General features: G+C 50.8%; 1 protein-coding gene and 1 long non-coding RNA gene across 2 annotated transcripts; one reads left to right on the forward strand and one right to left on the reverse strand.

Annotated features, from left to right (window-relative positions):
• Window positions 1–42,714: 42,714 nt before the first annotated feature.
• LOC119962167 (cyclin-dependent kinase 5 activator 1-like) lies at window positions 42,715–44,693 on the reverse strand. The gene has a single exon (XM_038790111.1). The coding sequence runs from the start codon at window positions 44,516–44,518 to the stop codon at window positions 43,604–43,606; it is 915 nt and encodes a 304-aa protein (XP_038646039.1). The 5' UTR covers window positions 44,519–44,693; the 3' UTR covers window positions 42,715–43,603.
• An 8,428-nt stretch (window positions 44,694–53,121) lies between these two features.
• Window positions 53,122–93,889, forward strand: LOC119962168. The gene is made up of 3 exons (XR_005459824.1): window positions 53,122–53,409; window positions 58,981–59,040; window positions 93,749–93,889. It is a non-coding gene; the product is annotated as an uncharacterized LOC119962168 (long non-coding RNA).
• Window positions 93,890–144,179: the final 50,290 nt, after the last annotated feature.

Genomic DNA, 144,179 nt, shown 5'->3' on the forward strand with positions numbered 1-144,179 from the left:
ATTATCCTGTTTTTGGCAAAAACCATATCGGGTCGGTGAAGTGATATGTGTTTTGTACAGTCTTGCTCTTTTTCACGTGCTGTAATCCTCGCATCTATGAGGAGGGAGTGTAAATTGGACACACTTTGCCTCGTTTATAGAGAAGGTGAGTGGAACCACGGTGGGGTGGGGGCTGGGTGGTGGGTGGTAGGGTTAGACAAGTCCTCACTTGGAAATACCCCGGTTAGAGGTAATTGCATCGGGTTTTTATTTTGCTTTTTTATGTTACTTTGAATCTTGAGAATCCATGCCTGTCTCCTCCGAAGGCCTGGATAGATCATGGGCTGGATTCTACGCAGCCCCGCGCCGAAATAGCATTTGTCGCGGGAGTGGAGAATCCATTTTCACTCCGACATCGGGCCCGGCGCTGGTCAGGCGATTCTCCAGGACCCGGGATTCGGCGTGTTCGCGGGTACTCCACGCGGCTAGGGGGCCATTGCCAGAGGCCAGCGCGGGTACTCCACGCGGCTAGGGGGCCATTGCCAGAGGCCAGCGCAGCCATCCTTCGCTCCCAACCTGCCGAGTTCCCAACGGCGTGGTTCTAACCATCTATTGATGTTCGGGAAGCTCGCGTGGCGGCCACCCTGGTGGCGGGGGGGGGGGGGGGGGGGGGGGGGGTCGGGCACCGTGGGGGGCCTTATGGGCATCCGGGCAACAGGTTGGGCCGGTCAGACCTGGGGGCGCGCGGCCGATCGGGGTGGGGGGGGGGGGGGGGTACATTCTGCAGCTGCCTCCGCGGTCCGAGTCCGCCTCAGCGCTGCCACTGGAGGCCGCCGCCGTGCGCATGCACGGACTAGAAACCGGAAGTGTGGGGGCCCGTATCTGCAGCTAAAGCTGTGTGAATCACTCTGGGCTAGCGACAATCACCATGCAGGAATGTTCCCTTCCAGTCGGGGAACACTTCAGCAGTCAAGGGCATTCAGCCTCTGATCTCCGGGTAAGCGTTCTCCAAGGCGGCCTTCAGGACGCGCGACAACGCAGAATTGCCGAGCAGAAACTTATAGCCAAGTTCCGCACACATGAGTGCGGCCTCAAAGGGATCTTGGATTCATGTCGCATTACATTCACCCCCCACCATCTGGCCTGGGCTTGCGAAATCCTACCAACTGTCCTGGCTTGAGACAATTCACACCTCTTTTACCTGGGATTATCCCTCTCCCTGGATCTGTAATGATTTGATTACCTGCAAATGCTCGCATTCCAAGCATTGTCCAGCATCTCTGACTTTGTCTATATAAATGTTTCTGGAACATACCTCGCCATTCACCTGAGGAAGGAGCTGCGCTCCGAAAGCTTTTTTTTTTTTAAATAATTTTTATTGAGAAATTTTGATTTTATACAACATTGACGCACCTTAGTAAAATACCGAAAATAACAATAATATTAACAATCATATACATTCGCCCCATCCCCATGAACAACCCAGCATTTTAACAACAACGCAAATTAACACACTATACAGTTACAGAATAAACACTACAATAATGCACCCCCCCCCCCCCCCCCCCCCCCCACCCCCCCGGGTTGCTGCTGCTATTGACCCAGTTACCTATCTCTGAGCCAGGAAGTCCAGAAAAGGCTGCCATCGTTTATAGAACCCTTGTATTGATCCTCTCAGGGCAAATTTTACCTTTTCCAATTTTATAAATCCCGCCATGTCACTGATCCAGGTCTCCACACTTGGGGGCCTTGCATCCTTCCATTGTAACAGAATCCTTCGACGGGCTACTAGGGACGCAAAGGCCAGGACACCGGCCTCTTTCGCCTCCTGCACTCCCGGCTCTACCGCAACTCCAAAAATCGCGAGTCCCCACCCTGGTTTGACCCTGGATCCAACCACCCTCGACACCGTCCCCACCACCCCCTTCCAGAATTCTTCCAGTGCTGGGCATGCCCAGAACATATGGGCGTGGTTCGCAGGACTCCCCGAACATCTGGTGCACCTGTCCGCACCCCCGAAGAACCTACTCATCCTAGTCCCGGACATGTGGGCCCGGTGCAGCACCTTAAATTGGATGAGACTAAGCCTCGCACATGAGGAGGAAGAGTTGACTCTCTCCAAGGCATCCGCCCAAGTCCCGTCCTCTATCTGCTCCCCGAGTTCCTCCTCCCATTTAGCCTTCAGCTCCTCCACTGACGACTCCTCCACCTCCTGCATTACCTTATAGATGTCAGACACCTTCCCCTCTCCTACCCACACCCCCGAAAGCACTCTGTCCATCGTCCCCTGCGAGGGCAGCAAAGGGAATCCCTCTACCTGTCGCCTAGCAAACGCCTTTACCTGCAGGTATCTGAACATGTTCCCCTGGGGAAAGCCAAATTTATCTTCCAGTTCCCCCAGGCCCGCAAACCTCCCGCCAATAAACAGGTCCCTCAATTTGCTGATGCCCGCCCTTTGCCACCCCCTGAATCCCCCATCCGTGTTCCTCGGGATGAACCGATGGTTGCCACCCAGTGGAGCCTCCATCGAGCCCCCTGTTTCCCCCCGATGCCGTCTCCATTGTTCCCAGATTCTTAGGGTCGCTGCCACCACCGGGCTCGTGGTAAACCTCTTAGGGGAGAGCGGCAACGGTGCCGTTACCATGGCACCCAGGCTCGTACCTCTACATGACGCCATCTCCATTCTTTTCCACGCCGCCCCTCCCCCCTCCATCACCCATTTACGCACCATTGACACATTGGCTGCCCAATAGTACCCCAGAAGGTTGGGCAGTGCCAGCCCACCTACATCCCTTCCTCGCTCCAGGAACACCCTCCTCACTCTCGGAGTCCCATGTGCCCACACAAAACTCAGAATACTGCTAGTCACTCTCCTAAAGAAGGCCCTGGGGATAAATATGGGCAGGCACTGAAAAAGGAACAAGAACCTCGGAAGCACTGTCATTTTGACGGACTGCACCCTCCCCGCCAACGACAATGGCAGCATGTTCCACCTGCTGAACTCCTCCTCCATCTGATCTACCAGCCTGGTAAAGTTATGCTTGTGGAGAGTCCCCCAGTCCCTGGCCACTTGCACCCCCAGGTACCTAAAGCTCTCCCCTGCCCGCCTAAGCGGGAGCCTACCAATTCCTTCCTCCTGGTCTCCAGGGTGCACCACAAACACCTCGCTCTTGCCTAAGTTTAATTTATAACCTGAGAAGGTCCCAAACTCGGCTAGTAACTCCATCACTCCCGGCATCCCTCCCACCGGGTCCGCCACATACAGTAACAGGTCGTTGGCATACAACGACACCCTATGTTCCTCTCCACCTCGCACCAAGCCTCTCCACCTCTCTGAATCTCTCAATGCCATCGCCAGCGGCTCGATTGCCAGTGCAAACAACAAGGGGGACAGGGGGCAACCCTGCCTGGTCCCTCGGTAAAGCCGGAGTTACTCCGACCTCCTCCTATTCGTGGCCACGCACGCCATCGGGGCCTCATATAGCAGCCTCACCCATCTAATAAACCCTTCACCAAATCCAAACCTCCCCAACACCTCCCATAGGTACCCCCACTCCACTCTATCAAAGGCCTTCTCCGCATCCAGTGCCACCACTATCTCTGCCTCCCCCTCAATCGCCGGCATCATAATGACATTCAGCAATCTCCGCACATTCGTGTTCAGCTGCCTTCCCTTCACAAAACCTGTCTGGTCCTCGTGCACAACCCCTGGCACACAGTCCTCTATCCTGGTGGCCAGGATTTTTGCCAGCACCTTAGCGTCCACGTTGAGGAGAGATATGGGCCTGTATGAACCACACTGCTGGGGGTCCTTGTCCTTCTTTAAAATTAACGAGATCAGCGCCCGTGACATCGTCGGGGGCAAAGTCCCCCCCTCCCACGCTTCATTGAGTGTTCGCACCAGCAAGGGGCCCACTAGATCCACAAACTTTTTATAAAATTCCACCGGGAACCCATCCGGCCCCGGTGCCTTCCCTGACTGCATCTGCCCGATCCCCTTAACTAGCTCCTCCAGCTCAATCGGCGCACCCAACCCCTCCACCTTCTCCTCCTGCACCTTCGGGAAAGAAAGCCCGTCCAGGAACCTCTCCATTCCCCTCCTCTCCCCCGTTGGCTCCGACCGGTACAGTTCCCCGTAAAAATCCTTGAAGACCTCATTCACCTCTACCCCCTTCCGCACCACATTCCCACTCTTATCTCTCACTCCAGCAATCTCCTTAGCCGCATCCCGCTTACGCAGCTGATGAGCCAGCATCCTACTCGCCTTTTCACCATATTCGTACACTGCCCCTTGTGCCTTCCTCCACTGTGCCTCCGCCTTTCTAGTGGTCAGCAAATCAAATTTAGCCTGCAGGCTGCGCCTCTCCCCCAACAGTCCCTCCTCTGGTGCCTCTGCATACCTCCTGTCCACCTCCAGCATCTTTCCCACCAGTCTATCCCTCTCACTCCTCTCGCTCCTCTCCCTGTGTGCCCGGATGGATATCAGCTCCCCACGAATTACTGCCTTCAGGTCTTCCCAGACCATCCCCACCTGAACCTCCCCCGTATCATTCACCTCAAGGTACCCCTCAATACTTGCCCGGACCCTCCTACACACCTCCTCCTCCGCCAACAACCCCACATCCAACCGCCACAACGGACGTTGGTCTCGCACCTCTCCCATCTCCAACTCTATCCAATGCGGAGCGTGGTCGGAGATTGCAATGGCCGAATACTCGGCCTCCTCCACTCTCGGAATCAGTCCCCTACTCACCACGAAGAAATCTATCCGAGAGTAGACCCTATGTACGTGGGAGAAGAAAGAGTACTCGCGTGCCCTCGGCCTCACAAACCTCCATGGATCCACTCCACCCATCTGATCCATAAACCCTCTCAGTACCTTGGCCGCCGCCGGCCTCCTACCCGTCCTAGAGCTGGACCGATCCAGTGAAGGATCCAACACCGTATTAAAGTCCCCCCCTATGATCAGACCTCCCGCCTCCAGATCCGGGATCCGTCCCAACATACGCCTCATAAAGCCCGCATCGTCCCAATTTGGGGCATACACACTAGCCAGTACCACCTTCTCTCCTTGTAGCCTGCCCCTAACCATCACATACCTACCCCCCTTATCCGCCACCACCTCCGATGCCTCAAACGACACATTTTTCCCCACCAGAATTGCCACTCCCCGGTTCCTCACATCCAACCCCGAGTGGAAAACCTGCCCCACCCATCCCTTCCTCAGGCGGACCTGGTCCGCCACCCTCAGGTGGGTCTCCTGAAGCATTGCCACATCCGCCTTTAGCCCCTTCAGGTGAGCCAGTACCCTCGACCGCTTCACCGGCCCATTCAACCCTCTCACATTCCAGGTGACCAACCGGATCAGAGGGCGTCCCGCCCCCCTCCCCCGTCGGCTAGCCATAGCCCGTTGACTGCCCGCCCCAGGCCAGCACCCCCTGCTCGACCCCGTCCCCATAGCGACAACCCCTCACCTCTGTCCCCCCAGCCCCCACCAGCTCCTTCTTGACCCTACCAGCAGCAACCCGGTATTCCCCTTTCCCCCCCTCCCTTCCCCCCCCAGGCTAGGAACCCTCCCAGCCGCGAACCGTCCTCCATTGTACTTCCGTGGGTCAGCTAACTTCTGCTGACCCCGGAAACTCCCGCCAATAGCCCGACCCCTCCCGAAGTGGGATCATCCCCCAATCTATCCCTCCTCCTGGCACCGCTCCAGCGCGGGGAAGAACCAGTTAAGGCCCCGCCTCCCCCGTCACCATCTCCACCCCCCAGCCCCGCAGCGCGGGAAACCAGAGGAAAGCCCGCGCTTTCGCACTGCCCCACCACACCCTTCTGACGCAGCTCCCAAATATCAGCCCCACTCCATACCCCCACTCCGGCATAGAATACAACATACCCCCCCGACCCTCCCCTCAAGATACACAGCCCAAACAATGTCCCACAGCACAAAAACAAAAACATAGCAGAACAACCCCTCCGTAAATAACCATATCAAAATTGCAAAAGTACTAAAACAAGAAGAAAACAACAGAAGAAAAAGAGAACACAGCAACAGCAGAATCCAGCACTAATATCTTACAGCCGACCTCGCAACCCCCAACCCCTAGTTCAAGTCCAGTTTCTCCGTCCGCACGAAGGCCCACGCCTCCTCCGGGGAATCAAAATAATAATGCCGGTCCGAATAAGTTGCCCACAGGCGCGCGGGCGGCAACATTCCGAACTTTATCTTTTTTCTATAAAGCACGTCTTTCGTTCGATTAAATCCGGACCGCCGCTTAGCCACCTCCGCACCCCAGTCCTGGTAGATCCGCACTACCCCATTCTCCCAATTGCTGCTCTTCACCTTCTTGGCCCAGCGCAGCACGCACTCCCGATCACTGAACCGGTGGAACCTCACCAGCACCGCACGCGGGGGTTCATCTTCCTTGGGCCTCCTGGCCAGCACCCTGTGCGCTCCCTCCAGCTCCAAGGGCAGATGGAGAGATCCGGCCCCCACTAGCGAATTCAGCATTACAGCCACATAGGCTGTCAGGTCCGATCCCTCCAGCCCCTCTGCAAGGCCCAAGATCCGCAGGTTTTTCCGCCTCATGCGGTGATCCAGCTCCTCAAAGCGTTCCTGCCACTTCTTGTGGAGTGCTTCGTGCCCCTCCACCTTACTCACGAGGACCACGGCCTCCTCCTCTCGTTCAATGGCCTGCGTCTGCAACTTCTTGATGGCAGCACCCTGGGTGGACTGAATCTCTGACAGCCTTCTGTTTGTTTCCTGCAGAGAGCTCAGTACTTCATCGTTGAATTCTTTAAAGCAGCGCAGGAGATCAGTTTGTTGTTTCTGGGCCCAGAGTCTCCACCCCTCTGGAGCTTTGTCAGTGGCCATCTTGGATCCCTTCCCCCGTTTTTTCTGAGGAGCTGCTGCTGTTTTTTCCACCTTTCCACTCCGAGTTCGAGTCATGGACTGCAGGGAAAGTCGTTCAGCACACCTTCCCCCACCGGGAGACGTCGAAATATTTCCGTTTTGGGCTCTCAAAAGAGCCGAAAAATCTCTTTAAAATGGGAGCTTCCAAATGTGTGGCTTACTGATCCATCACAGCCACCGGAAGTTGCGCTCCGAAAGCTTGTGTTTGAAACAAACCTGTTGGACTTTAACCTGGTGTTGTAAGACTTCTTACTGCGCTCACCCCAGTCCAACGCCGGCATCTCCACATCAAGCCTCCTGAAGGTGAGTGAATTAGCTGATCTTTTTTATCGGAAACACGGGAGTGAAACGCCAGCGTTTTTACACCAGCCTGGGAACTTAGCCCCGTTTTGGGAGAAACCAGCCCCATGTATCCTGGCGAGTACTGGGTTCCTTGTGCTTCGTCCTTGCAGTTGGCATTTACGGAGCTGTTGGGGAAAATGAGTGATGGCGTGCGCTTGGATGTGGCCAGTTGATCCTTACTGTGTTACTGAAGTGAGGGTCAATGCCATGCCTGTGCGCTGGAACCCTAAGGGGAGACTTGATGGGGGAGTTAGGCGCCTTCCTCCAAGCGGTCTTAGATACTGGTTTTCTCAGTGCCCTCCTCATTGACATGGGTCTTCCATGGGATGCAGTGTCTTTGTCTCTGTAGAGACAGTGCTGCTCCGTCCTCTTGTACTCTCCTTGCAATGGCACACAGCGTTGGTCTTTGTCCAAAGTTCTTTGGTTAATTAGGCTGTTCCACCCCGAGGGGGGGTTCGTTCCTTTATCTGGGTGAGCAGCGTGCCGTTCCAGGCCCTGTTCCGGTCTGTTGGGTTAAGGGGGTTTTCACTTTTCATGTCGGAGGGGAACGAATCGGCCCCCCTCACAAGATGCCCAATTAATGGGTGTCCGGATGAAATGAAATGAAATGAAAATCTCTTATTGTCACGAGTAGGCTTCAATGAAGTTACTGTGAAAAGCCCCTAGTCGCCACATTCCGGCACCTGTTCGGGGAGGCTGTTACAGGAATCGAACCGTGCTGCTGGCCGGCTTTCAAAGCCAGCAATTTAGCCCTGTGCTAAACAGCCCCTGCGGCAGGGGTACTCCTCTTCGGTGGTGGGATCTCCGCAGTTGAGGTTGGCGTTATTTTTATGGTGGGAGTGGTGCGCTGCCCCAGGTGTAGTTGGTGAGGAGCGGAGCCGTTCGGGTGGCAGGTTTGGGTATCCTGGGGATACTGACTCCAGTGTGCAACAATGTGCTGGATTAGGCCAGGTCTGGTACTGTGACTGATATCCTGTTTCCCCCTTCCAAAGACGTGCAGGTTAGGTGGATTGGCCATGCTAAATTGCCCCATAAAAGTTTAGGCGGGGTTATTGGATCATGGGGATAGGATGGAAGTGAGGGCTTAAGTGGGTCGGTGCAGACTCGATGGGCCGAATGGCTTCCTTCTGCACTGTATGTTCTGTGTTCTATGTTATGCTTGGGACGTCCCTTCTCGCTGGCACTTTTTAGGGATGTCCTGAGGGGCTGTGTCTTTACGTGTTCCGAGTGCCCTTCGTCTACTGATTCCTAAGAGCAAGTGGGTGTGGCACTGGCCTGATCCTGGACGGAGCTTAATATCCTGTTGCCTCCCTTGTGGTTGGGCGTTCCTTCGTCTGAACGAGCAGCCTTTACTCGTCTTTGATATATGGTGGGGGGGCGTGCGCCTGAAGAACACGGATTTATGGCTGTGTCCTGGTCATTTTGGGGCAGCACGATGGCGCAGCGGGTTAGCACTGCAGCCTCACGGCGCCGAGGTCCCAGGTTCGATCCCGGCTCTGGGTGGGTCACTGTCCGTGTGGAGTTTGCACATTCTCCCCGTGTCTGCGTGGGTTTCGCCCTCACAGCCCAAAGATGTGCCGGGTAGGTGGATTGGCCACGCTAAATTGCCCGGTAATTGGAAAAAATGAACTGGGTACTCTAAATTTATAAAAAAAAGAAAAACATTTTTACCCTCTGCTCCTGGTAGTTTTCCTTTTCTTTATCCTGCCTTGGTTAGCTTGTTGGGAGGCGCTGACCGCACTGACTATAATCTGAATTTATGGGATGAATATTTGCTGGTCCTCTCTGTAGAAATACTTGGAATGATGGTCATTCTGTTCTGGCCTGAGACAGGGGTGTTGTTGCAGCTTGTGCTATATGTAAAATATCCGTTTAGAACTGGGGCTCTCATGTCTTTTTGTTGTAATGTTTTATTTTTGTCATGGTGGGATCAAATAATCCGCAATTGGCTCCCACAAGGGTACAGACGGGTGTGATATCTGAAGGGAGGACGTTACAGCGTGTGATTGGTGCCCCTGGTGTTGCTGGAGTTGAGGGAGATATGTTCTGTCGTGCACCCGGACATGGCACAAAGAATTCCCGTGGGCTTTACGGGCAACCGTCGGATGGGAAGGTGTGCGGTATTTTACCGCGTTTTCATGGCCTTTTCCTCCTCTCCCTGGTTCTCTGGTGCTGCGTAGAGGGGCACCAAGTTGAGTCTAATGAGTGTGTTGGGCCGGCCACATTGCTGTTCTCCTCTCCCTTTCTGTGTCTACGTTTGTTGCCATTCACCTCAGGAAGGAGCTGCGCTCCGAAAGCTCGTGTTTGAAACAAACCTGTCGGACTTTAACCTGGTGTTGTAAGCCTTCTTACTATGTTTGTTGAGACATTTTTGTTGACCTTTACCATTCCTGCGGTTTTACTGTGTTATGCGTTAAAATGGAAACACTCCAATAAACAAATGAAAAAAGATTGAGCTGATTAACGTGCATTGTCACATCACTACACCTGGAGCATGCTATAGAATTGCAAATTGTATTCACATGTAATAGGATTGTAACAGTTAGTAATTAATCCAGCTCCCCCCTCATTATTACTGATAACTAGATCCCATTCAGGCCAGTGAACAGTTTTTGAGAACATTGTGGATGATGGATCCATCGTTAGAAATTGTGAATGGTCTTCATCCATCACAAAGAACTGAATTTGAAAGTGTCGAACAAACCTGCTCTTCAGGCTTCTTGCACTGCCAATTACCTCCACTGATTACACTTCCATTGACTTTAGGTATTTAACATTGCAGGATTTCCTCCAAGCTCACAGATCTACATTGACTCCATGCCCAGCAATGCCAGTGATGTAAGATTCTCATCCTTAATTTGAAATCCCGTTGTTTTCCCCATTCCTCCCTATTTCTACCTCCCTGCAGCCCTATAAACCTCCGAAAACTGTGCCCCTTCAGTTCCTACCTCCCGCACCATGTATGTTTTGACCACCCCACCTGCTGGAATTCCCTTCCCCAAACATTTCCACCCCTCGCCCTCTCTCTCTTTTTAAAAAAAATTTAGGTACCCAATTATTTTTTCCTCCAATTAAGGGGCAATTTAGCGCGGCCAATCCACCTAACCTGCACATCATTGTCTTGTGGGGGGTGAAACCCCCTCAGACACGGGGAGAATGTGCAAACTCCACACGGACAGTGACCCAGGGCTGGGATTCGAACCTGGGACCTCAGCACCGTAGTCCCAGTGCTAACCACTGCGCCACATGCCGCTCGTTGCCCTCTCTCAGTACCTTTAAGGCACTTCTGAATTTGCCTCATTGACCTGTGCTGGCCCTGTCGCAAAGCTTCTTCCGTGGTTCAGTGTCAAATTTGGAATCCATTAGGGTTGTTCACTCTGGTGAGATGTACTATTGAATTTTCCCCGCTGTATCCGCCAACCGCTCCCAGTCAAACAATACTTTGAGGCAGCTGCATTTTATACACTGCTCCAGATTTTCAATCCCTGAAGTTAACACAACTACATTAGATAAATGATAAATTTTAATCATTTTAAACCTAAATTTGACAGCCAGGACTATTAAGGAATATGAAACCAGGGCAGATATATTCAGTTGAGATAGGGGCTAGCCTTGGTTTCATTGAATGGCAGAACAGGCTCAAGGGGCTGAATGGCCCCATCCAATTCCTCTGATCCAATGGGAATATAGCTGCGCTGAGATGTAGACCGGAATTCTCCAGACTGGGGCTTCTCTTTTCCCGCTGGCAGCGCACCCCCTCCTGTGGGTTTTCCAGCGGCGTGGACTGCCTTCAATGAGAAATCCCATTGACAAGCGGCAGGAAGAGAGAATCCCATCACCAGCGAACGGCGTTGAGGGACCGGAGATTCCTGCCCGTAAAACAGGCCGCCGGCTGGCTAATGCCTGGTTTCCAGTATAGCACAGGGTTAGGTTTACCCCAATGAATGTTGCTGAGGAGCAACGCTCACTGTTAATTCCTTCCCGAACAGAGTAATAGAGTCATTACAGCTCAGAAGGAGCCCATTTAGCCCAGCAAATCGATGCCAGCTCTCGCCAGGGTCCCAGGTTCAATTCCCGGCTTGGGTCACTGTCTGTGCGGAGTCTGCAAATTCTCCCCGTGTTCATAGAATCATAGAATTTACAGTGCAGAAGGAGGCCATTCGGCCCATCGAGTCTGCACCGGCCCTTACAAAGAGCACTCTACTCAAGCCTACGTATCTACCCTATCCCCATAACCCAGAAACCCCCACTTAACCTTTTTTGGACACTAAGGGCAATTTAGCCTGGCCAATACACCTAACCCGCACATCTTTGGACTGTTGGAGGAAACTGGAGCACCCGGAAGAAACCCACGCAGACACGGGGAGAACGTGCAGACTTCGCACAGTCAGTGACCCAGCGGGGAATCGAACCTGGGACCCTGGAGCTGTGAAGCAATTGCGCTAACCACTATGCTACTGTACTGTTTGCGTTGGTTTCCTCCAGGTGCTCCGGTATCCTCCCACAAGTCCTGTACGACGTGTTTGTTAAGTAATTTGGGCATTCTGAATTCTACCTCCATCTATCCGTTCAGGCGGCGGAGTGCGGTGACTAGGGGGTTTTCACAGTAACTTCATTGCAGTGTTAATGTAAGCCTACTTGTGACAATAAAGATTATTATTATTATTGTCCAATCTGTCCCATTCCTTGAGTCTATCCCTGAATCCCTGTAAGCTAATTTCCCTCCATTGAAATGAAATGAAATGAAAATCGCTTATTGTCACGAGTAGGCTTCAATGAAGTTACTGTGAAAAGCCCCTAGTCGCCACATTCCGGCGCCTGCTGGTATGGAAATTGAACTGTGCTGCTGGCCTGCTTTAAAAGCCAGCGATTTAGCCCAGTGAGCTAAACCAGCCCCTGAAATTACTGATCTTCTCCATTTGCGCCACAGCCCTCATAGGCAGCGGGTTACGGGTCATTACCACTCGCTGTGTAAATGGAAAAGTTCTTCCTCACATCCCCCACCCCACCCCCAGCTACCTCTCTTATCCGAAACCTTAAAGCTGTGGTCCCTGAAACAGGTTTGCACACCTGACAAGAAATCTCCCCTTAACCTGTGTTGCGGAGCGGAGTCACGTTGGGCTCGAGACGGGAACGCTGTTCCGCTCTCCGCCGATGCTGCCAGACCTGCTGAGCATTTCCAGCTCCTTCTGTTCTTATTATTCCCCTCAAATCTCCTTCTCCCCAAGAAGAACGGCCCCAGCTTCTCCAAGGTGACTCTGTCGCTCTGCAACCGTTCCGGCAGATCTCCACCGTCCGAAGAGGACGTGGAGATCAACGGAGGACATTTAATGCCGATTTGGATGGCGTTGGGGCAGGGAGAACAGTTACAACCTCAGCCTCCAACTGCTGGAAGGTGCTGCAGCTGCAAAGTGGGTTCTTTGTGTCGACTTCCGTGACGATAAATCACTCACTCTGTGCCTTCTTTCATCAGACCTTGAAACCCTGTTTCCATGGTAACCTGTTCTCTGGAATTCAAAACGTTTGCTGAAGATGTATGTCGGTGGAGCATAAAAGCTGCAAATAATCAGAGCGTGGGTTTTGGAACCCCTATATGTCCAATCTGAGCCTTGATTTACAAAAGGGAAATGGACAATGATGACGATGTTACTGATTTCCTTACAGACTTGAAGATAATGAACTTTATTTGTGCATTGAATAATTCTGGATGATTGCAGCTCTGCATAATATGAGGGGTGTGATAGCACAGGGAAGGGTGCAGAGGAGATTTACCAGGGTGTTGCCTGGGCTGGAGAGTTTTAGCTGTGAAGAGAGATTGGATAGACTGGGGTTATTTTCCTTGGAGCAGAGGAGACTGATTGGGGACATGATTGAAATGTATCAAATTATGAGGGGCATAGATGGAGTAGACAGGAAGAGACGTTTCCCCTTGGTGGAGGGGTCAGTCACCAGAGGGCAAGGATTTAAGGTGAGGGGCAGGAGGTTTAAGAGGGGACGTGAGGAAAAACCTTTTCACCCAGAGGGTGGTGGGGGTCTGGAACTTGCTGCCTGAAAGGGTGGTGGAGGCAGAGACCCTCATAACATTTTAGATTAGATTTAGGTTAGATTGAGATTTATTGTCACGTGTACCGAGGTACAGTGAAAAGTATTGTTCTGCGTACAGTCCAGACAGATCGTTCCATTCATGAAAAAAACATAGGACTTATGATAAATACACAATGTAAATACATAGACACAGACATTGGGTGACGCATACTTGGGTCGCACGGTAGCATAGTGGTTAGCACAATTGCTTCATAGCTCCAGGGTTCCAGGTTCGATTCCTGACTTGGGTCACTGTCTGTGCGGAGTCTGCACGCTCTCCCCGTGTGTGCGCGGGTTTACTCCGGGTGCTCTGGTTTCCTCCCACAGTCCAAAGATGTGCAGGTTAGGTGGATTGGCCATGATAAATTGCCCTTAGTGTCCAAAATTGCCCTTAGTGTTGGGTGGGGTTACTGGGTTATGGGGATAGGGTAGAGGTGTGGGCTTGGGTAGGGTGCTCTTTCCAAGAGCCGGTGCAGACTCAATGGCCTCCTTCTGCACTGTAAATCCTATGATTCTATGATTCAATTATACTGAATGTAGTACTACTCAGTAGAGAAGATGTGTGAAGAGATCAGTTCAGTCCATAAGAGGGTCATTCAGGAGTCTGGTAACTGCGGGGAAGAAGCTGTTTTTGTACCTGTTAGTGCGTGTTCTCAGACTTTGTATCTCCGGTTTGATGGAAGAATTTGGAAGAGAGAATAACCTGGGTGGGAGGGGTCTTTGATTATGCTGCCCACATTCCCAAGGCAGCGGGAGTCAATGGATGGGAGACGGGTTCACGTGATGGCCTGGGATGTGTTCACGACCCACTGTACTTTTGTACGGACTTGGGCTGAGCAGTTGCCATACCAGGCTGTGATGCTGCCAGATAGGATGCTTTCTGTGGTGCATCTGTAAAAATTGGCAAGAGTCATGTGGACACGCCAAATTTCTTTAGTCTCCTTCTTTTAAATAATAATAATCTTTATTGTCACAAGTATGCTTACATTAACACTGCAATGAAGTTACTGTGAAATGCCCCTAGTCGCCACTTCCTGTAACAGCCTTCCCGAACAGGCGCCGGAATGTGGCGACGAGGAGCTTTTCACAGTAACTTCATTTGAAACCTACTTGTGACAATAAGCGATTTTCATTCATTCATTCATTCATTCCGGAGCCTGTATGGGAGAATTCAGAATGTCCAATTCACCTAACAAACACGTCTTTCGGGATTTGTGGGAGGAAACAAGGGAGGAAATTAGGGGCAGCACGGTAGCATGGTGGTTAGCATAAATGTTTCACAGCTCCAGGGTCCCAGGTTCGATTCCCGGCTGGGTCACTGTCTGTGCGGAGTCTGCACGTCCTCCCCGTGTGTGCGTGGGTTTCCTCCGGGTGCTCCGGTTTCCTCCCACAGTCCAAAGATGTGCGGGCTAGGTGGATTGGCCATGCTAAATTGCCCGTAGTGTCCTAAAAAGTAAGGTTAAGGGGGGGGGGGGTTGTTGGGTTACGGGTATAGGGTGGATACGTGGGTTTGAGTAGGGTGATCATGGCTCGGCACAACATCGAGGGCCGAAGGGCCTGTTCTGTGCTGTACTGTTCTATGTTCTATGTAAACCGGAGCGCCCGGCGGAAACCCACGCAGACTCCGCACAGACAGTGACCCAAGCCGGGAATCGAACCTTTGCCCTGGTAATGTGAAGCAACAGTGCTAACCACTGTGCTACCGTGCCGCCCTGAGGTTAGAGCTAACACACTTGACTCACAGTAAGATCACATGGTAATATTTATACAAGCCGTATCGGTAACATGAGTTGCCTGTCAAGCCTTGTACCCCTCAAGGACCTGAACTCGCAAATCTATCCAGCAAAGTATTGGGAATCTTTACTTTTCGAGGAACAGACATTGAGACAGCGCAGATTCAGTGTTGCCTCTAACTCTCTGCTTGGTGAACTATACACCTAAACCAAAGACACCTGTTTAATGTGAAGCTATATGTGGACAATATTGGAATTTAAACAATGTTTCGTGTACATGACCAAAAGTGTATAAATAGAACATAGAACAGTACAGCACAGAACAGGCCCTTCGGCCCTCAATGTTGCGCCGAGCCATGATCACCCTCCTCAAACCCACGTATCCACCCTATACCCATAACCCAACAACCCCACCCCCTTAACCTTAACCTTACTTTTTTTATTAGGAAACTACGGGCAATTTAGCACGGCCAATCCACCTAACCCGCACATCTTTGGACTGTGGGAGGAAACCGGAGCACCCGGAGGAAACCCACGCACACAGGGGGAGGACGTGCAGACTCCACACAGACAGTGACCCAGCCGGGAATCGAACCTGGGACCCTGGAGCTGTGAAGCATTTATGCTAACCACCATGCTACCCTGCTGCCCCAGGGTGTAGTGGAAATCTGTGATTCGGCCGAGTGCTGTTTCAGGGACACTCTCAGAGACAGTGCTCTCCCCGCATGCTTGAATCTTGAATAAATAATCTTGACCTGTACCTGAATCTCCTGTGATTAGTTTGTAGAACAAAGAACAAAGAACATTACAGCACAGGAACAGGCCCTTCGGCCTGATGCACTATCAATTACCACAACGACGAGAGTAGTGGAATAATCGAGGCTTTATTGAGCAAAGATGTTGTGCCTCCTGTAGTTGGAACCAGAATGGCTGCAGCACCGGCGAGCACACACATTTATACACCGCCTACTGGGCGGAGCCAGCAGGCAGGGATTTACCCATGTACCTCTACAATACGGGCAGTGCCGTAATACATGTAGTACAACTAGTGGTGACTACTACACGACCCACCAAGCCTACGCTGATCCAGATTCCTTATTTGGACCTAATACTTATTGCCCAAAGGATCTGTATCTCTCCATTCCCCGCTTGTTCACGTGTCTATCAAGATACACCATAAACGTTGCTATTATGCCACGACCTCCACTGGCAACGCGTTCTAGGGACCCCACCCTCTGTGTGAAAAACTTTCACCGCACATCTTCCCTAAACTTAACCCCCCACACCTTGAGCTTGTGTCCCCTTGTAATTGTGTGTTCCACCCTAGTAAAAAGCTTCCGACTCTTCCCCCTGTCTATACATCTCATAATTTTGTACACCTCAATCAGGTCTCCCTCAGCCTCCACCTTTCCAACAAAAACAATCTGCGTTTATTCAACCTCTCCACATAGCTAACACCCTCCAGACCAGGCAACATCCTAGTAAACCTTCTTTGCATTCTCTCCAAAGCATTCTTCTGGTAGCGTGGCAACCAGAATTGCATGCAATATTCCAAATGTGGCAGGGCAGCACAGTGGCGCAGTGGTTAACATTGCTGCCTCATGGCGCCGAGGTCCCAGGTTCGATCCCGGCTCTGGGTCACTGTCCGTGTGGAGTATGCACATTCTCCCCATATCTGCATGCGTTTTGTCCCCACAACCCAAAGATGTGCAGGCCATGTGGATTGGCCACGCTAAATTGCCCCTTAATTGGAAAAAAATGAATTGGGTACTCCAAGTTTTAAAAAAATATTCCAAATGTGGCCTAACTGAAGTTTTATATAACTGTAACATGATCTGCCAACTCTTGTACTCAGTGCCCCGGCTGATGAAGGCAAACACGCCATGTGCCTTTTTGACCACCTTATCAATCTGCATTGCTACTTTCATGGAACTATGGACCTGAATGCCCAGATTCCTCTGTATGTTAATGCTCCTAAGGGTTCAGCCATTTACTGTATAATTCATACCTAAATTTGATCTTCCAAAATGCATCACCTCGTTTTTGTCCAGATTGACCTCCATCTGCCATAACTCTGCCCAACTCTCCTATCTAATTATATTCTGCTGTATTCTCTGACAGTCCCCCTCGCTATCTCCAACTTCACCTATCTTAGTGTCATTTGCAAACTTGCTAATCAGATCATGGATATTTTTTTCCACCAGATCATTTACATATATTACAAACAACAGGGTCGGGAATCTACGACCCCCGCCGCCGGGCCAGAGAATCGCAGGGGTCAGCGTGAATCCCACCCCGATGCCCCGACGCCCCGACACCAGCTGCTGGATTCTCCGGCGTTGGTTTTTCGGCGGGGGCGGGGATCGCGTCGCACCGGTCGGGGGCTGTTGGCAGCGCCCCCCCCCCCCCCCCCGACCCATGATGGGCCGAGCAGCCGCCCAGTTTTGGCCAGTCCCGCCAGCGTAGATTACAGCAGGTCCGCACCGGCAGGACCTGGCTCTGTGGGTGGACTGCGGAATCCTTGGGGGTCGCGGGGTATCTGGCCCCGTGGAGGGCCCCCACGGTGGCTTGGCCGATGATTGGGGCCCACCAATCCGCGGGCGGGCCTGTGCCGTGGGGGCATGCTCTCTCTCTGCGCCGGCCGCTGTAACGGTCCTCCATGGCCGGAGCGGAGAAGAACGCCCCTGCGCATGCACTGGGATGACGCCAGTACACGCTGGCGCTCCCACGCATGTGCCAACTCGCGCCGGCCGGCGGAGGCCCTTCGTCGCTGGTTGGCACGGCGCCAACCCCGCCAGCGCCGGCCTAGCCCCTAAAGGTGCAGAGGATTCCGCACCTTCCGGGCAGGCCAATGCCAGAGTGGTTCGGGCCACTCCTCGGTGGCGGTATGGCCCGCCCCACCGGTTAGGGGAGAATCCCGCCCCAGAGGTCCCAGCACTGATCTCTGTGGAACACCACTAATTACTGATCTCCATTCTGAAAAACTCCCTTCCACTGTTACTCTGTGTCTCCTGTTGTCAAGCCGGTTCTTTACCCATCCAGCTGGCACATCCTGAATCCCATGCGACTTTACGCTTTGTACCAGTCTGCCATGAGGGACCTTGTCAAACGCCTTTCTAAAGTCCACGGCGACAACATCCACAGCCTTTCCCTCATCAAGTAATTTTGTCACCTCCTCAAAAAATTCTACCAAGTTGGTAAAACATGACCTTCTCTGCACAGAACCATGCTGCCTTTCACTAAGTCCATTCTCTTCCAAATGTGAATAAATCCTGTCCCTCAGTATCTTCTCCAATAGCTTCCCCACCACTGACGTCAGGCTTGCTGGCCTATAATTACCTGAATTATCTATTTCCCTTCTGAAACAAAGTGACAGCTTGTCTATTCTCCAGTCCTCTGGAACCTTGCCTGTGGTCAAAGATGATGCAAAGATATCTATTCAGGCCCCAGCTATTTCCTCTCTTGCTTCCCACACTAACTTGGGATATATCCCAACCGGCTGAGGGGACGTGTCTACCTTTATACATTTTAAGATATCCAACACTTCCTTCTTCATAATGCTGACATATCCTGGAGTATTCACACACCCATCCCTAACCTCAACATCCGTCATGTCCCTCTCCTTGGTGAATACCGCAAAGTACTCATTAAGGATCCGACCCACTTCCTCTGACTCCACACATAACTTCCCTCCTTTGTCCTTCAGTGGGCCTATTCTTTCCCTTGCTACCCTCTTGCTCCATATATATGTGAAATGAAAATTGCTTATTGTCACGAGTAGACTTCAATGAAGTTACTGTAAAAAGCCCCTAGTCGCCACATTCTGGCACCTGTTCGGGGAGGCTGGTACGGGAATCGAACCATGCTGCTGGCCTGCCTTGGTTTGCTTTCAAAGGCAGCGATTTAGCCCAGTGTGCTAAACGGCCCATGTAACTCCCTGTTTGAGTTTGTTCCTACTTTCTCCATATTCTTCAAAAGCTTTGTCTGTTTTTAGTTGTCTGGACCTTATGTAAGCTTCCTTTTTCTTTTTGACTGGTGTCACAATATCTCCTGTCATCCATGCTGCCCAAATCCTGCCATTTCGGATCTTCATTTTCGCAGGGACATGCCTGTCCTGCTCTCTAATCAACTGGCCTCTAAAAGACTCCCACATATCAAATGTGGATTTACCCTCAAACAGCCGCTCCCAATCCACATTGTCCAGCCCTTGCTGAATTCTGTTGAATTTGGCTTTTCCCCCAATTTAGCACCCTCACTCGAGGACCATTCTTATCCTTATCCATGAGTATTCGAAAACTTCAGGAATTATGATCACTATTCCCAAAGTGTTCCCCCACTGAAACTTTGGTCACCTGGCTGGGCTCATTCCCAGTAAGGCCCCCTCCCTGGTGGGACTATCAACAGACTGTTTCAAAAAGACCCTCTTGGACACCCCTAACAAATTGCTCTCCATCCAAATCTCTGGCACTAAGGGAGTCCCAGTCAATATGGGGGAAATCAAAATCACCCATCACAACAACCCTGCTATTTTCACATCTTTCCAGAATCTCACTACATTTCTGTTCCCCTGTATCCTGCTGGCTGTTGGGAGGTCTATAGTACAGCTCCAACATTGTGATTCCACCCTTCCTATTTGTGAGCTTTATCATAACGCCTCACTGCAGCATCCCTCCAAGGTATTCTCCCTCATCACAGCTGTGATATGTTCCCGAAACAGTGATGCAACTCCCCCATTCTTTCTTCGACCCCCTCTGTCTCGTCAAAAACATCGATGTCTCGGAACGTTAAGCTGCCAGTCCTGTACCTCCTTAAACCATGTCTCCGTAATCGCAATAGTATCATAATTCCCCACACTAATCCAAGCTCGAAGTTGATCCGTCTTACCTGTTATACTTCCTGTGTTGAAGCAAACGCACTCCAGACCTCCAGATCCACAGAAATCAGTGACTTCCCGCTACCTGCTCTCCCTCTTTGCTATATTTGGCTTAGTCTCAAGTTCTTCCCCTATCTCTACACTTGCAGGCCCTGCTGCTCTGATTCCCACCTCCCTGCCATGCTAGTTAAACCATCCGGAACCACATTCGCAAACCACCCAGCCAGAATATTGGAGCCCCTCCAGTTTAGGTGACACGGTGGCACAGTGGTTAGCACTGCTGCCTCACAGCGCCAGGAACCCGGGTTCAATACCGGCTTTGGTCACTGTTTGTGTGGAGTTTGTGCACCCTCCCCGTCTCTGCGTGGGTTTCCTCCAGATGTTCCGGTTTCCTCCCACAGTCCAAAGATGTGCAGGTTAGGTGGATTAACCATGCTAAATTGTCCCTTGGTCCAGGGATGTGCAGTTTAGGTTATGGGGTTAGGGAATAAGGGGGGAAGTGGGCACGGGTAGATTGCTCATTTAGACGGTTGGTGCAGACTTGATGGGCCGAATGGCCTTCTGCACTGTAGGGATTCTATGATTCTATAGGTGCAACCCGTCTTGCATGTATAGGTCCCACCTTCTCTGGATCCACAAATCTGAATCCCTCCCCCCTACACCAGCTCTTTTGCCACATGTTGAACTGTAATATCTGTCTGTTCCTAGCCTTGCTAGCACGTGGCATGGGGAAAAATCCTGAAATAACTACCCTAGAGGTCCTGCTTCACCCATGGCCGGGATTCTCCCCTACCCGGCGGGGCGGGGGGTCCCGGCATGTCGGAGTGGCGTGAACCACTCCGGCATCGGTCCGCCCCATAGGTGCGGAATTCTCGCACCTTTAGGGGCCAAGCCCTCACATTGAGGGGCTAGGCCAGCGCTGGAGTGGTTCCCACTCCGCCAGCTGGCGTGAACGGCCTTTGGCACCATGCCAGCTGGGGCCGAAAGGACTTCGCCAGCCGGCGTAAGTCCGCGCATGCGCCGGAGCGTCAGCGGCTGCTGATGTCATACCGGCGCATGTGCAGGGGAGGGGGTCTCTTCCGCCCCCGCCATGGTGAAGACCATGGCGAAGGCGGAAGAAAAGGAGTGCCCCCACTGCACAGGCCTGCCCGCCGATCGGTGGGCCCCGATCGTGGGCCTGGCCACCGTGGGGGCCAGATCTCCCCACGCCCCCACCCTCCAGGATCCCGGAGCCCGCCCGCGCCACCAATCCCGCCGGTCAGGGAGGTGATTTAATCCACGCCAGTGGGAGGCCAGTGGGTCGGAGAATTCCGCCGCATAACACCATGTAATCTTTAACAATCATCTGAGCTGGCTGACAGATCCAATTTACCAATGCTAATGCTGACCCTCCAACGATGCAGCACTCACAATCCCAGAGTTCTGCCAAGAGTGTGTACCCATAACCTTCTGACTCAGAGGGAAGAGTTCTAGCACTGCTCCAAGACTGGTGCTCTACGCGCGGCTCATGGCGCAGTGGTTAGCACTGGGACTACGGCTCTGAGGACCCAGGTTCAAATCCTAGCCCTGGGTCACTGTCCGTGTGGAGTTTGCATATTCTCCCCGTGTCTGTGTGGGTTTCACCCCCACAACTCAAAGATATGCAAGGTAGGTGAATTGGCCACACTAAATTGCCCCTTAATTGGGAAAAAAATAATCAGATTGGTGCTCTGATTGCCGAGTGTTGGGACAACATCAAATATATGGATAAAGTTTGTTCCGTGGAGAGTGACGTATTTTACAATATGGCCTTCTGAGGTGATGCAGAGTCAGTCCAGAAAGTGTTTCGAGCACTTGGCTTTGTAACTGAAGGCATTGAGTACATAAACAATGATGTTACGCTGAAGCATTACAAATCTCTGCTCAGACCTCAGCTGGACTAGTGTGTGTAATTCTGGACACCACATGATATCAATGCCATTGGAAGGGTACAGACGAGGTTTACCAGGATGTCACCAAGAATGAGGCACTTCAGCGATAGGGAGAGATTTCGAACAGAAGTTCAAAATGACACATTATTAATCGAACAATAGGTGGTACTGTGTTAGAGTTCGCTCAGGGAGCCCAAGTTGCTGTGGCAACAAGCACTTTTACAGGCATATTGTAGTCTGGAGCAATGGATAGTGATGGTAGAGGCTCCAACATTTTTTCCATCACATAATGACCAGAAATCTCTCCCATTCTTACCACTAGTCAAGTGTTGCAAGGGTTTGATACCCAACCCGTTTGACCTCGTTATAAACGCACCTCCCTTGGTCATCAAGTCCAGGTGTGGGCCTCAAGGCTGAAGCTTCCACGTCATAGGTAGAGACTGTACCCACCGTGCCTCTGAATCTCCGATAGAGCAACTGGGGAGAAATCATTTCCTTTGGAAAATGGGTTGGTGGCCAAGGATCATAAGCTAAAGAATTCAAAGGTAAATGTGGAGAATCTTCTTCACACAGCTGTTTGTCCAGATTTGTAACACACTGCTGGAGAAGCGTGGTGGAATCGGCTTCCTTTCAAAAAGTCGTGCACGTAATCGGGATTAATTGGCAGGAAAAAGTTGTTTGCTGGACTGAGCTGGATAATTCTCTCATGGAACTACTACAGGGGGTTGGACTTTCCGCTCCCTGATGCCGAAATTGCGCTCGGTGAAGGGGCAGAGAATCCATTTTGGCACCAAAATCGGGAACGGCACCGTTTTTTCAATTCTCCACCCCCTGAAAATCGGCGTACGTGGCACCGAGTATCCACCGCTTCAGACCATTCCCTGAGGCCTGCTCTGTTGCCAACCGGCCGAATTCCCGACGGCGTGAGTTACGTGTGCTCACACCGTCCGGGATCCTCGCGTGGCGGCTGCAGTCTCAGTCCAGCGCCACCACAGTCGGGGGAGGACCGATCGGTGGGCAGTGGGGGGGGGGGGGGCTTCATTCGGGGCGGGGGGGAAATGTGGGCGGGCGGTCCAGGGCACGCCAGGGCACTACTTTGGTGGTCCAGCCCGTGGGCTGAGTCCGCCATAGAGCATGGCGTGGCCGCTGCAGACCACCGCCTTGCGTATGCGCGGCCTCTTACCCGGAAGTGCTGGGGGCCGTATCGGTAGCTAGAGCTGCGAGCTCAATGCCGGCTCCCTGCTAGCCCCCTGCAAAACGGGGAATCAGTGGCCTTTTGACTCCAGATTTCTTGGCGTAAAAGACCACCCGTTTTCACACCGGCGTGGGGACTTAGTCTCCAAAACGGAGAATCCAGCCCAGGAATTTGGGACCAAATGGCTTCCTCCTGTACTGTAAGACTCTTCGGCTAAGACTTTACCTGAAACAGAGGAAACTTTCAGAAATGCAGTCAATGGGTCCCATACTCGGTGATCAGAGTTCTTCACAGGGTCACAGAATGGTTAAAGCACAGAAGGAGGCCATTCTGCCCATCGTGTCGGCACCAGCTTCCCAAATGTGCAAATCGCCCCGCCCCACCCCCGCCTTCTCCTTGGAACCCTACACACCCTTCCTTTTCAGACATCACTTCAATTCCCTTTTGAATGCCTCAATTGCATCTGCCTCTACATTACAGATCAGAGCCACTCTCTTTGTGAATAAGCTTGTCTTTCTGTTGCTTTTGCTTCTTTTTCCAATTGCGTTAAACCCGTGCCTTCTCATTCTTGATCCTTCCACAAATGGGAACAATTTTTTCTTTTTCTTTATTCGTTCATGGGCGCTCTGGCTGTGCCAGCATTTACTGCCCACCCCTGAGGGTATTTAAGAGTCAACCACATTGCTGTGGGTCTGGAGTCACATGTACACCTCATGTACACATGGGTTTCCTCCAGGTGCTCCGGTTTCCTCCCACAAGTCCCGAAACACGAGCTTGTTAGGTGAATTGGACATTCTGAATTCTCCCTCAGTGTAACAGGCGCCGGGATATGGCAACTAGGGGATTTTCACAGTAACTTCATTGCAGTGTTAATGCCTATTTGTGACACTAATAAAGGTTATTATTATAATGGGTTTTAATTAGCCTTTGACAATCGTTACGTGGCTGTCAGCCCGGGTAACCCTTCCGTCACCAAGACCACCTCTGGAAAAATGGCCCGGAAGTGAGACGGAGCCCGCAAAGTGACATACGGGAGAGCGGCTTGAATTTTCACACCCGCTGCGCCCGTTCTTGCCCCCACTAAAAATCCTGCAACTGTTTACGTTGCCACGCACAGTAAGCAGAAATGAGCCAAGCCGGCCTTTGCTTGTTCTGAATCTTACGTTATTATTCAGTCACTGAGTCTGCCCATGCTCTTCCCACCCCACACAAACATCAATAGGCAAAGGCACTCCCTTATAAACATGGATGGGACTTACCGCTGATAGTTTGGGGGAATCAGGAGTTTCAAACAACTGCTCAATTTGTACAATTTGTTCTTTTGGCTAAGGACGTTTGTAAACCTGAGACATTACATTGCAGTGTTGTGCTAATCCCTTTATGTACTAATGCCATGAGGAAGAACTGGTCACCTCACTGTGTGAGCTTCACTACATATTTCTGGAAGAGAGGATTAGGGGCGGATAAAGGAGACACAAAGAAGGGGAATGTCTCAATAACCGGACGACTGTAAGGTTAAGCATTCATTCAGTGTTAATCCGTTCTCTTCCCTTTTTCTTTAATTGAGAGCTTTGAAAATCCTCCTTTTTTACTTCCTATAATTGATTTTGCATGGATCCCTGGTACAAAAATAGTGTTTAATCTACATTTCCTTGAGGAATCTTAATCAGTACATTTCCTGCAGGTTTCTTTTAACAAAAGCTGTTTGTAAACTGAAAAGAAGTTAAATGTTAAACCTGGCTCTCCATCTAGTCCTGAGTGGCCACTTACTTGATAATAGCACAATGTTCCCATATTTCAATATGATTAACAAGTGCCACCATAAAAAGCTCATTCTGTCATTATTTCCCTGTCTCGTTGCCTACAGAGTCACAGCAGTGTGTTGATGCACTCAATGCACAACCATACAATTGTTAATGCAGTTTGCATTGACAGAACCTGGATTTAACCCCATCACTGCGAAGCAATGAACAGAATAAAGGGCATGGACAGGGAAGAGGTCCTGAAATATGTACTGGGGAATCTTTTGATCAGTATGCTTTCAACCCAATGAGAAAGGAAGTAGTGATAGACCTTGTTCTAGGGACAAGTAGAGCCTGTTTCAGCAGGAGAGTATTTCGGAAATAGTGATCACAATATCATTGGCTTTGGAGTGGTTATGGAAAAAGACGAGAGGTCTTGTGGCGCAATTGCTGGCATCTATAGCTCGAGGCCAGAAGCTCTTGATTTAAGTCCCATCATGATTGCCACTGAATCCCCGTGTCTGCGTGGGTTTTGCCCCCACAACCCAAAAATGTGCAGAATAGGTGGATTGGCCACGCTAAATTGCCCCTTAATTGGAAAAAATAATTGGCTAATCTAAATTTTTTTAAAAAAAGAAAAAAAATGATTGCCACTGAAGATGGTTTCCTAACATGGCCAAACAGGTTGGTCATCATCATGTAAATCCTTCCAATACCCGATGGCAGGCGGTTATAGCAGAGAGTTTCCAGCTCAGTCATACTGCAGAAGGCAAAGGCAAACCACTCCAGTACTTTACCAAGGATAATCATGGTCCAATCCAATGCAAGTCCACAGTCACTCAATGCCTTCTGAGGACAGGGTACCTGAATGAGGAGGATGGAAAAGTATAAGAGCAAATGAAAGTGAAGATACTAAATAATTGTGAGGGGTGGGGGAGGGGGGGGGGTTAATTTCAGTGGCTTGCAAAGGGATAATGTAGAGGAGAAATGGAAAGAAAGATTATTTTGGCTAGTTGGTGATTCTAAAACTTAAGGAGTATAGTCTAAAAATTAGGGCCAGACCATTCACGAGAGATGTTAGGAAGCATTTCTGCACACAAAGGGTGGTAGAGGTTTGGGACTCTCTCCCACCAATGCAATTGTTGCTGGATCTGTTGTGAATTTTAAATCTGAGATTGGCGAATTTTGTTCAGTAGCGTATATGGGCCCAAGGCAAGTGTATAGAGTTAGACCACAGATCAGTCATGATTTCAATGAATGGCAGGATAGGCCCGAGGGGCTGAATGGCCTACCCCTGTTCCTATATTCCTATTATTGGTAATGAACAAGGAGGAGGCACTTCAGCTATAGGTCATGAGGAGAAAGGTTGGGCAGCAGGGTGGCGCAGTGGTTAGCATTGCTGCCTAAGGCTCTGAGGACCCGGGTTCGAATGCCAGCCCTGGGTCACTGTCCATGTGGAGTTTGCACATTTTCCCCATGCCTGTGTGAATTTCACCCTCACAACCCAAAAGATGTGCAGGGTAGGTGGATTGGCCACACTAAATTGCAGCTTAATTGGAAAAATAATAATTGGGTCCTCAAATTTTTTTTAAAAATGAGGAGAAAGGTAAGGGCATCTGAAAGAGAGCTCCATGTATTCCAAATATGAGCAACAGAATTTGGGATTCCAATAAAATGGAGAAGGGAGGCTTACCATAAATGCTCGGATCATTATACAACGGGAGAGATTGGGTCTGTTTTCCTTGGAGAACAGAAGGCTGAGAGGGAACTTGAGAGAGGTTTTCTAGATCCTGAGCGGTATGGACAGTCATTAGTGAGAAACCCTTGGCACTTTTTGTGAGGGCCACGAAGAATCCAGCATGAGGTGAAGGAGAAAGAAATCACATTTCTTTACAAGAACATATATATACACAACAGCAGCAGCAACTTCCCTTGCTGCTCACTCTCCTCTGGCCGGTTCCAAACTGGCCAGCTTTATTTATGCAGGGAATCTGTTAATGATTTCTCCGCCCTGCCCCCTCATTGGGGAAGCTCATACTCCCAAAGGATTGTGGGATTGCCATCAGTCCCCAGCCAGTGGTAAGCAGGCAGGTTATAACACCACTCAAGAGAGCATCAGTAACCAGAGGACACCGATTCAGAGTAAATTGGTAAAAGGTGCAAGGTTATGGGGGCACGGCAGGGGAGTGGGGCGACATAGAATGCTCTTTGGGAGAGTTTGCCAGTGCAGACTCGATGGGCCAAATGGTGGCCTCCTGCACTCTAATGATTCTGTGACTCTGGTAAATTGGGAAAAGCTTTTTTTTTTCAAATGCCTGGCTGGTTGGGAGAGGCAGATTCACAATTCTGACATTGACAAAGGGAATTAGCTCCTGCTTGAAAGGAAAAATATTGCGGAAGGACAAGGAAAAGGTGAGAAGTGTGAGACAAACGGGATTGATCTGCCAAGAGCTGGCATGGACTTGGTGGGCCAAATGGCCTGCTTCTATGCTGTAACCTTTCTGTAATTCTATGATTGGATTTACTGATCTTCTTTATGGAAGAAAACATGCTGCCTTTACCTGTGATGGTGTATGTGGCCCAGCAAGCCATCAGTTACTGCAGAAATGTGTCCCAATGCCCCATTCAGGGGCACTTAGGGATGGGCAATAAATGATGATATTGCCAGTGATACTTACACCTGCGCTGCTTTTATGTTTCTCCTTAACAGCACTATGGGTGTACTCACACCTTATGGATGCAGTAGTTCAAGACGGTAGCTAACCGATACCTTCTCAAGGGCAATTGGGATAGAACTTAAATGCTGGCCTAGCCAGTGATGCGAAAGAATAAAAAAAAACTTATCAAAATTATCAAAAGCTGACTTTCCTCTTTTTTGAAAATGATTCCGTTTCATGCTGACTTGGAAGGAACGTCGTGAGAGTGAACATTTCAGTCCAACTTGGAATTTAAAGCAGAATTTTCTGTCTGTTCAGTATCTGGGCATCTAATTATTACATTAGGAAGAAGATGGGGCAGCACGGTGGCAGAGTGGTTAGCACTGCTGCCTCACGGCGCCGAGGTCCCAGGTTCGATCCCGACTCCGGGTCACTGTCCGTGTGGAGCATGCACATTCTCCCCGTGTCTGGGTGGGTTTCACCCCCACAGCCCAAAAGATGTGCAGAAAAGGTGGATTGGCCACGCTAAATTTCCCCTTAATTGGAAAAAAATTAATTGGGTACTCTAAATTTATAGAAAAAAAGGAAGATAATAATTGCATTTAAATTATATATATACTTATTCTAAAAATATGGATTCCTGTAAAGACTATTATTAATCACAGACCACTACCCAATCATTTAAGGCAATTGAAATTGACATTAAGGCCTTAAAAGTATTTTAAAGATCTATTCTAGCAATTCAATGTAAATAGAAGTACCGTCACAAATTAAGTGAGTTTTTTATATGCAGGCGACGGACTGTTTTGCTGAGATAAGGTTGAAAGTCAATTTATATATTATCACATGACATCCCGGTATATGCCAAATTACTTTATAAATAGCTACTTGATCATACAGAACTTTAGGATTGTTGAAAAAAGGCACACATTGTCGAAGACTTTCATCTTGCGCTCATAGCGACAATTCGCAAGAATACCAAATGTAAAGGCAGCAACAATTTATACTGTATGAGAAGAGAGCGCTGATCGGTTGGCAAGTGGATGCTGATTGGTAGAGGCATTGCCATCTCTTCTCATGAAGTCAGCACGGTGGCCTAGTGGTTAGCACAACCGCCTCACGGCGGTGAGGACCCGGGTTCGATCCCGGCTCTGGGTCACTGTACGTGTGGAGTTTGCACATTCTCCCCGTGTCTGCGTGGATTTCGCCCCCACAACCCAAAATTGTGCAGAGTAGGTGGATTGGCCACGCTAAATTGCCCCTTAATTAGAAAAAATAATTGGCTAATCTAAATTTATAAAAAAAAAAAGTAGGCATACTGGGTGGCCATGAGAATAAACGTAGCACAGTGGGTAGACTGTGCCCCCGTGCTCTAGATTGCTGGCACGGTAGCACATTGGTTCGTTCTGTTGCTTCACAGCGCCAGGGTCCCGGGTTCAATTCCCGCTTGGGTCACTGTCTGTGCGGAGTCTGCACGTTCTCCCCGTGTCTGCGTGGGTTCCCTCCGGGTGTTCCTGTTTCCTCCCACAAGTCCTGAAAGACGTACTGTTAGGTGAATTGGACATTCTGAATTCTCCCTCTGTGTACCCGAACAGGCACCAGAATGTGGCGACTCGGGGCTTTTCACAGTAACTTCATTGCAGTGTTAATGTAAGCCTACTTGTGACAATAATAAAGATTATCATTATTATATGAAATACCATTAGAAACGGAAACAAGAGTAGGTTATGCGGCATAAAACTTACAGATTTGACTATCAGCAATTAGGTAAGTGACCAGGCATCCTATTTCTGTCAGTGTGATCTGAGGAAAAGAAATCGGCCAGGGTGCCAGGAAACCTTCTGGGTCTTTATTCAGTGGTAAAGCTTGTACCTCTGAGCCAGACAGTTGTGCATCGAAAAAATAAAATGAAACAGTCAATGAAGTGATTTGAACACTTGAACACCTCCTGATGACCAAACACCAGGACATTGACGGTGTTCACAGTGGAATGACAATGTCACCATTGACACTTCTATACCAGACCATATAAATTCATGAACTATTAGACTCATAACTTTTATTTTGTATTGTCTTATCCTCAAAGTCATTGCAACTATTATTTGATCTTCTATACTTTTGTATAGTCATCATAGTCATCATAACTTGTACATAGCATCACTTGTCTACCTGTTTTTGTTCAATTTTCTTTAACACTGTACAGAAAATATGTAACACGAAAAAAGGGGGGATGTGGTGATATGCATAACTGTAATTACACAAGGGGTTAATGTAAATACATGTAGACTAGCTAGACATTAGAGGGAGCACCAGAGATATGACACACAGACATTCAACCAATAGGCCAGTAAGGTAAGACACGACCAATGGGCATTCACGACAGACACAGAGGTGACACTACCACAGGAGGGCATTACACCAACCCATATAAAAGGACACAGCACACATGATCTTCCTCTTTCCAGTGGAGACTCTTAGTGTGTGCATACAGGGTTGATTGAAACACAACACACCCACCACGTGATTGCAGCAGACTGGTTCGTCAGTCTGAGTAGCTAAAGCAGGATTAACAGGAGAGTTGGATCCAAGTAGGAGAATCGTTAACAGTTTAATAAATGTGTTAAAGCTACCTCCAAGTCTGAACCTTTGTTTGTCAGAGAGCACATCAAGGAAGCAGCTTATGCTACGTCAAGAGCATAACAAAACATGGTACCAGTGAGTGAACTGTTTAAATCTATATAGTTACAACTCAGCAAACAGTGACAACCAGAAACAACAGCCAGGCAAGATGATGTTTGAGATTCCGGTTCCACAGCAGCTCAGGTACCACGGCAATCTCAGTAAAAACTGGCGTGCATTCAGGCAGAGATTCATAATGTACCTGGTACTGTCTGAAATAGATGGTGTGGCGGATGCAGATAAAATAAAGCTTCTACTTACCATCGCGGATCTAAGAGCAGCTGAAATCTTCCAGACCTTCAAATACTGAAAGGGGAAAAACAAGAGCGACACCAGGCAGTCCTGGACAAATTCCAAGAATTCTGCGAGGAACATACAAGAAAAAACGTAAAAGAGGCGCCACAACTCACCATGAGGTTGGCTTGCAGCAACAAATGCAGTTTTGATTTGCAGCCATCTTGGAAAAGGTGCTGCACATGCACAGTTGCGCGAAGAGCACACAGAACGGGAAGGTCCGTTTGCGCATGCGCGAGAAGCCGCGCATGCGCAATAGCGAAAAATGCCCCAAGTAAAGGAACAGCGATCTGCGCATGCGCAATCGCTTCCTATGCTCTACGTCACACGCTTCGTGACATCAGAGGCCCCGGACCATGCCCACTTAAAGGGGAAATGTCCCATAACACGAAAAAAAAGTTTTAAACCGTAAAACCCGATTCTTTCACCTGAAATGACAGCACAATGCCTGAAATTCGACCAGTAGCTGAAAGTAACCTCCACAGAAACCCTGCAACATGCAATCAGCACCGCCCTAGAAGATGATATGACCTTGGAAGACAACGACTCAGATGAAGATTTCATCTTGGGAGGTGGCTACCCCAGTACCAAATACGAACCGCAACTAGACGTGCTGTACATTGAAGACCCCGACGATGAGTTCTTCGGATTGGTGAATCTTCAGCCAGCATATATGACATCCCGACTCGTGAGTGCAGGATTATGCTGCGGCTTGACGCCAAGCGACAGAGAGCAGTACAAGCCCACAGAGAGCGGCCTGCTGCCACACAGAGAGTGGTCCACGCACCGTGAATAGTCCCCGACTCCACACAGAGAGTGGGCCACGCACCACGAAGGGTCCCAGCCTCCACACAGAAAGTGATGAAAGACTCCACAGTGAGACAACTGCACATCTCCACACAGAAAGTGACTCCAGTGTCACAAGCCTCCACAGCGAGCTCGTGGACAGCCCCCACGGTAGAAGCAACGCAAGATTCCAGAGCGCAGTCCTTGCATGAACAAGACAATGAGGGTCTAGCAACCTCCTCTGAGCAAACAGCAAAATACTATGACAGTCTATCACGCTCCAGTGAACAGCAAGAAGACTATGACAGTCTACCACGTTCAAGTGCACAGCAAGAAGACTCTGACAGTCTACCCAGCTCACGTGAAGAACAAAGCGACTATGACAGTCCACCCAGATTATCTGAGCCACCCGAAGAAGACGGTGACAGTTTACCCAGCTCAAGTGAATGACAAGATGACACTGAGGCTCTGCTCACTGTATGTGCGACAAGTGATGACGGCATCCCACTTCCCATACAAGATGTGCAACGTGACAGACCTCAGCTAGAATGTACAGAGACACTCGACAATCACAGTGAGACTACTGGTGACTCAGGTGACACCACGTTGTGTCAAACCTCATTTGCTTGAGCATCTCCACAAGCAAATGAATTCCTGAATGTTTTGATTCCAGACGGGGAGCATCACGAAACCTCAGAAGATTCAAGTGAACCTGCAATGACTCCAGACTGGGAGCATCGACAAGCCAAAACTGATGCAGGTGAAACAGACCCTACTCCAGACAGGGAGCATCGACAAGCCAAAGCTGATTCAAGTAAGCCGGACATGACTCCAGATGGGGAGCACCGCGGTCTCAGTGATGGAACGCTCAAGGGAACAGCAGATGCCACAAAGCACACTGACATGAGTAACTGTGTGAAGGACTCATATAATCCACTCGGTGTGGTCATTGAGTGCAACAAACGCAACGACAAAATCTACACAAACAACAACAATGACAACGACACGAAGCGTACCAGAGGCAACAACGTCGACAACAAGCACGACAAAGACAACAATGGAATTACGACTGGTACGACATGGTACAACTCTGCAAATGAGGGACACTGTTACTGCTGAGCTCAGTGCAATGACATACCATTGGAGGACGACTGCACTACCAACAGGCAACCTGGCTTTCAGGACAGATGCCATTAAGAATTGCTACCATAAGCATCGGAAAAAAAAACGAAAGAGACTCCAAATCAGTCAATGAAGTGATTTGAACACTTGAACACCTCCTGATGACCAAACACCAGGACATTGATGGCGTTCACAGTGGAATGACAATGTCACCATTGACACTTCTATACCAGACCATATAAATTCATGAACTATTGGACTCATAACTTTTATTTTGTATTGTCTTATCCTCAAAGTCATTGCAACTATTATTTGGTCCTGTATACTATTGTATAGTCATCACAGTCATCATAACTTGTACATAGCATCACTTGTCTACCTGTTTTTGTTCAATTTTCTTTAACACTGTACAGAAAATATGTAACACGAAAAAAGGGGGATGTGGTGATATGCATAACTGGAAATACACAAGGCGTGAATGTAAATACACTTAGACTAGCTAGACATTAGAGTGAGCACCAGAGACATGACACACAGACATTCAACCAATAGGCCAGTAAGATAGGACACAACCATTGGGCATTCACGACACACACAGAGGTGACACTACCACAGGGGGGCATTACACCAACCCATATAAAAGGACACAGCACACATGATCTTCCTCTTTCCAGTGGAGACTCTTAGTGTGTGCATACAGGGTTGATTGAAACACAACACACCCACCACGTGATTGCAGCAGACTGGTTCGTCAGTCTGAGTAGCTATAGCAGGATTAACAGGAGAGTGGAATCCAAGTAGGAGAATCATTAACAGTTTAATAAATGTGTTAAATATATCTCCAAGTCTGAACCTTCCTTTGTCAGAGAGCACATCAAGGAAGTAGCTTATGTTATGTCAAGAGCATAACAAAACAACGGTCATGGCTTCAAATCCCACTACAGAGCCCTGACATCAGGATATAAGTTAGGCTGATGCTCAGTACAGTACTCACAGAATCACCAAATAATAGTGAAGGAAAGGCCTTATGGCCCATCTAATCTGCACCGCTACATGAAAGGCACCTGATCTGCCAATCCTAATCCCATTTGCCAGCACTTTGCCCACAGCCACGAATGTTGAGACGTGCCAAGTGCTCATCCAAGTATTTTTTTAAGGATGTGAGGCAACCCGCCTCTACCACCCTCCCGGGCAGTGCATTCCAGATCGTCACCAGCCTCTGGGTAAAAAGGTTCTTCCTCAAATCCCCCTAAACCTCCCGCCCCTCACCTTGAACTTTTGTCCCCCTCGTAACTGACTCTTTAACGAAGGGGAACAGCAGCTCCCTATCCACTCTGTCTGTGCCCCTCTTGTACACCTCGATCAGGACACCCCTCAGTCTTCTCTACTCCAGCGCAGACAACCCAAGACTGTCCAACCTCTCTTCATAACTTAGTGGTCGGACAAATTTGAATGGGGATTACAGGGTCAATGACAGGGATCTGAAGAATGTGGAGGAGGAGAGAGATCTTGGAGTTCATGTCCATAGATCTCTGAATGTTGCCATTCAAGTGGATAGAACCGTGAAGAAAGCCTAGTGTGTTAGCATTTATTAACAGGGGGATTGAGTTTAAGAGCCGTGAGGTTATGCTGCAAGACCTTGGTTAGACCACATTTGGAGTATTGTGTGCAGTTCTGGTCACCTCATTATAAGAAGGATGTGGAAGCATTGGAAAGGGTGCAAAGGAGATTTTCCAGGATGCTGCCTGGATGGAGGGTAGGTCTTATGAGGAAAGGTTGAGGGAGCTAGGGCTTTTCTCATTGGAGCGAAGGAGGATGAGAGGTGACTTAATTGAGGCGTATAAAATGATGAGAGGGATAGATAGAGTAGATGTTCTGTGACATCATCAATGTCCTCTATGACTCCAACATGACTTCCTTGCTTTTGTAATATATGCCACGATTGATAATGGCACGTATACCATGAGCCTTTTTCACCACCCTATTAACCTGCCCTTCTGCCTTCAGAGATCTATTTACAAACACGCTAAGGTCTCTTTGTTTTTCAGGAATTCCCAGTGTGCTGCCATTCGTTGGAGTATTGAGGGAGTGCTGCATTGTTCGAGTGAAACATTTCAGAGGAGATGAGTGAGACCAGCCATACCCAGTCACCCTCCCTGGGATATGAGATAGAGTCCCAATGTGGAGGTATTACACAAATCCAAAATGGTGATCCAGAAAGAACTGGAGGTGTAAATCTCATTTAAAAAATACCAAGAAACCCAATAAAAACATTTATAAAAAAAAATACCAAGAATAATCTCATAATTGGCAATCCCCTCACGTTGAGTATGATTCTTCCCTCCTGATAGAAACATAGGAATTAGGAGCAGAAGTAGGCAATTCAGCCCTATGAGCCCACTCCGCCATCCAATCAGATCATGGCCGATATCTTCCTGGTCCCAAATCCATCTCTCCATCTGTTTCCCATATCCCTTTAACCGGTAATTAAAATGTGAAATATATCTATCTATGGTAGGGTTGTCGAAGTTTCAGCACTGTAGAGGAGTGTGGGGTGAACCACTGGCCAATGGACGATAAGTTTAGTGTCAGGTCAGGGGCGGCATGAGGCGCAGTGGTGAGCACTGGTACTGCGGCGCTGAGGATCCGGGTTCGAATCCCAGCCTTGTGTCACCGTCTGTGTGGAGTTTGTGCATTCTCCCCGTGTTTGAGTGGGTTTCGCCCCCACAACCCAAAGATGTGCAGGTTAGGTGGATTGGCCATGCTAAATTGCCCCTTCATTGGAGAAAAAATAATTGGGTACCTTAAATTCAAATAAAAAAAAGTTTAATGTCAGGTCTGATAGGACGATTCACAAAGACTTGAGCACATAATTTACCAATTGCTGAGCCAGCACATTGGATTGATGGTGTACTTCATCATCAATGTCAGCATTATGGGATAGATAGCTTCCAAGATGGGAAGTGAGGGGCCTTTGCCAACACATCAGTATGAATTTTAATTGAAGGCATTGGATACATTTGCCAGGTGCTGGGAGAAGACTTTGACCTTCTCAGTGTCCAGTGCGAACCCTATGCTCTCATAGGCTTTGTGGAAAATGTCGATTATCTGGTACAGTTGCTTCTCAGGGTTAGCACGAATGCGTGCCTCAGCAGCACATGTAGTTCTAATACAGAACTGGTTATTGTCCTGGTTTTGGCCTTGAACTGGTTGGGATTAAAAAGGTCATTATCAGGGTGGTCAGTTCTTACCAGCTTTTACAGGTGCGCCATAGAAGGCATCCTATCCGGCTGAATCACAGCCTGGTATGGCAACTGCTCGGCCCAAGACCGTATGAAATATCAGAGAGTCGGAAACACTGCCCAGTCCGTCACACGACCCCACATCCCATCTATTGACACTGTCTACACCTCCTGCTGCCTTGGGAAAGCGGGCAGCATAATCAAAGAAGCCGCCAAATTTATTATCAAATGAATAGATAAGGAATACAGAAGGTGGGCAGCATGATCAAAGACCCCTCCCACCTGGCTTTTTTTAAAATTTAGAGTACCCAATTTTATTTTCCAATTAAGGGGCAATTTAGCATGGCCGATCCACCTACCCTGCACATCTTTGGGTTGTGGGGGCGAAACCCACACAGACACGGGGAGAATGTGCAAACTCCACACGGACAGTGACCCAGGGCCGGGATTCGAACCCGAGTCCTCAGCGCCGTAGGCATCAATGCTAACCACTGCGCCACCGTGCTGCCCTTCCTCCCACCCAGCTTACTCACTCTTCCAACTTCTTCCATCGGGCAGGAGATACAAAAGTCTGAGAACACGCACGAACAGACTCAAAAACAGCTTCTTCCTCGCTGTTACCAGATTCCTGAATGACCCTCTTATGGACTAACCTGATTAATACTACACTCCTGTGTGCTTCACCTGATGTTGGTGTCTATGGATTTACATTGTAGACCTTGTGTTGCCCTAATATGTAATTTCTTTTTATGTGCTAAATGATCTGATTGAGCTTCTCGCAGAAAAATACTTTTCACTGTACCTCGGTACATGTGACAATAAACAAATCCAAATCCTATCACACCTGGTCAGGAGAGGGGAGGGAGCCAGGGTGAGGGGAGGGTTGGGGCGGTGGCAGTCAATAGTAAGTTACTGTGTTCCTGAAAGAGACATTGAACACAGTCTTGGTGCAATGAAACAGCCCAATACAATAATATAAATGAGGATGAATTTTAAAAAAGAGACTTGAATTCCTATAACAGATTTCATTGAATTGCTGCAGATTGAGCACAGGACAAACCTTCCTCCAGCCTAGAAAACATTAGTGGCTCCTCTCTGTTTCCAGTCCATTCAGCATCCATGCCACTAATGTCCCTTTTATTCTATGAACTGTAACTTTTCTCTCTAGTCTGCTGTGCGTCACTGTTTTGAAAGCCTTTTGGAAGTCCATGTACACCACATCAACAGTGTTGCCCTCTTCGACCCTCTCTGTTACCTGTTCAAAAGACTGAAGCAATTTAGTCAAACATAGTTTTCTCCTAAGAAATACATGCTACCATTCTTATTGGATTGGATTTGTTTATTGTCACGTGTACCGAGGTACAGTGAAAAGTATTTTTCTGTGAGCAGCTCAACAGATCATTAAGTACATGGGAAGAAAAGGGAATAAAAGAAAATACATAAAAGGGCAACACAAGGTACACAATGTAACTACATTACACCGGCATCGGATGAAGCATACAGGGTGTAGTGTTAATGAGGTCAGTCCATAAGAGGGTCATTTAGGAGTCTGGTAACAGCGGGGAAGAAGCTGTTTTTGAGTCTGTTTGTGCGTGTTCTCAGTCTTCTGTATCTCCTGCCCGATGGAAGAAGTTGGAAGAGTGAGTAAACCGGGTGGGAGAGGTCTTTGATTATGCTTCCCACTTTCCCCAGGCAGTTGGAGGTGTAAATGCAGTCAATGGATGGGAGGCAGGTTTGTGTGATGGACTGGGCAGTGTTCATGACTCTCTGAAGTTTCTTGCGGTCCTGGGCCGAGCAGTTGCCATACCAGGCTGTGATGCAGCCCGATAGGATGCTTTCTATGGTGCATCTGTAAAAGTTGGTCAGGGTGAATGTGGACTTGCTGAATTTCCTTAGTTTCCTGATGAAGATAGGTGCTGTTGTGCTTTCTTGTTGGTAGCGTCACGTGGCTGGACCAGGACAGATTTTTGGAGATGTGCACTCCGAAGAAGGTAGCACAGTGAGTTAACCAGCATGTATCCCTGTGTCTCTTAGTTATGTTATCCCAAATTCCTAGTTCTCAAAATTTCCCCACCGCAAAGGTTAAACTGATGGGCTTGTCATTGCACTTTTTTTGAACAAGGTTGTAACTCTTTCCAAGCTCCAGTCCTTTGACACCTTGTCAATCCTAAGGAAGACTGAAAAACTATGGTCAGTGCATCTGCAATTTCCATGCTCACTTTCCTCAGTATCCTTGAATGTCAGCTAATCAGAAAATACCACAAAGAAAATATTACAAGAGGCTGCTGGTCAATTAATAAATGTACTATGTTTAGAGGGGGGGGGGGGGGGGGAGAGAAATTAAATCGCAGGAATGATCAGAAAGATAACGGAGTCAATGCTCAAGGATGTCATTTTTAAACATCTAAAAAATTGAGAAAGAAATTTTCAAAGAGAATGTCTTGTTTCAGAAAGCCTATTGAATTATTTGAAGAAATTATTGATGATTCTTGGGTTTCAGGGTACACAGACCGGTAAACAGTGGGGTGTAGTGGGTGCTGGGCTCACTGTTGTTCGCAATCATATGAATCTTGTTAGGGGTCGGATGAGTGTGATCGAAATTGCAGATCATAAATGTAAGACAGTTCACTAATAGATGCGTAGGTAATGCAAGAGAAACATGTTTATCAATAGAATGGAATTAATGTGGAAACTTGCTATTATAGCAAATAGATGAAGCGAATAGTATGGGTGCATTTTATAGGAAACTAGATAAGTATATAAGAAACAGTAAAATGTGCTGATTGTTTGGATGAATTAAGGTCGGAGAACGCTCCTGTGGAGCATAAATGCTGGCACGGGCGTGTTGGACGAAGCGAAATTAGGATTTGGAGGAGATCATTGACAGTTCAGCACACTGGACAGCGAACCACACTGACCTGTGCGCTGTGCTCGCGGAGGCATTTTCAGCACCTTGGAGAGAGGTCGCCCTCAATCCGATAACCCACGGTGCAATTTCCAGTTGGCTGGGACTAATAAATAGGCGAGGGTGTGGCTGAATAGGGCGTTTTACATCCGAAGTAGGTGTGCGGTGCCAGCACTGTTATCATAGACAGGCCCAACCTGCTGCTGCATTCAGTTACCTGCTTGTATGCAGACCAAAGTCTACATCTAGTGACTCCCAAAGCAGCAACAACAACCTATATGTGCCCTAATGCACATTGAAGCACAGAATGGTTACCCTATTCTGTGCAAACCCAAGTAAACTACATCAAATAAACTGAGGGACAAATTAAAGGGGCGGGCCCTTAAAGGGGCGCTGTCTTGAACAAAGACAAACCACAAATAAAACTTAAAACATCAAACCAAAATGGCATGGCAGCACAGTGGTTAGCACTGTTGCTTCACAGCGCCAGGGACCTGGGTACGATTCCTGGCTTTGTCACTGTCTGCTGTTCTCCCCGTGTCTGCGTGGGTTTCCTCCGGGTGCTCCGGTTTCCTCCCACAAGTCCCGAAAGACGTGTTTGTCAGGTGAATTGGACATTCTGAATTCTCCCTGTGTACCCGCACAGGCACCAGAATGTGGTGGATAGGGAATTTTCACAGTAACTTCATTGCAGTGTTAATGTAAGCCTACTTGTGACACCAATAAATATTATTATTATAAACGTGAATAAGAGGGTGGATAGAGAGGAAGATATCAATTCAGTATGGCAGCAAGGGAATATACAATGGAGGATAGGGCCCTGGGAAATACAGAGGACCAGAGGACCTTGAGGTGCATGTTCAATGATATCTGAGGGCAGCAGGATAGGAAGTTAAGATTGTTAAGAAGGCAAACGGGATGTGCCTTTATTAGCTGAAGTATAGAATATAATAGCAGGGAGGTTATGATGGAGCTGTATAAAACACTTGTTCGGCCACAGCTGGAATATTGAGTATAGGTCTAGCCATCACACTATAGGAAGGAAGTGATTGCACTGGAGGGGGTGCAGAGGAGATTCACCAGGATGTTGTCTGGGCTGGAGAGTTCCAGCTGTGAAGAGAGGCTGGTTAGGCTGGGGTTGTTTTCCTTAGAGCAGAGAAGGCTGAGGGGGGAAATGATAGAGGTGTATAAAATTATGAGGATGAGTAGGAAGAATCTTCTCCCCTTAGTAGAGGGATCAATAACCAGGGGGATTATAGATTTATGGTAAAGGCAGGAGATTTGAAGAAACACTTTTTCACCCAGAGAGTGGTGGGAATCTGGAACTCGCTGCATGAAAGATTGGTAGAGGCAGGAACCCTCACAACATTTCAGAAGCATTTTTAAAATGTAGATTCAGAATATCCATTTCTCTTTTTTTCCAATTAAGCAGCAATTTAGCATGGCCAAATCACCTACCCTGCACATCTTTGGGTTTGGGGGTGAGACCCACCGCAGACACAGGGAGAATGTTCAAACTCCATATGAACAGTGACCCGGGGCCGGGATCAAACCAGGGTCCACAGTGCCATGAGGCAGCAGTGCTAATCACTGCACCACCATGCCACCCTTCATTTAAGAAGCATTTTAACGAGCATTTGAAATGCCATTGCATACAAGGCTAAGGACAAAGAGCAGGAAAATAGAATTAGAAGAGCTAGGTGCTTGATGGCAGGCGCAGGCATGATGGGCCGAAGGGTCTCTTACTGTTCCCTAAAACCCTATGATTATGACTCTATCAGCAACAAAGTTGATTTTAAGGTGACCATTTGGTGAAATTCAATGTGGAGCATGCTACCAGTGAGACTTGTTGAAAAAAACTCTAGATTCAATTAAGGGGAAAATAGACAAGTGTATAAGGGAGAAGGGACTAGATGGTTACAATGACACATTGAGATGAGGAAAGATGGGAAGAGGCTCAAGTGGAGCATAAACATCAGCATGGACAGGATGAGCCGAATGGCCTGCTTCTGGGCTGCATATCCCTTTGCATTGCTATGTAAGATTGTGGATAGGATACATGCACACACATGATCATATGTTTTGTGCATGTTGAAGACAATGGAATGGCTTCTAATATACCAGACCACAATGCCTGTGTTCGAAGCCTTTAAGCCTTGATCAAAATCTTTAAGATCCTGAGGGGGTATTGACATCGTGGTTGTGGAGGGGAGGTTTCCTCTTGTGGGAGAATCTAAATATCTCACTGTTAGTGAGGAGAAATTATTTCTCTTGGGAGTGTTGTGGGCCTCTGGAACTCTCTTCCTCAAAAGACAGTGGAAACAGATTCTTTGAATGTTTTTTTCATTCATTTACGGGATGTGGGTGTCACTGGTTAGGCCAACATTTATTGCCCATCCCTGGTTGCCCTTCAGAAGGTGGTGGTGAGCTGCTGTCTTGAACCGCTGCAGTCCTTGAGGTGTAGGTACACCCGCTGTTAGGGTGGGAGTTCCAGGATGTTGTTGCAGTGACAGTGAAGGAACGCCGATGTATTTCCAAATCAGGATGGTGAGTGACTTGGAGAGGAACCTCCAGGTGGTGGGGTTCCCAGGTATCTGCTGTTCTTGTCCTTCTAAATGGTAGAGGTTGTGGGTTTGGAAGGTATTGTCTGAGGAACCTTGGTGAATTACTGCATCTTGTAGATAAAGATCATCTTTACTGTCACAAGTAGGCTTACATTAACACTCCAATGAAGTTACTGTGAAAAGCCCCTTGTCACCACATTCCGACGCCTGTTCGGGTACACGGAGGGAGAATTCAGAATATCCAAATTACCTTTTTTTTTAAATTTAGAGTACCCAATTCATTTTTCCAATTAAGGGGCAATTTAGCGTGAGCAATGCACCTAGCCTGCACATCTTTGGGTTGTGGGAGTGAGACCCAAGCAAACACGGGGAGAATGTGCAGAAACCCAGATCTGGGATCGAACCTGGGACTGTGGCATGAGGCAACAGTGCTAACCACTGTGTCACCCATATCTAAATGACCTAACAGCACGTCTTTTGGGACTTGTGGGGGGAAACCGGAGCACCCGGAGGAAACCCATGCAGACACAGGGAGAATGTGCAGGCTTCGGACAGACAGTGATCCAAGTCAGGAGTCGAACCTGGGGGAGGCATGTGGCACAGTGGATAGCACTGGGACTGCAGCTCTGAGAGCCCAGGTTCAAATCCCAGCTCTGGGTCACTGTCCGTGTGGAGTTTGCACATTCTCCTCATGCCTGCATGGGTTTCACCCCCACAACCCAAAGATGTGTAGGTTAGGTGGATTGGTCACGCCAAATTGCCCCTTAATTGGAAACATTTTTTAAAAAAAGGAATCGAACCTGGGACCCTGGCGCTGTGAAGCCACGGTGCTACCCCATGGCTGCCACTGTTCGTTGATGGGGAGGGTTTGAATGTCTGTGGAAGTTGGGGTTTAAGGCAGAGCTAGGTAGATTCATGATTATCAAGAGGGTAAAAGGTTATTGTGGTCGGCAGGAATGTGGGTTGGATTTACAATCAGATGGTGGATCAGGTTCGAGGGGCCGAGTGGCCTACTCCTGCTCCGAATTGTCATGTTGGTATTGGATTTGTGTCCTGTCCCGTCAGGGGAAAGGTTCAGGACACTCCGCTGTGGAAGTCTGTTCTCGCTGACCAAAGCCGTCCCACACACAGCGTGTTAGTGCAAGGTGACCATAATGCTATAAACTGGACGCGACCTCAAGCTGCTCGGTGCTGGCCTGAGCGAGAGACCTGCCTGTCCCCAAGAGCAGGGGCTGTGCAGGCATACAGCCGTCATCCCGCATGCACTGCCTTGCAGCTCCAATCCAACACACGGGGCTGAGGATTACTGCTAAATCTGCTGTCAGTAATCAGCGCACAAGGACAAGAGGGGCAAATGGAAATGGTGCTCTGTGTGTGGGGGGGGGGGGGGGGGGGGCGGGCTCAGGACGCCCAACCCACTCCCTGACAGCAAAAAGCTCCCACCTCTGAGGCCCAGAACACACTCTCCCGGCTGTACAACACATACTGTCCACGTTCACGGTCAGCACACGCACCCATTCACGCATATAATTCCATACACACATCACCAATACAGCACCCTTAGACGCAGACATTTGCATCAATTGCAGACACATGCCCAACACCACCCCCCCCCCCCCCCCCCCCCCCCCCCCCCCCCACCCCGCAAAGAAAAGCAGCTTTTTTTCCGGAATCTTTGAAATAATCAAGCCACAGGATCGGATCATATTGCAATATATTGTTCTCGTTAGTCCAGGACATTCAGTGTACAATACAAAACCAAACATTATTTATAATATCCCAACAATTGGCACATTTGACAACTAACCCCCCCCCCCCACCCCCCACCCCACCCTCTGTTTGTTACAGAGGGGGAAAAATGTACATTCAGATAAGGACAGAATGCGATTCTGCTGATGAAATATGCAAACTGAAAGGTTGGATGGAAACATCAGCACCATGGAGAGCTGCCATCTATCTCCCTCTGTCTGCCTTTGCACACTCCACCCATTTTCCGTCTGGGCGCTCGGGTAACACTGCTGTGATCATCTCTTCCCCAAAATGGGGAATTGAATAAATAAATTTATGTATATATATATATATAATATTTTAAAATTCACACGTTATCTACAGCCGTCAGTCCCAATTCCGATTTTACACCAGTTACAATGGAAACATAACAGGGAGGGGGGCAATGTTTCTCCATATTGTTTTTGGCATGCATATTTGCATTCGTTCCGATCCCCGCAAAATTCTGTTAAAATTAGACAGTGATCACCTCTAATCACCCGTGATTCACAGCACGATTGGAGAACAAACCATTTTGAAATAAACACACACACACACACATTTGCAATGAGCCTTCGGGGCCCATTCTGCTTAAACTCGTGGTTGAAGTCTGCGCCAATCTTCGAACCCTGGGGCAGTTTGATTAATTTTATTTTTTTGCTTACCCCCTCGTACACAACTCAACGCCCGGACCCCAGAATCCCAACTCTGGGATTGCAGCCCTCCCCAATTGGGATTAGTACTCGTCTATTGCTCCCCCCCTCTTGCCCTCTTTCTCTATACATTTATCATCACACACACACAAAGAAAAAAAAACACCTAACGGTCCAAGTTTATGATATACTGTCCACTGGAGTCTCTGCTGCTGGCCTCGCTCTTCAAGTCTTGGAAGATCTGGGTGAAGTAATGAGGGTCGGAGTTAATCTGAAGCATTTTGCTGCTCATTTGGCCGATGATAGCGAGACACCTGTCCCAGAAAACCTCCTTGTTGGCTTCCACCAGGAAGGGCTTGAGTGGGTAGGAGATTTCGTTGCCCATGTAAGAGTAAGCGAGGTAGAGGCAGGTGAGGAAGGTTGCCTGGAGCTCGAAGTCGCTGCCTATCTCCTCGTCCACCACCTCTCTGCAAAGCAGGTAGACAAAGACCACGTTGGCCGGGGTGATGAAGCCCTGGTCCTGCCAGCCCTGGATGAGCAAGGAACGGTCCACGTTGCGGAACCAAAGCACCGCCTCGTTGGGGTTGAGGTGCTTGAGACGGTAGCAGCGCCGGCACAGGAACTGGCCCAGGCAGCGGAGCAACTCCCCGGTGGAAGCCTGCACCACCACCCGGCGTGGTGAGCACAGGTTGCGGCTGCTGGCTTGCTTCTTGACGGAGCCCAGGTGGCGGCTGGCTGGCTGGCCCGGTGCCACGGGCACGGGCACCGGGATGGGGGCGCTGGGGGCTCTGGGCTCGCCCCCCGCCTGGGGCTGGCTCTGGGGCTGCTGGACAGGGCAGGACTTCTTCAGGTTCTCGCTGTTGAGCTGCTGGACCGGGTCCTTGTTGGCGCCCGCCGCTCCCGGGATGGGGTTCACCTTCTTCGCGTTCTTCTTCTTCGCCGAGGCGGCCACCAGCCTCTTCCAGGTCAAGGCGGAGATGAGCACCGAGTGCTTCTTCAGACCCTTCTCCTTGCCACTCTTGCCCGCCTGCCCATCCTCCTTGCCCTTGGGCTCGGGGGAGAACGACAACACCGTGCCCATGCCTCGGCTCTAGGTGGCACCGGACGAGGAAGCTGGAGCAGGAGAGAGGTCTTGCCAGGGAACTGCCAACCCAGCCAGAGCCCCCCACCCAGCTCACAGGAGGAGCCGCATTGGACGCCGCTGTGCCGGGCTGGGGAGGGGTGGGGTCGGGTAGGGAGGGGGTGGGTATGGACGGGTGGTGGTTGGGGGGGGGGGGGGGGGTGGGGGTTCCTTCCCAGATGCTCTCACCCTCTCCCAAGCAGCACCGACCCCCCGCACATCCACCCGGCTCAATGGGCAGCCACCAGAACCAATCACTTAAAACAAGGGTCCAGGACTGAGCAAGCCCACCTATCCCAACAGGGCATGGACAAGGCCAGCCAATAAAACACCAGCATTCTACCGATTGACACTAAAAACAGCCAATCAGCAGCCAAGGGGGGGCTGAAATAAAACCCCAGATCCAATCAGAAGAAGAGCTGAGATTGATACATCCAGCAGCCAATCAGAGAGCGGTTGCAATGACCAGCCGCCTTGCCCACCAATGGACAGCCAGATCCCAATGCATTGGGGGCGGGGCGGGTAGCTTGTTTGGGTTTCTCATTGGCTGAATGCCCTGTGTTGGCAGCATGGATGTTCCCCATTGCGGCTGAGATTTTGGGACGAGAGGCTTGTTAACGTTTGCGATATTCGGCGACAGAGGATTAATGACCGCGTGTCGAGCGGTGCCAGAGGAAACGCAAGATTAATGTCTGTGCACAGCGGCAGTCATCTCCTCAGAAAAACCGAGCTGCTGCCTGCATTAACGCAGCTTTCAGTTTGAGAGGCAACAGCCCAACACAGTGAAACCAGCGCAGATAAATTAGCAAGAAATGCTGCAACTGTACTGACCCTAATGACATTCCAGAACAGTTGGCAGTCCCAATGCAATAATAACTGATTATCCTGGAATCACGCAATGCTTGCAGCATAGAAGTGTCCAAAGATGTGCAGGTTTGGAGAGGCAGTGTGTAGTGGTGTTGTCGCTGGATTAGTAATCCAGAGACCCAGGGTAATAATGCTCTGGGAGCCGGGTTCGAATCCCACCATGGCAGATGGTGACATTTGAATTCAATAAAAACATACAACATACAGTGCAGAAGGAGGCCATTTGGCCCGTCGAGCCTGCACCGACCCACTTAAGTCCTCTCTTCCACTTTAACCCAATAACCCCTCCTTTTGAAATGAATGAAATGAAAATCACTTATTGTCACAAGTAGGCTTCAAATGAAGTTACTGTGAAAAGCCCCTAGTCGCCACATTCCGGCGCCTGTCTGGGGAGGCTGGAGCACCCAATTCATTTTTTCCAATTAAGGGTTAATTTAGCGTGGCCAATACACCTACCCTGCACATCTTTGGGTTGTGGGGGTCAAACTCACCTAAACACGGGGAGAATGTGCAAACACCACACGGACAGTGACCCAGAGCCAGGATCGAACCTGGGACCTCGGCGCTGTGAGGCAGCAGTGCTAACCACTCTGCCATCGTGCTGCCCTGCCACTTTGACTCCTGATGTACCGTAGGGAATCTACCTAGGCGTAGCGTTAGGGCTAACCCACTGCGCCACTGTGCTGCCCCCAATCCACCAAACCTGCATGCCTTTGGACTGTGGGAGGAAACCGGAGCACCCGGAGGAAACCCACGCAGACACGGGAAGAACGTGCAGACGCCGCACAAACAGTGACCCAGCGGGGAATCAAACTTGGGACCCCGGCGCTGTGACGCTACAGTGCTAGCCACTGTGCTACTGTGCTGCCCAAACCTGGAATTAAAAGTCAAATGATGACCATGAAACCATTGTCTTAAAAATGCCCTTCAGGAAAGGAACTCTGTCATCCTTCCTATATGTGACTCCTGACTCTTAAACCTGCTCGCAATGCCCACATGGGTGAATTTTAAAAAAAGGATAGTTGGATTGACCATGCTAACTTGCCGTTATGGTCCAAAAGCTGTGCAGGTTAGAATCATAGAGTCCCGCCAGCCCAGGCTGCACCCGATCTAGATCCTATCCTTATCCCCACCTAATCTCTGGACACTGAGGGGCAATTTAGCACAGCCAATCCACCTAACCTGCCATCTTTGGAGTGTGGGGGAAACCAGATCGCCAGGGTCACGGGCTCGATTCTCGTCTTGGATCACAGTCCATGTGGCGTCTGTACATTCTCCCCGTGTTATTATTATGCCGGAATCGAACCCGGGTCTCTGGCGCTGTGAGGCAGCAGTGCTAACCACTGTGCCACTGTGCTTACGGGGTAGGGCGGGGATGTGGGCCTAGGTAGGGTGCTCTGAATGGGGCAAATGGCCTCCTCTGCATTGTTAGAATTCTATGGAATTCTATGAAGAAGTCTACCTTTGAGAGCAACTCAGCTACTTCAATTTCTTCGTTACACTGTGGTCCTGCAAATTTTTAAATCTTTAATATAATAATCCAATTCTCTTCAACACCTTGATTCAACCTCGTCCTTCACATTCCAGATCCTAATAATAATAATCACTTATTGTCACGAGTAGGCTTCAATGAAGTTACTGTGAAAAGCCCCGAGTCACCACACTGTGAAAAGTCACCACATTCCGGCACCTGTTCAGGGAGGCCGATAGGGGAATTGAACCCGCGCTGCTGGCATTGTTCTGCATTGCAAGCCAGCTGTTTAGGCCACTGTGCTAAACCAGCCCCTACTAATATTTCATTCAAAGATATGCTGGTTACATGGATTGGCCATGATCAATAATAATAATCTTTATTGTCACAAGTAGGCATACATTAACATTGCAATGAAGTTACTGTGAAAAGCACCTAGTCGCCACACTCCTGCGCCTGTTCAGGTACATGATCAGTCAAAGAGCCTCATTCTTTGCTGTGATTCTTGATCAAGTGTGTGGTTTTAAGGAGTGTTTTAAAGGTGGAAAACGCGATAGAGAGGCGGGCTGGTTTAGAGAGGGAATTCCGGGAAAGCAGCTGAAGACATAACCGTCAATGATGGAGGAATAAAATTGGGGATGCTCAAAAGGCAGGATTGAGGGGAGCACTGATATCTCGGAGGGCTGTGGGCTTGGAGGGCATTACAGCGAGGGGGGTGGGGGGGGGGGGGGGGTGCAGGCCATGGAGGGATTTGAAAATAAAAGTGAGCATTTTATAATTGAGCCATTGTTTACCCAGGAGCCAGGGTAGGTCAGCGAGCATGGGGACGATGGATAAACCACATTTTGTGGGAGTTAAGACAGCAGGGATTTGATGACGTCAAGTTTATGGAGTGTGGAATGTGGGGGACCAGCCAGGAATGTGTTCGTCAAATGTGGGGGTAAGTAAAGTAAGGTCGCCACAATCCCAGATGACCATAGGCTGATTTTCCCTTTGAGGGGGGGGGGGGGGGGGAGCTGACTGGCTGTGATTTAACCTGAGGGTCACCACACCTCAGGCGAGGGGCAAGGTTGAGAAGGTGGGGCCTTCATTAGTGACCTCAGCCCGTACGGGAATTGTACGGGAATTCTACAGCCCAACTGAGCTAAACCAGGAGCTGAGTGGGAGCATAGATAAACGATGCACAGAGACGGAAATATCTCCACGGCAACTGGTGGAATTTAAATCCCATGAATAAACCTGGAATTGAAAGCTAGCTTCAGTAATGGTGGCAATGATCAAGTTCAAGGACAGAATAAAAAGCAAATACCGAGGGTGTCGGAAATCTGAAATGAAAACAGAAAATGCTGGAAAACCGTAGCAGGCCTGGAAGCATTTGTGAAGAGAGAGAGATCATGTTTCGAGCCAATATGTCTCGAAGGAGGCTCTGAGGACGAGTCATGTGGGCAATCGGCAATCGGCAACAAATGCTGACCTTGCCAGAGACACCCACATCTCATGAAAGAATAAGTTCAAAAATATTAATTGGAGGAAGTTTCTGCTTATTCAGCACTGGATGCTTCAGTGAGAAAAGCCACGTTTAATCCACCTTAAATCATGATGTGAGTCTGTGTGTATGACGTGGTGAATATATATAAAGTGTGGAAAGCATGCGTTACGCCTGGATCAATACTATGTTCAGTGAGTGTGAGCAGGGCAGCAAAGAAGGATCTATAATTAGCCTCAGTACCTGGGACCCAATAATGGGAGCTGGTTGGCTGGTGGAAATGAAATGAAATGAAAATCGCTTATTGTCACAAGTAGGCTTCAAGTGAAGTTACTGTGAAAAGCCCCTAGTCGCCACATTCTGGCGCCTGTTCAGGGAGGCTGGTATGGGAGGAGGGGAATTAGGATTTCTGCTCCTGATCACTATCTAAAAACAACAACAACTTGCATTTATATAGTGCCTTTACTGTGGTAAAATGTCCTGAAGCAGGTGTGGTTGCTGAACAGTAGGCTTCAAGTGAAGTTACTGTGAAAAGCCCCTAGTCGCCACATTCTGGCGCCTGTTCAGGGAGGCTGGTATGGGAGGAGGGGAATTAGGATTTCTGCTCCTGATCACTATCTAAAAACAACAACAACTTGCATTTATATAGTGCCTTTACTGTGGTAAAATGTCCTGAAGCAGGTGTGGTTGCTGAACAGTGTTTAACAGAGAACAACATACAAACAAAAGATTGATCAAAGAGCAGCTTGAAAGAGGGAGAGAGGTTTGGAGGTCTGGACAACTGCGAGAGCCTGTGCTGCGGCCGGGGTCACAACATCCTGAGGCAAACCCGCCGAGAGAGGTGTAACTGTAAATTCCACTGGTGCTGCTACGTGGCCTGTGAGGAGTGCAGGGTGTCCAGTTGTCCATAGCTTCAGTCCCAGGCTGCTTCAGACTTGGCTCCCAATGGTGATGAAAGAGTGGATTGGATTGGTTTGTTTATTGTCACATGTACTGAGGTACAGTGAAAAGTATTTTTCTGCAAGCAGCTCAACAGATCATTAAGTACATGGGAAGAAAAGGGAATAAAATAAAGTACATAATAGGGAAACACAAGATATACAATGTAACTACATAAGCACTGGCATCGGATGAAGCATACGGGGTGTAGTGTTGATGAGGTCAGTCCATAAGAGGGTCATTTAGGAGTCTGGTGACAGTGGGGAAGAAGCTGTTTTTGAGTCTGTTCGTACTTGTTCTCAGACTTCTGTATCTCCTGCCCGATGGAAGAAGTTGGAAGAGTGAGTAAGCCGGGTGGGAGGGATCTTTGATTATGCTGCCCACTTTCCCCAGGCAGCGGGAGGTGTAGATGGAGTCAATGGATGGGAGGCAGGTTTGTGTGATGGACTGGGCGGTATTCACGACTCTCTGAAGTTTCTTGCGGTCCTGGACCGAGCAGTTGCCATACCAGGCTGTGATGTAGCCTGATAGGATGCTTTCCTTGGTGCATCTGTAAAAGTTGGTAAGGGTTAATCTGGACATGCCGAATTTCCTTAGTTTCCTGAGGAAGTATAGGCGCTGTTGTGCTTTCTTGGTGGTAGCGTCGATGTGGGTGGACCAGGACAGATTTTTGGAGATGTGCACCCCTAGGAATTTGAAACTGCTAACCATCTCCACCTCGGCCCCATTGATGCTGACAGGAGTGTGAACAGTACTTTGCTTCCTGAAGTCAATGACCAGCTCTTTAGTTTTGCTGGCATTGAGGGAGAGATTGTTGTCGCTACACCACTCCACTAGGTTCTCTATCTCCCTCCTGTATTCTGACTTGTCGTTATTCAAGATCTGGCCCACTTTGGTCGTATCGTCAGCAAACTTGCAGATGGAGTTGGAACCAAGTTTTGCCACGCAGTCGTGTGTGTACAGGGAGTAGAGTAGGGGGCTAAGTACGCAGCCTTGCAGGGCCCCGGTATTGAGGACTATTGTGGAGGAGGTGTTGTTGTTCATTCTTACTGATTGTGGTCTGTTGGTCTGGAGTGATGTGCAATATTTATAAATTACGGACACTCGCCCACAATTAGCTGGATGGCTCCCATGGTGTAACAACTGACCGCTGATGCCAAGGATCAAAATATCAGGAACAGTCAACCGGCAAGAGACTGGAGGCACAGTAGTTACTTGTGGAGTTGTACTCCTATATTATTGAAGTGGGTTTCATCCCTGGCATCTTAATGCAGCACGGTAGCACAGTGGTTAGCACTGTTGCTTCACCGTAACTTCATTGCAGTGTTAATGCGAGCCTACTTGCGACAATAAAGATTACTTCACTAATTCATTGTAAGCTGGGCTTCCACGCTACAGCCACTCGATCACAAAGCGTGCCCACTTTCACATCTATCAGTCACCTCTTCCCTTCCCCTCATCCAAAAGTCAATTAAATCCTCATTTTTGATTCGGTCACCTTTAAACTGGATTCCTCTCATTCCCTTCAGGTTGTTCCCCCATCTTCAACCCTCTGAAACCTGCAACACATTGGAAACTCTATTGTTATTGTTCTCCTCTGACAATATTAAGGTCAAATTAAGGGCAGCACGGTAGCATGGTGGTTAGCATAAATGCTTCACAGCTCCAGGGTCCCAGGTTCAGTTCCCGGCTGGGTCACTGCCTGTGCGGAGTCTGCACGTCCTCCCCGTGTGTGCGTGGGTTTCCTCCGGGTGCTCCGGTTTCCTCCCACAGTCCAAAGATGTGCGGGTTAGGTGGATTGGCCATGCTAAATTGCCCTTAGTGTCCTAAAAAATAAGGTTAATTGGGGGGGTTACTGGTATAGGGTGGATACATTGGCTTCAGTAGGGTGATCATTGCTCGGCACAACATCGAGGGCCGAAGGGCCTGTTCTGTGCTGTACTGTTCTAAATCTAAATACACAGCTGAAACCGTGCCAGATATCAAAGGGCCAAGGACATGAAGGATACATTCTGTATAAGGCTCTGGTCAGACCCCATTTGGAGTATTGTAAGAGGTTTTGGGCCCCATATCTAAGGAAGGCTGGCCTTGTAAAGGGTCCAGAGGAGGTTCACAAGAATGATCCCTGGAATGAAGAGCTTGTCGTATGAGGAACGGTTGAGGAATTGGAGTTTGCACTTGTTGGAGTTTAGAAGGATGAGGGGGGATCTTATTGAAACTTACAGGATACTGCAAGGCCTGGATAGTGTGGACGTGGAGAGGATGTTTCCACTTGTAGGAAAAACTAGAACCAGAGGGCACAATCTCAGACTAAAGGGACGATCCTTTAAAACAGAGATGAGGAGGAATTTCTTCAGCCAGTGGATGGTGAATCTGAGGAACTCTTTGCCGCAGAAGGCTGTGGAGGTCAAATCACTGAGTGTCTTTAAGACAGAGATAGATAGGTTCTAATTAATAAGGGGATCAGGAGTTATGGGGAGAAGGCAGGAGAATGGAGATGAGAAAAATATCAGCCATGATTGAATGGTGAAGCAGCCTCCAACATTTATCCTGGCTGGCGTCTCCAGAAGGAAGAGACTATCTGGTAATTTCCATCTTTCTGTTTGCGGGATCTTGCTGTGCAAGAGTGGCTTCCTCTTTTCCTCCATTACAGCGGTATCAACATGTCCCCTGCCAAAATTCATAAACTGTGAAGAGTCTCACTCGTGCCTTCGATAACTCTAGACGTGACTATTGCAACACGCTCCTTGGCTAGTCGCCCACATTTTACCCTCTGTAAACATGAACATAGAACAGTACAGCACAGAACAGGCCCTTCGGCCCTCGATGTTGTGCCGAGCAATGATCACCCTACTTAAACCCACGTAACCCGTATACCCGTAACCCAACAATCCCCCCATTAACCTTACACTACGGGCAATTTAGCATGGCCAATCCACCTAACCTGCACATCTTTGGACTGTGGGAGGAAACCGGAGCACCCGGAGGAAACCCACGCACACAGGGGGAGGACGTGCAGACTCCACACAGACAGTGACCCAGCTGGGAATCAAACCTGGGACCCTGGAGCTGTGAAGCATTGATGCTAACCACCATGCTACCGTGAGGCCCCGTGAGGTCATCCACTGGCCCAAGCTCCTCTCACGTTCCATTCACCCAGCCCTCTTGTGCTCACTGACCCACATTGCCTCCCATTAAGCAAGGCTTTGTTTCTTATAAGTCGTCATCCTTGTTTTCAAATCGCTCCATGGCCTTGGCCCTCTCCCCTTACCCCTCGATCTGTGTTCCTCCACTTCTGGCCTCTCGAGTCTCCAGCTTGAGTATCTCTGTGCCTTCAGCTGCCTGGCTACTAAAGTCTGGAATTCAATCTCTACACCTCTTCCTTCACCTCTCAATTGGCTTCTAAAAATATTCCTGAAAATCTACCTATTTGATCAAAAGCTTGTCACTTGTCCTTATATATTTTTAGGTGGCTTGGTGTCACATTCTGTCTGGTTCTGGCCTGTGAAACACCTTGGGATGATTTTCTGTGAAAAGGGCGATATATAAATGCAAGTTGTTTTTGTTGAGGTCATGAAAGACAAGGAGAAACAACTTATCTTCTGAAGCTCCAAGTGAGCTTTTTCTCCATCCAAGTCCCCCCCTCCCCCCCCCCCCCCCCCCCCCCCGCCCCCACCGAATCCCTGAACTCAATGCTGCATCAGTGCGGAAGCTTTCTAAATGTTAATGCCTGTTGGAAATAAATCACCGAAGATCTGGAGACTAATGGATCTACTTTACATAATGCTCAGGGAGGCACCATCATTCACAGCTGATGAGTGGGTGCCTGGAGACAATGGGAGTTAAACTCTGCATTGACTAACAAAGGGCAATTTCGGAAGGGCTGCAAATGGCATGATTAATTCAGGAGGAAGGTAAAGTCTGCTTGGAATGTATCGGTCTTTCAATGTCGGGATTTAAAACGCTGAATGACTGGTGATGACCTTTTGATGGCGAGCAGCTCGGTTATCAAGTCGGGTCATGCAGCACAGAAAGAGGCCACGCAAACCATCACCCTCGCGTCAGCTGTTCTGAGGCAGCTGTGGTCCCGTGAGTAACACTCCTACCTCTGATTCACAATTAATTAATAATTAATAATCTTTAGCGTCACAAGGAGGCTTAAGTTAACACCGCAATGAAGTTACTGTGAAAAGCCCCCAGTCGCCACACTCCCGCGCCTGCTCGGGTACACAGGGAGAATTCAGAATGTCCAATTCACCTAACAAGCACGTCTTTCGGGACTTGTGGGAGGAAACCGGAGCACCCGGAGGAAACCCACACAGACACGGGGAGAACGTGCAGACTCCACACAGACAGTGACCCAAGCCGGGCATCGAACCTGGGACCCTGGCGCTGCGAAGCAACAGTGCTAACCACTGTGCTAACTTGCTGCCCATAAGGTTGTGTGTTCAATTACTCAAGCACTGGAATATTGTCCCCAGTTTTGGGGCCCACACTTCAGGAACCAAGTGAAGCTATTGGAAAGGGCGCAGAAAAGATTCACGAGAATGGTTTCAGGGGTGAGAAATGTCAGATGGATTGGAGAAGTTGGGATTGTTCTCCTTGGAGAAGAGAAGGTTGAGAGGGGAGTTGATCGAGGCGTTCAAAACCATGAGGAGTCTGGACAGGGGAGATAGGGAGATGGTGAAGGTTACGGCGGCGCAAGGAAAAAAATGTTTTCGAACATTTTCAGATTCCTTCAAGGTAGTCATAGAACATACAGTGCCATTCAGGCCATTCAGCCCATCGAGTCTGCACCGACCCACTGAAGCCCTCATTCCACCCTATCCCCATAACCCAATAACCCTTCCTAACCTTTTTGGACACTAAGGGCAATTGAGCATGGCCAATCCACCTAACCTGCACGTCTTTGGACTGTGGGGAGGAAACCGGAGCACCCGGAGGAAACCCACGCAGACACGGGGAGAACGTGCAGACTCCACACAGACAGTGACCCAGCAGTCAAGAGGGTCAGGGTTTCGGGCAGCACGGTAGCATAGTGGTTAGCACAATTGCTTCACAGCTCCAGGCTCCCAGGTTCGATTCCCCGCTGGGTCACTGTCTGTGCATCCAAAGATGTGCAGGTTAGGTGAATTGGCCATAATAAATTGCCCGTAGTGTCCAAAATTGCCCTTAGTGTTGGTTGAGTGGGGTTACTTGGTTATGGAGATAGGGTGGATGTGTGGGCCTGGGTAGGGTGCTCTTTCCAAGAGCCGGTGCAGACTTGATGGGCCGAATGGCCTCCTTCTGCACTGTAAATTCTATAATTTATGATCAGGGAATTGGATTATTAACTGAAACTAAAGAATGTGCGGGGCTACAGGGGGGAATGGCACTAAGTGAACTGCTCATTTGTACAGTCGGTGCAGACATGATGGGGGGCTGAATGTCCTCCTTCTGTGCCAAAGCAATTCTGTAATTGTGAGTGCAAAAATCAAGGGCTAATACACTAGTGCAATTCCGAGGGCGTGCTACACTGTGGCAGGTGCCATCTTTTGGAGGAGCTGCTGCCCCCTCCCCCATCCCGGTCACCTGCGTGGGTGCATGTAAAAGACCCTCTGATGCTATTTTGGGGATGAGCAGGCAGAGAGGGAGTTAACCCCCTCCCCCACGGTCTACATGTGTCCCTCAATCAATAGTTTGCAATAAAGGTGGTCTGGTCATTATCACCTTGCCGTTTGTGACATCATGCTGTGTGAAACATGGCTGCCCCATTTCCTACCTTACGACAGTGACAAATCTTCAGAAGTTCTTCACTGGCGATAAAGATCTTTGAGATTTTCGGTGACGGTGTAAAGTGCTGGGTAGATACAGATCTGTCTTTTTTGAAAGTGAGTTGCTGGAGTATAAACTCCGGGGGCAGCAGGGTGGTGCAGTCGTTAGCCCTGCTGCCTCACGGCGCCGAGGTCCCAGGTTCGTTCCCGGCCCAAGGTCACTGTCCGTGTGGAGTTTGCACATTATCTCCGTGTCTGTGTGGGTTTCACTCCCACAACCCAAAGATGTGCAGGGTAGGGGATTGGCCGCGCTAATTTGTCCCTTAATTGAAAAAAAATAATTGGGTACTCTAAATTTAAAAAAAATAAGAGTGTAAATTCCTGTATGGGTATTTAAAAAATGAATTCAATAAATCTGACCATTCAAAAGTTGCCATTGAGCTCTTAATACCCTCAGGGCAGCAGAATATGTTTTACAATCCCGGAAAACGTGCTGTTGGGTGAATTAGACATTCCAAATTCTTCCTCTGTGTGCTCGAAGAGGTGCCGGAGTGTGGCGACTGGAGGCTTTTCACAGTAACATCAATGCAGTGTTAATGTAAGCCTACTTGTGACACTAATAAAGATTGTAATTATTATAATCATAGAATTTACAGCGCAGAACAAAGCCACTCGGCCCATCGAGTCTGCACCAGCCCTTGGAAGGAGCACCCTACTTAAACCCACACCTCCATCCTAACCCCGTAACCCAGTAACCCCACCTAACCTATTGGACACTAAGGGGCAATTTAGCATGGCCAATCCACCTGACCTGCACATCTTTGGACCGTGAGAAGAAACCGGAGCACCCGGAGGAAACCCACGCAGACACGGGGAGAACGTGCAGATTCCACACAGACAGTGACCCAAGGCCGGAATTGAATATGTGTCCCTCGAGCTGTGAGGCAGCTGTGCTAACCACTGTGCCGGCCAAAATAAAAACAGAGAATGCTTCACGACCAAGTGTACTTGAAAGCAGGTTAACAATCCCGAGATAAATCCTTCACCAGAAGTCACCTTTGCTGAGCTTACACAGTGAGCCAGCAGGGTATCATAGAATCATAGACACCCTACAGTGCAGAAGGAGGCCATTCGGCCCATCAAGACTGCACCGACACTCTGAAAGAGCCCTATCCCCTTAACCCCACCTAACCTTTTCTACACTGAGGGGCAATTATGCATGGCCAATCCACCTAACCTGCACATCTTTCGGCTGTGGGAGGAAACCGGAGCACCCGGTCGAAATCCACACAGACACGGAGAGAAAGTGCAAACTCCACAAAGAAAGCCACCCAAGGCGGGAATTGATTCCAGGCCCCAGGCGCTGTGAGGCAGCAGTGCTAACTAAAGTGCCACCATGCCACCCATGGGTAGTTGAGTGTGAGGTGTAAAGTGGACGGGCATGGCTCCACCCAGAAAGATTCAGTCTTGGGCGACTTGGCCTTCTTGGCATTTTATAAGAGTCACTCAAAGAATAGGGGTGTTTCCTCATCAGCGCCATCATCGGCATTCCTTCGATTTGAGGATGACCTCCACTCAGTGTCGTGAGTTCTTGCCAAATGGCTCATCCTGTAGCTGAACAGGCCGATTCTCAACCACAGGTCTTCAGGCACCTGGGACAGGACGCTCCAAGAGGTAGTGGGATCCGGAATACAGGATTTGACTCCTTTGCTTCCCTTCTCCGTCACCCCCACTTCCTCATTAAGACGTTGTGACTCAAAGCGTGATGCAACTCGATGGACAAGTTGTCGCCATTTTGAACGATTAGTGGCAATCTCCGCCTAGCCATTAATGCAATGCTGTTGTGCTTCAGTGAGAGCTTCAGGATGTCCTCAAAGCATTTTATTTGTCCTTTCCTGGGACTCTGACCACTTGGGAGTTGAGAAAACAGGACCTGGCGGGGGAGATGTTTTTCAGCCATTGGGATACAGTGTCTAGCCCATTGAAGTTAATTTTTCAAAGGTTTTGCCTGAATTCCTGTGGAGTTGGCTTCAAGAAAGACACAAACATTTGTTCACTGGTCTTCCCACTAAATGTAGAAGATACGGCAGAGACATTGCTAATGGAATGTCTCGAGCTCACCTGCTTATCATCGATGCATGGTCCAGCTCTCACTGTAGCACAGCGATGTGGTGATAACGATGTTCTGTAAATTTAGGCTTTCATTAACTTACAGAGATATTTGTTGTCAAACACTTACTGCTGTAGTTTGGAGAAGGTTGAGCTGGAAGCAGTTATTCCAATGTTGGGTCTCCTCATTACCCTTCTGGTTTTGGGATACCCTCACATCAGTATAACGTGGAGAAATGTGAGGTTATCCTACCCACTTCGGTAACAAAAATTGGAAGGCAGATAATTATTTGAATGGTGTAACTTGAGAGATGTGGATACTCAGCGAGACCTTGGTGTCCTCGTGCATCAGTCACTGAAAGTAAGTGTGCAGGTACAGCAGGCAGTAAAGAAGGCAAATGGTATGTTGGCCTTCATAGCGAGAGGATTTGAGTGCAGGAATACAGGTGTTTTACTACAACTGTATAGGGTGTTTGTGAGGCCACACCTGGAGTATTGGGTGCAGTTTTGGTGAAAAAATGAAAATCGCTTATTGTCACGAGTAGGCTTCAATGAAATTACTGTGAAAAGCCCCTAGTCGCCACATTCCGGCGCCTGTTCGGGGAGGCTGGTACGGGAATTGAACCATGCTGCTGGCCTGCCTTGGTCTGCTTTCAAAGCCAGTGATTTAGCCCTGAGAGGGAGAGGGAGAGAGCGGGGGGGAAGGGAAAGAGGGAGAGAGAGAGAAAGAGGGGAAAGAGAGAGAAAGAGGGAAAGAGAGAAAAAGAGGGGAAAAGAGAGAGAGGGAAAAGAGAGATAGAGAGAGGGGGGAAGAGAGAGAAAGGGGGAAAGAGAGAGAAGGGGAAAGAGAGAGAAGGCCCCGTAGCTTAGCGTGGCCAGTTCACGCCGCTCCAGCCTCACCTCTTGGTGCTCACTGGGGGCGGCGCCAACCCGCGCATTAACAGTGGCAACGCGCCAACCCGCGCATGCGCGGTGGATTTACAGAACGCGCCGGCCCCGACACAATATGGCGCAGGGGATCTGGGGCCAGACGCGCAACAAAGTAGACCCGGGGGGGGTAGAGGCCGGCCCGCCGATCGGTGGGCCCCGACCGCGGGCCAGACCACATTGGAGGCCCCCCATACCAGCCTCCCCGAACAGGCGCCGGAATGCGGCGACTAGGGGCTTTTCACAGTAACTTCATTGAAGCCTACTCGTGACAATAAGCCATTTTCATTTTCATTTCAACGGAGCCGCCCCAGGTATCCACGGCGCCGGCAGGACCCTGCTTTCTCCGCGCGGCTGCGCGGCCCATCTGAGCTGGAGAATCGGCGGCCCGGCCTCGTACAGCGGCCCGCGAACGACACCGCGTCAAACGCGCCGGCGCAAATGGCGCCGATTCTCCGCACCTCAGAGAATCGCGCCCCGCCGTCGGGGTGGCATGGCACGGTTGCGGCGATTCTCCGGCCCAGCGCGGGTCTGGGAGAACCGCGCCCTCTATTTCTCCTAGAAATAAGCAGCAGTTTAGTACATTTTACATGAACTGTGTCTGGTAGTGACTCCAAACACTTTCAGACCTACATGATGTATTTGCATTGCAGTTACTGATCTAAGACCAGCAGCTGGACAATGAGCCAGATTCTAGTTCGGTCTTACCCAGTTTATGCTGCAAAGCTTACTTGTCAAGGAGAAAGCCACATGCATACAAGGTTACACACATGCAGAGTCTTAGCTTCTCCAGGCCAATAATAGTTTAATTCTTAGAGTCTGTGCCCCATCAATATTTAAATCAACTCTTGTGTTGTTTTTGCCCCAACAGAGCAATTTGAAGATTCGCATTGACATTGAGTTGCATTGTCTGCGGTGCCAAGCTCAAAAGGTGAGAGACTGACCCCTCCAGGGAATCTCCCACCATTCCTCTCGGGAACTGGACAATGCCCAATATCCCAATGATGCTAACATTGCAGTATGTGAGGGCAGCACGGTGGCGCAGTGGGTTAGCACTGCGGCCTCACGGCGCCGAGGTCCCAGGTCCCAGCCCTGGGTCACTGTCCGTGTGGAGTTGGCACATTCTCCCCGTGTTTGCTTGGGTTTCGCCCCCACAACCCAAAAATGTGACAAGCTAGGTGGATTGGCCACACTACATTGCCCCTTAGTTGGAAAAAATTAATTGGGTACTCGAAATTTAAAAAAAAAACATTGCAGTATGAGAAGCAACATTCAAAAAGTAAGTAAAATAAATAATTCCAAATAATTTGAAATTAATCGTTTAAAAAAAACAAGCTTTCACGAAGAGTCACTCGGAGTTGAAACGTTCGCTCCCTTCTCTCTCCGCAGACGCTGTCAGACCTGCTGAGAATTGTCTAATATTCCAGAATCTGCACGGGCAGCACGGTAGCACGGGGGCTTCACAGCGCCAGGTTCGATTCCCTGCTGGGCCACTGACTGTGCGGAGTCTGTACGTCCTCCCTGTGTGTGCGTGGGTTTCCTCCGGGTGCTCCGCTTTCCTCCCACAGTCCAAAGATGTGCGGGTTAGGTGGATTAGCCATGATAAATTGTCCTTAGTGACCAAAAAAGGTTAGGTGGGGTTACGGGGATAGGCAGGAAGTGAGGGCTTCAGTGGGTCGGCGCAGACTCGATGGGCCGAATGGCCTCCTTTTGCACAGTATGTTCTATGTAAATCCGCAGTAACTTACTTTTAATTTAAAAAAATAAGATTGTCTATAACTTTGTAAGTAAGGACACTGGCGGAGACTGTACATTTTCATGCTATGTTAGATTTCGATTTATTGTCATGTGGACCGAGGGACAGTGAAAAGTATTGTTCTGCGTACAGTCCAGACAGATCGTTCCATATATGAAAAAAACATAGGACATATGATAAATACACAATGTAAATACATAGACACAAACATCGGGTGTAGCACACGGAGTATGGTACTACTTAGTACAGAAGATGCGTAGAGAGATCAATTCAGTCCATACGAGGGTCATTCAGGAGTCTGGTAACAGCGGGGATGAAGCTGTTTTTGAACCTGTTAGTGCGTGTTCTCAGACTTTTGTATCTCCTGTCTAATGGAAGAAGTTGGAAGAGAGAATAACCGGTGGGAGGGGTCTTTTATTATGCTGCCCGCTTTCCCCAGGCAGCGGGAGGTGTAGATGGAGTCGATGAATGGGACGCGGTTTCGCGTGATGAACGAGGCTGTGTTCACGACCCTCTGAAGTTTCTGACTGTCTTGGGCTGAGCAGTTGCCATACCAGGCTGTGATGCAGCCAGATAGGATGCTTTCTATGGTGCATCTGTAAAAGTTGGTAAGAGTCAATGTGGACATGCTTAAGTTCCTTAGTTTCCTGAGGAAGTATAGGCGCTGTTGTACTTTATTGGTCGTAGTGTTGGGATTACAGCCGGGGGATGGTTGAAACTAAAGACTGTTCCACACTTTAGCAGATTAAAGCTCAAAACTAGGAAAGCTGGGGCTGCTATTCACACCTATATTTCTAACACTGTTGAGTTACTGATCTCAGCATTAAGCAGAGTTGAGGTGCTTTGCACAGGAACAATGGCAGTGTGTTCTGTGCCTTTGACATTACGTTTTGCAGTGGCTGGGTCAGAGGGCACAGGTGTTCTGTTTGTTGACCAGCCGAACCTGCAAAAAAATTAAAATCAAAAAGGCTGCTTTCTCAAAGTGAACCAGACATGGGGCAGCATGGTGGTTCAGTGCTGCCTCACTTCACCGGGTTCAGTTCCAGCCTCGGGTGACGGTGTGGAGTCTGCACGTTCTCCCCGTGTCTGCGTGGGTTTCCTCCGGTGCTCTGGTTTCCTCCCACAGTCCAAAGATGTGCAGGTTAGGTGGCTTGTCCTTCGCTCCCCTCAACAACAGCGAGCTTCCGAGTCCCTGCCGGCCAGCTGGCTGGCTCACCCCCGCCCTCCCTCATTGGCCTTTTTCACCAATTCACAAAAACGTTAGTTCAGTAAACCCAGGAGATCTTCACCTTGACCGCTGCCTCACTCCCTCCGAGTCACCTCGACGGTCAGCAGTGTTTTCCCGTTCTGAGGGGACTCGGCCAATCAGAGTCTGATGTCGACAAATACAAATGAGCCTATCAGCAAATGTAGAGCTATCAGACTCTGATTGGTGCCCATAGGCGCCGGCCAGCAGGGGTGGTCTCCCATTGGCCTGGGCCCTCTGCCGAGGCCCGGCGTGTTTCACCGCGAGTCGGCTTCTGCCTGGTGGAAGCTGAATCATAACTTTGTTTAACGTGGGGACGTGGGGTTAACGTCTGTAATCAATCACTATTTATCAATATTCTCAGTCGATTATTCTTTTGGCAGCCATGTACGTACTGCGTACGTTCCCTTTTTCACTGTACTTCGGCACATGTGACAATAAATGTCAATCAGTCAATCAACCTTGGGTTGTTGTCATTGAATACACGTTCTGGACGGGCCGATTCATCCAAAAACCTTCTTTGGCCGGTTTCGGGCGCCACTGGCAGATTGTTTCTCAACAGCTGCCGCGACGAGAAACATCGCCCTCTTCAGCGGCCACTTTGCCATGTTTTGGCAATGGGAAGATTCTCTCTGCTGAGGCCGTAATTAGATCGCGGCTCGTCGCAGATCGAGCACCATTTTGGAAGGCTCCCCAATTTCTTTCCCAACAACCCCCCCCCCCCCCCATTTTTTGACAGTAACCCACCTCCCACAACCTTGGGGAGACCCCCCCCCAACCTAGAATGGCCCCCCCAAATCTGATTCCCTAGAACGTGGACACTGCCAGCCTGGCATTACCAGGGTTGCCAATGGCAGTGCCAAGGTGCCGGGGGAATGCCAGGGTACTACCCTGCCCTGTCCCCGACCACCCAGGGCTCTCTAGCGGCTGAGTAGTCCCCATCCAAGATGCCGTTCCGCCTGGTCCACGTTTGTATATATCGGTACCAAATGGTGAGATCTCGCAGGCGTGGCCGTGGAGTCCTGGGTGCCGGGTGAATACGGCGCACGTATATTTAAATGAACCAGGTGCTCATTTAAATTTGATGATCTGGGTCACGCCCAATGAGGGCAAGATCCAGGTTGCAACGTCTCACGAGATTCCATTGGATCTGGAGAGACATTTCGAGTGCAACAAGGCCTCTGAATCATGGCCAATGTCCTGGTTTTGAGATTTTGGTCACAGGTTGCATCGCACTGACCGGGACCAGCTTGTCACTGCAGCCTTCATCCTCCTTTGCAGCCGGCGGCACGGTGGCACAGTGGTTAGCACTGCTGCTTCACAGCTCCAGGGTCCCCGGTTCAATTCTGATCTTGGGACATTGTCTGTGCGGAGTCTGTACGTTCTCCCCGTGTCTGTGTGGGATTCCTCCGGGTGCTCCGGTTTCCTCTCACAGTCCAAAGATGTGCAGGTTAGGTGGATTGGCCGTGATAAATTACCCCCAGTGTCCAAAAGGTGAACTGGGGCACGGGGATAGGGTGGAGGCGTGGGCTTAAGTAGGGTGTTCTTTTGATGGGCCGAATGGCCTCCTTCTGCACTATAAATTCTATGAAGTCTGTGAATGAGACGCACAATCTTCCTCCCCTTGATCTGTTATTGAGGACTCAGACCGCACTTTGTCTGGCACCTGCCCCTCCGACTTGACCGCCATGGCTGGCTCAACCAGGAGCAAGGAGCTCCCAACGGTAACACTCCAGTGATCACTGGAATGCACTCAGAAGCCTATCCACCACATCAAGGGGTTTATCTACAGGGAGGTTCAGCAACATCTCTAATGTACAGGGGGAATGGGAGGAAGGCTTGGCCGGGTGACACGGGTGGCTCCAAGGAAGGGGGTGTTGAGTGCCGAGGATGGCATTCGCCAACCCTGCAGGGGGATAGACATCTCTCCTCCCCCAGGCCTCATCCTCTGGGACCTGCACTGCTGTGTGCCCTCCCACTCTGAACCCGAGCTATCCTGAAATGAGTTACGGTGTGTCAGCCAGTACACTCCACAGTCACAAACTGCTCCACAATAATTGTGTCTAATTAACATTTGAGTGCTGTCAATTTTGAATACTTTTGCACCTCCAGGCATATTCAAATGCTGGTGATTAGCGATTAGGAACTAATCCAAGAGGAGTGCCTGTAGCCTAGGCGTTAAGCACCAGGCTTCACTCTTTCACCAAACCAGACCCCTGCTACTGTCCAGCCTGTATCTCACTTCCTGGTATCCACACCTTCATCTCAACTTTTGAGAAAGTCAATGTCGAGCCACAGTCAAACGTTCCCCAGTGAGCGCTCGAGAGGAGAAATCAGATCCGTGGCTGGAAATTCTCCCCAGGAGATTGAAGGGATGGGGATGAAATGGAACAATTGCTCCCGCTGCCATAACAACCAGCTCACTGAAAAGCAGAGTTGCAGTTTCCCTAAAACGCAAACTCGCTTTCTCGTGAAATTGCTCAATGGCCTCCCTCTGGTGGCCAACACGGTTGTTACAGCTTCGGCCAGGGAAGGGAGCCGGGACGGGCTAAAACTGAGGGAAGTGGCCATTGTCAGGGAAACGTCTTGGACATTCCTCTTCGTTAAACCCCTTCCCAATGAAAGAGAAGGACTGACATTTATACAGTGCCTCTCACAGCCTCAGCCCTTCCCAACTCGCTTTACAGATGGTTGGTTACGTTTTGAAATGAGCCATTTGTGAATAGCAAGCTCCCTCAGAGCAGACTGAGAAGATTAATTAAGTTTGCTGAGGGATAGACATTCCCGTACCAGCCTCCCCGGACAGGCGCCGGAATGTGGCGACTAGGGGCTTTTCACAGTAACTTCATTGAAGCCTACTCGTGACAATAAGCCATTTTCATTTCATTTCATTTCATTGTCGAGGACGGGCAGGGAGAATTCCTCTGCTCTTCCTTGAGTGACGTGGAATTCTTCACTTGGGCAGGATTCTCCGTCAGCTGACGCCGAAACACGAAACCCGATTGGGTAGAGAATTGGTTTTGACGCCAAAATCAGGTTGGACACCAGGTTCACGCCAAATCACAATTCTCCATCGAGCGCCGTCAATGCGTTCCACCCCGCAGGTACAGTAAATGCCATTGGCCTATCAGTAGCAGGCCTGACCCAGTATTCTCCGGAGCCTCCGCGATTCTCCGCCTCCACTGGGGAGAATTCTTGACGGAGAGGTTCATTTATGCTGCTTTTAAAAATCGAGAAACGGGCGCGGTGGCTGGTGAGGGAGAGAGAGGAGGTAGGACACGGAGATGGGCGACCATGGGCTGCCGGGTCAGACACTGGTAGGGCTGGCTGCAGGGGAGGGGGCCTCTTCCAGGGTCGGGGGGGGGGGGGGAGGGTGACAGGGTGATCCCCCCAAGGGACTGGGGCGGTGCCCAGGCACGGACCGCCACTGCCGCGGCCTGCAAAGCAGCCATCTTGCTGCGCACCCCACTGACCACCCACCATGGCCGCTGGTTCTGCAGAGTGACACCAGCCTTATGGGTAGGGGTGGTGGGGACAAGCGTGGGCAGAGAATGCAGTGCCAACGAAGGCCACCCTATAGCCCGGTGGACCTGGTTGGGCATGGGGGAACGCACCATGCTAACATGTCGGCCTTTCACCCCCTGCAGAACAATGGATATTGGAATGCAACCAGCAATGGCGGACTTCCTGTTGGCCGCTGCAACCCTGGGGGATGCCCTGTAGCTGGAGCTGCTCGAGGAGGAGGAAGCTGCAGCAGCGGAGCCTGCCCCAGGGGAACAGGAGGCAGTGAGTATGGAGAGCCAGCTGTGAACAGGCCGAGGAGGAGGAGGTGCCAAGGAGGTGTTGTGTCAGGCCCTGTGTGTAATGACAGTGCCTGTCATTCGAGGACCTGCCTGACCGGGGACAGTGCCACATATCTGACAGCTGATGGCTCACCTGGCACTGCGGGGGTATGGGGGGGGGGGGGGGGGGGATACCCGCTCCCGGTGGCCGTCAAAGTAACAGTCGCCCTGAACCTTCACACCACGGGGTCCTTCGAGGCACCGAGTGGGGACCTGTCCGGGGATCTCACAGAGCTCGGTGCACAGGTGCACGGAGGCCCTATATGCCCGATCGGCTCAACACATCAAATTCAATGAGGACCGAGCCCGGGCAATGGGTTTGCTGCCATCGATGGGATACCCCGGGTCCAGGGGTGATCAATGGGATGCATGTCGCCCTACGGTCACCTGCGGATAACAGGCCGCTCTACTCCACCCGAAAGGGGTTCCACTCCATGAACGTGCAGCTGATATGCGACCATCAGATGCGCATCATGCACGTTTGCACCCGATACCCGGGCAGTGTGCAGAACGCTTTCATCCAGGCACACACGACGATTCCTGACATGTTCGAGATGCCCCCTCCAGCTGAGGGGTTGACTCCTGGGCCACAGGGGTTGTCCGCTCCGGTTGTGGCTGATGCCGCCTATCTGGAGGCCAGAGACTGACGCAGAGACCCCCTACAACAATGCACATGCAGCGACCGAGAGATCGAGCGGTGCTTCAGCCTCCTGAAGTTGCGGTTCAGTTGCCTGGACCGCTCGTGAGCGGCTCTCCAGTATGGCGCCCGGAGGGTCGCCCACATTTTGATGGCCTACTGCATCCTCCACAACATCGGCCAGCGGACTGACGACGTGCTGGAAGAGGAGGATGAACGGCACTCCTTGTCTGATGAGGAGGATGTGGGGAAGGCCGGGGATGGGCAGGACATGGAGCCCGGGCAGGCACGGGAGCCGCACAATGTGTGTGCCAGGGCCAATGCGCATGGGCCACTCTGATCACCTCCAGGTTCACCGACTGGGGGAGGGGGCGATTGGCCAGGGCAGGGACACCACATCCCACCTCCACCGCGCCCCCCCCCCCCCCCCACATCCCACCTCCACCGCGCCCCCCCCCCCACATCCCACCTCCCCCGCGCCCCCCCCCCCCCCCCCCCCCCCCCTCCCCCCGGGATACATGCCTGCTGTACTACATGGTGTGGGCCCTGGGTTGGCAGTTGGCAGTAACAGCGGGTCTAGTCCATGGGTTGGAGGATGATGACAACCCGCTCTGCGATGAGCACTGATTCTCCGCATCGTTTGACAATGTCTGATTCCTACCCACTGTAGCACTTTCCACTGTCCACCTGGGTGATCCCTGCACACGGGTTGGCCATTCCATCACACGGTCCCATTGATCCCCTGGGGTGGCGGAGGGGGTGATGGTGGGTGGGGGTAGAAAACAAGAGTGATGACCATTGGCTGAACTGCGGTCCCTGAGGCTAGCCCACCCCCAACTTCCACCCAATACCCTCCCCCCCCCGCCCCCACTCACACCACTCTGTGGCCAGGCCGGACTAACCCACCCCTCACACCCAGCTGACAGAGCAAGAAGGCAGGTTGTAACATTGTGCACAGGTGTTTAATGTTAAAACGTATAAACAGATTTGTGCCTTAGCTCCTAATACTCTTCTGTGCCCAGCACCAGTGTTAACTTATTTGGTATAAACTACCTCTCTGACCTTAATAGCCCTAACGCTACGCCTAGGTGGATTCCCTACGGTACATCAGGAGTCGAAGTGGCAGAGCAGCACGATGGCAGAGTGGTTAGCACTGCTGCCTCACGGCGCCGAGGTCCCAGGTTCGATCCCGGTTCTGGGTCACTGTCCGTGTGGAGTTTGCACATTCTCCCCATGTCTGTGTGGGCTTCGCCCCCACAACCCAAAGATGTGCAGGCGAGGTGGATCGGCCGCGCTAATTTGCCCCTTAATTGGAAAGAATGAATTGGGTTCACAAAATTAATATATAAAAAAAAGCAGTGGAAGTGGCCTGCTGTGATTTCCCGCCACCTGGGTTCCCCATTGGCGACCATCTTCTGGGCTGACTGGGCTTGGATGGGCCCGGCTGCTGCTCAGGTGTGCCAGGTGGGGCAGTGCCTCCCTCTTCTGCCCGCTGCCCATCTGATGCACCAGGGACAGGAGGGGGTGGTGTGGAGCAGTCCGAGGTGCTGCGGTGTTCCGGCACCTCCCCTGCGGGAGTCACTGGGCCCCATCACCCACCTCCTCCCTCAGGGTGCCCGGTGGCCCCCGGGCTACTTCATGAGACGGGGGTCCGAGCGGAGCCAGTCCCTGAGGCACCCCGCCATGGAGCACAGGGAGGGCATCACCTCCCTCCTTAAATAAGGGGTGCAATCCTCCAGCCTCGTTACACTCGTGAGACCCTCAGCCATGGCCATCACCAACTGTGCGACGCCTTGGGCACCTACACTCATGGTGCCGACGTTATGCACCAGGCTCTCCACTGCTGTTGCCACCCTAACAGTGTTGCCCTCGGTACCACTCATTGCCGACGCTATCGCATGTGCCCGTAGCCTCTGGGATTCCTCCAATCGGCTATGGATGTGCTGGAGTGACGCTGACATCTCCCTCTGAACGTCCAGGTTGGTCCCTATCATCCCCATCAGCTCTGGCTGATGCCCTTGCATGAAGCCGCCTCCATACTCTCCCATGCCGACCCCTCCCGCACCACCCGCTTCCTGATCATGGCTATATTCGCCGCCCAGTAATAGTTACTAAAATTTGGCAGTGCCAGCCCGCCCTCTCCCCGACTCCACTCAAGCATTACCTTCCTTACCCGCGGGGTCCTGCCCGCCCAGACAAAGCCAGAGATCACTTTGTTGACCCGTTTTAAAAAGGACCGCGGAATAAAGATGGGGAGTCATTGAAACACGAACAGGAATCTCGGGAGGACCGTTGTCTTCACCGTCTGCACCCTCCCAGCTAATGACAACGGGAGCGCGTCCCATCTCCGAAAATCATCCTACATTTGGTCAACTAGTCGGGCCAGATTTAATTTATGCAGCCAGTCCCATTCACGTGCCACTTGAATGCCAAGGTACCTAGAGCTGCCCCCTACTAATCTAAACGGCATCTCCCTCAATCGCCTCTCCTGTCCCCTCGCCTGGACCGCAAACATCTCACTTTTCCCCATACTTAGCTTATACCCTGAAAACCGGCCAAATTCCCCCAGAATCCTCATGATTTCTTCCATCCCCTCCATTGGGTCCGATACATACAGAAGCAGGTCGTCTGCATAGTGCGAGACTCTGTGCTCCACCCCCCACTCCTCCCCCTCCCCCTCCCCTGGACCATCCCCTTCCAGCCCCTTGAGGCTCTCAGAGCAACAGCCAATGGCTCTATAGCTAGCGCGAACAACAGTGGGGAGAGGGGACATCCCTGTCTCGTCCCCCGGTGCAGCCTAAAATAGCCCGATGTTGTCTTATTCGTCCGTACGCTTGCCACAGGAGCCTGATACAGCAACCTGACCCAGTCAATAAAGCCCCGCCCAAATCCGAACCGTCCCAGTATCTCCCACAGATAATCCCATTCTATCCGATCAAAAGCCTTTTCTGCATCCATTGCGATCACTACCACCACCTCCCTACCTTCCGGGGGCATCATGATCACATTTAACAACCTTCTTACATTGGCCACCAACTGCCTACCCTTAACAAACCCCGTCTGGTCCTCCCCAATAACGTCCGGAACACAATCCTCAATCCTGGAGGACAAAATTTTGGCCAGCAGTTTGGCGTCCACATTCAAAAGGGATATGGGCCTGTAGGACCCACACAGCTCCGGGTTCTTGTCCCACTTCAGAATCAGCAAAATCGTGGCCCATGACATCGTCGGGGGTAGCACCCCTCTTTCCCTTGCCTCATTGAACATCCTCATCCCCAATTGCCCAGATAACGTTTTATAAATCTCCACTGGGTACCCGTCCGATCCCGGGGCTTTACCCGACTGCATGGCCTTCACTATCTCTTCAAACCCAACCAGGGCCACCAGCCCATCTACCGGCTCCCCATCCACCTTTGGGAAATTCAGCCCCCCCAAGAAGTGCCTCATCTCCTCCAGTAAGTAATCCAGTAGTAACCTCAGGATTGCTACCAGTGCCACGAGACAGTCAGAGTAGAAATTCAAGAATAGTCAGAATGAATACGTGGCTTGAGGGATGGTGCAGGAGGGAGGGGTTCAGATTTTTGGGTCATTGAACATAAGAACATACGAACATAAGAACTAGGAGCAGGAGTAGGCCATCTGGCCCCTCGAGCCTGCTCCGCCATTCAATGAGATCATGGCTGATCTTTTGTGGACTCAGCTCCACTTTCCGGCCTGAACACCATAACCCTTAATCCTTTTCTTCAAAAAACTATCTAACTTTAACTTAAAAACATTTAATGAAGGAGCCTCGACTGCTTCACTGGGCAAAGAATTCCATAGATTCACAACCCTTTGGGTGAAGAAGTTCCTCCTAAACTCAGTCCTAAATCTACTTCCCCTTATCTTGAGGCTATGCCCCCTAGTTCTGCTGTCACCCGCCAGTGGAAACAACCTGCCCGCATCTATCCTATCTATTCCCTTCATAATTTTATATGTTTTTATAAGATCCCCCCTCATCCTTCTAAATTCCAACGAGTACAGTCCCAGCCTACTCAACCTCTCCTCGTAATCCAACCCCTTCAGCTCTGGGATTAACCTCGTGAATCTCCTCTGCACACCCTCCAGTGCCAGTACGTCCTTTCTCAAGTAAGGAGACCAAAACTGAACACAATACTCCAGGGGTGGCCTCACTAACACCTTATACAATTGCAGCATAACCTCCCTAGTCTTAAACTCCATCCCTCTAGCAATGAAGGACAAAATTCCATTTGCCTTCTTAATCACCTGTTGTACCTGTAAACCAACTTTCTGTGACTCATGCACTAGCACACCCAGGTCTCTCTGCACAGCAGCATGCTTTAATATTTTATTGTTTAAATAATAATCCCGTTTGCTGTTATTCCTACCAAAATGGATAACCTCACATTTGTCAACATTGTATTCCATTTGCCAGACCCTAGCCCATTCACTTAACCTATCCAAATCCCTCTGCAGACTTCCAGTATCCTCTGCACTTTTCGCTTTACCACTCATCTTAGTGTCATCTGCAAACTTGGACACATTGCCCTTAGTCCCCAACTCCAAATCATCTATGTAGATTGTGAACAATTGTGGGCCCAACACGGATCCCTGAGGGACACCACTATCTACTGATCGCCAACCAGAGAAGCACCAATTAATCCCCACTCTTTGCTTTCTATTAATTAACCAATCCTCTATCCATGCTACTACTTTACCCTTAATGCCATGCATCTTTATCTTATGCAGCAACCTTTTGTGTGGCACCTTGTCAAAAGCTTTCTGGGTTCTGGGGGCGATGGGACCATTACAAACCGGATGGTCTACACCTGGGCAGGACTGGAACCAATGTCCTAGGGGGTGCTTTTGCTAAAACAATGTGGCAGGGGGATGGGAACCAGATTAGAAAGTTAGAGGTCAGTAAAGAGGCAGCAACTAAAGCCAGTAAGGTACTAGATAATAAACTCAATGTGACTAAGGGGAAGAGTAGACAGGGAAGAGATGATGAACGCAAAGGGACAGGTGGTCTGAGGTGCATTTGTTTTAATGCGAGAAGTGTAGCAGGTAAGGCAGTTGAATTTAGGGCTTGGATTAGTACCTGGGAATATGATGTCATTGGTATTACTGAGACTTGGTTGAGGGAAGGGCAGGACTGGCAACTGAATATCCCAGGGTATAGATGCTTCAGGAGGGATAGAGAGGGAGGTAAAAGGGGTGGAGGAGTTGCATTACTAGTCAGAGATGATATCACAGCTGTGATTAAGGAGGACACTATGGAGGATTCAAGCACTGAGGCAATATGGGTGGAGCTAAGAAATAGGAAGGGTGCAGTAACATTGTTGGGACTTTACTACAGGCATCCCAGAAGCGAGCATGAATTAGAGGTACAAATATGCAGACAGATTACAGAAAACTGTAGGAGCAATAGGGTGGTTGTGATGGGAGATTTTAACTTCCCTAACATTGAATGGGATTCGTGTAGTGTTGGAGGCGTAGATGGAGCAGAGTTTGTAAGGAGCACCCAAAAGAGTTTTTTAGGGCAGTATGTAAATAGTCCAACTCGGGAAGGGGCCATACTGGACCTGGTATTGGGGAATGATCCCGGCCAAGTGGTTGAAGTTTCAGTCGGTGATTACTTTGGGAATAGAGATCACAATTCCGTAAGTTTTAGAATACTCATGGATGAGGATGAGAATGGTCCTAAAGGAAGGGTGCTAAATTGGGGAAAGGCAGAGTATAACAAAATTCAGCAGGAGCTAGGGAATGTGGATTGGGAGCAGCTGTTTAAGGGTAAATCCACATTTGAAATGTGGGAGTCTTTTCAGGAAAGGTTGATTAGAGTGCAGGACAGACATGTCCCTGTGAAAATGAGGGATAGAAATGGCAAGATTAGGGAACCATGGATGACGGGTGGAATTGTGAGACTAGCTAAGATGAAAAAGGAAGCATACATAGGATCGAGGCAACTCAAAACTGATGAAGCTTTGGAGGAATATCGGGAAAGTAGGACGAATCTCAAACGCGCAATAAAGAGGGCTAAAAGGGGTCATGAAATATCTTTGGCTAACAGGGTTAAGGAAAATCCCAAAGCCTTTTATTCGTATATAAGGGGCAAGCGGGTAACTAGAGAAAGGATTGTCCCACTCAAAGACAAAAGAGGGAATTTATGCGTGGAGTCAGAGGAAATGGGTGAAATTCTTAATGAGTACTTTGCATCGGTATACACCAAGGAGAGGGACAGGACGGATGTTGAGGCTAGGGATGGATGTTTAAATACTTTAGGTCTTTATGCGTGGAGTCAGAGGAAATGGGTGAAATTCTTAATGAGTACTTTGCATCGGTATACACCAAGGAGAGGGACAGGACGGATGTTGAGGCTAGGGATGGATGTTTAAATACTTTAGGTCAAGTTGTCATACGGAAGGGGGAAGATTTGGGTATTCTAAAAGACATTAAGGTGGACAAGTCCCCAGGACCGGATGGGATCTATCCCAGGTTACTGAGGGAAGCGAGGGTCAAAATAGCTGGGACCTTAACAAATATCTTTGCAGCATCCTTGAGCACGGGTGAGGTCCCGGAGGACTGGAGAATTGCTAATGTTGTCCCTTTGTTTAAGAAGGGTAGCAGGGATAATCCAGGGAATTATAGACCTGTGAGCTTGACGTCAGTGGTAGGCAAACTGTTGGAGAAGATACTGAGGGATAGGATCTATTCACATCTGGAAGAAAATAGACTTATCAGTGATAGGCAGCATGCTTTTGTGCAGGGAAGGTCATGCCTTACAAACCTAATAGAATTCTTTGAGGAAGTGACAAAGTTAATTGATGAGGGAAGGGCTGTAGATGTCACATACATGGACTTTAATAAGGCGTTTGATAAAGTTTCCCATGGCAGGTTGATGGAAAAAGTGAAGTCGTATGGGGTTCAGGGTGTACTAGCTAGATGGATAAAGAACTGGCTGGGCAACAGGAGACAGAGAGTAGTGGTGGAAGGGAGTGTCTCAAAATGGAGAAGGGTGATTAGTGTTCCACAGGGATCCGTGCTCGGACCACTGTTGTTTGTGATCTACATAAATGATCTGGACGAAGGTATAGGTGGTCTGATTAGCAAGTTTGCAGATGATACTAAGATTGGTGGAGTTGCAGATAGCGAGGAGGACTGTCAGAGAATACAGCAAAAGATACATAGATTGGAGAGTTTTATAAATGTTTTTTTATTCAGTTTTCATGTTTTATATTGAACAAATTACAAATTGTTAGAGAGAGAGAAAAAAAAAGAACACGCAAAAAATAACATATATATTTACAGGTAAGCATCTTCGTAATAATAATTGTGGCCGCCCCCTTTAGCCGGCACACATATTTTACATTCCCCAATATGGCCGAGGCACATGTTTATAGGCAATTATTTAGTTTGGTTTTGGGCCTTAGCTAGCCATCAAACCCCCGTAACGAACCCGTAGCCCCCCCCCCCCGGGCTACCTTCCCCCGATTCCCGTCCATATTCCCCTGATTCTTGGCCACCCGACTATTCTTCCTCTTGTACGTTGGCCACAAACAGGTCCCGGAACAGTTGCATGAATGGCTCCCACGTTCTGTGGAAGCCGTCGTCCGACCCTCGGATGGCGAATTTGATTTTCTCCATTTGGAGAGATTCCGAGAGGTCGGCCAGCCAGTCTGCAGCTCTGGGTGGTGCTGCTGACCGCCAGCCAAACAGGATTCTACGGCGGGCGATCAGGGAGGCAAAGGCAAAGGCGTCCGCCCTCCTCCCCAGGAATAGATCTGGCTGTTCTGAAACCCTGAAGACCGCCACTATCGGGCATGGCTCCACCCTCACCCCCACCACTTTGGACATAGCCTCGAAGAAGGCTGTCCAGTACTCCACAAGTCTGGGGCAAGACCAGAACATGTGGGCGTGGTTGGCCGGGCCTCTTTGGCACCGTTCACATCTGTCCTCCACCTCCGGGAAGAACCTACTCATACGGTTTCTCGTTAAGTGGGCTCTATGTACCACTTTTAGTTGCGCAGGCTGAGCCTTGCGCACGTGGAGGTGGAGTTGACCCTATGCAGTGCTTCGCTCCAGAGTCCCCACCCTATCTCCATCCCCAGGTCGTCCTCCCATTTCCTTCTTGTTGCGTCCAGTACGGTGTCGTCCCTTTCTACCAGTCGGTCATACATGTCGATACAGTTCCCTTTCTCTAGGATTGCATCCAGTAGGTCTTCCAGTACATAGAACATAGAACGATACAGCGCAGTACAGGCCCTTCGGCCCTCGATGTTGCACCGACATGGAAAAAATCTAAAGGCCATCTAACCTACACTATGCCCTTATCATCCATATGCTTATCCAATAAATTTTTAAATGCCCTCAATGTTGGCATGTTCACTACTGTTGCAGGTAGGGCATTCCACGGCCTCACCACTCTTTGCGTAAAAAACCCACCTCTGACCTCTGTCCTATATCTATTACCCCTCAATTTAAGGCTATGTCCCCTCGTGCTAGCCACCTCCATCCGCGGGAGAAGGCTCTCGCTGTCCACCCTATCTAACCCTCTGATCATTTTGTATGCCTCTATTAAGTCACCTCTTAACCTTCTTCTCTCTAACGAAAACAACCTCAAGTCCATCAGCCTTTCCTCATAAGATTTTCCCTCCATACCAGGCAACATCCTGGTAAATCTCCTCTGCACCCGTTCCGAAGCTTCCACGTCCTTCCGAAAATGAGGCGACCAGAACTGTACGCAATACTCCAAATGCGGCCGTACTAGAGTTTTGTACAACTGCAACATGACCTCATGGCTCCGGAACTCAATCCCTCTACCAATAAAGGCCAACACACCATAGGCCTTCTTCACAACCCTATCAACCTGGGTGGCAACTTTCAGGGATCTATGTACATGGACACCGAGATCCCTCTGCTCATCCACACTACCAAGAATTTTACCATTAGCCAAATATTCCGCATTTCTGTTATTCTTTCCAAAGTGAATCACCTCACACTTCTCCACATTATACTCCATTTGCCACCTCTCAGCCCAGCTCTGCAGCTTATCTATGTCCCTCTGTAACCTGCAACATCCTTCCGCACTGTCTACAACTCCACCGACTTTAGTGTCGTCTGCAAATTTACTCACCCATCCTTCTGCGCCCTCCTCTAGGTCATTTATAAAAATGACAAACAGCAACGGCCCCAGAACAGATCCTTGTGGTACGCCACTCGTAACTGAACTCCATTCTGAACATTTCCCATCAACTACCACTCTCTGTCTTCTTTCAACTAGCCAATTTCTGATCCACATCTCTAAATCACCCTCAATCCCCAGCCTCCGTATTTTCTGCAATAGACGACCGTGGGGAACCTTATCAAACGCTTTACTGAAATCCATATACACCACATCAACTGCTCTACCCTCGTCTACCTGTTCAGTCACCTTCTCAAAGAACTCGATAAGGTTTGTGAGGCATGACCTACCCTTCACAAAACCATGCTGACTGTCCCTAATCATATTATTCCTATCTAGATGATTATAAATCGTATCTTTTATAATCCTCTCCAAGACTTTACCCACCACAGACGTTAGGCTCACCGGCCTATAGTTACCGGGGTTATCTCTACTCCCCTTCTTGAACAAAGGGACCACATTTGCTATCCTCCAGTCCTCTGGCACTATTCCTGTAGCCAATGATGACCTAAAAATCAAAGCCAAAGGCTCAGCAATCTCTTCCCTGGCTTCCCAGAGAATCCTAGGATAAATCCCATCCGGCCCCGGGGACTTATCTATTTTCACCTTGTCCAGAATTGCCAACACTTCTTCCCTACGCACCTCAATGCCATCTATTCTAATAGCCTGGGTCTCAGCATTCTCCTCCACAATATTATCTTTTTCTTGAGTGAATACTGACGAAAAGTATTCATTTAGTATCTCGCTTATCTCCTCAGCCTCCACACACAACTTCCCACCACTGTCCTTGACTGGCCCTACTCTTACCCTAGTCATTCTTTTATTCCTGACATACCTATAGAAAGCTTTTGGGTTTTCCTTGATCCTACCTGCCAAAGACTTCTCATGTCCCCTCCTTGCTCGTCTCAGCTCTCTCTTTAGATCCTTCCTCGCTTCCTTGTAAATATCAAGCGCCCCAACTGAAACTTCACGCCTCATCTTCACATAGGCCTCCTTCTTCCTCTTAACAAGAGATTCCACTTCTTTGGTAAACCACGGTTCCCTCGCTCGACCCCTTCCTCCCTGCCTGACTGGTACGTACTTATCAAGAACATGCAATAGCTGTTCCTTGAACAAGCTCCACATATCCAGTGTGCCCAACCCTTGCAGCCTACTTCTCCAACCAACACATCCTAAGTCATGTCTAATGGCATCATAATTGCCCTTCCCCCAGCTATAACTCTTGCCCTGCGGGGTATACTTATCCCTTTCCATCACTAACGTAAAGGTCACCGAATTGTGGTCACTGTTTCCAAAGTGCTCACCTACCTCCAGATCTAACACCTGGCCTGGTTCATTACCCAAAACCAAATCCAATGTGGCCTCGCCTCTTGTTGGCCTGTCAACATATTGTGTCAGGAAACCCTCCTGCACACATTGTACAAAGAATGACCCATCTAATGTACTCGAACTATATCTTTTCCAGTCAATATTTGGAAAGTTAAAGTCTCCCATAACAACTACCCTGTTACTTTCGCTCTTTTCCAGAATCATCTTCGCCATCCTTTCCTCTACATCCCTAGAACTATTAGGTGGCCTATAGAAAACTCCCAACAGGGTGACCTCTCCTTTCCTGTTTCTAACCTCAGCCCATACTACCTCGGAAGAAGAGTCCCCATCTAGCATCCTTTCCGCCACCGTAATACTGTCCTTGACTAGCAGCGCCACACCTCCCCCTCTTTTGCCCCCTTCTCTGAGCTTACTAAAACACCTAAACCCCGGAACCTGCAACAACCATTCCTGTCCCTGCTCTATCCATGTCTCTGAAATGGCCACAACATCGAAGTCCCAGGTACCAACCCATGCTGCCAGTTCCCCTACCTTATTTCGTATACTCCTGGCATTGAAGTAGACACACTTCAAACCACCTACCTGAACACTGGCACCCTCCTGCGAAGTCAAATCTGTGCTCCTGACCTCTATGCTCTCAATCTCCCGTACCCTAAAACTACAATCCAGGTTCCCATGCCCCTGCTGAATTAGTTTAAACCCCCCCAAAGAGCACTAACAAATCTCCCCCCCAGGATATTGGTGCCCCTCAGGTTCAGATGTAGACCATCCTGTCTATAGAGGTCCCACCTTCCCCAGAAAGAGCCCCAGTTATCCAGAAATCTGAATCCCTCCCGCCTGCACCATCCCTGTAGCCACGTGTTTAATTGCTCTCTCTCCCTATTCCTCATCTCACTATCGCGTGGCACGGGCAACAACCCAGAGATAACAACTCTGTTTGTTCTCGCTCTGAGCTTCCATCCTAGCTCCCTAAAGGCCTGCCTGACATCCTTGTCCCCTTTCCTACCTATGTCGTTAGTGCCAATGTGGACTACGACTTGGGGCTGCTCCCCCTCCCCCTTAAGGACCCGGAAAACACGATCCGAGACATCACGTACCCTTGCACCTGGGAGGCAACATACCAAACGTGAGTCTCTCTCGCTCCCACAAAATCTCCTATCTGTGCCCCTGACTATTGAGTCCCCAATTACTAATGTTCTACTCCTTTCCCCCCTTCCCTTCTGAGCAACAGGGACAGACTCCGTGCCAGAGGCCCGTACCCCATGGCTTACCCCTGGTAAGTCGTCCCCCCCACAAGTATCCAAAACGGTATACTTGTTACTCAGGGGAACGACCGCAGGGGGTCCCTGCACTGACTGCTTCTTCCCAGTCCCTCTTACAGTTACCCATCTATCTCCAGTCTTTGGTGTAACTATTTCCCTGAAGCTCCTATCTATGACCCCCTCTGCCTCCCGAATGATCCGAAGTTCATCCAGCTCAAGCTCCAGGTCCCTAACACGGTTTTTGAGGAGCTGGAGTTGGGTGCACTTCCCACAGATGAAATCAGCAGGGACACTGACGGCGTCCCTCACCTCAAACATTCTGCAGGAGGAGCATTGTACTGCCTTCCCTGACATCACCTCTAGATTTTAAAAAAAACAAGAAAAAGAAAAAGAAAGGAAGAGCTTACCTGATATTACCTCAAACCCTGCTCCCGCTCAAAGGTAAGCAAATTTAAAGGCACTCACTCACCTTCACGACAGGCCCCTGCTCCCGCTTCCCAACCACCGTGGGGTGGGGGGGTTGGTTAGAGGAGGAGGTAGGGTGGGAAACACTCACAAAGTGTTTCGGGTTTAACTGTCACTTGCCAACAGCCTCTCCACAAACCACCTTCAACTTAGGCTGACCGCACTGCACGTATGCAAATTTCCCCAGAACAGCTGATCAGTAGCTCTGCTCTGCTGCCCTCTGCTGGATGTAGTGTCTGTCGTGGCGGTTGTGGGTACGTCCTTGTCTCCTTTCGTAGGAAGTTTTTGAGCTGCAGGTACCGTAGCTCGTTCCCCCTGGCTAGCCGAAATTTCTCTGTCAGTTTGTCCAGTGTTGCGATCCTGTCGTCCGTGTATAGGTCCCTGACTGTCAGTGTCCCCCCGTCCTGCCTCCACCTTTTGAAGGTGGCGTCAGTCAGTGCTGGTGTGAACCTATGGTTGTTGCAGATGGGAGCCTTGTCCGACATTTTGTTCAGGCCAAATTGCTGCCGCAGTTGGTTCCAGGATTGGAGGGTGGCTGTCACCACTGGGCTGGTGGAGTGTTTTTTGGGTGGGGATGGGAGTGCTGCCGTGGCGAGGGCCCAGAGGGAGGTCCCCATGCAGGAGGCCTCCTCCGCACGCACCCACTCGGCTTCTGGCTCCTGGATCCATCCCCTTACTCGCTCGGCTGTTACCGCCCAGTGGTAGAATTGTAGATTCGGGAGGGCTAGCCCCCCCCGGATTTTGTTTTTTATAGGACCTTCTTTGGGATCCTAGCATTTTTACCCCCCCCCATGCGAACGCCATGATAAGTTTGTCCAGCGCTTTGAAGAAGGCCTTGGGGATGTAGATCGGAATGGATCTAAACAGGAAGAGGAACCTGGGCAATACGTTCATTTTGATCGTCTGGACTCTCCCCGCGAGGGAGAGTGGGAGTGTGTTCCATCTTTGCAGGTCCTTTTTTACCTCCTCCGCCAGGCTGGTGAGGTTCCATTTGTGGATCCCTTTCCAGTCATGGGCTATTTGGATCCCCAGGTAGCGGAATTTATTTCGGGCTTGTTTGAACGGCAGCCCCTTTAGTGCTGCCCCCCCCCCCCCCCCCCCCCCCCCCCCCCCCGCCCCCCCCTGCTGGTGTACTGGGAAGATCTCGCTTTTGCTCATGTTTGTAGCCCGAGAAGGCTCCAAACTCTTTCAGGAGCGCAATGATTCCGTCCATGCTGTTTTGTGGGTCCGAGATGTAGAGGAGCAGATCATCTGCATAGAGTGAGACTCTGTGCTCTCTGCCTCCCCTTCGGATCCCCCTCCAATTTTTTGCTGCCCTGAGCGCGATTGCTAGCGGTTCGATTGCTAGTGCGAACAGCAGCGGGGACAGTGGGCATCCTTGTCTGGTGCCCCTGTGCAGCTGGAAGTTAGATTGGAGAGTTGGGCAGAGAAATGGCAGATGGAGTTCAATCCAGGCAAATGCGAGTTGATGCATTTTGGAAGATCAAATTCAAGAGCGGACTATATGGTCAATGGAAGAGTCCTGGGGAAAATTGATGTACAGAGAGATCTGGGAGTTCAGGTCCATTGTACCCTGAAGGTGGCAACGCAGGTCGATAGAGTGGTCAAGAAGGCATACAGCATGCTTGCCTTCATCGGACGGGGTATTGAGTACAAGAGTCAGCAGGTCATGTTACAGTTGTATTGGACTTTGGTTAGGCCACATTTGGAATACTGCGTGCAGTTCTGGTCGCCACATTACCAGAAGGATGAGGATGCTTTAGAGAGGGTGCAAAGGAGGTTCACCAATATGTTGCCTGGTACGGAGGGTGCTAGCTATGAAGAAAGGTTGAGTAGATTAGGATTGTTTTCGTTGGAAAGACGGAGGTTGAGGGGGGACCTGATTGAGGTCTACAAAATTATGAGAGGTATGGACAGGGTGGATTGCAACAAGCTTTTTCTAAGAGTGGGGGTGTCAATTACAAGTCGTCACGATTTCAAGGTGGGAGGGGGAAAGTTTAAGGGAGATGTGCGTGGAAAGTTTTTTACGCAGAGGGTGGTGGGTGCCTGGAATGCTTTGCCAGCGGAGGTGGTAGAGGCGGGCACGATAGCATCATTTAAGATGCATCTCGACAGATATATGAACGGCCGGGAACAGAGGGAAGTAGACCTCGATCGGCGCAGGCTGGGAGGGCCGAAGGGCCTGTTCCTGTGCTGTAATTTCTTTGTTTTTTGTTCTTTGTTCTAGCCTACTGTAGAAATCCCTAAACGTCTTATTCACCCCTGCTGAATTCCAACCAGGTTTCCGTCTCCGTCATTTACTTTCCCTATCTCCCTGGCTGCCTCCCTCTTTCTAAGCTGCTGTGCAAGCATTCTGCTGGCCTTCTCTCCATACTCCGAGATCGCCCCCCCCTCGCCTTTCTCAGCTGCTCCACCACCCTCCCTGTGGTTAACAAGCCAAACTCCACCTATAGCCTCCGCCCATCCCTTAAAAGCCCTGCCTCTAGGGTCTCGACATACCTCCTATCGATCTGTAGTATCTCCTCTACCAATCGGTCCATCTCTGCCCTGTCTACCTTCTCCCTATGGGCCCGTATCGAGATCAGCTCCCGTCTAACCACCGCCTTCAGTGCTTCCCAGACCACCGCTGTTGAAATTTACCCCTTCATTGCTGCCACCGGAACCTTTCACACCCACTTCTAAATCATTTATATAAATCAGAAAAAGCAAGGGTTCCATCACTGAGCCCTGGGTAATACCACGTTCAACTCGCCTCCAGTCTGAGAAATGCCCATCTGCATCTACATCTGTTTCCTAACTCTTGGCCAACTTCTAATTAATGCTGCCGGGGCTGGTTTAGCTCACGAGGCTAAATCGCTGGCTTTTAAAGCAGGCCAGCAGCACGGTTCGATTCCCGTACCAGCCTCCCCGGACAGGCGCCGGAATGTGGCGACTAGGGGCTTTTTACAGTAACTTCATTGAAGCCTACTCCTGACAATAATGGATTTTCATTTCATTTCATTTTCAAGGACCCATCAATCCCAAACATTTTTAATTTGCTGAGCAACCTGCCATATGGCACTGTATCAAATGCTTTCTGAAAGTCCAAATATACAACATCCACCACATTACCCTTATCTACTGCCCGTGTCACCTCGTCAAAGAACTCAATTAAATTTGTCAGATATGACCTGCCCTGGACAAAGCCATGTTGACTGCCCAGTATTAACTTATTGTTCTCCAAGTGTCCATTTATCTCAACCCGTACTAAGCGTTATCGTTTGCCCCTTTCTTAAACAACGGCGTCACATTTGCAATCCTCCAGTCCCCGGGATTAATCCTGTGTTCAGAGAGACCTGGAAAACTTTGATCAGCGGCTCCGCCAAATGCTCCTTTTCCTCTCTGTAGAGATCTACCATGTGGATCTAGTGAAGTCTCGCAACGTTAAAACTCAGTAGAAATTTGAGTTAAACTTCTTGAATGCAAGTAAGAATCTTTTATTGCCTCTACTTGATTACAGTTAGTGACTGTATTCCCTTTTTAAAAAATCTTTTGTTGTCACAAGTAGGCTTACATTAACACTGCAATGTTAATGAAGCACATTCCGGTGCCTGTTCGGGTACACAGAGGGAGAATTCAGAATGTCCAATTCACCTAACAAGCACGTCTTTCGAGACTTGTGGGAGGAAACCGGAGCACCCGGATGAAACCCACGCAGACACGGGGAGAATGTGCAGACTCCACACAGACAGCGACCCAAGCCGGGAATCGAACCTGGGACCTTAGTGTTGTGAAGCAACAGTGCTAACCACTGTGCTACTGTGCTGCCCACTTTAATATAGTTATGGAAGCTTTGTGATCTTTTAAAAATGTTATGCTAATTTTCTTTCATTATTTATCTCTGCTTTTTTTTTGCATTTTTAGTAACCCTTTGTTGATCTTTAAAAGTTTTGGAATATTTGAGCACGTCACTGGCCTTTGCAATATGGCATGCTGTAGTTTTGGTCTTTATGTTGTCTTTAACTTCCTTGCTTAGCCATAGATGTTTTTACCCCCTCTTACAATCTTTCTTCCTCTCTGGAATATATTTTAGTTCGGAGGAATTGAATGTCTCCTCAAACAACTGTCACTGCTCATCAACTGTCCTACATTTCACTCTTTCTGCCCAGTCCACTGGGACCAAATCTCTCCTCGTGTCGACGTAATTACCTTTGTTTAACTCCAGAATACTCGTGTGGAACTCCTGTTTCTCACCCTCAAACTGAATTTGAAATTCTGTCATGTTATGATCATTCTTCCCTACAGGATCCGAAACTATGAGGTCACAAATTAATCCCTTCTCCTTGCGCAATACTTTTTTTGTATAAATTTAGAGTACCCGATTATTTTTTTTCCAATTAAGGGGCTATTTAGCCTGGCCAATCCACCTGACCTGAGCATCTTTGAGTTGTGGGGGTGAGACTCACGCAGACACAGGGAGAATGTGCAAACTCCCAACAGACAGTGACTTAGGGCTGGGATTGAACCCGGGTCCTCAGTACCACAGGCAGCAGTGCTAACCATTGTGCCACCGTGCCGCCCTAGCTTTGCACAATGCTAAATTCAGAATAGACTCCTCCCTGGATGGTTCCACGACATACTGGATTGGATTGGGTTATTGCCACGTGTACCGAGGTCCAGTGAAATGCATTGTTCTGCTACAGCTCAAACAGATCATTCTGCACATGCAAAGAAAATGCATAATGGGGTAAACATAAAATACACAATGTAAATACATAGACACAGGCATTGAGTGAAGATGTGTGAAGAGATCTGGGCCGGGATTCTCTGATCCCCCGCCGGGTCAGAATCGCCGGAGGGCGGCGTGAATCCCGCCCCAGCGGGTGCCCTCACAGTGCCCTGGCCCGCGATCGGGGCCCACCAATTGGTAGGCGGGCCTTTGCCGTGGGGGCACTCTTTCCCTCCGCGCCGGCTGCTGTCAACCCCCGCCGTGTCCGGCGCGGAGAAGAACCTCCCCTGCGAATGCGCTGGGATGACGCCAGCACATGATGGCGCTCCCGCACATGCGCCAACCTGCGCCGGCTGGCGGAGGCCCTTCGGTGCCGGTTGGCGCAGCGTCAATCCCTTCCGCGCCGGCTGGAGCGGCGCCAAACCCGCCGCCGCTGGCCGAGCCCCTGAAGGTGCGGAGGATTCCTCACGTTCCGGGCGGCCTGATGCCGGAGTGGTTCACGCCCCAGATCAATCCATAAGAGGGTCGTTGAGGTGTCTAGTAACAGCGGGGAAGAAGCTGTTTTAATTCTCAGAAACAATCTCTAATACATTCAATGAATTCTCCTTCAAGGCGAGCCTTGCCAATTTGATTAATCCAGTCTATATCCACATTAAAATCACCCCTGATTATTGTCATATCTTTCTTACAAGCCTCAAATATATTTCCTGGTTTATACCAGTCATGCTGCTGACATTATGATGCAGGCTCTCCAGTGCGGTCGCCACCCTAGCAGTGTTGGCCTCTGTGCCATGCATTGCCGGCGTCATCTCTTGCACCCATAGTCTTTGGGACTTCTCCGGTCCCTGTGGACCAGCTGGAGAGTTGCTGACATCCCCCCTCTGAATCTCACGGCCGCACTCGTCGACTGCATCAGCCCCGGGATAGCCTGGCCCAGAGGCTCAGCATCTGACTGAGACTCGGTGAGGTGTGTGTCTGCGCTGGGGAAGCTGAGGGTGATGACCCTGATGTGATGACGGTGGCATCCACGGAGCTCCCCTCCGATGTGCTCCCTTGGAAAGCTGGGGGTAGGGGGCACCCCGGATGGGCCAGCACTGCTGCGTTGCCATCCTGCGGGAGATTGGGCATGTGGTAAGTGAGAGTGAAGGATCATCAAGCTGGCATGGACAACTCAAAGGTCACCTGCGTGGAGACCGATGGATCCTCACCTCTGTGGCGCAGGCTGAACGTGACGTCGGTGACCGATCACTCCTCAGCCACCCCGGGGACCTGCAGGGCCCGTTTCCCATAGGGGGTGAGGTTCCTGAGGTCTGGCACCCCACCACCCATCTGAGCCCTCTCCTATCTATTGTGGGCCAACTTCTCCTGCAGTGACACAGAGGGGGTACCGTGAGCTGCATTACGGGGGCATGGTGGGGCATGGCGGGAGACTGGTGTGGGCACCGTTGCTGGTCATGGGTGCTGGTGGGTGCCAGGGTGTGCTGGTGGGTGCCAGGGTGTGCTGGTGGGTGCCAGGATGTGCTGGGACATATCGGGGTCTTGCACAGGGTGGTGGAAGCGGGGAGGGCAGGTATGGGGTCGATGCCGGGGGCCCCCAGGGGTAGCAGGCGGAACCTGTGCCGGGGCCATTGCCAATTCACCTGTGCAGCCTGGTGGCGTTCGATGAGATTCACTGGGTGGCAGTCCTCCTTGACACGGTCCCCGAGCTGACGGACCCTGCCACTGCCTCCCAGGCGACACTGGCTGCCCTGTGGCTGACCCTCCGACCCGCTCAGGGGAACAGGGTGTCCCGTCTGGCCACCACTGCGTCCATTAATCGGGCCAGGTCAGCATCTCCGAATCATGGAGCTGGTCTGCGCGATGCCATGGCCGTGTGCTGTCTGGGGTTTGCTCTGCAGATTCGGTTTAAGTGCTGTTCCCCCTCGTTAGCGGGGAGCCGCTGAGCGCGGTGCCGGAGAATCAGCCAGGGGGACAGTCATTTGCGGCGTGAAGCCCGTGGGGCTCCTAATTAACATTAGACACTGGGGACGGCCTCGCCGGGTCGGCTGTCGGGAAACTCCTGGTGATTCCCACTCCCTCCCACACTGAGAACAAACTTAGAACGCTCCCTTTAAGTTTGTTCTCCTATCAAATTTCCTGACTCTTGTCTGATTCCTTGGTGCAACATAATGCTCACACATTCTGTCTCTTCCTTTTATTTTCTGGTGACAATCCACCTCAGCACTAACCTGCACTCCTACCTTCTCCTTTCACTCTCATTTTCTAATTTTCCATGCAGCTAACCCCCCCCCCCCACTAGTTAGCTCAAAGCCCTATCTACAGGGTTGTTTCTGGTCAATGATAATCGCCAGCCTGTTGTTCAGACATACTCCAGCTTTGACATCACTAAGACTTCCTCCCAAATCTCTTTATGTTTTTCATCCTGACACATAACAGTATTAGCACGTATTAACCGACGGACAAACACCTTGTTCTGTTGTATAAGATCATGATACTATTATTAACTCCTAACTCTGTTGCATTGAATGGATTTTAATTTGAAGTCTCTCTAAAGCAGGGATTACATTTTTCCAACAGCTTGCTTATTCAAGGTGGTTCCTGAATTAAACTTTTGTTAAAGATCAATTTATTAGGAAATTGCAAATCTGTGACTATTGAATAGACAGGAAGTATTCCCTCTCCTTATCATTTAAGCCAATATCTTTGACCAACTGTCCTGTCACCTCCAACATTGGCTCAGTATCAATTTTTGGCTAATCACATTCTGGTGAAGACATTTGGAATCTTTTCACTGCGCTCCATTTAATCCTGAGCTAAGTTTCCAAGCCCATACCACCTCCATCACGAATACCTTCCATTTACAAATCCCAAGCATTGCTTCTCAGCAACCTTGTTTCTTCATAAGAACATTGGAAACAGGAGCAGACCCCCCGGCGACAGCCTGCAGATGGGAGCCCTCCCGCCCAGTAACCACCCACCCAGTGACCCCCTGCCCAGCGACCACCCGCCCAGCGACCACCCGCCCAGCGACCACCCACCCAGTGACCGCCTGCAGACGGGAGCCCTCCCACCCAGTAACCACCCACCCAGCGACTGCCTGCAGACGGGAACCCTCCCGCCCAGCGACCACCCACCCAGCGACCGCCTGCAGACGGGAGACCTCCCGCCCAGCGACCCCCAGCAGACGGGAACCCTCCCGCCCAGTAACCACCCACCCAGCGACCCCCAGCAGACGGGAACCCTCCCGCCCAGTGACCACCCACCCAGCGACTGCCTGCAGACTGGAGCCCGTCCCGAACAGCGACCACCCACCCAGCGACCGCCTGCAGATGGGAGCCCTCCCGCCCAGCGACCACCCGCCCAGCGACCACCCGCCCAGCGACCACCCACCCAGCGACTGCCTGCAGACTGGAGCCCGTCCCGAACAGCGACCACCCACCCAGCGACTGCCTGCAGACTGGAGCCCGTCCCGAACAGCGACCACCCACCCAGCGACTGCCTGCAGACTGGAGCCCGTCCCGAACAGCGACCACCCACCCAGCGACCGCCTGCAGACGGGAGCCCTCCCACCCAGTAACCACCCACCCAGCGACCCCCTGCAGACGGGAGCCCTCCCGCCCGGTAACCAACCGCCCAGCGACCCCCTGCAGACGGGAGCCCTCCCACCCAGCGACCCCCAGCAGACGGGAACCCTCCCGCCCAGTAACCACCCACCCAGCGACCCCCTGCAGACGGGAGCCCTCCCACCCAGTAACCACCCACCCAGCGACCCCCTGCAGACGGGAGCCCTCCCACCCAGTAACCACCCACCCAGCGACTGCCTGCAGACGGGAGCCCTCCCACCCAGCGACCCCCAGCAGACGGGAACCCTCCCGCCCAGTAACCACCCGCCCAGCGACCGCCTGCAGACGGGAGCCCTCCCACCCAGCGACCCCCTGCAGACTGGAGCCCTCCCGCCCAGTGACCATCCACCCAGCGACTGCCTGCAGACGGGAGCCCTCCCGCCCAGTAACCACCCGCCCAGCGACTGCCTGCAGACGGGAACCCTCCCGCCCAGCGATCACCTGCCCAGCTATCGCCTGCAGACTGGAGCCCTCCCACCCAACGATCACCCGATGACCAAACAATAACTTTTAACTTTCCTCCCTCAGGACAATCAAGGCCAAACTCAGCGTGACTAGGCCGCAAGGGCACGGGGCCTCGCCAGCAAAGCTAACCCCGGAGCGACTGGTATACACCTGACCCCACCGGTAGGTGAACCCAACCTCAACGCCCCAGGAGACCAGGCCGGCCCATGTACAGCTCCCTCCAGTGAACCTGACACCTCCACCATCATCCACGACCCCTCCGAACGCAATCCCTTACCTTACGCAAAGCCAGCCCTGCCATCCAAGAGCAGCCGCCTACCCAGGAAGCGGGGAAAATGCGCCGGCCTGAAGGTGAAACTTAAATTACGCGGCATCACGTCTCCTCTCCCCAGCGTCCTCCTGGCGAACGTCCAAGTGATTGAGAACAAGCTGGGCGACCTCAATGCTAGACTCACCTCCCAGAGTGAAGTGAGAAACTGCTTTGTGCTCTGCTTCACCGAGACATGGCTCACTCCGGCCACACCAGACTGGGCCATCCAACCTGAAGGTTTTTCAATCCACCGAATGGACCGCACGATGGTCAACACTTCTGTGGTAGTCACCACTGTGATATTGTGGATACTGCATACGAGAGTATTACGGTAATGCTCCTGTACTACAGGTACTGGGGTAGATCCCTGCCTGCTGGCTCCGCCCAGTAGGCGGAGTATAAATGTGTGGGCTCTCCGAGCTGCAACCATTTCGGCAGCAGCTGCAGGAGGCTACACATCTCTGCGTAATAAAGCCTCGATTACTCTCTACTCTCGTCTCGTCGTAATTGATACTGCATCAATTTAGTAAGCAGAGATTTTAAAACGATGGATCTCTGCATCAAGCCGGATCGCCCGCAGCTGCACCCTCAAGCAGACAATGCCAAGTCGGCCTTCGCACATTGGCTAGTTTGCTTTGAAGCATACATCGGATCTGCGACAGAACCACCCTCAGAGGCACAGAAGCTCCAGATCCTTTCCACGCGGCTAAGCTCAGACACCTTCCCTCTCATCGGGACGCGCCGACGTACGCTGAGGCCATGGCGCTACTGAAGGAGAACCACATGCAGCAGACCAACAAAATCTACGCCAGGCACCTCCTCTCCATGTGGCATCAACTCCTCTGTGAGTCTGTGGAAGATTTCTGGAGTGCCCTGCACGCCCTGGCGTGGGACTGCGATTGCCAGGTCGTTTTGGCCACTGAACATTCTGACCTGCTACTTAGAGATGTGTTTGTTACAGGCATAGAGTCGGCCTACATCCGCCAGCGACTCTTAGAAGGGGCCACGCTTGACCTCGCGGCAACTAAGAAACTAGCGCTCTCTCTCACAGTCGCCTCACGCAATATACAGGCGTATGCCCCCAACCGCACGGCCCACCTCTCCTGGACATCGTGGACCCTGCCAGCCAACACCCTACCATGCACCCCACCAGCGACCTCCCCCAGCCAACCCCAGGCCTGCGCCACGCGGCAGCCAAACAACCCCGGGGGACCCAAGTGCTACTTCTGCAGACAGTCAAAACAACCCCGACAACGCTTCCTGGCACAGAGCACGCTCTGCAAGGCCTCCGGTAAGAAAGGACATTTTGTTGCTGTGTGCCAGGCCCGCTCGGTCGCCGCGGTTGCCCCGGCACCCCGCATGTGCGACCCACGGGCGCCGCCATCTTCCTCGCCTCAGACCTCGTGCGGCCAGTGGGCGCCGCCATCTTGCCTGCCTCAGGACACGTCGCGGCCCGTAAGGCGCTGCTCCCTCACGGTACACCCCACCAACCAGAGAATCTCCCTGGCTTCCGGATCCCACTGCACAGCCGCCCTCACCATCCAGGGCGTAGAGTTCAGCGGCTTCCGGCTCCACATCCTCCCCAACCCCTGCGCTGCCTTGACGTCCAGTGCAACCTCCAAAGTCTCACCCTGAAATTTGGTGGGCCCGTATCACCCCTTACTGTATGAGGCCTCACGACCCTTAAGGTCGACCCACCTTCCCTGTTTGCGAACCTCACCCCGGATTGCAAACCCGTCGCCACCAGGAGCAGACGGTACAGCGCCTAGGACAGGACCTTCATCAGGTCTGAGGTCCAGCGGCTGCTACAGGAAGGTATTATCGAGGCCAGCAACAGCCCCTGGAGAGCCCAAGTGGTAGTTGTAAAAACTGGGGAGAAAAACAGGATGGTCATTGACTACAGCCAGACCATCAATCGGTACACACAGCTCGACGCGTACCCCCTCCCATGCATATCTGATATGATCAATCAGATTGCACGGTACCGGGTCTTCTCGACAGTGGACCTGAAATCTGCCGACCACCAGCTCCCCATTCACAAGGCAGACCACCAGTACACCGCGTTTGAGACGGACGGCCGCCGTTACCATTTCCTTAGGGTTCCCTTCGTCGTCACTAACGGGGTCTCGGTCTTCCAACGGGAGATGGACCGAATGCTTGACCGGTGCGGACTGCAGGCCACCTTCCTGTACCTGGATAACATCACCATCTGCGGCCACGACCACCAGGACGACGACGCTAACCTTCCCAAATTTGTCCACACTGCCAAGCTCCTCAACCCAACCTACAACAAGGAGAAGTGCATGTTCAATACGGACCAATTAGCCATCCTCGGCTATGTGGTCCAGAACAGAGTTCTGGGGCCCGACCCCGATTTCATGGAACTCCCCCTTCCCCACTGCCCTAAGGCCCTCAAACGATGCCTGGGGTTCTTTTCGTACTACGCCCAGTGGGTCCCTAACTATGCAGACAAGGCCCACCCACTCATTCACTCCACCGTTTTCCCACTGACGGCCGAGGTTCACCAGTCATTCAATCATATCAAGGCCGACATCGCCAAGGCCGCGATGCACATGGTCGACGAGAAACTACCCTTCCAAGCTGAGAGCGATGCGTCAGACGCCATCCTCAACCAGGCAGGCAGGCCCGTGGCATTCTTTTCCCTTACCCTCTATGTCTCCAAAATACAGCACTCCTCCATTGAAAAGGAGGCCCAAGCCATAGTAGAAGCTGTGCGGCATTGGAGGCATTACCTGGCCGGCAGGAGATTCACTCTTCTCACTGACCAACGGTCGGTTTCCTTCATGTTTAACAACACACAGCGGGGCAAGATCAAAAATGATAAAATCTTCAGGTGGAGGACCGAGCTCTCTGATGCACGATCAGTCACAACTGAAGCAAGATTGTAGTCCAATTGAAGGCATTAATGAACAAGTAGTTACCCCAGCAACTCCAGTACAAAATGACTGCTGTGGGTGAAACACAGACTCTTATGCTCCGCCTGCTGGGCGGAACCAGCAGGCAGGTTCCACCACTCATACTACAGTATAAGGTACATCCCAGCAAGGTACCGCGATGCCCCTAATATAGCCTACCACATTCACCCCCTGTTTAAAAAAGAGTCCGGCGGGGGTGGTGGCCTTGTTTTTACAGTGGTAGAGGTTATAGCGGTACCCTTTGGTACCTTTACATGCAATACACATATTTAGAAAAGATTGTATTGCGCTATCTGGTTGAACATTTCAGATATGCGGGGGAGAGGGTACGCATCGAGCTGCGTATACCTGTTGATGGTCTGACTGTAGTCTATGACCATCCTATGTTTCGGGGATGTTTAGCACAGGGCTAAATCGCTGGCTTTGAAAGCAGACCAAGGCAGGCCAGCAGCACGGTTCAATTCCCGTAACAGCCTCCCACGAACAGGGGCCGGAATGTGGCGACTAGGGGCTTTTCACAGTAACTTCATTTGAAGCCTACTCGTGACAATAAGAGATTTTCATTTTTCATTTCATGTTTCTCCCCGGTCTTTACAACCACCACTTGAGCTCTCCAGGGGCTGTTGCTGGCCTTGATAATGCCTTCCTTTAGTAACCGTTGGACTTCCGACCTAATGAAGGTCTTGTCCTGGGCGCTGTACCGTCTGCTCCTGGTGGCGACGGGTTTGCAATCGGGGGTAAGGTTTGCAAACAGGGTCGGCCTAGAGGGTCATGAGGCCGCAGACAGTGAGGGGGGGATATGTCCAGTCCCAGGAGTGTGGCAGCGCAGAGATGGGGGAGGACGTAGAGTCGAAAGCTATTGAACTCCACACCCTGGTCCGTGAGGTTGGCTATGCAGTACCCCCGGATCTCCACAGAGTGGGACCCAGAGGCCAGGGAGATCTTTTGTTTAATCGGGTGTACAGCGAGGGAGCAGTGCCTTACCGTATTGGGATGGATGAAGCTCTCCATGCTCCCAGAGTCGATCAAGCAGGATGTCTTGTGCCCGTTGATGAGTACCGACGTCGTAGCGGTTGAAAGCGTTCGGGGCCGAGACTGGTCCAGTGTCACTGAGGCAAGTTGTGGCAGAAGCTGAGAGATCTTGTCGGGCGATGCACGGCCACCCGAGTCGGGGTCCTGAGACGTCATCCAAGATGGCTGCCCCCATGAATCGTACATGGCCTGTGAGGAGAGGAATGGTAGGGGGCCTGGTTCGCCTGTGGAGACAGCGGCGGATGACCGGACCTGGCATACTGCCACGAGGTGACACTTCTTCCCGCAGCCCTTGCAGATTGCGGATCGGGCCGGGCAGCGTTGCCGGGGGTGTTTGTTTTGCCCGCAAAAATAGCATCGGGCCCCCTCACCCCAGGGTTTCCTGGCTACCGCACTACACAAACTTGTGGGGAATCTGGGATGCTTTGGAATCGGTCGAGGATGGGGTCCACCCTGTCCATGCGGGTACAGTGCGGTTGGGAACGTAGGCCTGGGCGTTGCGGGCGGCTACATCTAGGGAGTGCGCACTTTTCCGTGCCTCTTTAAGTCAATCACAACTGAAGCGAGATTGTAGTCCAATTGAAGGCTTTAATGAACAAGTAGTTACCCAAGCAGCTCCGGTACAGAATGACTGCTGTGGGTGAAACACAGACTCTTATGCTCCGCCTGCTGGGCGGAACCAGCAGGCAGGTTCTACCACTCATACTACAGTATAAGGTACATCCCACCTCGGTACCGCGATGCCCCTAATATAGCCTACCACACTCTCCACCTACAATTACGAGATTTTGTATCACCCTGGTAAGCACAACGAGCCCCCTGATGCCCTATCCCGAGGTACATGTGCCAGCGCACAAGTGGACCGACTCCGGACCCTGCACGACGTCTCTGTCACCCAGGAGTCACCCGGTTCTTTCACTTCATCAAGGCCCGCAATCTGCCCTACTCCATCGAGGAAGTCAGGGCTATCACCAGAGACTGCCAGGTCTGTGCGAAGTGTAAACCACACTTCTACCGGCCAGGCTGTGCGCGCCTGGTGAAGGCCTCCCGCCCCTTTGAACGCCTCAGCGTGGATTTCAAAGGGCCCCTCCCCTCCACCGATCGCAACACGTACTTTCTCAGTGTGGTCGACGAGTACTTGAGATTCCCCTTCGCCATCCCATGCCCCGATATGACGTCTGCCACCATCATCAAAGCCCTCAACTCCACCTTCGTTCTGTTCGGTTTCCCCGCCTACGTCCACAGCGACCGGGGATCCTCATTTATGAGCAATGAGCTGCGTCAGTACCTGCTCAGCAGGGGCATCGCCTCAAGCAGGACGACCAGCTACAACCCCCGGGGAAACGGGCAGGTGGAGCGGGAGAATGGAACGGTCTGGAAGGCCGTCCTGCTGGCCCTACGGTCCAGGAATCTCTCGGACTCCCGCTGGCAGGAGGTCCTCCCCAACGCCCTTCACTCCCTTCGGTTGCTACTTTGCACTGCGACTAACGAAATTCCCGATGAACGTCTCTTTGCCTTCCCTAGGAAGTCCACCTCCGCGGTTTCACTCCCAACGTGGCTGGCAGCTCCAGGAACCGTTCTCCTCCGGAAGCACATGCGGCTCCAGAAGGCGGTCCCGTTGGTCGAGAGGGTACAGCTTCTTCACATGAACCCGCAGTACGCCTCTGTGGCGTACCCCGACGGCCGCCAAGACACAGTCTCCCTCAGGGACCTGGCACCAGGTGGGTCTCCTAAAGGAGGGAGGCCCTGAACCTCGGACACGGCTGCAGGGGTGCAGCCAACACCGCCCGCCGCCTGTGGAGGGAGGTGGGAGAAGCTGTCAGCGCCGTGAGCATAACACCCAGGATAGGCAGCTAGTGCCACAAGAAGGTCAATGACCTAGTCAGGGCAGCCAGGGTGAGTACCCCCCCACTGTGCCCATGGCACCAACCCCCACACATATGGCACCGCCTCCCCCTCCACATGGGGGGCGGTACAGTCCCAGCTGAGACCCACATGGCTGCACCTGCCCACCCATGCCAGCTGCATTGGCATGATGGGGTGTGAACCTCTGCCAACATACACCCAACCGCTGGGCTGCAAGTATATGTCCGCCTAACACTGCTGATCTTCTTGTGCCCACCCCCCCCCCCCCCCCCCCACCCCCTCCACCGCAGGACAAGCGCGCCCATAACAACCGGGAGCGTGCCAGGGCCGGGGGGGTGGGTGGGGGTGGGGTCCACCTGAATTGCTCCCCCTCACCGTGCATGAACAGAGGGTCTTGGACCTCGCAGGTGGACCCAAGGACCGGGAAGTTGCGGATGCAGAGATTAGGGGCGCAACGCCCACCTGCCCCCCCCCCCACTCCTGCCCCACTCCCCTCCCATCCTCCATCTCCCCCCTCCTGCCCCACTCCCCTCCCAACCCCCTTCTCCTCCCTCATGCCCCATTCCCATCCCCCTCCTCCCACCACACCTCCTCCCCCCTCCTCCCACCACCCCCTCCGCCCCTCCTCCCACCACCCCCTCCCCCCTCCTCCCACCACCCCTTCCCCCCCTCCTCCCACCACCCCTTCCCCCCCTCCTCCCACCACCCCCTCCGCCTCTCCTCCCACCACCCCCTCCCCCCTCCTCCCACCACCCCCTCCCCCCCTCCTCCCACCACCCCTTCCCCCCCTCCTCCCACCACCTCCTCCCCCCCTCCTCCCACCACACCTCCTCCCTCCGTCCTCCCACCACCCCCTCCCCCCTCCTCCCACCACACCTCCTCCCCCCCTCCTCCCACCACCCCCTTCCCCCCTCCTCCCACCACCCCCTCCGCCCCGCCTGCCTGCGTGTCTAACCATGAATGCTGTATTGTGTCTTGCAGGACCACACAGTGATCCACCCCGTCCCAGCGGATGCAGCCCGCCCCCAGCCAGAGGCGGGGCGGCAACAAGGCAGGGATCGACCAGGGCCATCAGGTGTAGGCCGCCCCCATCCAGTGCCAGTGCGGCCACGCCGTAGGGACTCATCCAGCGACGGGGAGGGCAGCCACACCAACAGCCCCCCCCCCCCCCCCCCGTCCCAGTCGAGTCACGACGCCACAACACAGGGTCTTTGTGCTGCAGCTGGGTATGCAACGGAGGGCTGGTATGCATGCGGGTGGTTGGTGGTGGGCAGGGTGAGGGTGGGGGGGGTTGGTGGGAAGGGTGAGGGTGGGGGGGGTTGGTGGGCAGGGTGAGGGTTGTGGGTGGTGGGCAGGGTGAGGGTGGTGGGTGGTGGGCAGGGTGAGGGTGGTGGGCAGGGTGAGGGTTGTGGGTGGTGGGCAGGGTGAGGGTTGTGGGTGGTGGGCGGGGTGAGGGTGGTGGGTGGTGTGCAGGGTGAGAGTGGTGGGTGGTGGGCAGGGTGAGGATGGGGTGTGGTGGGCAGGGTGAGGGTGGTGGGCAGGGTGAGGGTGGTGGGCAGGGTGAGGGTGGTGGGTGGGTGGGCAGGATGAGGGTGGGGGTTGGTGGGCAGGGTGAGGGTGGTGGGCAGGGTGAGGGTGGTGGGCAGGGTGAGGGTGGTGGGTGGGTGGGCAGGATGAGGGTGGGGGTTGGTGGGCAGGGTGAGGGTGGTGGGCAGGGTGAGGGTGGTGGGCGGGGTGAGGGTGGGGGTTGGTGGGCAGGGTGAGGGTGGTGGGCAGGGTGAGGGTGGGGGTTGGTGGGCAGGGTGAGGGTGGTGGGTGGTGGGGTGGTGGGCAGGGTGACGGTGGTGGGTGGTGGGCAGGGTGAGGGTGGTGGGCAGGGTGGGGGTGGTGGGTGGTGGGGTGGTGGGCAGGGTGAGGGTGGTGGGTGGTGGGCAGGGTGAGGGGTGGTGGGCAGGGTGAGGGTGGTGGGCAGGGTGAGGGTGGTGGGTGGTGGGCAGGGTGAGGGTGGTGGGCAGGGTGAGGGTGGTGGGTGGTGGGCAGGGTGGTGGGTGGTGGGTGGTGGGCAGGGTGAGGGTGGTGGGTGGTGGGCAGGGTGAGGGTAGTGGGTGGTGGGCAGGGTGAGGGTGGTGGGTGGTGGGCAGGGTGAGGGTGGGGGTGGTGGGCAGGGTGAGGGTGGTGGGTGGTGGGCAGGGTGAGGGTGGTGGGTGGTGGGCAGGGTGAGGGTAGTGGGTGGTGGGCAGGGTGAGGGTGGTGGGCAGGGTGAGGGTGGTGGGCAGTGTGAGGGTGGTGGGCAGTGTGAGGGTGGTGGGCAGGGTGAGGGTGGTGGGTGGTGGGCAGGGTGAGGATGGGGTGTGGTGGGCAGGGTGAGGGTGGTGGGCAGGGTGAGGGTGGTGGGCAGGGTGAGGGTGGTGGGCAGGGTGAGGGTGGTGGGCAGGGTGAGGGTGGTGGGCAGGGTGAGGGTGGTGGGCGGGGTGAGGGTGGGGGTTGGTGGGCAGGGTGAGGGTGGTGGGTGGTGGGGTGGTGGGCAGGGTGAGGGTGGTGGGTGGTGGGCAGGGTGAGGGTGGTGGGCAGGGTGAGGGTGGTGGGCAGGGTGAGGGTGGTGGGTGGTGGGCAGGGTGAGGGTGGTGGGTGGTGGGCAGGGTGAGGGTGGTGGGCAGGGTGAGGGTGGTGGGCAGGGTGAGGGTGGTGGGTGGTGGGCAGGGTGAGGGTGGTGGGCAGGGTGAGGGTGGTGGGCAGGGTGAGGGTGGTGGGTGGTGGGCAGGGTGAGGGTGGTGGGTGGTGGGCAGGGTGAGGGTGGTGGGTGGTGGGCAGGGTGAGGGTGGTGGGGTGGTGGGCAGGGTGAGGGTAGTGGGTGGTGGGCAGGGTGAGGGTGGTGGGTGGTGGGCAGGGTGAGAGTGGTGGGTGGTGGGCAGTGTGAGGGTGGTGGGCAGGGTGAGAGTGGTGGGTGGTGGGCAGGGTGAGGGTGGTGGGCAGGGTGAGGGTGAGGGTGGTGGGCAGGGTGAGGGTGGTGGGTGGTGGGCAGGGTGAGGGTGGTGGGCAGGGTGAGGGTGGTGGGTGGTGGGCAGGGTGAGAGTGGTGGGTGGTGGGCAGGGTGAGGGTGGTGGGCAGTGTGAGGGTGGTGGGTGGTGGGCAGGGTGGGGGTAGTGGGGTGGTGGGCAGGGTGAGGGTGGTGGGTGGTGGGCAGGGTGAGGGTGGTGGGCAGGGTGAGGGTGGTGGGTGGCGGGCAGGGTGAGGGTGGTGGGTGGCGGGCAGGGTGAGGGTGGTGGGTGGCGGGCAGGGTGAGGGTGGTGGGTGGTGGGCAGGGTGAGGGTGGTGGGTGGTGGGCAGGGTGAGGGTGGTGGGCAGGGTGAGGGTGGTGGGCAGGGTGAGGGTGGTGGGTGGTGGGCAGGGTGAGGGTGGTGGGTGGTGGGCAGGGTGAGGGTGGTGGGCAGGGTGAGGGTGGTGGGTGGCGGGCAGGGTGAGGGTGGTGGGTGGTGGGCAGGGTGAGAGTGGTGGGTTGTTGGGCAGGGTGAGGGTGGTGGGCAGGGTGAGGGTGGTGGGTGGTGGGCAGGGTGAGGGTGGTGGGCAGGGTGAGGGTGGTGGGTGGTGGGCAGGGTGAGGGTGGTGGGCAGGGTGAGGGTGGTGGGTGGTGGGCAGGGTGAGGGTGGTGGGCAGGGTGAGGGTGGTGGGTGGTGGGCAGGGTGAGGGTGGTGGGTTGTTGGGCAGGGTGAGGGTGGTGGGCAGGGTGAGGGTGGTGGGCAGGGTGAGGGTGGTGGGTTGTTGGGCAGGGTGAGGGTGGTGGGCAGGGTGAGGGTGGTGGGTGGTGGGCAGGGTGAGGGTGGTGGGCGGGGTGAGGGTGGTGGGTGGTGGGCAGGGTGAGGGTGGTGGGCGGGGTGAGGGTGGTGGGTGGTGGGCAGGGTGAGGGTGGTGGGTGGTGGGCAGGGTGAGGGTGGTGGGTGGTGGGCAGGGTGAGGGTGGTGGGCAGGGTGAGGGTGAGGGTGGTGGGCAGGGTGAGGGTGGTGGGCGGGGTGAGGGTGGTGGGCGGGGTGAGGGTGGTGGGCGGGGTGAGGGTGGTGGGCGGGGTGAGGGTGGTGCGGTGGTGCGGTGCTATGCCGTCCCTGCCCATGCTCAGCAAATCCCCCCCTCCCAACCCCCTCCCTGGCATTCCCAAACCCTCCCCTCGACTCCCTCTCGGGTACTCTTCTCCCCCCCCCCCCCCCCCCCCCCCCCCCGGACACCAACCCAGACACCGCCCCACACCCCGGCCCTGGGCAGCCTCCGCCCCCATCAACCGCACCGCCAGCAGCCACAGCCGTGCCGTCTCCACATCTCTGGGGGCCCCCCAACGCCGACCCCTACCTCTTCCTTCGCCGCCATCAGCCAGCACGACTGGTTGACTGATTCACGCCGGCGTGAGCTGCAGTCACGTTGGCGGGACTTCGGCCCACCCAGCCTGGATATTCGCAGCAGGCCCAGGGACCAGCACGTCGTCCCAATTCTGGCGATTCTGCGACCCGCGCGGCGCACTGCCCATTGGCGAGGTTTGTCCCGGGTCGGAGAGTCCGTGTCCCAGCGTTGGAGCAGAATGGTGGTGTTCGCGTGCCCTCCCGCCGATTCTCCGACCTGGCACAGGATCGGAGAATCACGGCCAATACCTGCGCAGACCAACTGGCGAGTGTATTCGCAGATATCTTCACCACCTCACTCCTCCGCTCTGAGGTCCCCACCTCCTTCAAGAAGACCATCATAATACCAGCACCAAAGAAGAACAAGGTAGCCTGTCTCACCAACTACCGACCGGTGGCCCTAACGTCTGTTATCATGAAATGCTTCGAGCGGCGAGTGTTGAGACGGATTAATGCCAGCCTCCCAGACAGTCTCAATCCATTGCAGTTCGCAACCGCTCAATGTCATGATATGTATATAGGCAAGCTAGTGAAGGGTTAATTATTACATCTCAGTGTAACTTAAACACTAGAGGGCACCAGCAGTTCTCAGTATATATATGAGACCTCAGGAAATGCTGGGTAGTTAGCAAAGGAGAAAGACTGAGAACAGGAGGTGGAGTAGATTAGATTAGAGAGGGTTAACACAAGGACATCATTAGTAACTATGAGATTATTGATTACTGCCAGACAGATTCAATATTACTTTATTATTAATTATAGCTCAGTAGTGTGTGTGAACTTCATTTAACTAATCGTTAGGGGCTGGTTTAGCTCACTGCGCTAAATCGCTGGCTTTTTAAGCAGACCAAGCAGGCCAGCAGCACAGTTTGATTCCCGTACCAGCCTCCCCGGACAGGCTTCAGAATGTGGCGACTAGGGGCTTTTCACAGTAACTTCATTGAAGCCTACTCGTGACAATAAGCGATTTTCATTTTAATTTCATTTCCAATAAATTAGTTTTGTTTCAATCTAATGATTGATCAACTCAAGGGACCGTTCTGGAACAAAAGGCAAAGTATAATGACACAAAGGCAATATAACAGCCCACAGCAGATGCTATCTCCCTGGCTCTACAATCAACACTCGAACATGTCGACAACAAGGACACCTCTGTAAGACTGCTATTCATAGACTACAGCTCCGTCTTCAACATCATTATCCCAACAAGACTAATAACCAAACTCTGCAGTCTTGGGCTTGACCCCTCCCTGTGCAACTGGATCTTCGACTTCCTCACCAACAGACAGGACAGACTCATCTGTCAGGATAGGCAAAAGCACCTCCTCCACAACAGTCCTCAACACCGGAGCCCCACAAGGATGTGTGCTTACTCCTCTACTGTACTCCCTATGCACACATGACCGTGTGGCAAGATTTACCTCCAACTCAATCTATAAGTTTGCGGATGATACAACTGTGGTGGGTCATGTCTCAAACAACGACGAATAGGAATACAGGAGGGAGATTAATCACATGGTTGCATGGTGCACTGAAAACAACCTCTCTCTAAATGTCAGAAAGACCAAGAAACTGATCATCGACTTCAGGAAGCGGAGGACGACACACACTCCTGTCTGCATCAATGGCTCCGAAGTGGAGATGGTCGATAGCTTTAAGTTCCTGGGGGTCACCATCACCAACAGTCTGTCCTGGTCCATTCACGTTGATTCAACAGTCAAGAAAGCCCAACAACGTCTCTACTTCCTACGGAAGCTAAAGAAATTCAGCATGTCTGCATCGACTCTCACAAACGTCTACAGATGTGCGACAGAGAGCATCCTATCCGGCTGCATCTCAGCTTGGTATGGCAACTGCTCAGTCCAAGTTCACAAGAAACTGCAGAGTGCGGTGAACTCAGCCCAATGCATCACATAAGCTTGCCATCCTCCCATTGATTCCCGTACCAGCTTACCCGAACAGGCGCCGGAATGTGGCGGCTCGGGGCTTTTCACAGTAACTTCATATTTGTCACAGTAAAAGGTTATTATTATTATTGCTTCTGTCTACACCTGCGGCTGCCTCAGGAAGGCAGACAGCAATGTCAGAGACCCCCTCCCACCCAGGCATTGCCTTTTTCCAGACCCTTCCATCAGGCAGAAGGTACAGAAGTCTTAAGACTCGCACATCCAGACATAGGAATAGCTTCTACCCCACAGCTACAAGACTGCTCAACGACCCCCCTCGGACTGATCTGTTCCCTGGAAGAACACTATTCACATCGCCCTATGCTGCTCTTGTTCATGTATTTGCTTCACTTGCCCCCTTGTTCTGCACTGTAACCAATTACTGTTTGTCGATGTACCATTTGTCAATGTAGTCTGTCGATTATTCTTTTTTTGTCCACTATGTCCGTAATGTGTACGTTCCCTTGGCTGCAGAAAAATACTCTTCACTGTGACAATAAATCAAATCAAATCAAATCAACTTGGCGCTCTACAGATACGTTGGAAGAATAGTCTGTGACGCTGACACAACTGAAGCAGTCGAGATTTAGTAGTGGAGACTTGAGGGTATTGAATGGCGGAGCAGGCTCGATGGCCTGAATGGTCGATTTCTGCCCCGACCCCTTGCATCCTTCTGGAAAGCTGAGAGAGAAACAAAAAAGTGAAACAACTGCTGCAGTCCACTGCAGTAAATTCTTACCTCTGCTACGAGCTGTGACATAATCTCATGTTAAGGGCAGCACGGTGGCGCAGTGGTTAGCACTGCGGCCGAGGACCCAGGTTTGATCCCCGGCTCTGGGTCTCTGTCCGTGTGGAGTTTGCACATATTGCCTGTGTTTCCGGGGGTTTCGCCCCCACAATCCAAACATGTGCAGGGTGGGTGAATTGGCCACGCTAAAATGCCCCTTTATTGGATAAAATGAATTGGGTACTCTAAATTTAGAGAAATTAAAAAAAAAAATTTAAATAAATAATCTCATGTTAGGTTGTAGAATTCAATGCTGAGGTAAATCTCACCAATTTTTACAGATGCACCATGGAAAGCATTCTTTCTGGTTGTATCACAGCTTGGTATGGAGCCTGCTCTGCCCAAGACCGCAGGAAACTACAAAAGGTTGTGAATGTAGCCCAGTCCATCACGCAAACCAGCCTCCCATCCATTGACTCTATCTATAATTCCCGCTGCCTCGGAATGGCAGCCAGAATAATTAAAGACCCCACGCACCCCAGACATAGTCTCTTCCACCTTCTTCTGTCAGCAAAAAGATACCAAAGTTTGAGGTCACGTACCAACCGACTCAAGACAGCTTCTTCCCTACTGCCATCAGACTTGATGAATGAAATGAAATGAAAATAAATGAAATGAAAAATGAATGAACATCGCTTATTGTCACAAATAGGCTTCAAATGAAGTTACTGTGAAAAGCCCCTAGTCGCCACATTCCGGCGCCTGTTCGGGGAGGCCGGTACGGGAATTGAACCGTGCTGCTGACCTGCCTTGGCCTGCTTTCAAAGCCAACGATTTAGCCAGCTATTTATACATTTGAATGGACCTACCTCGTATTCAGTTGATCTTTTCTCTACACCTTGCTATGACTGCAACAGTATATTCTGCAGTCTCTCCTTCCTTCCCTATGTACGGTATGCATTGTTTGTACAGCATGCAAGAAACAATAATTTTCACTGTATACTAACACACATGACAATAATAAATCAAATCAAAATGATGGGCTGTTGATTTGACATCATTTGTTTTGGATGATTTGATTTGAATGCACCTTAAAGAAATTGAACGTTGAGAGATTTGTGCCTGCTGTGTGTCGGTGTATTCACCATTCCAGGCTATTCTCCATTCCAGAGTATTCACCATTCCAGAGTATTCTCCATTCCAGTGTATTCTCCATTCCAGAGTATTCTCCATTCCAGAGTATTCACCATTCCAGGGTATTCACCATTCCAAGGTATTCTCCATTCCAGAGTATTCTCCATTCCAGAGTATTCTCCATTCCAGTGTATTCACCATTTCAGGGTATACTCCATTCCAGAGTATTCACCATTCCAGTGTATTCACCATTCCAGTGTATTCTCCATTCCAGAGTATTCACCATTCCAGAGTATTCTCCATTTCAGGGTATTCTCCATTCCAGAGTATTCACCATTCCAGAGTTTTCTCCATTCCAGTGTATTCACCATTCCAGGGTATTCACCATTCCAGAGTATTCTCCATTCCAGGGTATTCTCCATTCCAATGTATTCACCATTCCAGGGTATACTCCATTCCAGAGTATTCTCCATTCCAGAGTATTCTCCATTCCAGTGTATTCACCATTCCAGGGTATACTCCATTCCAGAGTATTCACCATTCCAGGGTATACTCCATTCCAGAGTATTCACCATTCCACAGTATTCACCATTCCAGGGTATACTCCATTCCAGAGTATTATCCATTTCAGGGTATTCTCCATTCCAGAGTATTCACCATTCCAGAGTATTCTCCATTCCAGTGTATTCACCATTCCAGGGTATTCACCATTCCAGAGTATTCACCATTCCAGAGTATTCTCCATTCCAGAGTATTCTCCATTCCAGTGTATTCACCATTCCAGGGTATACTCCATTCCAGAGTATTCACCATTCCAGAGTATTCTCCATTTCAGGGTATTCTCCATTCCAGAGTATTCACCATTCCAGAGTATTCTCCATTCCAGTGTATTCACCATTCCAGGGTATTCACCATTCCAGAGTATTCTCCATTCCAGGGTATTCTCCATTCCAATGTATTCACCATTCCAGGGTATACTCCATTCCAGAGTATTCTCCATTCCAGAGTATTCTCCATTCCAGTGTATTCACCATTCCAGGGTATACTCCATTCCAGAGTATTCACCATTCCAGGGTATACTCCATTCCAGAGTATTCACCATTCCAGAGTATTCACCATTCCAGGGTATACTCCATTCCAGAGTATTATCCATTTCAGGGTATTCTCCATTCCAGAGTATTCACCATTCCAGAGTATTCTCCATTCCAGAGTATTCTCCATTCCAGTGTATTCACCATTCCAGGGTATACTCCATTCCAGAGTATTCACCATTCCAGGGTATACTCCATTCCAGAGTATTCACCATTCCAGAGTATTCACCATTCCAGGGTATACTCCATTCCAGGGTATTCACCATTCCAGGGTATTCTCCATTCCAGAGTATTCTCCATTCCAGAGTATTCTCCATTCCAGTGTATTCACCATTCCAGGGTATTCGCCATTCCAGGGTATTCTCCATTCCAGGGTATTCGCCATTCCAGGGTATTCTCCATTCCAGGGTATTCTCCATTCCAGGGTATTCTCCATCCCAGAGTATTCTCCATTCACCCCGGGGCCCGGGCTTGCATTCGGCCTTGACTAATGGGATGAAGGCCTCCCTGCAAAACTACTAATTGAAATGAGTTTAAGAGGAATGTCAATCCAATTACTTGCGGAAATGAGATGACAGTTATAAAGATGAATTAAGAGAAAAATAGGTCCCAATGAAGTAAGCTCCTCAAAGTATAGGGCAGCGCGATTAAAATCTGAAAAGAGAAAGATTGACTGATGGTCATTTTAAGCCAAGACGTCCTGGTTTCTGATGTACCATCAATTACCACGAGACGAGAATGATGAAACAAGGGAGGCTTTATTGCAGAAGATGTTGTGCCTCCTGTAGCTGGAACCAGAGTGGCTGCAGCGCAGGAGAGCACACACTTTTATACACCGCCTGCTGGGTGGAGCCAGCAGACAGGGATTTACCGACGTACCTGTAATATACGGGCAGTGCCATAATGCATACAATATATCACTTGTGGTATATACGTTCACCCCCTGTTAAAATAAAGCCTGGCAGGGGTAATGAAAACATTACAAATTAAGTCTGTCGGGGGCTTTGACCCTCCGCCGTGATCGCCTCAGTCCTGGTGGTGATTTGGGCGCTGACGTGGTCGCCTGCAACTCCGGGAGCATCCCTGAGTGGATCCAGTGGGAGGACGGATCCCGCTGGGGTGGGGGCTGTGGTGAGGTACGCTGGTGGGAGGGTGGGTGGCGCAGGGGTGAATGAGGCAACCAGACGGACGGACGGGGGGGGGGGGGGGGGACCGGGGGGGGGGGGGGGGGGGGGGGGGTGTCCGGTCAGGTATCAATTAGAATTAGAATTAGAATTAGAACAGCACAGCACAGAACAGGCCCTTCGGCCCTCAATGTTGTGCCGAGCAATGATCACCCTACTCAAGCCCACATATCCACCCTATACCAGTAACCCAACAACCCCCATTAACATTATATTTTAGGACACTAAGGGCAATTTAGCCTGGCCAATCCACCTAACCCGCACATCTTTGGACTGTGGGAGGAAACCGGAGCACCCGGAGGAAACCCACGCACACACGGGGAGGACGTGCAGACTCCGCACAGACAGTGACCCAGCCGGGAATCGAACCCGGGACCCTGGAGCTGTGAAGCATTGATGCTAACCACCATGCTACCGTGGTGCCGTGGTATCGTGGGTGGGGACCCAGCAGGTGCCAGGTCCCGGAGGGAGACTGTGTCTTGGTGCCTGTCGGGGTGCGCCACATGGGCGTACTGCTAGTTTGCATGTAGGAGGTGGACTTTCTCAACCAAGGGATCTGATTTATGACTCTGCACAGGCTTCCGGAATAGGACGGGTCCAGGAACTGTCAGCCATGTTGGGAGCGAGACCCCGGAGGTGGACTTCCTGGGGAAGGCAAACACACGTTCATGAGGGGTCTCATTAGTGGCGGTGCAGAGGAGCGACCGGATGGAGTGGAGCACGTCGGGGATGACCTCCTGCCAGCGGGAGACCGGGAGATATTTAGACTGCAGGGCCAGCAGGACGGCCTTCAGAGCATCCCATTCTCCCTCTCCACCTGCCCGTTTCCCGGGGGCTGTAGCTGGTTGTCCTGCTCGAGGCGATGCCCTTGCTGAGCAGGAGCTGCACAGCTCATCACTCATGAACGAGGATCCCCGATCGCTGTGGATGTAGGTGGGGAAACTGAACAGAGTGAAGATGCTGTGCAGGGCTTTGATTACCGTGGCAGAAGTCATATCGAGGCATGGGATGGCGAAAGGGGACCGGGAGTACTCGTCAATTACGTTGAGGAAGTACATGTTGCGGTCGGTGGAGGGGAGGGGCACTTTGAAGTCCATGGTGAGGGGCTCTATCTGGCCGGTAGAAGTGCGGCTTGCACTCTGCGCAGACTTGGCAGTCTCTGGTGACGGTTCTGACCTCCTCAATGGAGCCGGGCAGTTTGTGGGACTTGACAAAATGGAAGAACCGGGTGACCCCCGGGTGGCAGAGGTCATAGTGGAGAGCCCCGAGTCAGTCCACTTGTGCGCTGGCACATGTATCGCAGGATAGGGCATTAGGGGGCTCGTTGAGTTTCCCCGGACGATACAAGATCTCATAATTATAGGTGGAGAGGTTGATTCTCCACCTCAAGATCTTGTCATTTTTGATCTTGCCCCGCTGTGTATTATTAAACATAAAGGCAACCGACCACTGGTCAGTGAGGAGAGTGAATCTCCTGCCGGCCAGGTAATGCCTCCAATGTTGCACAGCGTCCACAATGGCTTGGGCCGCATTTTCAACAGAGGAGTGCCAAATTTTGGAGGCATGGAGGGTGCAGGAAAAGAAGGCCATGGGTCTGCCTGCCTGGTTGAGGGTGGCGGCCAGAGCAACGTCCGACGCATCGCTCGCCACCTGAAAGGGGAGGGACTCGTAGTCCACGTGCATCGTGGCCTTGGCGATGTCGGCCTTGATGTGGTTGAAGGCCTGGCGGGCCTCAGCCGTCAGGGGAAAAACTGTGGACTTGATGAGTGGGCGGGCCTTGTCCGCATAATTAAGGACCCACCGGGCGGTATACGAGAAAACCCCCAGGCATTGTTTCAGGGCCTTGGGGCAATGGGGGAGGGGGAGTTCCAGGAGGGGGCGCATGCAGTTGGGGTCGAGCCCTCGGACCCCATTTTTCACTACGTAGCCAAGGATGGCTAAGCGGTTGGTGTGGACCACGCATTTCTCCTTATTGTATGTGAGGTTAAGGAGTTTGGCGGTATGGAGGAATGTTTGGAGGTTTGCGTCGTGGTCCTGCTGATCATGGCTGCAGATGATGTGTGAAGGTGGCCCGCAGCCCGTAGTGGTCAACCATTCGGTCCATCTCGTGCTGGAAGACCGAGACCCCATTGGTGACGTCGAAGGGAACTCTGAGGAAATGATAGAGGCAGCCATCTGCTTCGAACGCAGTGTATGGATGGTCCTCCAGGCGGATGGGGAGCTGGTGGTAGGCGGACTTCAAGTCAACTGTAGAGAAGACTCGATACCGCGCAATCTGATTGACCATGTCAGATATGCGTGGGAGGGGGTACGCGTCGAGCTGTGTGTACCGGTTGATGGTCTGACTGTAGTCAATGACCATCTTGTGCTTCTCCCCGGTCTTCACCACCACTACTTGAGCTCTCCAGGGGCTGTTGCTGGCCTCAATGATCCCCTCCCGCAGAAGGCGTTGGACCTCCGACCTGATGAAGGTCCTGTCCTGGGCATTGTACCATCTGCTCCTCGTGGCGATGGGTTTGCAGTCCGGGGTGAGGTTCACAAACAGGGAAGGTGGATTGACCTTAAGGGTCGTGAGGCCGCAGATGGTGAGGGGGGGCAGGGGTCTGCCGAATTTCAAAGTAAGTCTTTGGAGATGGCATTGAAAATCCAGGCCAAGCAACAGGGCAGCGCAGAGGTGGGGGAGGGCGTAGAGCCTGAAGCTGCTGAACTCTACGCCCTGGACGGTGAGGGTCGCGATACAGTACCCCCGGATTTCCACGGAATGGAATCCGGAGGCCAGGGAGATTTTCTGGGTGATGGGGTGTACCGGGAGGGAGCAGCGCCTTACCGTAGTGGGGTGGATGAAACTCTCTGTGCTCACGGACTCAAAGAGGCAGGTCGTCTCGTGCCCGTTGATCTTCACCGTGGTCGTGGCGGTCGCGAGGTTGCGGGGTTGAGGCTGATCCAGGGTGATGGAGGCGAGCTGCGGAAGATGTTGGGAGGTCCCGGGCTGATCAGCGGTGGCAGAGGTAGCAGGAGGCGGCGAACGGCCAGACGAGAAGGGGTCATGAGGCGCGGCCCAAAATGGCGGCAAAGATGGCGGAGCCCATGGTGCGCACATGGCGGGCGGCATCAAAGGTCGCGGCACCCACCGGCTGCACATGGCTTGCGGTGGGGAAGATGGCGGCGCCCATGGGTCACATGTTGGGGATGTAGAAGTACCGGGCCTGGCAAACAGAAACAAAGTGACCTTTCTTCCCACACCTGTTGCAGGTCGTGCTCCGTGCCGGGAAGCGCTGCCTGGGGTGTTTGCTTTGTCCACAAAACTAACACTTGGGCCCCCCCAGAGTTGGCTGGCTGCCGCGTGGCGCAGGCTTGCGGTGAGCTGGAGTCGGCAGCTGGTGGGGCCCACGATGCCCACGAGGGTGCCGCGTGGTCGGGGGTGTAGGATTCCAGGTTACAGGAGGCCACTTCTCGTGAATTTGCAAGCTGCATTGTCTCCGCATGATCGAGCTTACCCCCTTCCAGTAGTCGCTGGCGAACCCACGTAGACTGCATGCCCCTGACATAAGCATCTCTAATTAAAGGTTCGGTGTGCTGGACTGCCGAAACTGCCTGGCAGTCACAGTTCCTACCGAGGATCTGTAGGGCCCGCAAGAAATCATCCAGAGTCTCCCCAGGGAGTTGCCGTCTCGTGGCCAGGAGGTGCCTGGCGTACACTTGATTCCCCAGTTTAACGTAATGTCCCTATCGGAGCGTCATCGCTTCTGAGTAGGTGGGCGTATCCCGGGTGAGGGGGAAAATTTCAGGGCTCACCCGCGAGTAGAGGACATGGAGCTTTTGTGAGTCCGAGGGTTCTTCAGCGGCTGCTCTGAGGTAGCCTTCGAAGCAGGCTAGCCAGTGGTCGAAGGTGAACGTGGCGTTGGCTGCGTGAGGGCTCAGCTGCAGGCGATCAGGCTTCATTAGGAGATCCATCTTTTAAAATCTTGTCCAATAAATTGATGTACCGTCAATTACCACGAGATGAGAATGGTGAAACAATCGAGGCTTTATTGCACAAGATGTTGTGCCTCCTGCAGCTGGAAACAGAATGGGAGCAGCACAGGAGAGCACACACTTTTATACACCACCTGGTGGGCGGTGCCAGTAGGCAGGGATTTACTGTAATATACGGGCAGTGCCGTAATACATACAATATACCACTAGTGATGTCTCCCACAGTTCCCCAGGCCAGCTTTGGGTGTTTAAATAGTTTCCATGGGGTTCAAAGTTTTCTTTTCCTTTCTAATTCTTTCCGGGTAACTATCTTTGATTTGATTTGATTTATTTTTGTCACATGTATAAGTGTGCAGTGTAAAGCGTTGTTTCTTGCATGATATACAGACAACGCATACCGTACATAGGGAAGGAAGGAGAGACTGCAGAGGTGGCTAGAAACACTCCGTCGGGGGCAGCACGGTGGTGCAGTGGTTAGCATTGCTGCTTTATGGCCCCGAGGTCCCAGGTTCGATCCCGGCTCTGGGTCACTGTGTTTGCGTGGGTGTCACCTCCACAACCCAAAAATGCGCAGGGTAGGTGGATTGAGCACGCTAAATTGTCCCTTAATTGGAAAAAATGAATTGGGTACTCTAAAATTTAAAAAAAATCGAAACACTGTCGGGAATTCGGCCCATCTGAGGCACAGAATCGCTGAGGCCCCAGAGAATCGGTCGTCGGGGCAGATAATGAGATGCATTCTGTACTTCAGGGCCGTGCGGCGTGTGCCGCGATTTTGTCGATTTGGCGGGTCCGGAGAATGCCGTCAAGCCCGATTTCAGCGTCGGAGCCGATTCTCCCGCCGATTGCATTTCGCGATTTTGCCGTCATGTCACGGAGAATCCAGCCCATAGTCTGCCAACTTTCCCATCATTGTAACACTCTTTCCAATGTATTTCATTGGCTGTAAAGCACGTCAGGATGCTGAGAAAGATGCTACATAAATGGAATTCCATCCCTCCCTCAATTAATCCAGTTATCCTCGCGCGATTCCACCACCTTGTGACAGAAGAACAAAGAACAATACAGCGCAGGAACAGACCCTTCGGCCCTCCAAACCAGCGCCAATCACGTGTCCTATCTAGACCAACTGCCTGTATCCTTCTATACCCCGACTGTTCATGTGTCTATCCAGATAAGTCTTAAAGGTCGCTAACGTATCTGCCTCAACCACCTCACTTGGCAGTGCATTCCACCACCACCCTCTGTGTAAAAAAACTTCCCCCACACATCTCCACTGAACCTTTCCCCCTTCACCTTGAACCTGTGCCCCCTTGTGATTGTCATTTCCGTCCTGGGAAAATGCCTTGTTCACCCTATACCCCTCAGAATTTTATAAATTTCTATCAGGTCGCCCCTCTGCCTCCGTCTCTCTGGGGAGAGCAATCCCGGTTTATTCAATCTCTCCTCATAGCTAATATCCTCCATACCAGGCAACATCCTGGTAAACCTTTTCTGTACTCTCTCCAAATCCTCCACGTTTTTCTGGTAGTGTGGTGACCAGAATGGGACACAGTATTCCAAACATGACCTAACCAACGTTCTATATAATGGTGACATAATGTTCAACCTTAATACTCGATACCCCGTCCTATGAAGGCAAGCATGCCATATGCTTTCTTTACCACCATTTCCACTTGTGCTGCCACTTTTAAGGATCTGTGGACCTGCACGCCCAGATCTCTCTGTGACTCTCTGCTCCTGATGGTTCTGCCATTTATTCTATAGCTCCCACCTGAATTGGATCTACCAAAATGCATCACCTCGCATTTGTCCGGGTTAAATTCCATCTGCCATTTCTCTGCCCAATTTTGCAGCCTATCTATATCCTGTTGTATTCTCTGACAATCTTCACCACTATCCACAACTCCAGCAATCTTAGTATCATCGGCAAACTTGCTAATCAGACCTGCTACGTTTTCTTCCAAGTCATTTATATATATTACAAAGAGCAGAGGTCCCAGAACTGAGCGGAACGCCACTAGTTACAGACTTCCATTTGAAAATACACCCATCCACTGCTACCTCTGTCTTCTATGGCCAAGCCAGTTCTGGATCCATCCAGCTAGTTCACCCCTGACCCCCATATGATCTAATCTTTTGCACCAGCCTGCCATGAGGGACCTTATCAAATGCTTTACTAAAGCCCATGTAGTCAACATCCACAACCCTACAAAAATCCTATAAGTTAGCTAAAATAAGCTTGCTGCTCTATGATTTGCCGCTTGATGGCAGTCCACTGCAGAAGGTAGAAACAACTTGATTGTACCGGCCCTTCGTTTAGCCTCACGTGAGGCTCTTTGCTGAGTTAATCTGTCAGCAGCACTAGACAGAAACCTTGCTCTGGCATTTAATAGCCCAAACTGATATCGAAGTAATATTCGCCACAATGACAGATAGCTTCTCTCATCTGTTCCTTCAGTTCTCATTCATGTCAATAATGTAACTACTGAATGGATGCCAAACCTGCAGCAACTATTTCAATTACCAACAGATCTCATAACTAACAGCCAGTCATTTATTCAATTTGTCGCTACTTACTGCTACCAGAGTAATTCACAAATGCTACTGGAGTTAAAGGCTGAAAAAAAAAGCACCCACTGTTTTTAAATGGCCAAGTTCTCGTTCGCGACTGGCTCCGGAGGAGTTAGGATCCCCACCGGAGCTGAATAACCACTTCCGAAGGGCTGGAACATCCTTGGATATAAAAATAAAGTTCTGCCCTGAATTCTGAGCCCGTGATGTGTGACCTTGATTACCCCATTCTGCTCCCAGCCTCTGCCCGGTCACCCTTGTGTGAAAGCCTCCCTCAGTGGCCAGTTACATTGGCACTGGGGGCATAAGCAAAATAATAGAACCCCCCAACTGTATAAAAGAGTAAAAGGAGACCAGGAAACCATTCAGCCCTTTGAGACTCTTCTGCTGTTTTGGTTCCTTAGGTTGAAGGAGCAATCTTGCTTGATCAACATTGCCCTGTTTTTCCTCCAGTAGCGTGTGTCTGTGGGTGTGTTTGTGTGTATCTGTGTCGTGTTTCTATGAGTGTGTTTGTCTGTGGGTGTGCACGGGAGGCAGCTGAAGACTGGGTTACACTTGGCTGTGATGCCTACTGCAGTTGCATTGCCACCATTCCCGAATTTTGGGCAGGCTTGCAGAATAATCAATACAGAGCTACTGGGCACTAGTTAAACAGCGAGAGAGAGACGGAGAGAGGCAGGGTTAAAAAAGGATAGAAAGATAAACTGAAAGGCTGAGATGCGGCTGATACAATGGGAGGAGACAGGTGGGGAATATAAACTCCAACACCGACTAGTTGGGCCGAATGGCCTCTCTCTGTGTTGCGTATTCAATGTCATTCTGCGTAATAATAACAATAATAATAGCTTATTGTCACAAGTCGGCTTCAATGAAGTTACTGTGAAAAGCCCCTAGTCGCCACATTCCGGCGCCTGTTCGGGAATTGAACCCACACTGTTGCCTTGTTCTGCATTACAAGCTAGCGGTTTAGCTCACTGTGCTAAACCTTGTACCGCAATACCACCCACTGGGAGAACTCTGAGGGATCACTAACCATGGCGTTTACCAGCAACGGAATGTGCAGTGTGTACAGCCAAGTATTTAGATCACCATCACCAATGAAGGTGATGAGTTTACAGCCACTAACCTACTGGTTGAATGATGGCTGGTGTACACCTGTGGCCCCTTTAACCGTACCTTACCAAACCTTTCCTCGCAGCTGATTGTGGAGCTGGCATGGTTCCCTTATCTCAAAGGGGCACCAGTTTGAGTTGGGTTTTACACAATATCCAAAGCAAACACACAACCCACATGAAGCTAAGAACTTCCCAATTTATTTAAAGATGGGTTTGTGGGCTGATTGAAACCCAGGACACAAACTCCAACTGGATTCTAATTGAGGGGTTCGGGGTGAGTTCAAGACTGGAATGTAATCGAGAGATTGGGGGGTTTATATACAGAACAACAGATACCCGGGAGTGAGTTACAGACTGAAATCTAATCAAGGTGTTCAGGGTGGTTTATATATAGAATAACAGATACCCGGGAGTGAGTTACAGACTGGAATCTAATCGAGGGGTTTGGGGTGGTTTATATATAGAATAACAGATACCCGGGAGTGAGTTACAGATTGGAATCTAATGAGGGGTTTGGGTGATTATTTAGGGAGCAATTTACCGGAATCTTAAGATTAACATGCAGGTTCAGTTGGCAATTAGGAAGGCAAATGCAGTGAGGGGATGGGTACAAGAACCCGACACAGATTGGGTACAAATGGCATCCTGTAAAGGAAGAACCCTCCGGGTCTTGGCCACAGCAGCACTCCCATCCTCCTCAACAAGGTACACAACCCGCCCAGTGGTAGCGGCCACGCTGAGAACGTGGACCCAGCTGAGACAGCACTTCGGGATAAGCAAAATGTCCCTTATGGCCCCCATCTGCGGCAATCACAGATTCCCCCCAGCCATGCTGGATACCACCTTCAAAAGATAGAGGCTGGATGGGCACATTGACGGTCGGGGACTTCTACGTAGGGCGCAGACTGGCGACACTGGACGAACTGACAAGGAAGTGGAAACTATCAAGAGGACAGGAGTTGAGACACGTCCAAATAAAACACTTCCTCCGCAAGGAGACAGTAGGGTACCCCGGGGCCCCAGAAAGCACGCTATTAGAGGGCCTGATAGGCAGAAGCAGCGAGAAGGAGGGGCTATGTGGGAAAATATACGGACAGCTACTGGACAGAGCCCGAACACCACTGGACGGGACCAGACAAAAATAGGAGGACAAACTGGGGACAGAGGTGGGATGGGGACTCTGGAGCGAAGCACTGAGCAGGGTGAGCTCCACCTCCTCCTGCGTAAGGCTCAGCCTAATGCAGCTCAAAGTGGTGCACAGAGCGCACATGACAAGAACCCGAATGAGCAGGTTCTTCCGGAGGTGGAGGACGAATGTGAGCGGTGCCGGAGGGGCCCAGCCAACCACACCCACATGCTTTGAGCTTGCTCCAAGCTTGCTGGGTTCTGGACAGTCTTCTCTGAGGCAATGTCCAAGGTTGTGGGAGTGAGGGTGAAGCCATGTCCAATAGTGGCAATCTTCGGGGTATCGCAGCAGCCAGAGTTACACATGGGGAAGGGGGCTAACGTCCTTGCTTTCACTTCCCTAATCGCACGCCAGAGAATCCTGCTCGGCTGGCGATCGGCAGCACCACGCAAAGCTGCAGACTGGCTCGCTGACCTCTCGGAATTTCTCCACCTGGAGAAGATTACGTGTGCCATCCGGGGGTCAGAAATGGGGAAACCACAAGAGAAGAGGAAGGAGAGGAGGAAGGGAGGATATCATAGACCGATCCAGAGGGCAGCACAATGTCCGGTCAATTAGTCAAATGAAGGACAAAACAAACCTCTCTGTAAAATAAAGCAAATTAGCAGGGGCAAGGAAAATGTCAGTCCAAAGATGTGCGGGTTAGGTGGATTGGCCATGCTAAATTGCCCGTAGTGTAAGGTTAATGGGGGGATTGTTGGGTTATGGGTATACGGGGTACGTGGGTTTAAGTAGGGTGATCATTGTTCGGCACAACATCGAGGGCCGAAGGGCCTGTTCTGTGCTGTACTGTTCTATGTTCTATGTTCTAATGTATATAAGCAACAACTGTTTATAAATATGAGAAAAGCCAATAAGAAGATTTTCAAAAAAAAGGAAGGCAAATGCAATGTTAGCATTCATGCCGAGAGGGCTAGAATACAAGACCAGGGATGTACTTCTGAGGCTGTATAAGACTCTGGTCAGACCCCATTTGGAGTATTGTGAGCAGTTTTGGGCCCCGTATCTAAGGAAGGATGTGCTGGCTTTTGAAATGGTCCAGAGGAGGTTCACAAGAATGATCCCTGGAATGAAGAGCTTGTCATGTGAGGAACGGTTGAGGAATCTGGGTCTGCACTCGTTGGAGTTTGGAAGGATGAGGGGGATCTTACTGAAATTTACAAGATACTGCGAGGCCTGGATAGAGTGGACGTGGAGAGGATGTTTCCACCAGCAGGAAAAACTAGAACCTGAGGACACCATCTCAGACTAAAGGGACGATCCTTTAAAACAGAGAGGAGGAGGAATTTCTTCAGCCAGAGGATGGTGAATCTGTGGAACTCTTTGCCGCAGAAGGCTGTGGAGGCCAAATCACTTGAGTGGCTTTAAGACAGAGATAGATAGGTTCTTGATTAATAAGGGGATCAGGGGTTATGGGTAGAAGGCAGGAGAATGGGGATGAGAAAATATCAGCCACGATTGAATGGCGGAACAGACTCAATGGGTCGAGTGGCCTAATTCTGCTCCTATGTCTTATGGTCTTATCCCGGGACAAGCCTCTTCCAGGATCCCCGATAGTCATTACGCCTCACAAGATCTAACGATCACCAATGCACTATTGCACGTCTTGTAGTTTAAAAGCGCCTTTGTTCAGCTCTTTCAGCCACTCACGCCAATTCAGCCACTTTGTCGCAGGATATTCTGGCTTCTGTCAGCAATTTCTTCTGAATATTTAAATTATTGACAACGCAGACCAAACAGTCACGTAACATATCACTGAGAGACGGACCGAATCCGCACTGTTCAGCCACCTAACGAAGTCTGGCTACAAAAGTGGATACTGTTTCTCCAGCGCCCTGAATGGCTGAGTGCAACTTATAATGAGTGTGTTATAATGGAAGGTCAGGATTGTATTTGTCTTTCACTAGTTGATCAAAGGATTTGGAGTCCGGAGCCTCCAGAGATGTTAGGCTTCTCTATATGTTTTCAGGTCGCAAACTGTGAATAAAATAACCTTTTGCTTGTCTTCTGCCGTGATTTCATTGGAAGCTAAAAGTATTGAAGCCGTTCCATTTATTGATTTATTTTTATTTTTATTTTTTTAAATTTAGAGTGCCCAATTCTTTTTTTCCCAATTAAGGGGCAATTTAGCGTGGCTAATCCACCTACCCTGCACATCTTTGGGTTGTTGGGGCGAAACCCACGCAGACACGGGGAGAATGTGCAAACTCCACACGGACATTGACCCAGAGCCGGGATCGAACCCGGGCCCTCGGATCCATGAGGCAGCAGTGTTAACCACTGTGCCACAATGCCGCCGCCTTTCCATTTATTGACACAAACGTTCAACCTCTGGATCACATGGATCGATTGACCCGAATATTGGCAGAGCTATTTGACTGTTGTTGCTTCTTTACCTTTTTGCAGGATTCTGAGAGGCCATTCACCCCCCTCCCCCCACTTCCAGAAGTCGACAACTTTCCTTTTGGCTGAACTGATTTATTCTCATCGCCAATGTTGTAACATGAGGCGGTGTTAAATCACAACGGTGATTTATTAACAAAGGAAGAACTTTGTATGTACAGGTCAACACAACTCTAAAATGGACGTCCAGTGGGTAATAAGAACATAAGAACTAGGAGCAGGAGTAGGCCATCTGGCCCCTCGAGCCTGCTCCGCCATTCAATGAGATCATGGCTGATCTTTTGTGGACTCAGCTCCACTTTCCGGCCCGAACACCATAACCCTTAATCCCTTTATTCTTCAAAAAACTATCTATCTTTATCTTAAAAACATTTAATGAAGGAGCCTCAACTGCTTCACTGGGCAAGGAATTCCATAGATTCACAACCCTTTGGGTGAAGAAGTTCCTCCTAAACTCAGTCCTAAATCTACTTCCCCTTATTCTGAGGCTATGCCCCCTAGTTCTGCTTTCACCCACCAGTGGAAACACTTGCCCGCATCTATCCTATCTATTCCCTTCATAATTTTATTAAGGGTTGTTTGTATCAATTTTATATGTTTCCATAAGATCCCCCCCGCATCCTTCTAAATTCCAATGAGTACAGTCCTAGTCTACTCAACCTCTCCTCGTAATCCAATCCCTTCAACTCTGGGATTAACCTAGTGAATCTCTTCTGCACACCCTCCAGTGCCAGTATGTCCTTTCTCAAGTAAAGAGACCAAAACTGAACACAATACTCCAGGTGTGGCCTCACTAACACCTTATACAATTGCAGCATAACCTCCCTAGTCTTAAACTCCATCCCTCTAGCAATGAAGGACAAAATTCCATTTGCCTTCTTAATCACCTGTTGCACCTGTAAACCTACTTTCTGTGACTCATGCACTAGCACACCCAGGTCTCTCTGCACAGCAGCATGCTTTAATATTTTGTCATTTAAATAATAATCCCGTTTGCTGTTATTCCTACCAAAATGGATAACCTCACATTTGTCAATATTGTATTCCATCTGCCAGACCCTAGCCCATTCACTTAACTTATCCAGATCCCTCTGCAGACTTCCAGTATCCTCTGCACTTTTCGCTTTACCACCTATCTTAGTGTCACCTGGGTTTCGTCCCCACAACCCAAAAAAAAATGTGCAGAGTAGGTGGATTGGCCACGCTAAATTTCCCCTTAATTGGAAAAAATAATTGGGTAATCTAAATATATAAAAAAAAAACCTTAGTTTACCTGCAAACTTGGACACATTGCCCTTGGTCCCCAACTCCAAATCATCTTTGTATATCTATGTAATGTAAGGGAAAGATGCGCACGAGGTGGTTCCTGCTGGAGAACTGATCTTTTTGCCCTTTTTCCTGGTGCCAAGGGTTGTTTGTATCTTGGAAACACATGATAGTTATCGGGGTGGAGTTCTCTCTTTGCTGAGATGCTCCGGATAATCAAAGATCAGGAAGAGCGTAGACTCGTCGACGGAGTCTGAAGCCTCTCGGGGCTCAACGAGAAGTAAGATGGGTGGACTCGGCTTCTGTGTCACCATCCACTCCAATGACGACCGAGGTTCTCACTGGTACTGCGGCGATGGAGTTTGAGAAGCACCAACAAATGGTGTCGGAGGATCTTAATCAATCGAAGAGGTCTCGGCTCCCGTTCGAGTGGCCCTGGGAAAAAAACTAGTGAGACCGTCGAAACGCAGGATTGAGAGTACGGAAGTGGCTTAATCGGATCATGGTGATCGGATTCCCGGGCAGGAGTCCAGTCTGACCTCGGTGGCTGAAACTAATACGTCACTAAAAGCCCAAGCTGCATGACCGGGAAAGCAGGTCCAGGAGGCCGAACATCCGGATTGTGGGGTTGCCGGAAGGGATCGAGGGCCGTACCCCCTGGAATATTTCTCGGACATGTTCCTCAAAATGGTGGGTGAGAATGGAATCACCCCCCCCCCCAACAGAATTAGACCGTGCCCGTCGCTCACTTCAACCGAAGCCTCCTTCTGAAGATCCACCGTGTGTGGTGATTGCGAGTTCCACAGTTTTCAGGAAAAAGGGAGGGTTCTGGGATGAGCAAGGGAGCACCGCGATCTGAAATGAGAAGACCACTCCATTAGGCGGTATCAGGACATGAGTGTGGAGTTAGTGAAAAAAGGAGCCGTGTTTAATGGAGTGAAAACCGCCCCACACAAGAGTGGGGACAGGTTCCCGTTGGTCTATCCAGCTCCGTCTTAGAGTCACGTTTGAGGAGAAAGATTATTTTTCCGACATGCCGGGAAATGTGGAGCCGTTTGTTCTCAGGCAGAAGTTGTGGGCTTGTGCAATCAGGTTGATGGTTCTGTTGAAGGGCAGATTATATTGTTTGTATTTCATTTTTGTTTTTTGTTATGGTTGGGGTCATTGCCTCGGATTAGATCTGAGGTATCTACTGTGTGGGGTTTTGTTCATTATATTCATATTTGGCTTCCTTTCTTTTTTCAATGGTGTTAATCCATTAATCTAAACTTGCTAACCTTGGTCTGGCTTGCCCAGACTTGCTCTGTGCCATGTGTAGTAGGTGCTGACTGTTCATTGCACCCTGACTGTTGCTATAGTTATCACCAGTACGAAAGAGGCTGAGCCTTCCTGCCTCGTGTGTTTTATATCTAAGGAAATAAGAGAGAGTATCAAATTGAAGGAAAAAGCATATAAAGTGGCAAAGATTGGTGGGAGACGAGAGGACTGGGAAATCTTTAGGGGGCAACAGAAAGCTACTGAAAAAGCTATAAAGAAGAGTAAGATAGAGTATGAGAGTAAACTTGCTCAGAATCTAAAAACAGACAGTAAAAGTTTTTACAAATATATAAGACAAAAAAGAGTGGCTAAGGTAAATATTGGTCCTTTAGAGGATGAGAAGGGAGTTTTAATAATGGGAAATGAGGAAATGGCTGAGGAAATGAACAGGTTTTTTGGGTCGGTCTTCACAGTGGAAGACACAAATAACATGCCAGCGACTGACAGAAATGAGGCTATGACAGGTGAGGACCTTGAGAGGATTGTTATCACTAAGGAGGTAGTGATGGGCAAGCTAATGGGGCTAAAGATAGACAAGTCTCCTGGCCCTGATGGAATGCATCCCAGAGTGCTAAAAGAAATGGCTAGGGAAATTGCAGATGCACTAAAGATGATTTACCAAAATTCACTAGACTCTGGGGTGGTCCCGGTGGATTGGAAATTAGCAAACGTGACACCACTGTTTAAAAAAGGAGGTAGGCAGAGAGCAGGAAATTATAGGCCAGTGAGCTTAACTTCGGTAGTAGGGAAGATGCTGGAATCTATCATCAAGGAAGAAATAGCGAGGTATCTGGATAGAAATTGTCCCATTGGGCAGATGCAGCATGGGTTCATAAAGGGCAGGTCATGCCTAACTAATTTAGTGGAATTTTTTGAGGACATTACCAGTGCAGTAGATAACGGGGAGCCGATGGATGTGGTATATCTGGATTTCCAGAAAGCCTTTGACAAGGTGCCACACAAAAGGTTGCTGCATAAGATAAAGATGCATGGCATTAAGGGTAAAATAGTAGCATGGATAGAGGGTTGGTTAATTAATAGAAAGCAAAGAGTGGGGATTAATGGGTGTTTCTCTGGTTGGCAATCAGTAGCTAGTGGTGTCCCTCAGGGATCCGTGTTGGGCCCACAATTGTTCACAATTTACATAGATGATTTGGAGTTGGGGACCAAGGGCAATGTGTCCAAGTTTGCAGATGACACTAAGATGAGTGGTAAAGCGAAAAGTGCAGAGGATACTGGAAGTCTGCAGAGGGATTTGGATAGTTTAAGTGAATGGGCTAGGGTCTGGCAGATGGAATACAATGTTGACAAATGTGAGGTTATCCATTTTGGTAGGAATAACAGCAAACGGGATTATTAATTAAACGATAAAATATTAAAGCATGCCGCTGTGCAGAGAGACCTGGATGTGCTAGTGCATGAGTCACAGAAAGTAGGTTTACAGGTGCAACAGGTGATTAAGAAGGCAAATGGAATTTTGTCCTTCATTGCTAGAGGGATGGAGTTTAAGACTAGGGAGGTTATGTTGCAATTGTATAAGGTGTTAGTGAGGCCACACCTGGAGTATTGTGTTCAGTTTTGGTCTCCTTACTTGAGAAAGGACGTACTGGCGCTGGAGGGTGTGCAGAAGACGTTCACTAGGTTAATTCCAGAGCTGTAGGGGTTAGATTATAAGGAGAGATTGAGTAGACTGGGACTGTACTCGTTGGAATTTAAAAGGATGAGGGGGGATCATATAGAAACATTTAAAATTATGAAGGGAATAGATAGGATAGATGCGGGCAGGTTGTTTCCACTGGCGGGTGACAGCAGAACTAGGGGGCATAGCCTCAAAATAAGGGGAAGTAAATTTAAGACTGAGCTTAGGAGGAACTTCTTCACCCAAAGGGTTGTGAATCTATGGAATTCCTTGCCCAGTGAAGCAGTTGAGGCTCCTTCATTACATGTTTTTAAGGTAAAGATAGATAGTTTTTGAAGAATAAAGGGATTAAGGGTTATGGTGTTCAGGCCGGAAAGTGGAGCTGAGTCCACAAAAGATCACCCATGATCTCATTGAATGGCGGAGCAGGCTCGAGGGGCCAGATGGCCTACTCCTGCTCCTAGTTCTTATGTTCTTATACTGGTAATGCACCCTGTAGTGTCCTGCCTGGTGATTTGTTGTTCTGTATTCTGTGTGGTGATTGGTTCCAATGTGTATCCATCACTGCCTGACTGCATCTCATTATGAACATGCGTGAGATGAGACCATCAATTCACAAGACACGTGATTGGAAGTGAACAGTGGTTTTAATAATCTTACAATAGAGCCCGCCTGCGACGAGATGAACTGGCAACAGGCTCACGACTGCAGAGTTTTATACTTCCGGTTAGTGGGAGGAGCCATGGGCGGAGCCATGGGCGGAGCCAAGGGTGGAGCCCAGTACAAACTCCTCATCTCCCCCTATGGGCAGAGCCGTGCAACGGCTCGTATACAGAGCCCACAAGGACACAATAGATATACTGGGACACAGTGTGAATTACAAGGTTTATAATTCACCACATTCACCCCCTGTAAAAACATCAAGTCCGGGGGGGGTGATGGGTCCACAAATTGAGCCGGTCCGGCGGCCGAGTCGTCATTTGGGATCGGTGAAGCACCGGGGTTGCAGCCTCTTCTGGTGGCTGGGTGGGGGTGGTTGGCGAGTGTACGATAGTGGACTCCGGGGGTGATTCGGTCCGAGCTTTGTACCCGACTGGTTCGATGGGCAACGGGGAGCGCCGGAAACCTATAGGCGCGGGGGCGCGGTGCACGGGCAGTGAACCTGTAGGTGCGGGGGCGCAGGGTGCGGTGGGTTGGGTGGGGTGTAGTGTGAGGGGTACCTCGGCGGTAGTGGTGGTGGGATTAGATCCTGCAGGTGCCAGGTCCCGGAGGGAAACAGTGTCCTGACGGCCGTCAGGGTATTCGATGAAAGCGTATTGGGGGTTGGAGTGGAGTCAGAGCACTCTTTCTACGAGTGGGTCAGTTTTGTTTGCCCGGACGTGCTTCCGGAGGAGAACTGGGCCCGGTGTCTTCAACCATGCTGGGAGCGTAACCCCCGTGGTAGTGCCCCTAGAAAAAACAAATAGCCGTTCGTGAGGGGTCTGGTTGGTGGCTGTGCATAGGAGGGACCTTATAGCATGGAGCGCGTCGGGGAGGACTTCCTGCCAATGGGAAGTCGGGAGATTCCTGGACCGGAGGGTCAGTAGGACGGTCTTCCAGACCATCGCGTTCTCCCTCTCCACCTGCCCGTTCCCCCTGGGTTTGTAGCTGGTAGTCCTGCTCGAGGCGATGCCCTTGTCGAGCAGGTACTGACACAGCTCGTCGCTCATAAAGGACGAACCCCTGTCACTGTGTACGTAGCTGGGGAACCTGAACAGAGTGAAGATACTGTGCAGAGCTCGGATGATTGTGTGGGAGGTCATATCGGGGCACGGGATAGCAAAGGGAAAGCGGGAGAACTCGTCGATGACGTTCAGGAAGTACACATTCCGATTGGTCGAGGGGAAATCGATGCTCAGGCGTTCAAAGGGCCGGGATGTCTTTACCAGGTGGGCCTTGTCTGGTCTATAGAAGTGCAGTTTGCACTCCGCACAGATCGGGCAATTCCTAGTAATGGCTTTTACCTCCTCGGTGGAGAAAGGCAGATTTCGGGCTTTGATGTAGTGGGCGAGCCGGGTGACCCCCGGGTGGCAGAGGTCATTGTGGATAGCTTTCAGGCGGTCGCCTTTCGCGTTGGCGCATGTGCCGCGGGACAGGGCATCTGGGGGCTCGTTGAGTTTCCCTGGTCCATACATAATATCGTACTTGTAGGTGGAGAGTTCGATCTTCCACCGCAGGATTTTATAATGTTTAATTTTGCCGCTTTGTGAGTTGTCAAACATGAAGGCAACCGATCTTTGGTCGGTGATGAGGGTGAATCTCCTACCTGCGAGGTAGTGCCTCCAGTGACAGATAGCCTCCACAATGGCTTGTGCTTCCTTTTCGACTGAGGAGTGTCGAAGTTCCAAAGCGGAGAGGGTTCGGGAGAAAAAGGCGACTGGTCTCCCTGCCTGATTTAGTGTGGCTGCGAGAGCTACCTCTGAGGCATCGCTCTCCACCTGAAAGGGGACGGATTCATCCACCGCCCACATGGCGGCTTTGGCGATGTCCTCCTTGATGCCGGTGAAGGCCTGGCGAGCCTCAGCTGACAGAGGAAAGAGTGTGGCCTTAAATAGTGGGCGGGCTTTGTCCGCATACTGAGGGACCCACTGGGCATAATACGAGAAGAATCCCAGGCACCTTTTGAGGGCCCTGGGACAATGAGGGAGAGGGAGTTGTAAGAGGGGGCGCATACGGTCCGGGTCGGGGCCCAGGACTCCGTTTTCCATGACATAGCCGAGGATAGCTAGCCTGGTCGTGCGGAAAACGCATTTCTCCGTGTTATACGTGAGGTTAAGTTTCTGGGCAGTTTGGAGAAATCGATGGAGGTTAGTGTCGTGGTCCTGCTGGTCATGGCCGCAGATGGTGACGTTGTCCAAGTATGGAAACGTGGCCCGCAGCCCGTACTGGTCCACCATTCGGTCCATTGCTCATTGGAACACCGAGACCCCATTCGTGACGCCAAAGGGAACCCGGAGGAAATGGAAGAGGCGGCCATCGGCCTCGAACGCTGTGTAGTGGCGGTCCTCCGGGCGGATTGGGAGCTGGTGGTATGCAGACTTCAGATCCACCGTGGAGAAAATGCGGTACTGGGCAATCTGATTCACCATGTCTGCAATCCTGGGAAGGGGGTACGCATCGAGGAGCGTGAACCGATTAATGGTTTGGCTATAGTCCACTACCATTCGGAATTTTTCCCCGGTCTTGACGACCAACACCTGAGCTCTCCAGGGGCTGTTACTGACCTCTATGACCCCCTCACGTAGGAGCCTATGGACCTCGGTTCTGATAAACACCCTGTCCTGCAGGCTACACCGCCTGCTGCGAGTGGCTACTTGTTTGCAGTCCGGAGTGAGGTTAGCAAAGAGTGGAGGGGGGTCGATTTTTAGCGTCGCTAGACTGCAGATAGTGAGTGGAGGTAGGGGCCCGCTGAAGCTGAGTGTGAGGCTTTTGAGGTTGCACTGGAAGTCGAGTCCCAGTAAGAGTGGGGCGCAGAGTTCGGGGAGTGCGTACAGCTGGAAATTCGAGTCGCTGGCCCCCTGAATCGTTCGGGTCGCGACGGTGCGCCCTTGGAGGTGAACAGAGTGTGAGCCCGAATCGAGGGAGATAGTTTGCCGTGCAGGGAAAATAGGGAGCGAAGAGCGTCTTACCAGATCTGGGTGTACGAAGCTCTCGGTGCTCCTGGATTCGATGAGGCACGGTGTACTGTACCCGTTGATTTTAACGGTCATCAGAGTACCGGAGGTGTTTCGGACGCGACTGGTCCAACGTGACCGCACTGAGTTGCGGGTAGTCGGTGGCTCGATCAGCTGTGCTGGAGTGGCCCCGTGATGACTGTCCGCTGAGTCTGTAGTCTTCGAGGTGAGTTTCAGAGGTTGAAGAGGATGGATCTCAAGATGGCCACCCCCGTGGATCGCACGCGGCGGGCGGTGAGGAAGATGGCGTCCAACATGGCGGCCCCCATGCATCGCACGTGGCCGGCCACGTGGAGGAGGGTTGCCAAGATGGCGGCCCCCATGAGTCGCACGTGTCTGGTGGGGGTGGAGTCGGCATACAGGCTGCAGCATTTCGGGGCCTGCGGGCCTGCGAGTTTGGGAAGCGAGTGCCCTGGGCTGCGGGAGAGTTTGGAGTGGAGGTTTTCTTTGCCAGGCAGACCCGGGCATAGTGTCCTTTATGACCACAGCTGCTGCAGGTCACATTGCGGGCCAGGCAGTGCTGCCGTGGGTGTTGGGGCTGCCCACAAAAATGGCACACTGGGGCGGCGTAGTGGGCGGGTGGCCGCGCGGCGCAGGCCTGGGGCAGTCGCTGGTCGGGGCCCCAGGATGGGGTCGCTTGGTCCGAGGGGAACGAGGTGAGGCTGCGGAACGAGACCTCCATGGTTGTAGCTAACTCTACAGTGTCCTCCAAGTTCTGTGCCTCTTTCTCAAGCAACCTCTGGCACACATAGTTAGACCTGAGCCCTGCCACGTACACATCTCGGACAGCGAGCTCCATATGCTGGGCGGCTGATACAGCTTGATAATTGCAGTCCTGAGCTAAGGCTTTTAAATCGCGCAGGAATTCGTCCAGCGACTCCGCGGGGCGCTGGCGGTGGGTCATAAAAATGTGGCGCGCGTAGACCTCGTTGATGGGCCTCACGTACATTCGATTGAGCATGGCCAGGGCCTCCGTATATGAGGTAGTACTTTTAAGTTGATTAGAGATACGGTGGCTCACCCTTGCGTGCAGTAGGCTGAGTTTCTGCTCCTCCGTAGTTTCTGAAGTGCTTGATTCCGCCAGGTAGGCCTTGAAACATCTGAGCCAGTGTAAAAAGATTTATTTTGCCTCTGCAGCCTGCGGGTCGAGTTCTAGTTGGTCAGGTTTGAGGGCTGATACCATAGTAGTTTTCTTCAAGTTTCCTAAGACTATTAAATTGATGAGACCATCAATTCACAAGACACGTGGTTGGAAGTGAACAGTGGTTTTAATAATCTTACAACAGAGCCTGCCTGCGACGAGATGAACTGGCAGCAGGCTCACGACTGCAGAGTTTATACTTCCGGTTAGTGGGAGGAGCCATGGGCGGAGCCATGGGCGGAGCCAAAGGTGGAGCCCTGTACAAACTCATCATCTCCCCCTATGGGCAGAGCCGCGCAACGGCTCGTATACAGAGCCCACAAGGACACAATACATATAATTCACAGTGTGAACTACTAGGTTTATAATTCACCACAGAGTGCATATTATGACAACCATGAGGTTGGAGCGGCAGAGGCTGGTGGGTTCCAATCTTCAGTTTGATCATCTGTACCTCACATGATCCTGCTCTGGAGCTGTTGGCAAATAGGAAACAATTGCAGGCCCAGTTCGAGCTATTGTCTACTGGCAGGGTGGTACAGTCAGTTACAACACTCCAGGAGTTCCAGGAGTACGGAGAGAAGGACAGTCTGGCTCACCAACTAATACAGCAGGCGGCCTCCCGGGGGTCACCCAGATACTCAATTCGGGCGACAACCTCATTTCCGCCCCTTCTCAGGTTCCCAGGTCATTGCGCCTTTTGAATCCCTTTACTGTGGTCTTTACAGATCGGAGCCTCCTGCAGGTACGTCGGTCATGTCCGAGTTTTGGACATTCTACCCATCGCAACAGTCAAGGTGGATAAGAGCAGTGAGTTGGACTTTCTGTTACACCACAACGAGATTTTAAAATGTGTTGGGCTGACGCAGTCTGGTAATTATCTTGGTCTGGATGGCTTTCCGATTGAATTTTACAAGAGGTTCTCGGAGCAGCTTGTACCTTTACTATTGGACATCTTCAATGTTTCCCTATCCCGGGGGTTGCTGCCTCCGACCCTCACGCAAGCCTCCATTCCCCTGCTTCTTAAGAGGGTTAAGGACCCGGCAGAATGTGGTTCATACCGTCCTATCTTGCTTGTGAACATGGACGTCCAGCTGTTTGCTGAGTGGTTGGCACTCCGCTTGGAGCCTTGCCTCCCAAGTATAATTTCGGAGGATCAAAGAGGCTTGGTGACGGGCCGACAATATACATCGCCTGATGAATACCATCCTTTCCCTGTCTCCAGTACCCGAAGCTGAGGTGACAGTATCTCTTGATGGCGGAGAAGACACTTGACAGAGAGGAATGGGAGGTTTCATTTGCGATTCCCGGGAAGTTTGGATTTGGTCCTACATTTGCTTCCTGGATTCGGCTGCTATATAATATCCCGACTGCCAGTGTTCATACGAATGCTTTGAACTCGGATTATTTTCCCTTGAATAGTGGCACGAGGCAGGGCTGCCCAAGTTTTCCACTCCTGTTCGCTCCGGGAATACAGCCACTCTCTATAGCGTTGAGGTTCTCTAGTCAATGGAGGGGTATTGGCCGCAATGGGGGGGGGGAGAATTGGGAGGTCTCTCGATGCGGACGACCTACTTCTTTACATTCCAAATCCAGCCCCTATCACACTGAATGGTGGAGCCGGCTTGTGTGGGGCGGTCGAATAGCCTATTCCTGCTCTTGGGTCTCAGATACTTAGTGACGGTGAAACTGAACACAGTCTCACTTTCTGTCACATTCTCAATGTCTCTGGTTAATTCTTCCCACTCTGTACTCTGTTCCAAATGTATTCCTTCCTTGTCCTTCCCGGGGGTGTGGAGTGGGGGCATCTACAGCAAGTGCTCATGCTCCCAATGCCATTTAGCAGCGGACGGGGTGGGGAGGGGGGGGGAGATGGGGGGCTAGGGGGGTGGGGGAGGGAGAGGGGTGGCATCAGTATCTCAATCATTAGGATGCTTTATCAGGTGGATGTTCTGAAGGGGTCTCGAAAGGGCAATGCCTACCCGCCCCCTCCCAGCGCCCATTCCCCAACTGCTCCGTCTTTTCTACACTGGGGGCGTTGACAATGAAACTCTTTTCCACGGTTCTGACCAGGTGTAACAAGAGTCCCATTGATGTCGCACCTGCCTACACCCTCAGCCACCTGCTCCCACGGCTCCGCCGATTGCAAACGCATTCTTTACAAATTGCTGAATCAATTCAACAGAGCAGCCAGCACGCCCCGGGGGAGGCGGAGAGCAACCTCCGGGAGAGAACCGAGAGAATGTGAGAGCGACAAGCTGGTGTCAGTTCAGAAATGGGTTTGCGGAGGGAACTCACATTCCTCCAGCACCCAAAGATTTACAGCTACAGCAGCAGAAATCACTTACCACGGGCTAATAACTCCCTGGAAAGAGGCACTGACAGACGAAGCTGGCTGGTTTCCAGTACCCACCTCCATCGAATCAAAGAGCCCATTCATTCGGCAACCTTTCCGGCAGTATCTCAGTGTCCACGGCAAGGGAAACCAGCGGGGAGAATCTTATCAGCTCCCACATTCAGCTGAGGGGCCATCGCCTCGCTGTGTAAAATAAGGAACAGACAGGACTGAGCTGTTGAGGTCTGAGAAACGTCCCAAGTGTTTATACACAAATTCGCGACCATATCCTACAAGGTGTCCTGTCCCCCCCCCCCCTCCCCCCCCCCCCCCCCCCCCACACACATACACACAGAGTTGGACTAAGGCCTGAACGTTAAAAGTTCAGTGGGGATTTGATTTCGATTTGATTTATTGCCAAATGTACCGAAGTACAGTGAAAAGTATTTTTCTGCGGCCGAGGAACGTACACAGTACATGCATAGCAGACAAAAAAAAGAATAATTGACAGAGTACAAATGGGTGACAAATGTGTAGCACGGTAGCACAGTGGTTAGCACTGCGGCTTCACAGCGCCGGGGACCCAGGTTCGATTCCTGGCTTGGGTCACTGTCTGTGCGGAGTCTGCACGTCCTCCCCGTGCCTGCGTGGGTTTCCTCCGGGTGCTCCGGTTTCCTCCCAAAGACGTGCTTGTTAGGTCATTTGGACATTCTGAATTCTCCCTCTGTGGACCCGAACAGGCGCCGGAGTGTGGCAACTAGGGGCTTTTCACAGTAACTTCATTGCAGTGTTAATGTAAGCTGACTTGTGACAATAAAGATTATTATAAATGATACATCGACAAACAGTGATTGGTTACAGTGCAGAACAAGGGGCCAAACAAAGCAAATACATGAGCAAGAGCAACATAGGGCGTCGTGAATAGTGTTCTTACAGGGAACAGACCAGTGAATAGTGTTACTCCAGGGGGCACTCCCGTCTCTGAGTCAGAAAGCCGTTGGTTCAAGTCCCCATTCATGAAGACTGGAGTAGAAATCCTAAACCGATACTTCGGGTGCCGAGAGCACAGCTGGCAGTTAATTCTGTTTTTGCTGTCTCGCTCCATCAAGAGGGTCTCGCAACACAGGAGGCCATTCATCCATTGTGTCTGTGCTAGCTCTTCGCAAGAGCGATCTAATTAGCCCCTCCTCCCCCATGCTCTTTGCCCAAAGTTATGCCAATATTTAACGTTCAAATGTTGACCCAATTCCCTTCGGAAAGTTCCTGTCGAATCTGCTTCCACTGCCCTTTTCAGGCAGCGTCTTTCACAGCACAACAGCGCTCGCTGTGTAAAGCAAAACAACTTCCTAAAGTCACCTCAATAACTCACCTCCCTGCCAGTGAGAGTAGGGGTCAGAATTCTCCGGCCGTCGGGATTCTATGTTCCCGCCGACAGTGCGAATCACCGCCCTCGGGTTTCCCGGCGGTGTGGGGTGGCTCCAATGGGAAATCCCATTGACAAGCGGCGCGAGTAAATATTCCCACCGCCAGGGGGCATTTCCCGAACCCGGTCGTGGAGAGCAGGGCCCCAGCCTGTACCTCTGGGCAAGAGGCTGCCTGCCAGAGCGACTTTACAATGGGCAGCTTTGCTAATTGGCCTCCTGTGCATTCATTGGCCAGATCTGGGCGGTGGACGAGACACAGATGCAGGAGGCCCAACAGGAGGAGCCAGGGGACTGACCAGCCCGGCAGCCACACTGAGGGAGGTGGGCACTCCTGAAACCGAGGGATAGAATGAGGGTGGCTGAAATCAGAGGGGCCATCGAAAGGCTTCAGAGGGGGCATTGCAATGGAGGCTCGCGATTATCTCCAGTGTCCTGGCCAATATTTATCCCTCAAGCTGAAATCTTAACCCTGAAAATGCTGCCTGACCTGCTGAGTGTTTCCAGCAAGTTTTGTTTCTGTGCCTTTACAAAACAGATTATTAGGTTATTAGATTGCTGCTTGCAGGAGCTGGGATCCCATTTGACACATTTCACCAGAAATTACTCTTCAAAAACACCTTCACTGGCTGGAAGACACTTTAGGATGTTCTGAGGTCTTGAAAGGCACTATATAAATGCACGCCTTTCCTTCTCAGTAATAATCATTGCTTTCTAAGTTTATTCAACGGATGTGGACATTGCCGACAACGCCAGCACGGTAGCAGAGTGGTTGGCACAGTTGACTCACAGCACCAGGGTCCCAGGTTCGATTCCGGCTTGGGTCACTGTCTGTGTGGAGTCTGCACATCCTCCCCGTGTGTGCGTGGGTTCCCTCCGGGTGCTCTGGTTTCCTCCCACAGTCCAAAGGTGTGCAGGTTAGGAGGATTGGCCATGATAAACTGCCCCGAAGTGTCCAAAGGTTAGGTTGGGTCACTGGGTTATGGGGATAGGGGGGGAGGTGTGGACTTGGATAGGGTGCTCTTCCAAGGGTTGGTGTAGACTCCATGGTCCGCATGGCCTCCTTCTACACTGTAAATTCAATTCTATTCTTATCAGCCATCCCTAATGGCCCTTGATTTGATTTGTCTATTGTCATGTGTACCGAGGTACAGTGAAAAGTATTGTTCTGCGTACAGTCCAGACAGATCATTCAATACATGAAAAGAAAATACATAAGAGGGCAAACTTAAAATACACAATGTAAATACATAGACACAGGCATCGGGTGAAGCATACAGTAATGTCGCATTACCGGTTGAGAAATGTGCGAAGAGATCAGGTCTGTCCATAAGAGGGTCATTTAGGAAATCTGCCATCCTTACCCGGTCTGGCCTACACGTGACTCCAGACCCACACGATGCTGTTGACTCCCACTGAAATGGCCGAGCAAGCCACTCAGTTCAAGGGCAATTAGGGATGGGCAACAAATGCTGGCCCAGCCCAGCGACACCCACATCCCAAAGAATGAATAAAACAAAAAAATAGAATGCTTTTTACAGTGCAGCTGCCCTGGGAAAGCATAATCAAAGACCCCTCCCACCCGGGTTATTCTCTCTTTCAAACTCTTCCATCGGGCAGGAGATACAGAAATCTGAGAACACGCACAAACAGACTCAAAAACAACTTCTTCCCCACTGTTACCAGACTCCTAAACGACCCTCTTAGGAACTGAACTGATTTCTTCTCTACTGAGTCGTACTACACTCCCGTATCCTTCACCCGATGTCTGTGTCTATGTATTTACATTGTGTATTTATGTAGGTCCTATGTTTTTCATGTATGGAATGATCTGCCTGGACTGTGCGGAGAACAGCACTTTTCACTGTACTTCGGTACATGTGATATAGAACATACAGTGCAGAAGGAGGCCATTCGGCCCATCGAGTCTGCACCGACCCACTTTACCTACGTGACAATAAACCTAAATCCAAATCCTTGTTTATTGTGGATTAAAACTTATCCAGAGATGCAGGTTGGTGCGCAGGCACCCACGGTGAAAAATAATCTTGCCTAACATGGAACCTTTCAATATTCACACTGAGGGGCAGGATGGAGCTGATCCTGATCTCCACGAAGTTAAAGGAGGTGGGGGCTACTAAACGATTGCCTGTTTTAAGAACTCTGGCATTATAAATGTATTTCCAATCTGGATGCTGGAAATCTGAAACATAAACAGAACATGCCAGACATAGTCAGCCGGTGGAGCGAGGAACAGGACGAACATTTGAGGTCAGTAATCAGACCTCTTTTAAGTTCCGACTGCATCTTGCCATTGTAGTTCTCAGTTCAGGCCAACAGGTGGCACTGTTGGTCCAGGTGAGCTCCATGTTCTCCACAGTGCCACCAACGGACAGTTCTCTGCACTGCAGCTCATTACCTGCACCATCTTGACAGCACTGCGATGAATGGGCATGCATTGGAGGCCATTCAGCCCTTCCCATCTGTTCTGCTGTTCCATGGCTGATCTGTTACTCAGCTCCATCTACCCACCTCGGTCCCACAAGACTGAGTACCCTTGTGTAGCAAACGCCTGTCCTCCTCAGCTTTGAAGATTTCAATTGACTCCCTCCCTCAATGTTTTTCTGGGGGATGGTCGGGGGGGGGGGGGGGGGGGGGGGGGAAGACCTTTCGATTTCCAGTGCCCTTTGTGTGAGGAACTGTTTCCCAATGTCACCCCTGAATGGGCTGCCTTTAATTTTCAGTTTCTGCCCCCTCGTCCTGGGCTCACTTCACCCGAGAAATAGTTTCTCTCCATCGACCCCATAAACCCCTCTCATTATCTTAATCACCTTAATTAGATCAGCACTTAACCTTCTCCGTTCGAGTAAAAACAATGCAATCCTTCCTTGCAATTTAGCCCCTTTACCCTCATTCCAGTGCATCTGGGGTGCAAAACTGTGTAGGGCTAATATATCCTTCCTGAGGCGGAGAGAACTGAAGACAATTACTCCAGATACCGTCTCACTGGAATATTTTTAGAGCTGTTGCAAAACTTCCTTGGCGCCATTTTGACACATGGCCCCTCAGCTGGCTGTGAAAATCTAGTCTCAGTATTTCCTACATTAAGTCAGACTTTCTCAGGTTGTCAAAGTGCCTCACTTCCCTCAGTTCCCCCCTCCGCAATCTACCCCGAACATGGCCTTCCCTATAATCAGTCTTACAACACCAGGTTAAAGTCCAACAGGTTTGTTTCAAACACGAGCAGTCCAACGCCGGCATCTCCACATCTTCCCTATAATCGGTCAACCCCGTTTGACATAGCCCCCTGCCCCTGGCTTTCTGAACCTCTCGCCGCAGTACAGAGGCTGCCCTGCCAGAGGCGCCCTTTCTCAAATAAGACGTTAAACCCTCCCGGCCCTCCCACATTGACCAAACAATCCCGGGGGGATCTAGTGTAGGGGACCTGGTGTCCTCACCATTCTGAACCCCTCAGCTAACACCAGGAGGAATACAATTCGGCTGGTGATTGCCAGTCTGCACATTGTGGGGTCTTGCTGTGTGGAGACCACACTGAGTAAAATAATGAACTTTGATTTATTTACAATTACGGTATACACACTTCCCGGTAGATCACTATCAGGTCTCTATCTGGTCGATGCCTTACTAATCAGCCTTTCATGGAGTTCCACCGCTCCTCAGCATGGGAGCTCGTACTCCGTGTGAACCACGGGGAAGATAATAATTCCCACCCCGTAAGCCTGTGCAGGATGTAATATGCAAAGATGGCGAGGTCTTTGTAGTTAAAGTGATCAGAGAAGATGCGGCTTTGTCAATGAACAAAACTGTTTATTAACTAACTAAAACACTAAAGGGGTTCTATATGATGTCTACTAAGATTACAGTTGGATATGGTGGCTAAATACAAACAACTATAATTAACTATTATTAATTACTGTTAACTCCTGCTGTCCGGGAGAATACGTCCTGTCTCACATGTGGGTGTCTTCCAGTGACCTTCTCCTGTCGCCACGCCACCTGTGGTCGGATGCGGGAATTGTAATCTATGCATCCAGGCACTAATGTTTATATACAGTTTGGTTATTATGTTATATTCACAAATGATATTGTACATATCATGACATAATAACCTTTTATTGTCACAAGTATGAAGTTACTGTGAAAAGCCCATAGTTGCCATATTCCGGCACCTGTTCGGGGAGGCCGGTACAGGAATTGAACCCGTGCTGCTGGCCTTGCTCTGCATTACAAACCAGCTGTCTAGTCCATTGAGCCAAACGTAGAACATACAGTGCAGAAGGAGGCCATTCAGCCCATCGAGTGTGCAACGACCCACTTAAGCCCTCACTTCCACCCTATCCGCATAACTCAATAACTCCTCCTAACCTTTTTGGTCACTAAGGGCGGTTTATCATGGCCAACCCACCCGTCTTTGGACTGTGGGAGGAAACCAGAGCGCCCGGAGGAAACCCACGCACACACGGGGAGAACGTGCAGACTCCGCACAAACAGTGACCCAAGCCTGGAATCGAACCTGGGACCCTGGCGCTGTGACGTCACAGAGCTATCCACTTGTGCTACCGTGCTGTCCACCACCAGCTCTGACACGGGATATTACAGTTTCCTAGGTTACGGCAGTGACTCAGAAGTACTTATTTGGATGTAAAGTGCTTTGGAGGGTTGTGAGGTAATGAAAGGCACCGTTTAAATCTAAGTTCTTTCAACTGTGGCAGCGTTCTCCTCTTTCATGAGATGGTGGTTTGTGCCGTGGGGGGGTGGGGGGTGGGGGGGTGTCATCTCTGCATTAAGCATTGCTGTGGTTGAGGAACTCCACTCTGCCACATTTGAGAAGGTGCACGGTTCTCTGGACACTTTCCTCTGGGCCTCCCTTCCTGGAACACCTCAGCATTTCCTTTCCACTCGTCTCTCCCAATGGGCATCGAAGCGGCCAGCCTCCTGTGTTCACTGGCGCCTGGCGGCCGCCTCGCTGTTGCCAGCGGCAATGTCCGCCGTCTTCATATCTTGCTTCCAGTTGTCCGTGCAGTGGATGTACGGGCGCTGAAGTGATCATAATGCAGTGGTCTGTTCACCGTGCACCATTTGGGGTGCAGGCCGTTATCCAGCTGATTATCCAATAGCTAAGCCAGCGCAGATATAGGGGGCGGGATTCTCCAAAATGGAGGCAGAGTGTCCGCGCCGGCGTGAAGGCCGTCACATTTCACCACGGCGTGCAACGGGCGTGGACACTACCGATTCTGGCCCCCACGCATGTGCAGTGGTGCCTTGCCTGCCTCAATGTGCTGGCCGCGGGGATTCAGGGGCCAGCCACGTAACAAGATTGGGCCGGGGCTGGAGAGGCCGGCCCGCCGATCGGTAGGCCCAAATCGCGGACCAGACCCCATCGGAGGCCCATCCCGGTGAAGGAGCCTCCTTCCCCCCCGGCCCTGATGTAGTGTTCCCGCCGACTGCGAGCAGGTGTGGCCGGCGCCGGCGGGACTCTGCCGTTTCCGCGAGGCCGCTCGGCCCATCAAGGCCGGAGAATCGGCAGCCTGACCGCGGACAGTGACCCGCGACCAGCGCTGCCCCCCAAACCTGCCGGCGTAAATGGCGCCGATTCTCCGCTCCTCGGAGAATCGCGTGCCGGCGTCGGGGTAGCGTGGTGCGGTTGCGGCGATTCTTCGGCCCGGCGCGGGTCTGGGAGAATCGCGCGCTGGAAGTTCTTTCACCTGACCTTTCACAAAAAACGCTGAACAGTCCTTTGAGAGCGGCAGCTCAGTATCTCCCCTCTAGGTGGCGCCCTTACCTGTGTTATTGAACATTGATGGGTTGCAGTGGAACTTTGTCTGGCTCCACAGCACTCATCCATTTGAAACCCGACCAAACCCCCTGATCCCCTACACACCGCTCCGCTCCCCCTTCCCCCCCAACACACACACCACCAGCCAACTACCAGTGGAGAGAGAGCCCAAGATCAGAAAAAGTATATTTCGCCAGGCGGCCACGAAAGTCAGGGTTCCCAATGAATGGCTCAGACACATTGGGATGGACTGTGCCAAAGAAACTTGCAACAATAACCCCACTTTGTAAATTCAAACCCATTGCTCAAGTGTCTGTTCCAGGTTTCACTTCCACACAGGCAGATTAACAGCTCCCCCCCCCTCCCCCATGAACCCACATCCTTTTCCCAGCTGGGGTCCGGGCGGAAGGATGTGGGAGCGATGGTTCACCAACAGCAGCACTCAGTGACGCACACACCTTAGTTCCTCTGACACCTTAAACTGGAGGAATTGAAAGGAACAAAACAGGGAAGCAAACAAAATGGATACAATGGCAGTGGTCAGTGCCCAGTGATGTATGTTGGAACATTCGTCAAACTGAACAAGATGTTTATGCTTTATGCTTACCCGCTTGTGTTTGTGTGCGTAAATGTTTATAAACATGAAATGAAATGAAATGAAATGAAAATGGCTTATTGTCACGAGTAGGCTTCAATGAAGTTACTGTGAAAAGCCCCTAGTCGCCACATTCCGGCGCCTGTCCGGGGAGGCTGGTACGGGAATCGAACCGTGCTGCTGGCCTGCTTGGTCTGCTTTAAAAGCCAGCGATTTAGCCTTGTGAGCTAAACATTCTTGTTGCGGTTGACAGCTGCTGACCACTTCAACAAGGCTGCAGTTACCAGGGGCTGTTTAACACAGTGGGCTGAAACAGCTGGCTTGCAATGCAGAACAAGGCCAGCAGCGCGGGTTCAATTCCCGTACCAGCCTCCCCGAACAGGTGCCTGAATGTGGCGACTAGGGGCTTTTCACAGCAGCTTCATTGAAGCCTACTTGTGACAATAAGCGATTATTATTATTATTATTAGATAAGAGGAAGTGAAACCACTTGGCTGCTTTGAAGTGCTCTGCAGCTGTCAATCATAACAAGGATGTGTATAAACATTGCGGCTAGGGTACATCAGATGCATTCCAGCGTGAGCAGCATAGACAAACCTTCACACCTTCATCCAGTAGAGTTCCTGCAGTGGGAGTCGGAGCTTACGGGGGGGGGGGGGGGGAGCGGCATCTTTCCACCAACACGGCCTCTACGGCCGGCAGGAGAGGAGGCTGGGACTGGGTTATCTGCCTGGCTCCGATCCTGTTTATGGCCCGACACGAGATTCTCCTCCCAATTGGGATTCCCGATCTTTGCGACGGGGGAATGGAGAATCCCGCCGATCGCGATGGGAATCCCCGCAGGCACAGCCGGCCAGTTTCTCACCAGTTTTCCCGGGACTGCTTTCATCACTAATCTACGAAACACAGATTGCAGCCAAGGCTGGAAAACTAATTCTGCTATCGACAGGTGTTGTAGAAGAAGGAGTCCAATCAGTAGTTTAGCAGCCCCATCTCACCCCCACACCCCCCCCCCCCCCCCCCCACACCCCCCCCCCCCACCCCCCCCCACCCCCCCCCACCCCCCAGCTCCTCTCTGTCCTCTGACATTTAAAATGAGCAGAGCTTGGGTGGGATTCTCCGCCCCGCCGCCCCGCATTTCTGCCTCGACCAACCGGCGGCATTCTCCGTTACGCCAGCCGGTCGATGGGGTTTCCCATTGTGGGGCCGTCGGGAAGCTCACCGGCGCCGGCAAAATGCAGCATCCCGACGGCGGAGAATCCTACTTTCTCACTTTACGCTGCCGCGACTTCACAGCTAATCCAAAACCAGCCACTAATAACTTTCAGAGATATCATCCACAAAGTGGAGAACTGTGAACATCACAGCGTTTGCATAAAAAACACACAAACATACATTTATGAACACACTGACACAGTACAAATATACACACACACAGATACAGTACAAATACACACACATATATAGTACAAATACACAGAGATACAGTACAAACATACACACACAGATACAGTACAAATACACAGAGATGCAGTACAAATACACAGAGATACAGTACAAATATACACACACACAGATATAGTACAAATACACAGAGATACAGTACAAATATACACACACACAGATATAGTACAAATACACAGAGATACAGTACAAATATACACACACACAGATATAGTACAAATACACAGAGATACAGTACAAACATACACACACAGATACAGTACAAATATACACACACACAGATATAGTACAAATATACACACATATATAGTACAAATACACAGAGATATAGTACAAACATACACACACAGATACAGTACAAATATACACACACACAGATACAGTACAAATACACACAGAGATACAGTACAAATACACACACACAGATACAGTACAAATATACACACAGATACAGTACAAATACACACACACAGATACAGTACAAATATACACACATATATAGTACAGATATACACACACACAGATAGAGTACAAATACACAGAGATACAGTACAAATACACACAGAGATACACTACAAATACACACACACACAGATACAGTACAAATACACACATATAGTACAAATACACACAGATACAGTACAAATACACACATATAGTACAAATACACACACACACAGATACAGTACAAATATACACACAGATATAGTACAGATATACACACACACAGATACAGTACAAATACACACACAGATACAGTACACATACACACACAGATATAGTACAGATATACACACAGATACAGTACAAATATACACACACAGATACAGTACAAATATACACACACAGATATAGTACAAATATACACACACAGATACAGTTCAAATATACACACGTAGATATAGTACAAATATACACACACAGATACAGTTCAAATATACACACACAGATACAGTACAAGTATACACACTTAGATATAGTACAAGTATACACACTTAGATATAGTACAAATATACACACACAGATACAGTATAAATATACACACACAGATACAGTATAAATATACACACACAGATACAGTATAAATATACACACACAGATACAGTACAAATATACACACACAGATACAGTATAAATATACACACACAGATACAGTACAAATATACACACACAGATACAGTATAAATATACACACACAGATACAGTACAAATATACACACACAGATACAGTATAAATATACACACACAGATACAGTACAAATATACACACACAGATACAGTATAAATATACACACACAGATACAGTACAAATATACACACACAGATACAGTATAAATATACACACACAGATACAGTATAAATATACACACACAGATACAGTACAAATATACACACACAGATACAGTACAAATATACACACACAGATACAGTACAAATATACACACACAGATATAGTACAAATATACACACACAGGTTGGCACTGCCCGGTTGTAACAGGTTGGCAGTGTAACAGGTTGGCAGTGTAACAGATTGGCAGTGTAACAGATTGGCAGTGTAACAGGTTGGCAGTGTAGCAGATTGGCAGTGTAGCAGATTGGCAGTGTAACAGGTTGGCAGTGTAACAGATTGGCAGTGTAGCAGATTGGCAGTGTAACAGATTGGCAGTGTAACAGGTTGGCAGTGTAGCAGATTGGCAGTGTAACAGGTTGGCAGTGTAACAGGTTGGCAGTGTAGCAGATTGGCAGTGTAACAGATTGGCAGTGTAACAGGTTGGCAGTGTAACAGGTTGGCAGTGTAACAGGTTGGCAGAGTAGCAGATTGGCAGTGTAACAGATTGGCAGTGTAACAGGTTGGCAGTGTAACAGGTTGGCAGTGTAACAGATTGGCAGTGTAACAGATTGGCAGTGTAACAGGTTGGCAGTGTAACAGGTTGGCAGTGTAGCAGATTGGCAGTGTAACAGATTGGCAGTGTAACAGGTTGGCAGTGTAACAGGTTGGCAGTGTAGCAGATTGGCAGTGTAGCAGATTGGCAGTGTAACAGATTGGCAGTGTAACAGATTGGCAGTGTAACAGGTTGGCAGTGTAGCAGGTTGGCAGTGTAGCAGATTGGCAGTGTAGCAGATTGGCAGTGTAACAGATTGGCAGTGTAACAGATTGGCAGTGTAACAAGTTGGCAGTGTAACAGGTTGGCAGTGTAACAGGTTGGCAGTGTAACAGGTTGGCAGTGTAGCAGATTGGCAGTGTAACAGGTTGGCAGTGTAGCAGATTGGCAGTGTAACAGGTTGGCAGTGTAACAGGTTGGCAGTGTAGCAGATTGGCAGTGTAGCAGATTGGCAGTGTAACAGGTTGGCAGTGTAACAGGTTGGCAGTGTAACAGATTGGCAGTGTAGCAGATTGGCAGTGTAACAGGTTGGCAGTGTAACAGGTTGGCAGTGTAGCAGATTGGCAGTGTAACAGGTTGGCAGTGTAACAGGTTGGCAGTGTAACAGGTTGGCAGTGTAACAGGTTGGCAGTGTAACAGATTGGCAGTGTAACAGGTTGGCAGTGTAACAGGTTGGCAGTGTAACAGATTGGCAGTGTAACAGGTTGGCAGTGTAACAGGTTGGCAGTGTAACAGGTTGGCAGTGTAACAGGTTGGCAGTGTAGCAGATTGGCAGTGTAACAGATTGGCAGTGTAACAGATTGGCAGTGTAGCAGATTGGCAGTGTAACAGGTTGGCAGTGTAGCAGATTGGCAGTGTAGCAGATTGGCAGTGTAACAGATTGGCAGTGTAACAGATTGGCAGTGTAACAGATTGGCAGTGTAACAGATTGGCAGTGTAACAGGTTGGCAGTGTAGCAGATTGGCAGTGTAACAGATTGGCAGTGTAACAGGTTGGCAGTGTAGCAGATTGGCAGTGTAGCAGATTGGCAGTGTAACAGATTGGCAGTGTAGCAGATTGGCAGTGTAACAGGTTGGCAGTGTAACAGATTGGCAGTGTAACAGGTTGGCAGTGTAACAGGTTGGCAGTGTAACAGATTGGCAGTGTAGCAGATTGGCAGTGTAACAGGTTGGCAGTGTAACAGGTTGGCAGTGTAGCAGATTGGCAGTGTAGCAGATTGGCAGTGTAGCAGATTGGCAGTGTAACAGGTTGGCAGTGTAACAGGTTGGCAGTGTAACAGGTTGGCAGTGTAGCAGATTGGCAGTGTAACAGGTTGGCAGTGTAACAGGTTGGCAGTGTAGCAGATTGGCAGTGTAACAGGTTGGCAGTGTAACAGGTTGGCAGTGTAGCAGATTGGCAGTGTAACAGGTTGGCAGTGTAGCAGATTGGCAGTGTAGCAGATTGGCAGTGTAGCAGATTGGCAGTGTAGCAGATTGGCAGTGTAACAGGTTGGCAGTGTAACAGATTGGCAGTGTAACAGATTGGCAGTGTAGCAGATTGGCAGTGTAGCAGATTGGCAGTGTAGCAGATTGGCAGTGTAACAGGTTGGCAGTGTAACAGGTTGGCAGTGTAGCAGATTGGCAGTGTAGCAGATTGGCAGTGTAACAGATTGGCAGTGTAGCAGATTGGCAGTGTAACAGATTGGCAGTGTAACAGATTGGCAGTGTAACAGGTTGGCAGTGTAACAGATTGGCAGTGTAGCAGATTGGCAGTGTAACAGGTTGGCAGTGTAGCAGATTGGCAGTGTAGCAGATTGGCAGTGTAACAGGTTGGCAGTGTAACAGGTTGGCACTGCCCGGTTGTAACAGGTTGGCAGTGTAACAGGTTGGCAGTGTAGCAGATTGGCAGTGTAACAGGTTGGCAGTGTAACAGGTTGGCAGTGTAACAGGTTGGCAGTGTAACAGATTGGCAGTGTAACAGGTTGGCAGTGTAGCAGATTGGCAGTGTAGCAGATTGGCAGTGTAACAGGTTGGCAGTGTAACAGGTTGGCAGTGTAACAGGTTGGCAGTGTAACAGGTTGGCAGTGTAGCAGATTGGCAGTGTAACAGGTTGGCAGTGTAGCAGATTGGCAGTGTAACAGGTTGGCAGTGTAACAGGTTGGCAGTGTAACAGGTTGGCAGTGTAACAGGTTGGCAGTGTAGCAGATTGGCAGTGTAGCAGATTGGCAGTGTAACAGGTTGGCAGTGTAGCAGATTGGCAGTGTAACAGGTTGGCAGTGTAGCAGATTGGCAGTGTAGCAGATTGGCAGTGTAGCAGATTGGCAGTGTAACAGGTTGGCAGTGTAACAGGTTGGCAGCGTAACAGGTTGGCAGTGTAGCAGATTGGCAGTGTAACAGGTTGGCAGTGTAACAGGTTGGCAGTGTAACAGGTTGGCAGTGTAGCAGATTGGCAGTGTAACAGGTTGGCAGTGTAACAGGTTGGCAGTGTAACAGATTGGCAGTGTAACAGGTTGGCAGTGTAACAGGTTGGCAGTGTAACAGATTGGCAGTGTAACAGGTTGGCAGTGTAACAGGTTGGCAGTGTAACAGGTTGGCAGTGTAGCAGATTGGCAGTGTAACAGGTTGGCAGTGTAACAGATTGGCAGTGTAGCAGATTGGCAGTGTAACAGGTTGGCAGTGTAACAGATTGGCAGTGTAACAGATTGGCAGTGTAACAGGTTGGCAGTGTAGCAGATTGGCAGTGTAGCAGATTGGCAGTGTAACAGGTTGGCAGTGTAGCAGATTGGCAGTGTAACAGGTTGGCAGTGTAGCAGATTGGCAGTGTAGCAGATTGGCAGTGTAGCAGATTGGCAGTGTAACAGGTTGGCAGTGTAGCAGATTGGCAGTGTAACAGGTTGGCAGTGTAGCAGATTGGCAGTGTAGCAGATTGGCAGTGTAGCAGATTGGCAGTGTAACAGGTTGGCAGTGTAACAGGTTGGCAGTGTAGCAGATTGGCAGTGTAGCAGATTGGCAGTGTAGCAGATTGGCAGTGTAACAGGTTGGCAGTGTAACAGGTTGGCAGTGTAACAGGTTGGCAGTGTAACAGATTGGCAGTGTAACAGGTTGGCAGTGTAACAGGTTGGCAGTGTAACAGATTGGCAGTGTAACAGGTTGGCAGTGTAACAGGTTGGCAGTGTAACAGGTTGGCAGTGTAGCAGATTGGCAGTGTAACAGGTTGGCAGTGTAACAGATTGGCAGTGTAGCAGATTGGCAGTGTAACAGGTTGGCAGTGTAACAGATTGGCAGTGTAACAGATTGGCAGTGTAACAGGTTGGCAGTGTAGCAGATTGGCAGTGTAGCAGATTGGCAGTGTAACAGATTGGCAGTGTAACAGGTTGGCAGTGTAACAGGTTGGCAGTGTAACAGGTTGGCAGTGTAACAGATTGGCAGTGTCGCAGATTGGCAGTGTAACAGATTGGCAGTGTAACAGGTTGGCAGTGTAACAGATTGGCAGTGTAACAGATTGGCAGTGTAGCAGGTTGGCAGTGTAACAGGTTGGCAGTGTAACAGGTTGGCAGTGTAACAGGTTGGCAGTGTAGCAGATTGGCAGTGTAACAGGTTGGCAGTGTAGCAGATTGGCAGTGTAACAGGTTGGCAGTGTAACAGATTGGCAGTGTAGCAGATTGGCAGTGTAACAGATTGGCAGTGTAACAGGTTGGCAGTGTAACAGATTGGCAGTGTAACAGGTTGGCAGTGTAACAGGTTGGCAGTGTAACAGATTGGCAGTGTAACAGGTTGGCAGTGTAACAGGTTGGCAGTGTAACAGATTGGCAGTGTAACAGGTTGGCAGTGTAGCAGATTGGCAGTGTAACAGATTGGCAGTGTAACAGGTTGGCAGTGTAACAGATTGGCAGTGTAACAGATTGGCAGTGTAACAGATTGGCAGTGTAACAGGTTGGCAGTGTAGCAGATTGGCAGTGTAACAGATTGGCAGTGTAACAGGTTGGCAGTGTAGCAGATTGGCAGTGTAACAGATTGGCAGTGTAACAGGTTGGCAGTGTAACAGATTGGCAGTGTAACAGGTTGGCAGTGTAGCAGATTGGCAGTGTAACAGATTGGCAGTGTAACAGGTTGGCAGTGTAACAGATTGGCAGTGTAACAGATTGGCAGTGTAGCAGATTGGCAGTGTAACAGGTTGGCAGTGTAACAGGTTGGCAGTGTAACAGGTTGGCAGTGTAACAGATTGGCAGTGTAGCAGATTGGCAGTGTAACAGGTTGGCAGTGTAGCAGATTGGCAGTGTAACAGGTTGGCAGTGTAGCAGATTGGCAGTGTAACAGGTTGGCAGTGTAGCAGATTGGCAGTGTAACAGGTTGGCAGTGTAGCAGATTGGCAGTGTAGCAGATTGGCAGTGTAACAGATTGGCAGTGTAACAGGTTGGCAGTGTAGCAGATTGGCAGTGTAACAGGTTGGCAGTGTAACAGATTGGCAGTGTAACAGGTTGGCAGTGTAACAGGTTGGCAGTGTAACAGGTTGGCAGTGTAGCAGATTGGCAGTGTAGCAGATTGGCAGTGTAACAGATTGGCAGTGTAACAGATTGGCAGTGTAGCAGATTGGCAGTGTAACAGGTTGGCAGTGTAACAGGTTGGCAGTGTAACAGGTTGGCAGTGTAGCAGATTGGCAGTGTAACAGATTGGCAGTGTAACAGGTTGGCAGTGTAACAGATTGGCAGTGTAACAGGTTGGCAGTGTAACAGGTTGGCAGTGTAGCAGATTGGCAGTGTAGCAGATTGGCAGTGTAACAGGTTGGCAGTGTAACAGATTGGCACTCTGGGCAGCACCATGGGAGAGGTTCATCTTCGGCATGTTGGGGAGGGCTGTGAGGGGGTGAGAGTGACCCAAGGCTGTGGTGTCGGGGGGGGGGGGGGGGGAGAGGGAGAAGATTGAGGAGAGGGGAGAGACTGCCTCTGAGTCTGTGGTGTTGAGGGAGGGGAGAGCCCAATGCCTGCGAGTATAATGGGGAGGGAGGGGAGGGGGAAGAGTCCCGATGGTGCCGTTGTGGTGTGGTGTTGGGGGAGCTTCAATACTTGTGGGGGGTAATCTACATCTGTCAGGGACTGGGGGCCATTAACATTCTGTACCGATCGGGGCTCCCTTTAAAGATGGCACCTCGATCCCTGTGGAATTGACCTTCCCGGCTCTATCAGACCCTGTCCCCCCAGACTGATGAAAAAAACCCCACCCACTATTTTCCTGAGTAACAGAAAGCCTGGGGGCATCGCAGTAACTCACCAAGGCTCCTTAAGCAGCTGCTTCCAAGCGCACAACCTCTACCATCTAGAGGGACAAGAGCAGCAGATACCTGGGAACCCAACTCCTGGAGGTTCCCCTCCAAGTCACTCACCATCCTGAGTTGGAAATACATCACCGTTCTTCACTATCACTGGGGCAAAATCCACAAAACTCCCCTCCTAACAGCACGGTGGATGTACCTACCCCTCAAGGACTGCATCGGTTCAAGGAGGCAGCTCACCACCACCTTCTGAAGGGCAACTAGGGATGGGTAATAAATGCTGGCGTAACCAGCGACACCCACATCCCGTAAAATTGAATAAAGATGAAAATCTGGGAAAAGCTTGCCAGCAAGCCAAAGTCTATATCACACAGCGAGGGAAGAGGTTCCGGTTAATATTTATTTACATATTTTAAAAATGTTTCAAAAAACATTCATTCATGGGATGCAGGCATCACTGGTTCAGCCAGCATTTATTACCCATCCCTAGTGGTAACCCCCAGGATTCAGCGATGGTAATGCCATTGAATGCCAAGAGGCAATGGTTAGATCCTGTCTTGTCGGAGATGGTCATTGCCTGGCACTTGTGTGGCGTGAATGTACCTTGCCACTTGTCAGCCCAAGCCTGGATATTGCCCAGGTCTTGCTGCATTTGGACATGAACTGCTTCATTATCCGAGGAATCGCGAATGGTGCTGAACATTGTGCAGTCATCCGCAAACAACCCCACTTCTGACCTTTTGATGGAAGGCAGGTCATTGATGAATCAACTGAAGGTGGTTGGGCCGAGGACACAACCCTGAGGAACTCCTGCAGTGATATCCTGGAGCTGAAATGATTGACCTCCAACCACCACAACCATCTTCCTTTGTGCCAGGAAAGTTTCCCCCCTGATTCACATTGATTCCAGTTTTGCTCGGGCTCCTCGATGACGCACTCGGTCAAATGCTGCCTTGATGTCAAGGGCAGTAACTCTCACCTCACCCCTGGTATTCAGCTCTTTTGTCCATGTTTGAACCAAGGCTGTAATGAGGTCAGGAGCTGAGTGACCCCTGGCAGAACCCAAACTGAGCATCTGTGAGCAGGTTATTGCTGAGTAAGTTCCACTTGATAGCACTGCTGATGACTCCTTCCATCACTTTGCTGATGATGGAGAGTAGGCTGATAGGGCGGTAATTGGCTGTTGGATTTGTCCTGTTTCATGTGTACAGAACAGACCTGGGCAATTTTCCGCATTGCCGGGGACATGCCAGTGTGGTAGCTGTACTGGAACAGCTTGACTCGGAGTGCAGCAAGTTCTGCAGCACAAGTCTTCAGTACTATTGCCAGGATATTGTCAGGACCCACAGCCTTTACGGTACCCAGTGTCTTCAGCCCTTTCTTGCTATCAGGTGGAGTGAATCGTATTGGCTGACGACTGACATCTGTGATACTGGGGACCTGCGGAGGAGACCGAGTTGGAATATCCACTCGGCACATCTGGCTGAAGATTGTTGCGAATGCCTCAGCCTTGTCTGGGCTCGGGTAAAGGCACGCTGCAGAATGCAGCAGAGGGAGTTTGAAGATGAGTGAGCTACGATTAACTTGGAAGTGGTTGCTAAGTAACAGAAATAGAGCAAAAGCAGAAAATCCTGGAAAAGCTCAGCAGGTCAGGCAGCCACAGTGGGGAGAGAAACAGAGTTAGCGTTTTGAGGCTGATATGACTTCTAAAAGTTTAGGGTGGAGATTTCCGGCGTGAAAATTGATCCGAATCCCACCTGCTGCGGAGCGATGCAGATCGCAATCTTTAGGCATTTACAACATGCTTTTCTTTCCCAAACGCACCTGAGGTTCAAAGTGTCTGGTTCGCCCTCCCATCTTGGGGAGCGGGGGGG

Source organism: Scyliorhinus canicula, chromosome 2 (assembly GCF_902713615.1).
Source record: "Scyliorhinus canicula chromosome 2, sScyCan1.1, whole genome shotgun sequence".
NCBI classification, from domain to species: domain Eukaryota; kingdom Metazoa; phylum Chordata; class Chondrichthyes; order Carcharhiniformes; family Scyliorhinidae; genus Scyliorhinus; species Scyliorhinus canicula.

What these genes read in the sequence shown, in the direction of transcription:
- LOC119962167 (XM_038790111.1), bottom strand. Translation starts at nt 44,518, where the DNA reads ATGGGCACGGTGTTGTCGTTCTCCCCCGAGCCCAAGGGCAAGGAGGAT.